We start from the raw sequence: 140,871 nt of genomic DNA, 5'->3' as shown, positions 1-140,871 counted from the left end.
AAAAACATTTGTACTTTTTCAAGGTGTTTTATGATTTTTTTTAGGTTACTGAAATATCATATATTACCACCTACAAATACCATGCCTGAGTCTCATGATGATGCATGACATGTTTTACGAAAGCTTGGCATGGACTAGAATAGCATCCATGCATGTATCAACGATTGTATATTGTTTCGAGGAGAATACGAGACTATGGAGACATGTCCAAAGTGTGGTGCTCACATGTATCGACAGGACTTGCAAGGGCAAATGTTCTTAGACACTTTTCGCTTATCCCCTACATAAACCACATGTTTCGTACGTCCGACATGCCGAGCTTAACAATGTGACATGCGCATAATAGGTCCATAGATGGAGTTCAACGAATATCAGCGGATTCATGCGCATGGAGCCACATTGACTCTACCTTCCAGGCTTTGCTTGCTCGAGAGCCAAGGAATCTTCGGCTCGGTCTTGCAATGGATGGCATGAACCCATTTGGTCTGCGCTCAACTTCTTATAGTGTGTGTGGCCTATAGTCCTTGTCAACCACAATATGCCTCCATGGCTTTCTACGAAGAAACCACATCTCATCCTTAGCTTACTCGTCCCCGGCCGCTACAAAGTCAAAAATATGGGCATGTATCTTCGTCCATTAGTTGATGAGCTTAAGATTTTGTGGGAGGAGGGGGTCACCTTGCAAGATATGAGCAAGAGCGATGGTCGACGGTCCGCCAATATTCGAGCCATTCTTATGTGGACGATGCATGACTTTTCGGGGTTCGGAGAATGCTCAGGTAAATAGGCTTCTGTTCTCGTTGGTAATATCTATATTTTATCTGGTTTAAGTTTGTATTCATCGGATAGAGGTGTTGGAACAATTTACCTCAGGTTATCATGCATGTCCATTGTGCGAGCCACAGTTAAACTCCCAAAGGTCACGAACCATGAAGAAGATAGTATATCAAGGACACGCTACTTTCTTACCAAAGAGTCATGAACTCAGGGAAGGTTTTCTTGGATGACCTCCAATACTTATGAATGCCGCAAGCTAGTACGAGCTGAAAATGGTCCACATGGAGTCACATCCAAACGGAATGCAGCGGTTCTCAATTTTCTACAAGTTACCATATTGGACCCACTTACAGATCAACCACTTGTTGGATCCCATGCATATTTTCAAGAATATGGGCAGCTTGCTATGGGACCACATCACATGAAAGAGAGACACTATAGGGGTACGAATGGATTTGAAGGAGGTAGACAAGATGGAGGCGCTTTGGCTACAGTTGAGTGTTGATGGTCACATGCAGCTATCTCGCGCTCCTTAGGTTTTGTCCACTAAAGAAGAGCACATTGTGAAGCAAGTAGTAAAGTCTATCCGCACTCCGATAGGTATGATGTGTTCTCTCAGGTCTGTATTTTCTAAAGATGACCAATTATCAGGGCTAAAATCCCATGACTGGCATAAGATATGTCAGGTTTGTACTAGGAATGGATTGTAATTGGCGTGCGCATTTTGCTATTTAGAGTGTAGCCATTGTTCATAATGCTTTCTCATTTGTGGCAGTTTGTACTACCGATCGCGATCACATGATGCCTTACTCCATAAATACGTGGGGCTATTTATCGGTTGTCGACTTTAGTGCAATGGATCTCACAGAAGGAGATTAAGACATCCTCTATTGAATCCGCAAGGTAGGGAGTAGTGGAGATGGTCTATCTCTTTGAGAAATACTTGCCTACCAGCATGCTCACGATACGAATCCACCCTCTTGTGCATCTTGTAGATGAAGTGGAGATTGTTGGACATGTCCATACGCGATGGATGTTCTTCTTGGAGCACTTCATGAAAACCCTGAAAGGCTTTGTGCAGCAAATCCACCCTCTTGTGCATCTTGTAGATGAAGTGGAGATTGTTGGACCTATCCATATGCGATGGATGTTCTTCTTGGAGCGCTTCATGAAAACCCTGAAAGGCTTTGTGCAACAACGAGCTCAGCCAGAAAGTAGCATGGCTGAAGGTTGGTTGGTGTCTGAGGTGCTAGTGCATATTTCACAATGGCTACCAACAGTGGATCCAGACAACAAATGCTATGGTCATTGAAGGACGATGATAGACTAATTGGAGATGTGGTGGTTGGAAATGGGGTAGAAAAAAGAATGGATACGGCCATGGAGGAGAAGATGAATCGCTTTTGTATATTGCACCATGCCTCTATGGAGACGTGGCTCGCTAAGTACTAGATCGCTAAGCAAGATCGAGAGGAAGCATGATCTGAATTTCGATATAGTATGAGCCATCGACCAATTTGATATCCCGAGGGCATGGAGGAGATGGCGCGGTTCATGTCAACGCGATGGTTGCATGGAGCTTTGATCACATCATCTCGCGAAGGGCTGGAGGTCTCAATTGACGAGTGGGAATTCTCAAGGGGATGTAGTCCAAAGGTGATGACGTGTTTAGGGTTTGTCATATCTATATTTTATATGCGGCAACTAATTTGAGTATTTCAATATATAGTACAAAATATATAGTACAGCGTGGTCGCAAGGATAGCATTTTCATATGGAGCGTATTGACAAAATGCGCTCCACAATGGACCATGGTATCATGGCAAGGTTTGAGCAGGAGAGCCGACGACGAGCAACAGATCCAAACACAGTTATAGACGAGATGGAGTATTTTGGAAACTTGCAAAGTATTGTTACGCTGGATTACCATAGCTTCTCCATGATACTATTCGATGTGCAGTGGTTCAAAGTGGTACTTGAAGGAGTTGGAGCAACAGTTTGACGAGGTACATCTGGATTTCTTGAAATAGATTTCAAAAGAAAAATGGATGGATTTGCACAACACCTTTGTGTTGTCGGCCCATTGTGAACAAGTACATGAACTCATTTGTTTGTTAATTGTATTACGACATAGTACATGTCACAATAGTTTAATCTCTCTTATATGTGTTTGTGAATAGGTAATCTTCTATCCAAACCCCCGACAACCTCGATGGTGGTATGTTATATCTTCAACTCCCCGAAGTGCGAGAGTATATAATCAAAGCGATGTTCCGAGCATAGATGAGGACAATATGCAAATAGAGGGATTGATATTGCAAGGGGTGGAGGCCACCGAAAGCTTGGAGCATGTAGAGGAGCTAGCATCGTCTAACAATGATGGAAATACAGGAGTCCAATTGAGAACGAGGTGGACTCATTCTTTTGTGGTGACATGTCTATCGACCTTCTAGTGTATGCGGAGTTGTGTCAGGATATTGACATGGGACCATAGGATACTTCATACTTGGAGCATCCACTTACTCAATTCATTGACTAATTGCTTATAAGGATACATAAGATATGCATTTTAAGTGAGATCATTTTTTTAGGATTTATATAACCATGCTTTGTATGATTTAAATTGATTATGCTAACATCCATTTTTGTCTGTGCAGGTGACCTTTTCAGGATGAGTCGAGGGATGAGCGATGAGGAGTTGCAGGATATCTTCACGCGCATGTATCCAGATCAGATGGCAAGATTCAGAGACATGGCAGACCAGGAGCAGTTTCAAACATCGTCAGGCTGCTCTATTAGATCTACTTCAGTGTGATCAAATGCTTCAGCTTCGAGCAGACGAGGTCGATGCTCCAGGCTTGGGCCAGAGGGAGGGAGTGCTTCAGGGTCAGGGGAACGTTGTAGAGATACGGAGGCAGTGAGTTCGCGGTTGGTACGGAATACATGTGCGACTCCTCGCTCTCGTGGCAATTCTAGGGAGCGTGGCTCAAGTGATTGCTGTGGAGGTATGGATGCGGTGTCTTCATCTTATCGTTTTGCTGGAGTTGCGTCACCTCCAGGATTTGTCACACCTGTGGGGATGCCTACTCCAGTTACTCCAGCTTTTGCTCAACCATCTATAGGTGGCACCCCTATGGGTGCTACACCGATAGATACTACCCTGGTCGATACACTGGATGTACAGGGATCTCCTGGATATGCCTAGGAGAGTGGACGTAGGTGGGAGAGGACCCATCTTAGGCATACCCCAGAGAGATATGCCTATCTTGTCGATGATAGGTCAAGAGCCATTATCATGAATGATGAGGGGAGGAGGGTGATGGTGCGCATGAGAGAGTTGTGCCAACAAGTTTTTCAGCACAACGTCTTAAATCATTGGAAAAACATACCGGAGGGGAGCAAGGACTACATAGTAGCATCCTTGCATGAGGAGTTTCCGATTCCAGCCACAGCAGATAGATTTTCTACAGGCTGGTTGATGGATTGCATGCGTGAATATATGTCACACAGACGATCAGATGCACGCAAGGCACTCAAGAGTGGGACTGCAAATCCTGAGTGGCTAGACGCGGACGACTGGCACCGACTGAGGAAGGAGGCTACAGATTCTCTAGGACGTTGGAGTCAGCAGCACGAGGCGGCGAGGGCACGACTAGAGGCCGGAGTGGTCCATCATCTTGGGAGTGGCGGCCACAAGACATATCTGGAGGACTTTGTAAGTTTTTCTTTTGTTTTGCTTGCTTTTTTTTTGCAACATCCTTTGTACTGACAATCATGTTTCTAACTGTTAGTATTTTGTTTTCTTTGCAGGACTCCATTACAAATCGTGATCCAACTGGCCTTAAGACTCGATATGCAGAGAGGCATGGTCTCACTACATTGATCGACCAATTGTATAGATGCGGCGGCCCTGTAAGTCACTCATCTTTCTTATCCGTAATTAACATGTTTAATTAGAATGCGTTATTGTATGGTGGACTAATATGTAGTTGTTTCTTTTTTTGCAGAGTCCATTCGATGCTCCTTTGCGGTGGGACGAGCTTTCGAATGGTGAGGATATATAGCTCTCCCTTGGATCCCCGGAGCTCACACACCCTTCTTTTTTGGTGGCCTGATCTATGTAGACATTTTCTATGTAGTAGTGATATCTTGTCATGATTGTACCAGTCACTTTCATTATGCGATCATGTATTTATTTCATGTATCAATGTTATGATTTAAGTATACTTTGTTTTTGTTTACACGAGAATTGTACATAGTGTAGAAACTATTTTGTATGGCCCAAATAAAGCGCACAGTGCTATATGTCGTAGGGCAGCAAGACAAAAAAAAAAATTCCTTGTTATCGTCGCTATTAGCGTCGCAAATTTACTGCACACGTCGTTATTTGCGTCGTTATCAGCGTTGCATAACGACACTAATACCGACTGTTTTATGGCATCGTTATCAGCGACGCTGATAATGACACTAATACCGACTGTTCTATGGCGTCGCCAATAACGACACTTTTTGCGACGACAGGGGAAAATTTTTTTATTTATATTTTCGTCGCTTTTAATATCGGTATAAGGCCTATATCTTGTAGTGAGAGAAGGTTGGCAAGGAAAGTGCTACAAAGCATGGCTGCCTACAACAATCAAGAGAGCAATGAGCTCAAAAAATTGAGACAAAACATAGAAATGTGTGAGGTTCAACGTGTCTTAGGTGTCTTGCCAATAGAGCCATGTTGAGAGAGAGAGAGAGATTCTTAGAGGCTGATCTCATGCTAAGAGAGCTTCTTATGAAGTGACTCTTAGACAACACAATTATGGAGCAGCTCTAGCAACTACATTGCTAGTAGGACTACGAATCACTCCGAACTCTAGGAGCTAGACCAAGATACATATGGTTGCTAAACAACTCAATAAGTATCAGCCTGAGAATGACCCATATAGCTTTATGGAGTAGTTTGAGTAAGTATGCGAGGCAAATGACCTTACGGACATTACTTAGTGCACACAAGCTTTCAGACTTTGCCTAGGAGACAAAGGACAGACATGGTACACTAGTCTAGACAATGCTAAACACAATGACTTTAATAACCTCAAGAGTCTCTTCATCAAGAGATTATCTGAGGTGGGATACTCTAACAAACTCATCGTTAGATTGATGAATGTCACTCAAAAGGACAAGGAGGATATCGAAGACCTATGTTACCCATGTGCGAAGTCCCTTTAAGAGAATCCCAGTCGCACAGAGTGACCTAGCAAATGAGCAATTTGCACTATGTTCATAAGCGGGATCAAAAGTAAAGAGCTTTACAAGGCCTTGGTGAGCAACTCAAACCTACAAAGGGATGTGCTAGCTAGGTTCTTCGAGGAAGCCATACGATTGGATGACCTACTCAAGAAAATGAGCTCAAGCTCCATAATCTAATACAATATTGTCTCTAGAACTTCAAAAGGGCTATGACAGCTAGTGAAAGATCTAGTCAGAGCACCCAAGACAAGGGAAAGAATGTCGTTTAAATCTAGGAGTTGGTGGACCTGCAGCTAGAGTTGGCTAAGCTGGAAGACATGATGAGAAGGCCCGCATGACCTCACGTGCAATGCGTGTATTGCGGAGGAAACCACCTTCCAACTAAGAGCATGCATAGGAAACCACCTTCCAACTAAGAGCATGCATGGATCCTAAATCTAGACCTTGTGTCAATTGCGGTAGGTTTGGCCATGATGCAATGTGTTGCCAATTGCTGAGGCGGTTGCCATACCCATAGCTATACAATCAACCTTACTACCTAGGAAATAGACTACCACATCATGGAAGGGGGGCTCCACTAGATTTTCCAGCACCCAATGATTCAAAACCAGCTATCCCAAAGATGGGCATTAATCCCACAGGCATAGCTAGAACACCCGGACCCTTTGTGACCCATCCACCAAGCGATGCTCCAATACATTACGTAGAGGAGCCAAACAAGGATGAAGCATACATAAACCCTTATGTCTCGTATGAGAGGGTAATCCCATCTTGATGGATTTCAAACCAGTGTTGGTGATGGTCTTGGGTAGGGGAAGAGATAGAGGTCTATGAGAATAGAACCAAGAATCCACTACATGCTCGAGTTGTGGTCACCCAGGACACATCTCATCTCGATGCCCCAAAAAGAAGGGATCAAGCCAATCAAGACAAGCTGACTTGAGATGCATTGAGTGTGGGATCATATACTTGTACACTGAGTGCTCTAGGTGGAAACTATCCACCACTAGTTTGGCTATCGTGCCATCTACACCATTGGGATTGTTCGAAGTCGAAACACTCAATGGCAAAGCCACACCAATTCTATTGAATGTCATGACCCGAGCACAGGGAAAGCATGTCCGTACTTCATTACCATGACCCAACAACCTTGATGCAGCTTCAATAGGGAAGATAAGCTACAGAAGAAGGAAAAAGAGGGCTGAGATGAGGATTATACTTAAGACAGCAACACTTAGATTGGTTTCTCGTCGATGGACCACTAAAACATGCTTGGATAGCCTATCGGCTGAGCGGGCACTTTACATTTGGCAACATCATGTAATCCTTACAAGCTTTATAGATTAAAAAGTTACCCTTGTTTAATTTCTCCATTGACTTCGAATTTGGTCTTGAGAGTTTATCTAATGAGGTGGATGCCATGTTCCTAGTCAACCACAATGTTATAGTTTTGTGCAAATCAATTCCTTGAAAGAAAGATCCAAACACATGAATTGGGATTAGCCAAAAGAATCTGATACTCGTAGATATTCTCCCAATATTAATTGAACCTTGGATATCTTCTATAATGTTTGATGATCTTCAACTTGAAGACATAGATGGTTCCATAATTTGGATGTATCCAAGTCAACAAGCCAATTGAGATAAGACATACTAAGCACTTGTAACCTTCTATGCATATGTGCATTTCCTAAAATAGTTATGTTGCTAAGTAAATAAAATATAAAGAAGAATGGAGGATGATTGAGGTCACCAAAATTTACATGCATGATGTTTAATATACTTGTGGTTAACTCTAATTGTTGCTTTTTTAAACATGTTGATACAAGCACACATCTATAAACTTCTAATGATAAGTCTAAAATTGCTTTGAAATAACAGAAATGTAAATAGTAGAAACTATTGTAGCTTGACAATAAGGTGGAAATGCTCCTTGCATAAAAGGCATTAGGTGAAAGTATTTTATAACCTATAAGTGTAGAATTTTAATACCATTTCAACTTGCAATTTGAAGCCCATCCTCTCTAATGAAAGTTAACATTTTCCTTCGTTCTTTGTTAATCATGTGATAACCTATGCTAACCCAAGATGGAAGCACTTGTACCTAGGCATGGAGTTTATAGGTTCTTGGATGCCAATACATCATCCTCTTTTATGTTGTAAAATGTGCATGCTTGTTTAAAATTATATGGTCACTTGGAATATGCCACAAAACGTAGGTGCTGAATGAATAAAGTTAGAAGTGAGGTGCCAAAGGAATGAAATTACTAGAAGAATGTATACAATAGGGTGTGAACAACAAGTTATGCAAGCATATTTTAGATTAAGGATAAAGTTTCTGAAGATTTTGCAAGAAAACTCACAACATGTACAATGATTTTAGTTGTGAATGCCTTGAGGGGATAAATTAGAGAAACTTTGTTACCTTTTCGCTAGAAGTAGATGAACATTGGCCAAATTAGTTGAGACAAATATTACATTTGACCATTCATGGCATTGTTCTATTCATCCATTCATTGACCACATTAGGTAGTTTTGTTCGTAATTGTTTATTTATTAACACAAAAAATTGAGATACAACCAAATGTGGAACGACTTGGGGGAGTTTTTTGTTTCATTTATCTCTCTCTTGCTCTTATTCTTCCTTACTTTCCTCACATCTCCCCTCAACAAAGCCACATGCATGTCTTCTAGAGCTAGTAAGAGTGCAACCACAGAGGTCTGCAATTGCCTTGTGTAGACCTTTATGAGAGAGAGAGAGAGAGAGAGAGAGAGAGAGAGAGAGAGAGAGAGAGAGAGAGAGAGAGAGAGAGAGAGAGAGAGAGAGAGAGAGAGAGAGAGAGAGAGAGAGAGAGAGAGAGAGAGGGAGGGAGAGAGGGAGAGAGAGAGAGAGAGAGAGGGGGGAGGGGGAGGGGGACAGGGAGAGAGAGAGAGAGAGAGAGAGAGAGAGAGAGAGAGAGAGAGAGAGAGAGAGAGAGAGAGAGAGAGAGAGAGAGAGAGAGAGAGAGAGAGAGAGAGAGAGTGTGTGTGTGTGTGTGTGTGTGTGTGTGTGTGTGTGGCAACAAGAAAAAGTTGGAATGGGGTCACAATGCTCAAGATTGGAAGTGGTGCGGGCCCACACATTCAACATGAAACACTCCTAGCTATGAGAAAAGAACTTCTTTAATCATGATAGGGAAAAATCATGGATTCTTTAATCATTGGAGCGGTATGCTCAAAAGTTTCTCATTAGGAAGAATTTTGCAAACTTCACAAAGTCAAGACCAATGTCTTGCAAACAAGGAACCATTTAATTGTAGAGTGGCAAAGAAGATTCATAGCTGTTATAATTATTTTACATGGACATAAGAGGACTAACTTCCATGGTCTCATGGAAGATGAGGCACATAAAAATTGGGACACAATTCAACATATTTTCAACAATGGAGAGGAAGGGTGGGTTGGGAAAGATCATACTTTCTTCATTGTGCTAAACATTTGATACCTCATACTACATAGATTCTAGTGAAAAAAACATAGGTGGAGAACAAAGAACTACATAAGGTGTGGTGATGCAATCCATTCAAATAATTTCTATGATCAAGCAAGGATCTTATTGAATTAGTGGTGTAAAAGAAATATGAAAGCAACTAACAATCTCACAATAGATATGTGGCTATTGGGAGGCTAAGATTGCATAATAGTGCAAAGCAACAACAGTCATTATCAATCCATTAACAAACCAACTTGTTTACCATATTTAAGAAGCACAAATAACTTGCTTGTAAATGAAAGATGGAGGAGTGATGATGCACATCCCATATCAACTTGTCTAAAAGCAAGTGTGGAATAAATGGAGTTGTTTGACACAAGCTTAGACACAAAGTGAGCTTTTGTGATGCTAGTGCACATATACAAATGATGTTCCTACAAAAGCATCACTTGTACTTCCTATTAATGAATTCATAGTTTGCTTCTTTCAAGGACCTCACTTTCATAGAAAGCACCACATTCTTTGCCTTCAACTACCTTGGCTTTTTCCATGGTTCTCACAAGTTCTTCTTGGTCTTACCTATGACACTATAAGCTCTTTTCTAGAAACATAATCCAAGTGACTTTGTCTAATTGCTTCACACACACACACACACACACACACACACACACAAGTATCAATTCTCTCTCTATACAATCTCATGCAAAAATCAGAATTTTGTCACATGCAAGAGCATGCAAAAGTTTCCAAATTTTTGACTGTGCAAGAAAATTTATATGCCTAAAGTATTCCTATGTTACGTACAATGTCTCTATCTCAAAATTGGATTTTACATGTCGCACAAAACCATGCTTGTCCCCTCTTAGATATTTTGGAAAATGTTTTATTTCAACCTCACATCCTTTGAGATGAATTGTGCACTACTAGAATGCTCAATATAAAAAAGGTAGCATGGATCACTAGTGAGTAGAGATGGCACTTTGGCATGATTTTTTACTGATGTGAGGAAAGTATATAGGATTTGTGGATGTGTATATTTTCCAAAATCTTTTTTAGCTATCCATGGATCCTTTAAGATATAAAACAAGCTAAATGAGTTTGTTTGGTCTTGCTCCATGCAATGATGTGAGATTTTCCTTTAAGGTGTTTGGTCAAGATTATTTGCGATTATGAACCTCAAGGAAATAACCGCACAATGTGCAATTTGATAATACTTTACATTTGGTAACAATGCAAGGTTGCTTATATTATCTGAAAATTATCCCTTCCATAAAGATTCACAATATTGATCTATGTAGAGAAATTCAACAAACACATAGTTCTAATAGAATCTTAACTTAAAGCACCAAGATAATAAGGCTACCATCATGGGCCTTCTTTGGGTATAAACATAATAAGCCCATAAAGTCTCTTCTTCAATTTGCACACTAGGTGTTCCTTGCCTTTCTCCACGAAGCCCTTAGGCTACTTTATATAAATCTCATCATGTAGATCCCCATCTAAGAAAACTATTTTCACATCCATCTAATGAAGATCCAAATCTAATTGAGCCAAGACCAAGTGTAGATCCCCATGTAAGAAAGTCATCTTCACATCCATGTAATAAAGATCCAAATCTAATTGAGCCAAGACCAAGTGTAGGATAGTCATTTTAATTACAGGAGAAAAGGCTTTGTTGAAGTCAACACCATGCTTCTACTTAGAGCCCTTTGCAACCAATGTAGTATTATATGCTGGCTTAGGTTGACCAAGGATACACTTCAACTTGTACACCCACTTGTACGGCAACATATGTTTCCTATCAAGAAAGGAAACTAAGTCCCATGTGTGGTTCTTCTGTGACAAATCAAACTCAAACTATGTAGCCCTCTTCCAAGAATAAGAAATACCTTCTCGGCAGAGCCTCCTCATAGGTAAGTGACTCAATAGAGTTTGTCACCATGAAATAATCCATAGAGGGATCATAGCGATTAAGAGGACATGATGCTCTAGTAGAGTGCCTCAAAGCTAGTCGTGGAGCTTGTATGACATGCCCTCTTTGTCTAATAGCATGATCCTACACAATGGGAAAATTGTGGGCCACTACATCATAAACAACAACTAAAGTAGGCTGTCTTACTGGGGTTGGCTACACATTAATAGGAGGCTTCTTGGGAAAGACCACATTGTATACCTCAACTACATGCTCATGCTTCTTATACATTCTCTCTTCATGAAACACAATATCATAGAGGTTATAGATAACCTTCCAAGCCTATTAATTCCAAAGGTGATAGCCCATCTCATCTACATCACCATATTCGAGAAAGTTGCATTTGAAAAACTTTGAATCTAGCTTGTCACACTTGTCCTTGGGAATATGGCAAAAAGTTTTACATACAAAGACATGCAAATGAGCATATGATACAAGTTTCCTAGACCATATCTCCTCTCCAACTTGACACAACCAAGAGCAATGTATGGAGATCTATTAATGAGATGCATGATAGTAATAATTGCCTTAGCCCAAAAGTATTGCAGTAAGCTTGCTTGATAAGCACACTATGAACTCTTTCTTGAATAGTCTTCTTCATACACTCTACAATACCATTTTGAGGTAGGGTGTACGGGGCAATAATCTTATGCTTAATATCCCATTCATCATAAAACTACTCGAATCGCTAAGAAACATATTCCTCCCCATTGTCAAACCTTAGGTATTTCAAGCTATACCTAGACTTGTTCTTAACAAGAGCAATAAGGTGCTTAAATGTGGCTAGAACATCTAATTTCTGCTTACTAGGATAAACCTAAACCTTATACGAATAGTCATAAATGAATGTCATAAAGTATTTTGTGCCACCCAACAACACATAGGGCATGGGACCACATACATTGAAATACACAAGAGTGAGAAGCTCACCCATGCATATAGAGCTAGACTTTTTACAAGCGTTACATGTTTGTGTGCTGCCATAAAGACAATGGTCACATGAATCAAAATGCGAGTAATCAAGAGGCAAACGATACTACAAATGAGTAAGTTCTTTATTCCTTTCAAAGTCATATTCCCAAGGCAATGATACCATAAGGAAACACATAGTAAATCAGTAACAACTAATACATGGTCAATAGACCCTGATACAAAAAAAAGGTAGAGGATACTAGCCTTGGCACCTTGAGTAAAAAAAGGGCAACCACGGGTAATTTCCATGTAGAATCACCAAAAGAGACATGATATGTTTCATAACCCAACTATCCAGTAAAGAGTAGACTTTTGGTCAAAGCTAATACATGATGTAGGTTATGTAAAATAAAAGAGCCACCAAAAGAAAACTTCAATTTAACATCTCTAATGCCAATGATATCTAATGTAGTGTTATTTTCTAGTCTCACATAACTTGTAATGTTGTGATAGATATGGAACCAATCAAAATGTAGGGTAACATGAAAAGAAACCCTCAAATCAAGGAGCCAACACTGAGAGTAAGTAAATAAAGTATCAATCAACTGAGTATGGGAGCTTTTGCTCGATCACCAAGACCCACACACCACTTATTACTTCAAGTGTTTCAAGCCAAGTGTAATGGCTACCTCTCACATAGCAATACGTGCTCTCACACCTACGAGTGTAGTGAGCTTACCTCCATGCTCAAACGAGTTGCCTTCTCCCTCAAGCTCTTCGGTAGCTCCACGATCCAAGGTGCAAACTCAAGCAAGCTCGATTCTCAAGCTTCATGATCCAAGGTGTAAGTTCACTACACCATGGTCCCTCACCCTCACACACTCACTCCTTCACACTCCCTCCCTCAAGCACAAGCTCAAGCAAGAAAAAACAGGAAGAAGAAGAGAAGAGGAGAGCTAGCTTCTCGGCCACACACAAGAATGAGCTTCTTCATTCACTTTTTACCTTTTATACAAAACCCTAACCCTAATCCCATTTGGGCACCCATTCTTTTTTTACATGACCAACCATTTTAGCCTAGGTCATTTTCTCCTATTTTTGTCCTATTTGCATTGTGCCTTCACCCATGCTCGTCTTGCATAGGAGGAAGCCTGGTGCTCTTTTACAAGGATTTAGAGTGTGCTTTTATATTTAAAATGTGCCTTTTCTCTTTTATGTTTGCCCTGAACTTTTAAAGTTTCCCTTGCACTTTTGGCCTTTTTCCTCATATTTCTTCAGCTGGCTACCTTTTCCACTTTGCCCTATGCAAAGCACTGGGGTTAACATTACCCCCTCCTAGCTTGGGGGGTTCACTATAGATGTTGTATTGTATTATGTGAGTGTAAGGGAGGGGGGTTTTTGAAAGGGGACACTTAAGCATATACATTAGAGGTAGATCCCTCTTAATTTCTTATATTGAACTTAAATTTAAGGAGGGGATAGAGGGAAAAAAAAAGGGGGGATGCATTTGATCACCTCTCTCCATAGATTGGTTTCTCCATGGCATACAAGAGACCTTGACAAGTAAGGTTAAAACCCTAAACCCTCACATAGTAGGGTTATTGAATTAATCATAGTGTGGGAGGGGGAGAGTTGGCACTCTCCCATGGTTTTGGTAGAGAGATTCAACTCCCCTTCTTCCAAAGAGAGCTTGGTGTCTGCTTGGTGTAGTCACTTTAAGTATAAACATGTTTGATTCCCCTACTCTCTCTCCTCATGTGGTAAGGAGGCACGGGCACTCAAAACATTGCAACACATACTTAGATGGTATCCAAGTGTCACTACATAAATCACTTTGTGATATGACCATTTTGATACTTTTAATTGCTTAGGATAATTCCAACTTTTAAAAAGAAAGTAATATATTCTATGAAGACTTACATTTAAGAAAGGGGATACATAAAAATTCATACATGTATATATCTTATAAGGTTAAATAGGGGAATAGATTAGTCTTACAAGCTTCATAAATAGGGTTTTTTTAAGAAGTCCTTGCATGCAGGTGACATGTCTTTTTTACAATGAGTGAACCACCATGCCTCCTAGGTGAGAGCTAGTCTCATGGCACTTGTCTGCACTTGTTGTTGATGAGGCTCGAGTGGTTGAAGGGTTGCAATGTGGATCAGTGATGGGGTTTTGTTGAGATTGGATAGGCAAAAGAAGCATCAGAAAATTGGATGAGAGATTGTAGAGGTAAAAAATAGATTTGATTGGGTAAGTGGGGGCCTTTGATGTTGGTGGTTGATCGCAATTGTTGAGTCTACTTGGAAAAGAAAAAGGAAGTGCACTATACTTGGGGGAGTTCCTACCTCACTATGTAGTTCATGGTGTCTATGCCAATGAAATTGGAAGTTGGGTTGAACCTCAAGGAAGCTTGTGGTGTTGTCCCACACTTGAGGACCCATTTTGTGTACGAGGGGAGGTGTTGTGGATGTGACTTAGGGAGAGAGGTGCAAACTCCCTAGGCATGTCCTGCCCTTGATGTGCCCTAACTGAGAAGTGGGGGGATAGTAAGGGCTAGGGGTTTAGGCACAGAGCCAACCTATCGAGGCCATCGAACACACTTAACTTGCAAACCCCTAGGTTCAATGTTTGTGGCATTGTGATGGTGCATGAGAAAGCTCTTTGTTCCTTGCCTTTTGCTTCGTGTGGGTCTTTTATTTGTCTTTTTTTTTTTGGAAATACATTAGGAGGGAGCATGCTAGACATCATCTTGATTCTCTTAGTAGTTACATTTTGAGGGGGTCTAAGAGATTTGCCAAGGAATGCATGGCTTGGCATGTAGCCCTTTTCTCTTTTGACTATATGTGGTCACAAAGGGGGACTTGGTACTTGCACTCATTCTTTCTTTTGTTGATCTGATTCAAAATCAAACCCTTCTTCCTAGAGACCAGCTCCAATGGCTCCTATTGAGGTAGCTACATTTGCTTTTATAACTCCCCAATCCTTAGCAAGGAGAGTTCTTGTGAGGTTCAGCCAGCTGAGATTAGGGGAGCATGTTGCTCCTCTACTCCCAAGTTGGTACTAGGCTTGGGTGTCGTGCCATGGAGTTCATGTTGTAGTGCCCTCCTTATTAGTTCTATTTTTCTTTTTAGTTGCTCCAATGTCTATTCTCTGCTCGGTTGCATGACATTCAATGCTATGCTCAAGAATGCGCATTGCTACTCCCCCATTCATATCTTGATAGTTGCAGCTTTGCTTTCCACTAGGAGGCATTCACTCTCATAATGGGCCAGCTTCTTGTAGGCTAAATCATTGATTCCATTTTCATTAGAGCGATCTTCTCCTTGTCCTGCTACCTTAGTCATTCTTCCTCCTCTTCTTGCATTTTCCTACACTTTTCTTCTAGTCTCTTTGATTCCTCCTCCACCCTTTGCAACTCTCTGTTTTCCTTGGAGGTGGATCAAGTTCTTTTTATGGGGATTTTGAAAGTGATATTTTCCTCTCCCCTTGGCTTGACGATTTTGAGCCTTGCTGATCACTGATTGTCCTCTCAATTCTTACTATTGAGATGGTCATTCTCCTTTTCATTAGTAACTCTCTCCATGTTGTCATGTTGTTTCTTGTGGACTTCGTCCGGCTAAAAGTGAGATGGTTGGGCCTCTCGGTTTGGTGACTGCTTTGGGGTCTTCTCTGCTACTCTCTTTCCACCTCCCCCAGAGCTTCCCGAATGGTGGTAGTTAACACTCCTCCAAAGCCTCCAAAGCCTAAAATCAAAGCCTTGGTTGGAGGTAGGTTGTTTCCTCTCGGACTTAGCTATGGTAGCCGGAGACTCATTTTCTACCACTCTTGGTGTTGTGGCTAGTACCTTTGCTAATGCTTGTGTGTTGTCTTTTGGATATGGGCATTCCAATTTTCCTCGTCTAAGGCATTGGTCGTAAGGCTCTCTAGCAACAATACACCATGCTAATGTTCCTTCTTACGTTGAAAGTTCTTAGGAATTATGTGCATCTGTTGTGGTTCATTTTTTGGCCAACCTTCTCCATGTATCTATGGAGATTGTATTGGTCAACTATTTGTCTCACTATGCCTTCCTTGTTCACCAGCTCTCTCAAATTGATGACAGTATGGTACTTTAGCTAGTTGTAGAATTTTGTTTTAGAAGTTGCATTGCCATCTTGAGTTCCTATTATGGCATAATGGCTTACAATTAGCTCCTTTGAGAGTACTTTTTGCAAAAAAGCAAAAAAGAAAAAAGTTTAAGATCGAACATTATGGAATGGTGTGATTGTTTCAATAGGGAATGCAAACTTTTTATATTTCAAGCAATCCATACATTCCAAGCACAAATTTCATAAAAGATTTTCTTGAAGTACAAGTTTCCTTTATTCATCCTTTTTTTCTTTTGGGATTTGGTTTGGTGTTTTGAAGTTCAAATCATGTTTTCTTTTCCACGAGGCATGTTTTCTTTTCCACCTTCCCCCCCCCCCCCCCCCTCCCCTCTGGAATGATGAAAATCCTTCCTAGGATTAGAAAGTGAAGGATCAAGGGTATTTAACTACATACTTCTTGTGCTCTACTTCATCACAACTTTGGGTTTATTCCAAGTGGGCATGATGATCCATGTCATGGGGTCTAATGCCTACGTGTGTAGTGTAGGTTAGGACATCAGTGAGAGGAAGTCACTAGAGTTCATTCTGCTAGCAATATGTAGTTCTTCCTCGGTTGGGATTCAATTGTATGGGGGTGGGTCACACCATATTCCTCTAAATGTCATTGGAATGTGATAGCCACGACTCTGAATAAGGTAGGAGCCACATAAGTAGGGTCATACTCAGTAGTTTTGATTGTGCATCTCTACTCAGCATTGGTCATGATTTGGCAGCCCTCTCGTTCCCATTGGAGACGTGGAGCATACCATTTTCACAGAAAGGAAGAGTCAGAGTCAGCTAACTTTGCTAGCTCTGCTGGCTCCTAGCTTGTTGTAGAGACTTTGCCCCTACGATGACCATAGGATGTGATCAGCCATTGTGTGTAAGCTTGCTCTCGAGAGATCTCATTGTTAATCAATTCCTTGGCTACCTTAGGAATCTTGACAAACACAAACTCATAGTCTTCCCGAGCACATGACAAGGAGCGTACTTCCATTGCTAATGTCTCGTCGAGGAGAGGCATAAATCCAAATGTTCATAGTTTCTAGCTAGTGTGGTGAATGTGGTATATCAGCATCTAATGAAAGTCTCTAAGTCATCCCCCATATTCTTGGCTAGGTCCATGGCCCCAACATAAGGATAGATCTACACTTAGAAGAGGGTCTGAGGCTTGCGAGAGGTTGGGATTTAGTTGAAGCTAGATAGCTCAACTACTGATGCATGTCTTCTGGTGGGCTATTCAATGGGTTGTTTGTCGGCCACTTGTGAAATGGATTGGTCTTGCAACTCAATTGATGTACTACTCTTAGCGTGTGGAGCAATTGGGACACTAGAAGTGCTAGGTTGAGATGGCGTAGGGCCGGTTGGCTGTGACTTTGGTTTGAGAGACTCGTTGAGGTTCTATGGATTTGGTACTTTTTGATTCAATGGATTTCTCATTCCTAGCTAGCTCATTGCTTTGTGGAGATAGGTTGGAGGGCCTAGATTGAGGAGCACATGTATCACTCCGAGACTTGGGCAACCAAATCTCATTCCTAGCTAGCTCATTGCTTTGTGGAGATAGGTTGGAGGGCCTAGATTGAGGAGCACATGTACCACTCCTAGACTTGGGCAACCAAATCTGGTTGTTGTTTTCATAGTAGCCTTGAGCGCACAATAGGCCTTGGGTATCCATCACAGCTTGACTATTCATATGCTTCGGTAGCACTAGCTTTGCCTCCTAGGCCTAGGATGTGATATTATATGGTCATGGGTTCGTGAGGATTGGCTTCTAGGCGGCTGCGGTTGTTGTTTGGGCACCCATTTGAGTTGTTGCTCAATGTTCTTGGATGTGTCTCCTGTGGGTTGCGAGCTATTTGTCTTGGCAGGGTGGGACAAGTTACAACCCCCCTCCTTAGACCTTGCACTTGTTTCCTCTACCGGTGCCACTACATGCTGCTATGGAGTTGCTTTATCCTTGTGCTAAAAGCTATCACCATTTAAACATTGCCAATGGCAAGGTGAATGCACTATGCAGTGTGCTTGTTTTTTGAATGCACTATGCAATGTGCTTGTTTTTTGAATGTGTGTCCTTGCAGCGATTCCTTACCAATGGCCTTGGTATTAGGCATCACATAGAATATCATAGGTAGGCTTTTAGGCTCAATAAAGACCACTATTTTGCACTTTTCTAGTAGTGAATAGGATTGTTCTCCAAATAGATTGAGTTTAGGATTGGTAGGGCTATAGATGGGGGACTAACCAATGAGGGTCCAACGATCATACATAAGGATATTATAGTCAACTTGCTCATCAATGAGTGTATCAAAGACGTATGTCTTCTAGGTAGTCATCACTAATATGCGTAGGTAGGCAGGTGGTGCCACTGCTTCCTGGCCCTCTTCCTCAATCTCAGTAATAGTGGCTACTCTTAAATTTACAAGCAGGTTCAGCATTAGAGGCTTGTGTGGTAGGTGCGCTAGTATTGGTTGATTACTAGAGCTCTTGGCCATCATGCAAAGTGGTACTAATGGTGGAACCCTATTCTTCAGCGGCGGTAGCTGAGATAATGTGACTTTTTAGGACTTACCGGCTACCCTAGCAGCTTGTTTATAATCCTCCTCTTCATTTGAGAATGGCAGATCAATGGTGGGTAGCACATGCATCCAATCCCGCTCATCCTCCTTAGGGAAAGGAAAATACTTTGTTAATTGTTCATAGGATTTGCTGACTAGTATTCAACATAGCAGAAATGGCATCTAGGTCAATCGGAGTGGTCTTCCAAGTATACATCTCAACTCTTTACTGCCTTTGATTTGTTGCCCAGGAATATGAGATCGTTGCCCCAATCTTCTATCACTCGTGCATTTCGCATCCAAGGTCGGCTTAGTAGGATGTCGTAGTCCACTCCCTTCATGACTATGAAATTCATTGAGAAGTGGACTCCCGCTATCTTCAAGGGCCAGTCTTTTGGCACTCCAAATGGTCTGACCTTTATTCCGTTAGCCAGCGTGACATTAAATCTTGCAGTCTCCATGGGTGGATTATCCCAAGCCTATAGGACTGCATGGCTTAGTACACTTACTCCAACTCTTGTGTCTACATTTTTCTTTATTGTAGCATCTCCTAATGCATTGATAGGCAAGACTGTGTGTATCTTTGTGCCTTCCCAAAAGGCATTTATGTGCAAAGACTTAGGCAATGAGTTCAAGGTTAAGCTGGGTATGTGCGTTATTGCATTGTGGTCAGACAAGTCGGGTCAGACAAGTCGATCACTCCAAACTCTTCATGTCGTTCTACCCACTGCTTCAACCCTTGCCATAGCATTGGGTTCTGCCTAAGTAGATCTCCCAAAGGTAGGGTCACAGAGGCTAATATCAGTGTTGTGAGAAATTTGTCAACCGCCTGCTTTTCATTAGGCTCTACACTCTTTTGCTAATGATCTTGGGTAGTCTGCCCACCTATGGCATCTAGCTCTATCTATGCGGTTTTACGTGGGGTGCATATGCGTCTCTTGATCTGAATTGAGTAGGTGAGACTGGTGTGCTCATGCTAAGAGTGCTCATCAATCTCATCTTTCATGATGGGTTCCGCATCTTTTAGGTGCGCTTGGACTTCTCTCACCCACTCCTTGACCTTATCAACCACTTCTAATTTGTACCTCGGATTGGGATATTCCACAAATCATCAGACAAGAGATATGGCATATTTATATACAGAGGACATGGGTCAACCCTGCACAGCCACTGCCATTGAAGATGGCACATTATTATACACAGTTCTTGAGCATATCAGAGCAGGGATTCATAGAGATTCCGAGATATATGCAGATCTATATGCCACATCGATTGAGAGTTCTTATTGGACAGCTCAGGGTATCATCACATCAGCTTATGATTGAGAGTGGTAGAGCCAGTGGCATCCCACGGGAGGAGAGGATATGCCCCCTTTGCAGATCAGAGGAGGAGAGTGAGGAGCATTTTATTCTCAGATGCCCGACATACTCAGAGTTGAGATCTAGATACACATTGAGCAGCTCACTTCAGGGATGTATGACTGATATGGATCAAAGATCATTTGGCCGTTTTCTGGGAGAGGCATGGCACATCAGAGAGCAGAGCACACAGCGGGTCCCAGTCAGAGAGGGGCCCACCCAGACGACTATTACACAGTTCTTTCAGACAAAAAGAGTGAGAGCTACTGTACCAACCTCCAGCCAGAACTCCGAGCTCACACTACAGCAAGCTGAGGACCAGCGTACCCGACGCTGCAAGAGGATCCATGGGTTTCGGACCCCACAGCCACACCGACAGGAGATCCGGAGGATTCTTGATCTACATCGACAGCAGACTGAGATCCGACGACACTCGACACATTGGATCTCAGATCTCCAGTTTGCTCTTTCTCCACCGCCGATGTACCACATCCTGCATCCAGGAGGGATCACCTGCTATTAGCGACTTCGATGACTGCTACTACATCCCAGGATAGTATATCTCCCTGCATCTGTTACATATACACATCGCACCACTTTATCACAACCGACAGTTGTTCCCCTATCACAGCCGACATTTGTTCCCCTTTTGTAGCCATTATCTGGAGTACCAAAGCTACATACGCACATACACATACACGACACTTATCACACTCACAACACCGTATTTTTAGTTTCTAGTTTTTAGCTTTTCATTCAGCACTTTTATTTTGGATAGCTGGACCTCATCAGTTGTATCACAGTTTGTCTCATAGGCCAGTTTTGGTCTTTAGAATACGTTAATATAACTCTCTCTCTCTCTCTCTCTCTCTCTCTCTCTCTCTCTCTCTCTCTCTCTCTCTCTCTCTCTCTCTCTCTCTCTCTCTCTCTCTCTCTCTCTCTCTCTCTCTCTCTCTCTCTCTCTCTCTCTCTCTCTCTCTCTCTCTCTCTCTCTCTCTCTCTCTCGTAGGAAGGGGAAAAGAAGAATTGGCTATCCCCTTTGCTTAAGGCAGGATTTTATAGGGGGGAGGAGTATTATTGGGGGGGGGAGGGGGGGACATGGTGTTGCATGGTGGCGAGGGGGAGTTTTTGGGGCCTCCCAACTGCCCATGACTTGGCCATTATGCCTGAGGGCTCACCATATTATCATTTCCATTGTCATCATCTTCTATGCCATCCAGGTCTACTTCCTCCTTCCTCCCTCATCATCATCATTCACTTCCTCTTCTTCCCCCCCCCTTCCACCACCTATTAGCGACGACATGGGGGAAGAGTTCAAAAAAGTTCAATTTCTTTTTAATGAAATTTAGGGAGAGGGGAGTTTCTATGCAAGAGTAGAATGTCACATCCTGTCCCACTTAGAGAACCCGAGATGTCCTCATCTCAGAAGAACTGGGGAAGACAAGCATTAAAAGATCTTAAGGCTTGTGGGTTAGGACCCACCATGCGTCTACTGAGCTACTTGTAATGACTCAAGTAGTACAACTCATATTATTACAATTAACCATATGTATAAGAGTAGGATTTATTCCCAGTAAAAGTTGTATTACATGTCGATAAAAGTTCTAGGATTTCTAATCATCCTGAAGAGGTGTAGTAGATTCTAGATCTTCCTCTCCATTTGATTCCTCTATATATCCATAGACTATGCTTGTGTAGCTTTGTTTTCTTAGAGGCTCAATGTCTTCCAGACTTAGGTCAGAGTAGTTTGCTTGGACGTGTCCTAGTTCATTGAAGTGGAAGCGTTGACAGTAGGGACATCTCCTACGGATGTGTCATATCTCTCCGCACGTGTGGCATCTCTTGTCTTGATCTTAGAAATCATCTTTGTCGCAATTGCCCAAGGAGATGAATTAAAAGACCAAGTGAAGGAAAGAAATATTCAAGGAATCAAGCTACCAAATGGGGTTAAGGAAATGGAACTAAACCTATTTGGTGATGACACCAATGCTATGCTTAACAATGAACTCGTATCCATATCCTCCTTTTGGTAATGTTTAGAAACTTTCTACTTAGCCTCAAGTTCAAAAGTCAACCATAAGAAAACTAGCATAAAATCCCTCCTTGAGGAACACTACAAGGGAATGGGGTGATAGTGACGGCCAATTTTGACATAAAATATTAGCATTGCTATTTGCGTTGCTGATAGCATCAATGTTAGTGTCACACATGTATATTACTGATGCAAAAAGTGATGTCAATTTGAGAGAAAAAAAACGTCAAAAACCTGAGTGCACATTTGTCAAAAGTGTTTGTGAAAGAGAATGAAAGAGAGAGCAAGAGAGCTCAAAGCAAAGAGAGAGGGAGAGGGAGAGGGAGAGGGAGAGGGGGAGGGAGAGCTCATCACCACTGCCTCTATCATACATGACGAAAAAGGAGAAGGGAGGGAAACTGTGAAAGGGTTTCATCTTCGAGCCTTTGAGGTAGGTACATTATCTCTTCTTGCTTTGTTTTTGTGCTTTCTTCTTTTCTTTTCTTGTTTTTGTCTATGGAGAGATGTATTGAGAGAGGGAGCAAAGAGGGAGAAGAAGGGAGGGAGAGGAAGAGAGAAAGAATGAGAGAAATGGGAGAAAGGAAACAAAGAGGGAGGGGAAGAGAGAAATAGAGAGATGAAGGAAGAGAAGAGGGTGAGTGAGAGAAACAATGAGAGAGATGGGGAGGGATAAACAAAGAGAAAGGAAACCAAGAAAGGGAAAGAGAGAGAGAAAGAGGGGTGAGGAGAGAAATAGAAACAGAGGATAAATAAAAATGTAGAGTGGGAGAGAAAAGGAAGGGAAATAGGGGGAGGAGAGATAAAAATAGAGGGGGAGAGAGAATGAAGGAAGAGAGAGGGAAGAGGTAGAAAAGAAGGGCGAGGTAAAGAGAGGGAGGGAGAGACAAATAAAGATATGGAGGAAAAGAGAAAAAAAAGAGAGGGAGAGAGGGAGAAAGACAGATATAGAGACATGGAAAGAGAGAAAAAAAAAGAGATGGAGGGAAAAATAAAATAGAGAGATAGACACACAGAAATAGGGAAACAATGAGAGGATGAGAGAGAGGAAAAAGAGAGAAAAGCAAAGGAAGAGGGAGAAGAGAGAGAGATAAAGAGAGAGAGAGGAGACATTGCTTTCCATCTCTTTGTTTTTTAAGTTTCTTATTTTCTAAGATAAAGAGATATAAAGAGAGGGAGATAAAGAGAGAGTTTTTTAAGTTTCTTTATTTTTTAAGATAAAGAAAAGGAGGTAAAGAGAGGGAGGGAGGGAGGAGAGATAAAAATAGAGGGGGAGAGAGAAGGAAGGGAGCTTTATAAAAATTAGAGAGAGGGAGAGGGCGAGAGATGGAGGGAGAGTAAGGGAGAGAGAAAAACGAAGAGAGAAAGAGAGGGAAAGGAAGGGAGAGAGAAAGAAAGAGAGACAAGGAAGGGAGAGAGAGGGAGCTCCATGAAAAATAGAGAGAGGAAGAGGAAGAGGAAAATAGAGAGATGGAGGAAAGGAGAAAGAGAATATATATATATATATATATATATATATATATATATATATATATATATATATATATATATATATATATATATATATATATATATATATATAGAGAGAGAGAGAGAGAGAGAGATGGAAAAGAGAAAAATAGAGAGAGAGTTATAGAGAGATGGAAGGAGATAGAAAAAGAGAGATTGAGGGAAAAAAGAAAAATAATGAGAGACAGAAGGAGGAAGAGGAAAAGAGAGACAGAGGGAAAGAGTGAGATGAAAAGAGAGACACCTTGCTTCCCATTTCTTTGTTTTTTACGTTTTGTATTTTCCCTATTTACTTTTGTTTGTGGAGAGATGGATGGGAAAGAATAAGAGAGAGAGGACGACACAAATAGAGAGATGGAGGAAAATATAAGAATAGAGAGCGAGAAAGAAAAGTATAGACTAAAATGGGGGAAGAGAAATAATGAGAGAAACAAAAGCATATTGCCGATTGTATCATAGAAGAAATGGACAACAAGGAGGCATGACATCCAAGATCGTGAGGCGTATCTCAATTAGAGTATCCCACGTCCTTGTACTAGATGCGAGGTGGCAATTCAATGAAATCATTGCTTGTCTATAGACTACATGTGATGCTTTGATGAGTTTCAATCAAAGATCATTTGACTAGGCAATCTCAAACATTGAGCTAGCAATAAGAAAAGTGTGTACCAGTCATGCTTTACATTCGCATTGTAATTGAATATCACATACAATAATATTAGATGTGCCCTAGAAATATCTACATAGAGGTGTCATTCTATCCCAAGAAATGCATCTATTATGGCTTGTAAGAAGAGTTCATGGATGTGCAATGGATGGAGTGCCTGAGCCAGTAAACCCATTGGAGAACACACCACTAACTATGCCCTTGACACCAAAAGAGATAGTGGGCCTTTCAAACCTTCCTTCAATCTTGGAGCCCGAGATGGAGGCAATGATCGATGCATTGATGTCCATGGATGCCGAGTCATCTGATCCACTAAGAGAGGAGGTGTCTATACCATTATATGATGGGTGTCCATACTGAGTTGTTCTGGTATATACTATGCTGCTTTGTCTTTGACTCCATTATAAAAATGGTTTTTATACTCTTCAAAGGTACTTGGGTTTTTTTTTCACGTTGCTAAAATATCACATATTGCCACTTGGAAACACAATGTCTAATCTCATGATGATGCATGACTAGTATTACAAAAGCTTGACATGGACTACAACAACATCCATACATGTGTCAACAAGATTGTGTGTTGTTTTGAGGAGACTACGAGACTATGGAGACATGTCCGAGTGTGGTACTCACAAGTATTGACAAGACTTGCAAGGAAAAACTCTCTCTCAAAAGGTTCTCAAACACTTTCCACTTATACCAAAATATGTCACATGTTTCGTATGCTTTCTTTTTGTCGTATCTAGATTTTATACACAACAACTAACCTAGTCATTTCAGTATACAATACAAAATCTACAGTGTGACATGGTCTCGTGGGCAACATATTTGAGTTGAGCACATCGACAAAATGCACTCCACAATGGATTATGGTGCCATTAGTGAAGTTCAAGCAAGAGAGTCGACTGCAAGCCATGGATCCAACTAATGTAGTAGATGAGATGGACTATTTTAGCAACTTGTAGAGTGTTATCTTAGTGGATTGCCATAACTTCTCCATGATCATATTCTATGTACAATGATTTAAAGTGGTATTGAAAGAAGCTAGGGCAACCATTTATTGAGGTCCATCTAGATTTTTGGAGGTAGATTCCGAGAAAAGATAGAATGATCTGTGTGGCATGTTTATCTTACCGGGTCATTGTGAACATGTGTATGACCTTTTTTGTTACTTTTTCCACTATACGAAATACTCACACATATTGATTCACTCTTTGCAACACACTTATATGTGATATTGAATAGGTAATCTTCTATCCAAATTCCCAATAACCTTGATGGTGGTATGTGATGTCAACATCTCGCAGCACATGAGTGTATAATGAAAGCAATGTCCCCAACATGAACAAGGAAAGTATACAAGTGGAGGGGTCGATGTTGCAAGGGTTGGAGGGCAGGGAGGGCTTGGAGCTTGCAGAGGAGAAGTCCAACCCTGTCGGTGCTCCCCCATAGTCTAACCCTGCCCACAACCAGCTAGGCCTATGCAATGTCTTCTCTACCCTGTGCACAAATGGAATGACAAGAACATAGAGAAAGGGAGAGCAAACGACAGGCATAACCTTTGCACCTTGTGCACCACGTTCATGTGCCCACCTACCCACACTAACACGCCCTTGTTGCTTGCTTACATCGTGCAGAGGCAGGCTGTGCGCCTGCAGAGAGAGAGAGAGAGAGAGAGAGAGAGAGAGAGAGAGAGAGAGAGAGAGAGAGAGAGAGAGAGAGAGAGAGAGAGAGAGAGAGAGAGAAGTTTCCCTTGCCATGTGCAAATTCCTGAAGCGTGTTCTAGCACCCATGTAGCAAGGAACAGAGCTAGGGTTTTCCTGCAATGTTAAGCCCCATTCGGATCATAGCAATAGTTGCGATTGAGTCCGCATACCTACACCCAGTCAGAGACCTCATCTTCAACAACACAATTGTGCAACATAGTGTAGAATCACACATGGCTGAGAATAAGATGCTTGCTCCCCTATGGTTGAGCTAAATATCACTTTCAGTGATGTAGTTGTAGATGCCTTGGAGCCGGATATGGAAGAGGACGAAATGGTTCTGAATTCTGATACTGAATATACTAAGCTTGTTGTCAAGGGATCCAAGTTTGTTTAGGCCTCCTATGTGAGTGGGACTAATGCATTGCCTTGCAGGGAATCGCAAACATTGCCTTGTGCTTGAGAGATGGGTCACATTTTGAATTCGCTCAAGTAGTACGCCACTCTGATGACTCCTTAGACTTGAATTGGAAGCATCTTTTGGATTTTTGCCAAACACATTGCTCAAGGAATATGTGCACATAATCATAATAATTGTCATGACTTTGAAGAGAGTAATGCCATCATTACCACTATGGATACAAAGAAGGTATTGCAATCGTTTTCCTTCTTTCGTGAGAAAAGGGTCATTGTGTCATTTGTTGCTAGAATTCTTGTAATATCTTTTGTATGCTCATGGTTAATGAGTGTTGGGTAAGAGGTTTGTGTTGATGATATTTTGTGGGCCCAAGGAGGTTGTATGATTTCCTCCTCCAATCCCCTCATTAGTATGATGTCCTTTTAAGCAACGTGCCATTGTTTTATGATCACAAATTGGTGTATGTTGTTGCATGGTGGACTTCACAGAACTGCTAAAGCAAGAACTCCTAGCTTTTGGATGGATGTGGAGGGTTGTCCCAGCCATGTATTGGCCTCCTTTCCTTGATGTCGTGGCTAGGATTGGTTAACTATTGGTACTCCTCCGTACCCTAGCCATCAACGAAAATGGAATGTCCATGCCCTGGGATACCTTTTGTAAACATTCCACTTGGCTATATGTGAATTCCCTTGGTATGTATACCATGCATTTTCATATCAAATGGGGAGCCTTTGAGGGACATTGCTTCATTTGTGGACAATCAAGTCACTTTTATGGTAATATGTACTAAAAGAAAAGAAGAGACAAGACATGCAAATGGTATTCCTACTAATATGATGGTTTTGCCTTGCATGTTACACAACAAGATGGTTCTACCTTGCATATGCAAATAGATGCTCAAGTTGTGGGAGGAATTTGGATAAAGGAAAGCTGCTTTCATCTCCCATTTATGGTACCCATGGTTGGCAAGAGGTGCAGTTGAAAAATGGCAAAAAGTCAAATTATGTTCCAAATATTGGATCCTTGGAGGATGCACAAAATGTTCTATGCATCTATGTGCGCTTTGACAAATCTTTGTCCCAAGATGCTGGTATGACACCTTTGATCACTAAGGCAATCTCTAGTCCTAAGGCTCGACAAGAACCATTATGTGCTTCCCCCAAGCATCTTGCCTTTGATAAACAACGACAAAGTAATTATTCCATGGGATCGTAGATACTTGTACTGTAGTACAATGGATCTAGATCAATCCTCAACTTCAAAAGCACATAGTAATGGGACAAATGCATGTGTTGTGTTTGTAGTCTTTCTAGATGAGAATGTTCTTGCTATTTTGGCAAATAAGGTTGTGGAGAGGTAGTTGCAACCTCACACTTGATCTCCCTTTTCTTCATTGAATGTTTGGGGTATTTATTCGTGTAGCCAAAACCATGCAATGTGGCAAACCTTGCACTCTAATGCTTGGGATGTCTTGTGTGTGACATAGCATAGAGTCATAAAGAAGCAGGGGAAACTCTACACTAACATGGCTTTAAGATTTTCTATATTAGTATTCCTAGGAGTAATTGTCCGAGAGAAATTATAGCCAGTATTGATTAAGATATGTATTAGGTAGATTTATACTTATGGAAATTATTTGTGATGGAGAAGTGCTATGGCAAGTGGGTCCGTCTCCTCCTAATGATGTTTCTAGTCACAGCAAGTTATGGCACCAATTGAAAGCATGTTTTTCCCTTGGAAGACTTATCGTGGATGATTTTAATATATGTTGAGACCCGTCTCATTCAACTTCTACACATGGACTCATAGATGGCCTTGAATGCCACGATTGGAATGCCTTTACTTCAATAGTGTTGAAATAGGATATGTGGTTTTGGTTCTCTCTCTTAGACCATGGTTTTGACCTTCAATTCGGTGCAGCACTTGGAAACTTGGAGCGGCTTGGATCATCTCTACATACATGATGATTTCTTTTTAACAATGGTTTTGGAAATCAGGGTTTCGCATGGCTATGTTCTGTCTTATCACTTCCTAGTGGTGTTTGAGATGCATAAGCATCTTATCCATCCCTTTCAATCTTTTTGAGCAAGCTATATTTGTGTTTCAACTCTTCTATCATTTGGCATGAGATATCTAATGGCTATAGGATGTAACAATTGCTATATCAATTTTCAATCAATCTTCTGTTGTCAAGAGGTAACTTCTCTTTATTAGTTGATATGCAATGTGCAAACGGTTGCTAAACAATACAGAATTCATCACACTATCCTTTGCAAGAAAAAGTTGCAAGCTGTCGAGAAACTCTCAGCTTTCACAATCTATTTTGATGGATTTGTTGCAAGATCTCCTTTTACATCCTATATTTAGAAGGTTGACACGAGTAGTTGATTATTTTCAAAAGAGATCATATTAGTAGGCTAAACTTGTTGTGTTATTAGAGGAATTGCAAGACAATAATTGTCAATCACATCAAACTTATCAGGGTCTGCATGCTTCCTTTGCTAGGGAAAATGTGGTCCACCTAAGCAATTCCGCAAGTGAAATAGTCACAAATCCCCAAGCAATTGTGTAAATGTGCAGAACCTATTTGTGGACTTTCTTGGACCGCAATCCTCTATTTCTCATATATACGGTATGGCTCGCTCATTGTTTTGTGGCCTAGTTAAAGATCAAGTCTCACCAAATATTGTTGACAATTTGGATATGAACATAACACAAGATGAGTTTATGGAAGTTTTGTTGCTTTTGCCTAAAGACAAGACCCCAAGGTGAAATGACATCACTAACGAGTTCTTTGATTCCTATGCAACTCAATTGGCCACATCTTTGACACCCCTATGCCAATAGGTTTGGATGACTAGAAACTCAACCTTGAAGCATTGGCAAGCGATTTCCTAGATGGGCTCTGTGTACAAGATTTTTACCAAAGTCTTGGCTAATAGATTGCATGAATGCCTTGTGCGCCTTATTCACCCCATACAGTATAAATTCATCAAAGGAAGAAATATTGTGCACAATATCTTGAACGTCCAAATGAGGATAGATTATGCTCACTACACAAAGCAAGAAGTGGTGATGGTTCAATTGGACTAGGAAAAATCCTTTGACCACTTGGGATGCTCTTTCTTTGTTTAGCTAATGCAATGCATGGGATTTGGTCCTAGAATATTCAAACTTAGTAACACTAGCACAGATTTCTCTCTAAGGATTGTGCTCAATGATGGCATCACGGAACCCTTTTTCCTCTATCAATCTGTTAGGCAAGGTTTCCTACTATGTCCTTTATTCTTTGCCTTTGCCACTCATCCCATTATGATGACATTGTCTAACTTGGTAGCTAATGGTGCTCAAACTCTCTCCCCCTTCACAAGAGTACTTGGTTGGCCAAGCTTTGATAGATAACACTTTCATGTTTCACAAGGTTGGTTTCGATAATATACAAAGAGCCATGGATAGATGGGACTTATTTATCCTTGCCTTGGGTTTACATTAATGCCACTAAATGGGCCCTTATCGATTGCATTGAGAGTGATCTTCAAGCCTTGGGCTAGCAGGGTAAGATTGTGCTTAAAGGCTCTATTTTCAAGCATCTTGGCTATCCTTTGGGGGTGCATGCTTTGCCTTAAGTGCTAGTAGATTGGATATCCTCAGGCATTATGGATAAGTTTGTGTACTACAAATCACAATCTTGGCCTTTCCACATAAGATTGAAAATAGCTTAAATAATCATAGTAGTAATGGTTTCATATTATCTCCCCTTACTCCCTTGGCCGAAGTCTCATTTACGAAAAATTACTCAACCCACTCGATTCTTGCTTTGAAAAAAAGACTCTACACGAATGGATATATCCTAGATCCTAACACTATGTTTGCACTCCCGAAAGAATGGGCATTAGGGTTGTTTTGGATTTGGAGACATGATTGCTCTCCATTGGCTGTTGTTCCAGGCTTTATGTGAGGACAAGCAACCCTGGTCTTTGATTGTCAAGTCCTTCCTTGAGACTCAAGGTATTAAGCCTGGAAACATCAATATTTCTGCTTCATAGTGGCACATGGTTAATGCTGAGCAACCTCTTCATCTTATGTCTTCAATGCTTTTGAATCATTTGGTCCACTCCTGAAAATCGATCCTTGTTGAACCCTCTTGGTATCCACCTCCAGTTTGAGGACAATAAACTCCCTAAGAGGTGAAGTGCTAGCTATTTTGAAGCTTCTCACCTGGCAAGGCAAATACGAACAAAGGCCCATGTTGAATAGGATGGCACGCCTCGGACTCTGTCATTGTTGCTTATGTTTTTCTACCTACAAGTGGATTTGCCATGTCCTTCAAATCAATTCGATACTACTTTCGTGCTCACCAAGTCTATCCTAATTTGTGGGGCTCCACCTCCACCTATTTATGAGCCATGCAACCTCTCCCCCCTTTGGACCAAGAGGCTCCTTGACAGGATTGGATGATTAATGATTAGATACATTTGAGTTGTTCTTCAGTCAATCAAGTATACTACTTGCTTATACGAGATACCAACTAGCTTCCTCAAAAGGGCAACACCATCTAGGGTCTCCAAAAAGGGTCAACTGTGGTGGTGGAAATTTGTGGTGACCGACAAGTTGGCTCAAGAAAATGCTTTCAAATCCAAGGACATCATTTGGCAAAGGTTGATTGGTGCTCTTCCTCTTGCCTCTGCACTCTCAAAGCAATGGATTTCCAATGGTGGTGGTCTCTTTTGTCAAACATTTGTAGAAAGCTAATAGTGTGGAAGGTCTGGTTACTAGTATCAACCATTCCGTCCCTAGTGGTTGGGCTATCGATGCTTCCAAAAGACTAGGTCTTTGGACATCCCAAGTTCATGGATCCTATGTAGGCCAATATGAAAGTGCTCTTTAATTTCTTATATTTCTAGGATGGTTGACACATATGAACTATGAGAAATGCATTCCTCTTTGATGCATCATTAGGAGTGTAGAGTCGTATAGTCCGCTTGAAAGGACGACTTCATTGGCAACTTGACTTGATTGAGTTGGCAAATATTCTCCCTAAATAGGATTTGCTTTCTTGGCATGTTGCAAGCTCTTCCCCCTCTAGCCCATCTAGTTCCTTTGTACTTTGATCATTATGCCTTAGAGAGCATCTATTGGGCCAATTGCATCTAGTTTATGCTCAATGGCCTTGAGCCATCCTGCATCTTGTAATCTTGTACTATTCATAATCAGTACAATTACCCATTATGAAAACACACCATCAGTACAATTACCCATTATGAAAACACACCATCAGTACAATTACCCATTATGAAAACACACACACACGCAACAAAGATACACATAGAGCACGCTTTCTGTTGTAGCTTTAATACATATGAATGACAAAGGCACCTCCAATTGAGCTATTTGTTAACATGGAGACTACTATAATAAGGACATGGCCCAATGATGAAAGAGTGGAGAGCCTTAAAAATGGTGCTTCATATGGTCATTCAAAGAGTAAAGAATCCCAAATTTGGTGAAAAATAAATGAGGTTAATTTTGAGGATTTTGTAAGTCATGCTTAATATTTGAGTGCATCTAATTTGGTCAAATTAGAGCACAAAAACAAGAACATGGCCTATAAAGTAGGCTCTAAAGGTAGTAGTTGATGATATCTTCCCCTATCCAAAATAAATAGATGCAAGCTCTACACGCTCCCAAATCTCTCATCATAACACCATCGCTACAAGTGCAAACAAAACTAGGATGCATCAATGGAGATTACCTGTCCTTACCGATTGTAGCACTATCATTAGGCAAGTCCTACCGTTTGACTAGACCTTGAGACATGAAGGCCTTGCCATCGCTATTGTAGATCCAAGATGGACTCACCAATATGTGAGATTTTTTGAGACTATGCAAGGTCATTCCACTTTGACAACATTTTTTGTAAATAATATACCGTTTCAAGGTAAACTTTACATCATCCATAGCATTGTTGACACCATCTAGTTGATTTTATGCATACGTGTGTGTGCAAGACTCAATACATATTATTGCAACCCAAAGGTACCGCAAACTGTCCAAGTCACATATCAACATGAATGGGGTCCAATTTGTCTTGCTTCGAGCCCCATCCTTCAGCCTGCTTCACAGTGCCCTTGTTTCTTCCAGAAAGGTTGAAGTTACTCAAACTTGCAGAATACAACCCACAGACATCTGACTAACAGAAGCTACAACTAAGTTTGAACTTACATTTCATGCGGCACTCTCAGAAGCCAACTAAATGCCATATTAGTTAAGATATTTCCAAAGCTCCCCTCAAAGGCCAATCATGCTTCTCAATCAACATGTTGTCTTATTTGTAGGCCCGCATAATAGGATATTTAATTAATGAGTATCCTTTCCTATACCTTTAACTGAAAGTCACTCTCTTACCACTTCCTGTACCATGAGGCAGGAGATTCTATTCAGGAGCATCCCTTCCAAACCTTAACTGAAATGCAAACTCTTACATAAGCTGCACAGAATACATTCCTTTGATTAAGACAGGTTTTGCTTTCAGAAATAAAGAACAATTATAAACCTGTACTATACCTAATCTAACTAAAAGCATCATTAAAGAAAAAAAACAGAGCAACCTCTAATGCACCTTCGTAAAACAGGCAGGTTTAAATTTGGTTTCTGTATCAAAAAACTATATTCTAACATCAAGTGTTGGTAAAAAATGTTACATTATATTGCCTCTTGGAAATTTTCACCTTGAAACCCCATACGTACAACAGACATTGATCATAAGGTCATACATGGGATTTTGCCCAACTAAAATAGCAATTTTGTACTTTGTCTGTATTCATCTTCCTACATGGTCTCTAATGAACTGTTGGATTTCCATTGTTTTATCCGTGATCACAGAAGCCTCTGCAATGCTAACCCTGTTCAAGCAGTGTGTGAATTTAAATGGTTCACCCTCTCTACCAATAGGAATCTCACTGGTCATATCTGCATCTAAGACTGCCTTTCTTGTTACACGCAATTTATCACTGCATCCAGAAACCAAACCATGTGATCAAGGATTGTTAACGAAATTTCAGGCCAATCAAACACCTTCAGCAGATCTAATACATTACATTTCTTTTTCCAGTTGCTTGCGAATGAAGTCTGTTGAATGTGCTGTAATTTTGTCCATCTTATTGCAGACAATCAGCACAGGTATTTTCTTCTTCACTACCCATGCTTTTGACAGTACATCAAACAAGTATCTGCAAAATAAAGTTAGCCTACTTTCAGAAAAGAAATACTGGTTGAAACGCACTCTCAGAGAGAAGGCTGGACAAATGCCCTCTCATTAGCCCATAATATCAGAGCATGCATTTTTACACAAATCCCAATTGTTACTAGCAGCATTACCCCACAAGGTTAGCCTACTAGCCAACACAAATTTTAAACCAAGAACATCAAAAACAAAATTCTGTGCAGTGAGGTGACTTGCTTCAGACAGTTAGATGAATACATCCATTCTGTTGAGCAACTTGAACAAGTTGAAAGTGCCTGCAAAAAGGATAGAACAAACCTATCAAGTGCTAGAGAGGATACATCAAGCAGAGAAGTTGCTCATTGTATATTAGATCTGAGGTTCTAGTGTAATGAATTGAAACTTAAAATTTAAGTTGCTATAGAAAGCAGCAGGGGAGTACGTTTCTAAACAATACAACATACATATATTACAGGGAGTAAAAGGCTCACTTATGAAGCTAATAAATACTTGACAAGCAATAATTTCATCTTCTAAACTGAACAAATTTATTATAAAAATAGATAACCCAACAAAAATACTTACTCAGCTGTTGCTCTGACATTCGGCATGAAATCAGAGGCATCCACAAGAAACACAATTCCTCCCGCTTCTCTTAAAAATTCATCCAGCTTTGATCGAAGACGTAATTGCCCAGGGACATCAACTATACGGACAGGCTTGATCTTCCCTCCCTGTCCGCAAGAGTAAGATTAACAAATATGAAGCCCTAGTAATGCAAGAGTACATAACATGTTGATTTAAATTACCACACGCAGAAAACTATGACTTGTAAATGGAACTCATTCCTTCAGCTCTGGTCCTGATTTGCAGTTTCTAATCCACATTCAAATAAATTTCTGCCCTTCAGTGAATCCTTGCACTCATCTACAGGAAGGGAATGGGCTCTTAACAATTTGAGCAGTTGACACAAACGCTCCAAATGTTGTGACCAAACAGTGTAACCAAAAACTCATAGTGCATTGATAAGTAAGGCCTATTCATGAGCTTTTTGAATGTGGCTGGCACATTGGTGACTGCCACCTTACGAACATCCTCAACCTTAATTCTAACTTGATGGTGCTCTGATCTTAAGTCTTTTTGTGAAGAACTGTGCCGCTTGCAATTGATCAACAAAATCATCAATCTTGGGCATGTGAAATTTATTTTTTACAATTATCTTGCTTGATGCTCTATAATCAACACAAAATTGCATAGAGTTATGCTTCTCTTTCACCACTAGAATTGGTGAAACTGATGGTGAATTACTGAGTTTTATAAAACTGTTATTCAAATGCCGTTCCATTTCTTGATGCTACTAAGCCTATGAGGTGGCTTAGAACTTGAGTGGGCCTCCCTAATAAATTCTATAGGATTGTCAATGTCACCATCCTCAGTCAGCAAACGTGAACTAGGTTATGGTCACTTAAGTCTATGATCTCTTTCTAGTGCAAGTCATTAGGAAACACTACTTTGACTTTAGAAGAACAGAAAAATATTTTGGATTAAGTGCAAATTTGGAACAATTTCATCAACAAGCAAACCAAACAAAATATAACTCACAAGGCTTCTTTTACATCAGCTGTTGCAATTCAAGCTGTAATGTACCCATTATGCTAACCTTATAAACAACCATGCGTCTCAAGTTATTAGTTTTCAGCTCAAGTTTTCATTAGAGAACAATGATACTCTACACTCCCAGTGAGTTTTAGTAAGGTTAATGACGAGCATAAGAGGTAGAACCTACCTTAAATTCAGTAAATACGAAAAACCCAGTAACATTAAAGCAAGACATTAAACTATCAAACCAAGAGAGACTGATGACGTGGACATGTAGATCATGAAAAATACATTGTTCTTAAATTTTTTGGCACATTTATCTAACACCAAGATTTCACTAGACAATATTGAAGGCTGAGCAAAACTAGCTTCTTAGGAGCACTGACATCTGTTGAGCTAAGAAATGAATTCCATGCAGATTAGCCACTTAAACAGCCCCAAAACAAGCTTAATTTAATGACAACCCTAAAACAGGGAGTGGTTCGAGAGAGTTCAATGAAACCCTTATTCAAGAGGGTCCATCCTCATCTATAAATAGATAGGCTGCCCACATTTAGTCTCAATCCCTTTCTTGTGCAGATTTCAGCCATCAGCCCACACATACAGGGCTGTCCAGCCCCATCAACTACTACCACTCCATCTGTTGCTGGTCCAGTGCCTAGCGTCCTTTGCTACAATTGCCGCCCACTGAGTGACACCCTTCCAAGCTGCGTTTGGCATCCATCGGCCATCGCCAACATCTTCATCACCTCCACCTGCTTGAGTTCGGTGTCTCTTGCTCCAAGCAACAAGTGCTAGTGATCCTCCTCATCTTGGCGACATCGGCCATCGCCAACATCTTCATCACCTCCACCTGCTTGTGTTCAGTGTCTCTTGCTCCAAGCAACAAGTGCTAGTGATCCTCCTCATCTTGGCGACATCTTCAGCTTGCATTTACACTCATCTAGGGGCCACCTTCCATCTTCCACACCTCTCCTACTTGCGTTTGGTGCTCCAAGCTATCACCAAGTGGTGATACTTTTTGCAATTGCTTCCCTTATTTACTTATATAAATATTTTATTTTTCTTTTCTTTAGTTGTTGTTGCTTTTTACCCCCAGAGTTCTCTTGGATTAAGTCGGGAACTTTGCATGGCCAGAAGAGGCAGCCATTGGGACAAATTGGACTAATGCTTTGTCTAAGCCTTGGGAATAGATTGAATGGGCACTGAAGAATTGAATGCCAGTGGTTTGGGACTGTGTGCTTAGCCACTCGAGATGGTGCAAGACAATGAGTCTGGCCAAGACAAAAGATGCACATGTGAGAATGCCCACGGTATAAATGTCATTGTAACTGAGCCACATTACACTTTTTGATGTAGTTGCAATGATAAAAGTTGCTCAGAACAACTTGAGGGATGCAAGGGTCACCGTCCCTGAAATTTAGGGAGTTACTATTTTTGGACCCCAAAATTTGTTTGCGTCATTATCTTCGTTTTTGCACAAGGATTAATTCTCTGGTCTGTGCCGAGGTCAAATTATGCTCAATCATGAAGAATTTTAGACCGGAATGTTTAAACGGAAAATTCGTTACGTGTATGCCATGTGTCACAATTTGGGCACAAATTCCCAAAAAAGAGAGAGAGCAGCAACGTTAAATACTGGAGGGGTAAATCTGAACGTGAAAATTTTTTGGGGCTGAGGCAATTTGCTGCAAGTACATCAGCTATGGATAGTACTTCTTCGTCTCTAACTAGTGAAAAACACAAAAGAGAAGAAAATGCCGTTGCTTCCCAAAAAGGAGGCCACCCCTGAGTTTATGTTTGCTGCGTTTGAAGGTGCCATCAACATACTGGAGTACTGCTGAAGATCAAAGGAGGAAAGCAAACGTTTCAAGTTAGGGAAAGCATGAATCATAAAGCAAAAGCCACAAGCCAAAGCAAGGGCAAAACGAAGTTATCTAATGACAGAGCACTATAAAAAGGGGCTGGAGTGATTGAGTGAGGCCTGCGCAAATTGAGAAGAGTCTTTATGCTGTAATTTACAGAGCTGAGCAAGAAAACTGGAGTTATTGGCTTGTTCTGGGTGCCTTTCTCTCCAACAAGCTTGCCCAAGCATAGGCAATTTCTGGACAGGTGTGTATTGCAGATTACCTACTGCTGTAAGTGTGTTTTCACAGGGTTATCACTGCTATAATTGAGTCTTTGGCACAGGGTTTTTGTCAAAGAAGTGGGCTGAAGTGGTTCCAGGTTACTTCTCACATATACCAAGCTCTTTTTGGTAGTATTAAAGTGCTTTTTTTCATTGAAGAGAACATTGTATCTGATGTAATAAAGTTCTTGGGCCAAAAGTAGTTAGAAGAGCAAAACACGGAGTGGAATAATGAAAGACACAAGATCAATGAAAGAGACAATGCACAAGATGTAACCAGGAATAGGAATGCACTATGACAAGAGTTTAATGGTTTATTGCCAGCTCACACACTCCACAAGTCCCCCTCTCTCCATACCAAGAATCTGTAGGTACTTGAATGGATGAATAATGGACTATGGCCACACTCCCTCCTTTTATCGACAAAAATAAAGGAGTTGTCCTACCACAAAATAGGTTGGCCAAATACCAAATAAAGAATAAAGAGAGTGCCCATAAATAAGGCTGTGGACGTATGAACCTATGATATGACCACTTCTAACGCCCTCTCACAAAGCACAAGTGAACAAGCAATGAACAAGAACACCTAGGATGCACCATGGATGCACCATGGATAACCCACCGTCGTGGACTCCACCTGGATATGCCTCAGTCAAAAAGCACTCTCAAGAAGAATTCCAAATGCCATAATCCCTCTCTGAAAGCAAAGTAGTCGACCTAGTCACTTTGTACCTCCTATAGTCACACAAGCTCCGTGGGCAGCTCACCATGACACGAAGATTCCTCCACTAGAGCATATGCATGCCCTTCGGGTCTTTCATGCGAGACCACATGAACACATCATGTTACTCATCAAGAAGAATTCCAAATGCCATAATCCCTCTCTGAAAGCAAAGTAGTCGACCTAGTCAAAAAGCACTCTCAAGAAAAATTCCAAATGCCATAATCCCTCTCTGAAAGCAAAATAGTCGCCCTAGTCACTTTGTACCTCCTATAGTCACACAAGCTCCGTGGACAACTCACCATGACACGAAGATTCCTCCACTAGAGCATATGCATGCCCTTCGGGTCTTTCATGCGAGACCACATGAACACATCATGTTACTCATCAAGAAGAATTCCAAATGCCATAATCCCTCTCTGAAAGCAAAGTAGTTGACCTAGTAAAAAAGCACTCTCAAGAAAAATTCCAAATGCCATAATCCCTCTCTGAAAGCAAAATAGTCGCCCTAGTCACTTTGTACCTCCTATAGTCACACAAGCTCCGTGGACAACTCACCATGACACGAAGATTCCTCCACTAGAGCATATGCATGCCCTTCGGGTCTTTCATGCGAGACCACATGAACACATCATGTTACTCATCCCACCATGAACTTGATGACACACATCAAATCCACCAATAACGAAAGAGCATCGGCATGCCCTCTCTCCATCCACACACTTTCCCCTTTTGGCTAGGAGCATTTGCAGGCGTGCAACATCACTAGAGTGGAGAAGAACCATCAACTTAAGCCATCATTAGGCCCCAAGTGAACCAAAATGATGTAGATATGTACGTGGTCTCATGCTCCACCAAGCATGACCAGGACATCGACAAGAATGGAAAATTACTCGCACGTTACCTCAGTTAGGAGAGAGTAGCAAAAGAAGTATGAATAGCCTTTGAAAAAAACTCAAAGCATGTAACATATAAGCACACACATGCAAACAAGTCAAAACACAAAAGGTGCAGAACGCATGTGAACAACCACAATGACACTCGCATGAATATCAACCACGAAGTAAAAAGTGTGACATGTGAATCGCTCAACCGTGACACGTGCCACTAGAATCACACTGGAGCTAGTATCCTACCCTAGGAGCTTGTTTGGCTAATTTTCCCTATGCCCATCATGCAGTATTGAACTTTGAGCTTGTTGGCCGCCCTTGTCCGTCCTACCTAAAGAGATCAGTCAGCATATGTCAATGCAGTGTTGGACTCCATGTTGTTGCATGCGCCAGACGAGGATATTTGGGATAGCGAAGATAGATCAACTAGATGGTAGACACCCACACAAAAACTGCTGCGAACTGTCATTATTAGCCTAGCTAAGGCATACAACAGGTCTAGCATGTGAACACAGGAAATGACAAGCTATATTCAATGCAAGTCAAATCAAATTAGTACACACACAACCAAACGCCAAGTTAACCAACGTCAACAACAATGCAGTCACGTCATGTGCAAATCAAACATTAAAAATGTAGCACAGTTTTCACAATCAGTGCAGGTCAAGTCAAGCATCATGTGCTGATAGCCTCGCAATAAGCACAGGTGCATCGATGCCCAATGATATGCCACACAACTACAACACAATAGGCAAGATCAACACAGGTAAGGTGGTACACCAGCCAATCGCAGCCTAATCCATGTCAAAAACCAGCAAACGTCAAATCATGGCAATAATGAACAGCCCAATGCATGGTAGGGTAGGTCGACAGGTAGACGTAAAAATAGGCCTACATGCACCTGTTCAAAACAACAGCAACAAGTATGAGATCATGGACACAGCTTCTTCAACAAACCGTAATGTCTAATACCATGTTACAAGAGCAAAACACATAGTGGAATAATGGAAGACACAAGATTGATGAAAGAGACAATACACACACTCCACAAGCTACCTCTCTTCACACCAAGAATTTGCAAGTACATAAATGGATGAATAATGGACTGTCGCCACACTCCCTCCTTTTATAGGCAAAAATCAAGGAGTTGTGCAACCAGAAAATAGGTTGGCCAATTACCAGATAAAGAATAAAGCGAGTGCCCATAAATTAGGTCATGGGTGCTGTGAACCAATGATATGACCACCTCTGTACAAGGTTTTCAAGAGTAATACAAAGAGTTGTTCACGGTTATTTGTTTCTTGGGTTTCTTACAATTTATTCAAGAGTCCTTGTCACAATATTTTCTTTCTTCCATCTCTCTTGTTAGTTCTCTTGATCCCCTGCAAATAGTGGCTTGACACAACCCCCCACGACATTTGGTAAATCCAACGTGAAAAGCAACGACCAAAATCGACAAGATGGGAGACTCTTCAAGATCTTCAAGATTTACAAGATCTTCAAGTTCTTCTATAGTGAAGTATCCTAATTACTTCAAACCTTCGATATGTATTGCAACAACAAAGATTGCAAACTTCGATAAAGTTATTGTCTCCTATGGTGAAAGCCTTGCAATCTGTAAAGAGTCAAATAAAACTTATTTGATGGACGGAGCATATCTAAAAATCTGAAACCGTATGCGGTAAAGATGGAATTCTTAATTTTTCCACGCAGGATGAGCCAGTATTTTGTTCGCATTTGTATACCAACCTTGAAAAATAAAATCATGGAGATTTATGCAAAGGATGCTAATTGGGATGAAATGAATTCAAAAAAGCCATGAAATAATAATTTTTCCTTGAAGACTCAAGCTTGGTGACAAAAGAACTTTCAAAAAATGGATTCGAAAACCCAACAAAGGTTTGATTACTATTGAGCTTATGCGAGAGTTTGAGCTCCGATTTGATTAGTTGGATTTTGTAGAGCATTCAGCTCTTGATTTAGAGAAAGTGGAATTATTTGCAAGTTGGAGACCCCGCTTTGCAACTAGGCCTAGAGCAGTTGTTGGAAGACAAGATAAAGAAATAGAGACTAAAGATAGATTGGCAAGATGCCAAGGATGTTGTTCCCATATTCTGAAGAGAGAGATACGCAAAGCTAAGATGTAGGTCGGATCAATTACTCCAATGTCTTCTTCTATTTCTACTTTCATCTCTACACCTATACCTATGGTTAAACTGTGTATTCCTACAACAATTCCTACCAAAGACGAAACAACGGTTGAATTGATGAAGGGTATACATGACTTGTAGATGAAAATAAAATAGAAGAAAACACTCGGCCAACAAGTTCGACATGTCCATCTTCTACTCCTAGATATCCAAATCGAGAAGACTTTGTCCACCGTTGCATGTGGTGTGACAACGCACAACATGAGTGTAAGGATTGTTATGCCTCTGAAGATACTATGCAGAAAATTTTGATATTTTGGAAAGATGGGAATGAAATCTATAGATGAAGAAGAGTGAAGGTGACACATACCGAAGGATGTGCAAGTTTAGAGGGCATGGATGTCATGGCACCATGTCCACCAAGGAAAACCTTACAGGTTTCATAAAAATACTATAATTTCATCCATGTGTCATGACCAATGGTGGCTAACAAGAAAAATGAGAGTTGTTTATGTCAAGACAAGCATATGACGCGAAATACATAATGCCAAAAGATGTGCCAAGACTAAATCAAAGTAAAACCAAGTCAATAATGACCTGCCACATGTATGACGGAGTTTAAAAGATCTGCAGATCATCTGTCAAAGCCTTGAGATGAAGATTTACACGAACTCAAATCAAGAGATTCAGAATGAATAACATGACCTTCTCGCGATGTCCAGAGGCAGAATAAAGTGGCTAGTTCAAGTGATTATAACAATGACAGTGGGAATAGGGGTTTATCCAAGTGGTTTGAGCTTGCCAAATGTGAAGAGAAGGATAAGTTAGTGCCTTTGATTTTAGAACTTTAAGCTTAATATTCAAAAGCTTAATGAATCATGAAAAACGTAGAAGAAAAGAAAACATTGCTGCTTCCTAAAAAGGATGCCAGTCCTACGTCTGTGTTTGTTGCATTCAAAGGCACCATCAACACACTCAAGTACTGCTGAAGACCAAAGAAGGAAAGCAAACATTTCAAACTATGGAAAGCACAAATCATAAAGCAAAAGCCACAAGCCAAAGCAGGGGGAAAACTAAGTTATCCGATGACAAAGCACTACAGAGAGGGGTTGGAGTAATTGAATGAGGCCTGGGCAAATTGAGAAGAGTCTTTATGCTGTAATTTACAGAGTTGAGCAAGGGAATTTAAGTTCTTGGCTTGTTCCGGGTGCCTTTCTTTCCCAGAGGCTTGCCCAGGCATAGGCAATTTCAAAATCGATTTGTATTACAGATTACCTACTGCTGTAAGTGTGTTTTCATAGGGTAATTACAGCTGTAATTGAGTCTTTGGCACAAGGTTTTTTCAGAGAAGTGGGCTGAAGTGATTGTAGGTTGCATCTCGCATATACTGGGCTCTTTTTGATAGTATTAAAATGCTTGTTTTCATTCAAGAGAATATTGTATCTATCATGGGGATGTGAAATTTTGAGATGCTTTAATCTTGCTAATAACATTTGATTAAATAATTAATCAAATGTGCAAGGCTGTTTAGCACATGTGATGCACATGCAATTATTTCATGGTAACAAACCAAGGACCCTGAGGATACAGTGTGGGTGCCAAAGGCAAAAGTTGTAATAAGTTATAATAACTGACAAGTACTAGGTAGTACCCGATGTCAAATTTGGGCCTAGACTAATTTATTGGCCACTAATGTCAGTGGTGACATTAGAGGCTAGGCGTTAATTAATTAATTAATGCCGCTCTAAGGGCCAATAACTACTCAAGAATACTTGGAAGACAAATTGGCATAGTCAATTTAATTATTGATTGGTGAAATTAATTTTTAGGGCACAAGAATAATTATTAAATTAATTTTCAAAAATAATATTCTGAAAATTAATTTAATAAGTTGAATAATACTGAAAAATCATATTAGAAGATTGCCATTTGGCAAATATTGCCCATACAAGTGAGAAAAACGTTTTTAGGGGCTGATGGAGTCTATTCCAGCCATTGTGAAAGAGAAGGAGGCTATTAGAGAGCAAGGAGATGCTGCTGATGTGATTTGCAGCCACAAAGGATCCGTCCTACAACATGTGACATTGGAGCCCTCCAAGAGTAGCTGACAATAGCCCAAGGTCCTTCTGGTGTAGATGATAGCATACAAGAGGGAGCAGTAGTCTTTCTAGTGGTCCCAAGCTGTAGGTGGTAACTTCCATGATTGTTTGAGCGAGGCGCCAGGAGCATTTTAGCTTTGAAATTTCTCTCTACAATATTCTCTCTCATCCCCTAGTCATCTCTCAACTTATCTTTCAAGGAGCAGGATGAAGGCCAATTCCCAAGCAAACCAAGGGACAAATTGGTTTGGAGGCTTGCTGGTTAGTTTTGATAGCAAAAGGCACTTGGATTAGCGAAGGAGATCAAAGAATCTCAATTGTACTCCTTCTATTTACAATATTAGATAAATAAATACCGCAAGGGGTACCAATTTTGCGGCCAACACGGTGTCCAATGTCCAAGATTAAAGTGGTTAAGTGTGCATTTTTAGTTTGTGTGAATTTAATGCTTGTTGTAATTACTACTAAATCGGATTATTTACCACCCTATTTGAGAAGGCTCGTTTTAATATCTGTTGTAATAGAGTTCTTGGGCCAGGAAGTGTAGTGCTAAGCTATCAACCTAGATAGTGTTTTGCATAGCAACCAAATTCGTTAGAAACGTTTAGAAACAAAACGTCAGAAACGTGTTTTGTAAGTTTCTTTCAAGAGGGGATAAAATAAGAAACGTGGGTTTTTTTATATAGGGATTTTTAATAGTTTTAACTAGGGAACGAGGTTCTAAACCTCTATGGAACTCTCTCTTAAACAAAGAATTGATAATTGAGCTTGAGTGATAATAGAGTTAACTGAGAATAATACATTATACGTTACATATCCATGATCCATTATTGACTTGTCACTTATGTCAAAGTTAGTCTTTGAACAAGCTATACTATGGTTTAGAACTCAAACATTATGATTCATACATATCATACAAAGAAAATTCAAATTAACATGTAAATAGTCTATCTATAATATGGACTGAGTGAAGTTGCAACATCATGATTCTCATTTCAAAATAAACTGACAAAATGACAAAATCGAAAATAAATCGTAATATATCATAAATAACTCATAAATGAGATTAAAGTCGTATAATATTCAAATCGCAAAACAAGAATAGATACTAGATTGACAAAGTCCAATAACTAAACAAAATCACAAAAAAATCAATCTCTCATTCAAAATCTTGAGCCCTCACGAGTCATTACGCATCATCATCATCATCATTATGTTTAATATTGCCCAATAATTTTTGTCAAAAAAACCATATTTTCGATTCCAACTCACCAAAAAAAAATTTAAAAATAAAAACACCCACGTTTTTTACTCTCAAAAACGTTTCGTACTTTAAGAAACGTTTTATAAGTTTCAAATTCAAAGAAACATGTTTCTTAGCTCCTATGGTGTTTTGCTTAAGCTATTGTCTCAAGCGCAATGTATTCAGGTAGGAGAATTTTATTGCAATTGGATACGATTTTCAAGAGTAATACAAAGAGTTGTTCAATTGGAAAATGACAACAACTATGGACAAGAGAAAAGAGAGACAATGAGAGTGTACTGAAGCAAAAGAGTAAAATGTACTTGCTGAATTGAAAGAATGAGAATGAAAGATACAAGATAGCTCTAAGATAGACATAGCTCTAACTCAACCATAGTTGTCAATACGAAAGGTACAATATGGTATAGTACCATAAAATACGGTACTAAATGATACCTTAAGATTTTATAAGGTGTAATACCATATTAGTACAAAAAAAAAAACTTGATTATTTTGGACTAAAGATAATATAATAGATATTTCAAGTCTAAATAGCAATGCTATTAAAGTATAAAAGATGAATACTTAAGGATAGCATGCCAAAACCTAATGTTACATGGGCAACATGCGCTATTGATATTACTTACTACAACTTACAACTACATAGATGGAAGTGGAAACATCATACATAAATGATCATACAAATAAAAAAAGTGTGGGCTTGAGAGAGAGAAGATTAAGAGAAATTGTTTGAATCTCAAATAACCTAATCTCATGGGAGAATCACATTAATATAGCAAGCATTTAGCTCATCCCAAAGTGCAGTTCGAATGGAAAAAGATGTATCCATTAAGTTAGTACCTTATGGTACTAATATGTAAGGTACACTACCTGAAGTATGGTATAGTATGAAATCTTTCGCACATGGTATTAGTGCAACTATGAACTCAACTAGAGTTAACTCACTCTAACTCTAACTCTAAGAGTAGTGACAACTTATAACTTTAGTTGTGTTCACATTAAGAACCAAAAAATAACTAAAGACTAGAGCATTGGGCACTGCCCATAGAATTAGCAAATTCTAACACCCCCCTACAATGCCAATGTGGTAAAATACAGAAATGATCAATCACCAAAGGGTAGCAAGTTTAAGGACTTGTAAAATCCTCAAACTTCTCACAAGGTAGTGTCTTGGTAAAAATGTTTGCAACTTTTTTTTTTGTAGAAACAAACATCAAGCTGATCTCTCCTGTGTAGCATCTCTCTCTGACATAATGGTAATGCACCTCAGTATGTTTCGCGTGAGCATGAAACACAGGATTTCATGCCGCTACAATAGCACTCTAATTGTTAGAAAGAATGGGTGTAGAACCCTCCAATGGTAAATGTAGATCAGCCAACAGTCTACGCAACTATACACATTCCACTGTTGCCTTAAAAGGCTGCCTTGTACTCAGCCTCACTGGACAAAGCAGCCACTCTAGGCTATTTCTTGCTTATCCATGAAATGCATGAACAGCCCAGATAGAAACAATGTCCACTAGTAGACTACCTAGTGTTTGAATCACCAACCCGATCTCAATCATTGTAAGCCTATAATTGCGAGTCTCCTCCCCCCCCCCCCCCCCCTCCCCCCAAGAAATAATAATGCGTGTGACTAAGTACCTTGCAAGTATTTGAAGATCCACTTAACAGCTTGCCAATGTATAGTCTTTGGGCTATGCATATACATGCTCACTTGAGATACTGCATACTGAATGTTAGGGCGTGTGTTGCAAAGATAAATAAGACAACCAACAGCCTTGTTATAAATTGCAACACCAAACACCTCTTCACCATCATGCATAGACAACTTTAAGCTTGGCTCCATAAAAGTCCACATAGGTTTGCAATCTTGCATATTAAACCTATGTAATAGCTTATCCACATATTGTGATTGTGACATGATGATACCATGCTGATTTTGTGTGAGCTGAATCCCCAAATAATAGTGTGGACAACCCATATCTACCATAGCAAATGCATGTTTCAATTCAGCCTTGAAATTTGCAATTTTTGCTTCTAAAGGTCTAGTGGGTAGCATATCGTCTACATAAAGAATGATAATCAGTAAGTCCCCCCTCCCCCCTTCATTTTTAATGTATAGAGTGGGAGCAGTTGGACTCTTTTTGAACCCTTTGTTGGTTAAATATGTATCAAATTTAGAGTGGAAGCAGTTAGACTGTTTTTTAACCCTTTGCTAGCCAAATATGCATCAAGTTTAGAGTACCATGCACAAGGAGCCTATTTGAGACCATAAAGAGCTTTGTTTAGCTTGCATACCATGTACTCTTTCCCATTAACCACAAACCTTGGAGGTTGTGACATACAAACATCCTCATGCAAATCCCCATTCAAGAATGTTGTCTTAATGTCCAACTGATGTACTTCCAACCATAATTTGCAGCCCTAGTAATTACACATCTCACCGTACTTATACAAGATGTAGAAGCAAAAGTCTCTTCATAATCTATACCCTTCTTCTTTGCATAACCTTTTGCTACCAACCGTACTTTGTAATTATCAATGGTACCATCAGTCTTGCAATTGAGTTTAAAAACCCATTTTGTGCCAATGGCCTTCTTACCAAGTGGTAAATCCACAAGATCCCATGTAGAGTTAGTAGCAATAGTCTAACTCATCCTACACAGCTTGCATTCAATATACATCTTGATGAGCTTCGTCCAAGGAAGTAGGCTCATATATCATCCAACACTGAGCTCATAAATACATGCTCATCACAATCGTTAACTTTTGTAAAATCAGCCAAATGGATTCCCCTTGCATCGTGTGTTGCATGTCTAGCAACGCTTCTAGTGTGTTAAGCTAAAAGAGCATCCATTTCACTCTCCTTGAGAGTTCGTAATAGCCATCTCGGGACTATTTTCGTTGCATTTACAGCAGCCCTTTCATGTTGTATTGCATCTTCCACTGCATGTGGCAAACCATCATCAATACCCTCTTGTTCAGGCACATATTGTGCAACAACAGCTTCCTAGATTATGTATGTCTGGCCATTTACAGCAGCCACGAACTCCAAAGAAAGTGCCAAGAGACCCTCAAAGACATCACCAATGTCATGGGTGGCTAACATTTGAAACTGATCATGTGAAAATGCAACATTTTCAGCAAATATGACATCCCTACCACTAACAAAAACTTTCTTTGTGCATGGCAATAGCCCTTGCCTTTCCTTGGGTTTCTAAACGGGGTGATCGTCTTTAGAGCCTTAGTGGTGGGTGCACAATTCAACACATGATTTGCACACTGAAGGCCTTCTAACCAAAATTTATGAGGTAGCCCCTTGCTTTTGAACATACAATGAATCGTCTCCAAAGAGTGTGATTCTTCCTTTCAGCAACACCATTCTGTTGAGGAGTCATTCTAACAATGCTTTGATGCGTAATGCCGTGGTCAAGCAAATATGTCTCAAAAGCACGAGATGTGTACTCCCCCCCACTTCTATCCATGCGAAGTGTTTGCACTTTCAAGCCAGTTTCAACCTCAAGCTTTACAACAAGATGTTTAAAATGCATAAACACATCAGATTTTGCTTTCAGCCCATACGCCCATACTAAGGGTAGTCATCAATAAATGTAACAAAGTAAAGATGACTTCCAAGTGCATGTATCCTCATGGGACCACAAACATTAGAGTGAATAAGCTGCAATTTCTGAACAACAGGCTTTTCACTATCCTTTTTAAAAGTAAATCTATGTATCTTGCCCAAAATACATCCCTCGCATGCATAAGGAGGTGGACTCTCCATTGGAGGCAATGCATCTACCATATGACACTTCTAAAGGATCATCAAACTCCCAAAACTCATATGTCCATAACGAGCATGCCATAGCTCCGCGTTTTGCAAAGCGAGCAATAGAGTAGTGACTGCCAGAGCATTATGAGACTGTGCACCATAGGTATCCAACAAAAACAAACCCTTATACAGGATCCCAAAAAGCCTGAGTGCATAATCCATCTCCTTGTCTCTAACAATGCATTTGTCATCCTCATAGATGACCTAAAAGCCATGCTTCTTAAAAGTAGAGATACACAAGTTCTTTGTAATGCCAAGCACAAATAAAACATCTAGAAGCATGAAGTCAAAGCCATCTGCACAACAATAATAGCGTTTGCCCCAATGCCACAAACATCATAACTACTGTTGTTCATACATGTGACATGTTTCCCAACAGCGACTCAATGCAAAGAGGAAAACAAAAACTTCCTAGAAGTCATGTGCTTTGAAGCTCTACTGTCAAAATATCATATTTGCTGCGTTTCAACAGCATTAAATGCTGAATCAGCCATTCAAGAATCATAAATGACTGCAAGGCGGAAATGCATAGTCCTCCTCCACAAAGTTAGCTGAAGCGTCACCATCAGTACATTTGCTGGTTGATGTCTCTTAGACAACCAAACTGGAGTCTTTTTTTTCTCTTTGGCTAATCTCTTACAACATTCATCAATATAGTGACCTAGCTTCTTACAATAATGACATTTCCCCTTTATTTAGACTTTTCTCTGTCTTGGATAGCCTTATTTGATGGCTATCCAACATCACCCTTTTGTTGATTTTTTGCATTTTGCTTTACTTTTTCTTTGCCTTTGGAAAGCATAGTTCCATCAGCTAAATGCAATGCAACATTCTTCCGAGTCTGTCACTCTTACAACTGAAGACCTTCCAACTCCACAAATATAAGGGGCTGCTGCCCCCACCCCCCTAAAGACAACATCAAAGAGGTGTGCAAACCAAGATACGACTCTGAAAGAGAGTTCAGTGTGATGTTTACCAATTCAGCATCCTAAATGATTTCGTCTACATTGAGTAGTTGCTCACACAAATCTTGTATGCATAGTTGTCAGGTACGAAAGGTACGGTACGATAAAATACGGTACTAATTGGTACCTTATGATTTTATAAGGTACGGTATGATATTAGTACGAAAAAAAAATTAAGATGATTTTTTAAATAACAAAAACCATAAATCATTAAATGATAGATCATAGAATATATGTTTAAAGTGAAAATAGCCATTTCATTACAGAATAAGATGAATACATGAGAGTGACCATCGCGGTTGCATGGGCTACGCAAAACATGCGATACAACTACAGTCTAGTATATCTCATACAAAAAAAAAAAAGACCTATGTGACATGTCATATGAATGATGAATCTATGATGAGACATCATTATCATCATCATCATCATCATCAGAACCATCTGAGTGCTCATCAAGAGAGTCTGAAGATAACTCCTCGGCATCCGATGATGAGACAGACTCATACTCATCCTCACTGATGAGATTACCATCATCATCAAATGATGGCTCCCTAGGTGGCGGCTGTGTAGGCAAGGGGGGGATGTCATCATGAGGCACAAGATGTGAGCTACTAGAGCCCCACCTTACATATGTCTACAAGCCACTCGAACCACCCCTCCTCGATGATAGAGGGAGTCGAATGACCATGCCCCTGCTACCATCTACTCGAACTCCTCGCCCACGAGGACGTTGACTGCGAGTGTCACGAGTATCTACTGCTATAAGCTCTCTATAGAGCTCTGCAAAAATCATCTCCTCCTCCTTGTCCACCTCCTTATGTACACTCGGAAGAGTGTTGCCCGTCAACTTGAATGTATCAACATTTACCTACACATTTACCTACACACTCTCTATCATCCATGCCACCAGTGACTTGTAGGCTGGATGTACCAATGCAGCAAAACCATGGATGGGCGCATCCACGCCCATCTCCTCTCTGCTATCTCTAAAGCATATGCACGCTGTGTCTCTGTGATCACTGTACAAGCACGTGCCTCCGCCAATGCCGCTCTAAAGAAGTGAACAAGAAGGCCCATGGTGGACCCCTCACAATCACTCATACATAACACCCTATAAAAGGGAGTCACGACACTGACAAGAGCAAGGACTTTTTGCCAAAACTGCTCATTAAGGCACAAGTGCTGCATGGCTTTGGCCTCCTCTGTCTCATTCTCATCTCACTCATTCCATAGAGTGGACACCACTGTCTGGCGCAAGGCGGACCGCACCTCATAAAGGCGCTCCAGCAATAACCACATGTAAGCAAAGTGAGTTGAAGAAGGCTTCTTCAACTCGAGTGTGCTACGCTCACGATACATCGCAAGCACCTTTACCTTTACCGTGAAGAATGTGACAATTGATGTAGCTTTGCAGACCACCCTCTTCACCCACTTGAGCTTCCCAACGTCCTCCATGAGCAAGTCCAAACAATGGTAGGGAACTCGGCCTCAAGCAAACCGCCCATGCGTCAACAATTCGATGCATTGTTGGTAACAACTTGCACTACATTTGAGGGGCCCACCTACAACCACAATTTACAAATTACAAGTTATGTATAAATCAAATTTCAATTATGAATCATGATATTATGATTTATCATAATGAAAGAAAGTGAAACAAATTTAAAACGAAAATTGCAATGTATACCTCAATGATAGCTTGTCGAATGTGGCAGTAGATGAATGCGCCCATCGTTTTTCTCCCCCTCTTGCCAATATCTACGGCCCGCAAAAAGTAAGTGCCGAGAGGACATGAGACAAGTATGTTGATGATGCCCCGTTTATTACGATCACTCCATCCGTCGGTGAGAATGGAGCAACCATATTTTTACCATGCGGCCCAAATAGGATGAAGGGCTCTATCAATCCTCTCCTCTTCATCAATCTTTCTCGTCCTCATGTCGTCGTATGTGACACCGGTCCATCCTTCACGCGGACCCACATTGGCAATGGCTTTTACCATCTTCTTCCATTGCTCTTGCTTTAGGACATTGAATGCAAGATTGCACTCGATCACCGTGCGTGCAATTTCAATGTCCGCAAGTCGTTGCCTTTCTCTAAGAAAGGCAACCGATCAACGCACCTGACCGGGTGCTTGAGAGAGAGACGATTGTCTCTCCAGCACCAAATGAGCCTCTACTCTTTGTCTTTTACCAGAGCCGGATACGGATGTGGGACCCCCACCACCAATGGTAGAGGCCTCTGCCAGATCGGTTGAAGATACGCCCACATTGGATGCTTCCTCGTTGGTAGGCATAGGAGTTGGTGCCGATAAGCCACTTCCTCCTCCTCTTGTGGATCCCACTCTTATCCTGGTGAGAATCTCCTCCACAATGTTTGGAGGCATCTCCTTGCATGGAGCAACTTGCCCCCCCGTCTTGGAAAGATGTTGGAGAAGCCAAGTTGCACCACTTGTATAGCGCTTCCCGCAATACTTGCATGTCCAATCGTGGGAGTTAGACTTCTTTGTGTCCCTCTCCACATGGATGGCATGCAAATTGAAGGCCTTGTGCTTCTCACGAGTCATGGTACCAATGACGAATAAACAGGCCACAGAGAGAGAGAGAGAGAGAGAGAGAGATGCTTGAGTCTCGACTCTCAACTCTTGAAAGTTGAAACTTGAGTCTTGAAAGTTGAAAGGGAGGGAGACTCGAGAGGCCCGAGGGTTGGGGTAAAGTTGAAAGAACAAGAGTGAGAGAGAGGGAATGGGAGATGAGAATGGCAAATGCTTTGATAGGGTACGGGATAGAGAGGATGGGAGATGAGATTTGACTCTTTGAGAATGGCAAATGCTTCGATAGGGCGGGAAAGAGAAAGATGAGAATGATAACTTCTAAGTGCCTGCTGAATTGGTGTGGAAGCATGGAGAAGAGGAGCACCTCTTGTAGATGAGAGAAGGGTCAAAGTTCAAAGTTCAAACAGTCAAAGTCTAAAGAGAGAAGGAATCCAAAGTCTAAAGAGAGGGCTGCAAGCTAAAGCCTGGAAGAAATCCAAAGAGGAGCATTAAGTTTTGCATGGATGATGGCTGGAACCTGGAATTTGGAAAAGGGGGGTGGGCTGAGGTATCCAAGGCTTCCCACCCCCCCAAAAAGCACAAAGTGCAGCCTGTAGGAAAAGCACAAAACGTGGGACGCGGAGGCACAAGAAACGCAGGACGCGGGGGCACAGAAATTGACGCGGAAAGAGCACGCATAGGCCAAGTGGCCGAAATAGGCCAGTTTTATAGACATCCCATGCTGATTTTGAGGTCTTACAAGACTTAATATGTGGAATAATTGATCTTTTCATTAACAAGGCAATCAAAGAAAGTGTTTGTACATCTTTTGAGTCCCATCTCCTCTAATGCTCAATAGGAGGAGGAGGAGGGGCACCAGCATCAATAACCCATCCTCTAGCATTACACTGAGGTTTTTGAGGTGTAATACCTCCTAGTTGCTGTGAATCACCTGTCACATAGTCCCACAACTCCTTCACTACAAAAAGGTTGTGGACCATAAAACTCCACAAGAAGTAGTTTAATCCATCAAGTTTGTTGTCCCGATGAGTGAGGACACCAAGGATGTTTCTTTGATCATTAGTTCCCTGATGTACCATGATGTCGATAATAGACAAAAATATGCAGCCAAATACTTCTCTACTGAAGTATAGATTGTATTCCTCAAAGTATCAAGAATCCCCTCGGGACTATGCAACAAGTAACAAACTATCACACAAATGCCAAAGTGTGCCAAATTTGATCCAAATCAGCACTCAGTAAAGAAATAACAGTAATGCACTGTTGTACCACACTTATCTCATAATGCGTGTCCTCAAAAGTATAAATTACAATACTTAATGCCGATTCCTACCAAAATTTACTGAATTTTCTCAAATTTTTATGCTCAATCTAACTATAATAGCAATTAAATGTTATTATATTGTTTATTTACAGCCTTAGAATGTGTGTCGCGTAAAAGCCCCAAATTTATTTCTAAAATTTCAAAGAAATTGAAAAAATTTGTACCTTACAACTTGAATTTCTGCAGTAATATCACCTTGGAGTGCGTGCCAACAGCAAACAATAACTAGAATCTGCCTTATGATGCATGTCAAAGCCTCTTGGACAAAAAGCCCAAAATTTATTGCACAAATGTCGATAAGATTATGCAATGTCAACGTTTTCAATGAAGATTCGCACATCGGACTGCAAATGGGGTAAAAGCCCCATAATTTTTTACAAAAATGTCAAAGAAATTATGAAATTTCTTCGAATTGGTTGTCACTCTAGGAGCGAAATTTGACAAAAGCCCCAAATTTTAAGCAGCACAAGCTGAGATTTCAAAAGAGATGGCCAAAATAGATGGGAAATTGCAAAAATTTTGAAAAAACCTCAAATCTGAGAATTATAGCTTCTACACTTTTTAGGGTTAAATCGTAGGCAGAGCTAAGAATATGACAGGTAGAGGTGAGAAAATAAAGGACAAAGCTGAAAACGGCAGCAGCTCCTCCAAAATAGTAGCTCCTTGGGTTGCGTACAATATTGCGCATAGGACTGTATGTAGAGCTGCGCAGGCTGCATAGTTGTCAGGTACGAAATGTACGATAAGGTTTGGTACGATAAAATACGGTACTAAATGATACCTTAAGATTTTGTAAAGTACAGTATCATATTAGTACGAAAAAAAAATAACTTGATTATTTTGGACTAAAGATAATAGAATAGATATTTCAAGTCTAAATAGCAATGCTATTAGAGTATATAAGATGAATACTTGAGGGTAACATGCCAAAACCAAATGTTGCACGCGCAACATGTGCTACTACAACCTAGAACTTACAACTACATAGATGGGAGTGGATACATCATACATGAATGATCATACGAATAAGAGAAGTGTAGGCTTGAGAGAGAGAAGGTTGAGAAAAATTGTTTGAATCTTAAATAACCTAATCTCATGGGAGAATCGTATTAATAAGAGGAGCATTTAGCTCATCCCAAAGTGCGGTTCAAATGGGAAAAGATGTATCCATTAAGTTGGTACCTTGTGGTACTAATACATAAGGTAAGCTACCTAAAGTACAGTATAGTATAAAACCTTTCGTACATGGTACTAGTGCAACTATAGTTGAGAGAGAGGAAAAGGCTAGAGAGAGAGAGAGAGAGAAGGTTGTGTGTGTGTGTCTGTGAGAGAGAGAGAGCCTTAGGGGAGATAAATAAGAAGGAAATAAGAAAAAAAAGAAAGAAAAAAGAAAAAAAGAAAGTTGTAGGCTTGAAGGAGAGTGGCCAAAAAGTGCCTATTTTTTCTTACTAAACCATATGGATACTTACCATACTGTACCATACAGATCGTACCGTACGAATTAGTCTATACTACATTCAAAGACAACCCTGGCAGGCTGAAAACGGCAGCTGCTCGTCCTTCTCTTCCTCGGGCAGATAGCTGTCTGACAACAACAAGACCTTGGGGGGGGGGGGGGGCACTAGCTGACCGTGACTGAACTAAATCCACACATAAAACCTAGCTCTGATACCAAATGTTGGGAAACGACAACTAGCTATGGTGTTACATTAATAAGGTAAATTATGGGAAACGGGCGCAAGGGATAACAGTCCGGGGGCCTTGGGCGCCCGAACGGGATTTAGGGGAGCCTAGAGAGTTAGAGAGTCTGAGAATAGTAGAACTCACCTGAAGTGGACGGCTGGCAGAGAAAACGGGAAGGAAAGTGCCAGCAACTATCTAGGCGAGGTTGGGAGGAGATACGAGTCTTGTGCCACTATTTTAAGGATTGTCAGACGTTTTCTGAGTGATTCGGCTATTCGTCAGTTTTGTTTCACGTATCCACGTATCATTGGTATCAGAGCCGCCTGGTCCTGCTTTAGCTTGTCTCTCAAGAAAGCTTTCGATTGTCCTTGCGAAGGCTTTCTCCGACACCCACATGTCACACATCACACAGGTCAAGCGAGAAGACGGTGCCCCCCACACGTCATATGGGTCAGGCGAGAAGACGGAGCCCCACACGTCATACGGGTACCAGTTTTGAGAAGATGGTGCCCACACAATATACGTCACACTGGCCCATATCCTGTCACGATTGATTTCGTGAGGCGCAACAATCGAATGGCAGTATTTCGGTTGACACAACAATCGAACGACAGTTAAAGCCTGTCGGACATAGCCAGTTTGACGAATCTGACATAGCAGGCGTAGAGCTGGTTCACGTGACCGTTGGAAAGGGGTGTGTTTAGTACCCTCCTTACTCGGTGTTTCTGCCAATAAGCTTTATTTTCAACGTGACCGGCTCAGTTTGGAAAAGACAAACTATTCCTCACTCTTCGGGGTTATTACTAAAAGCCATCAACAGTTGCCCTATCACTATAACCAGGGAAGTACTTCACTTTGTACGCAAATTTCTTGTATTTGCTTTTTAATTCCAGTATACTAGAAATGGAGGGAAAAGGGAGAGAGGAAGTAATTGAGGGTTCTAGTTCTCGAGACCACCCTATGGTAGATCCCCATGAAACGGAGATACAAGAAGAGCAATAGGAAGAATTTTTGCCACACGAGAATAATTTGATGATCTAACTGCTCGTGTGCAGGCACAGGGGGTTCAAATGGAATTTTTAACTCAAACACTCACCGAAATAAAATCTAAATTAACTTTATTATTAGAAAGTGATAAATTAAGCTAGAAACCTCGAATATTCCATCTTCATCAAAAGATTTGGATGTGACTATGCGAGATCCTAAAGAACCCCACCACAAGTTAAGGGATAATCCAGTTTTAAAATATATGAGACACCCTCAGTTTCACGGGGAGGAAAAAGATAGAAATAAAGACACTATCTTTAATTTTCTCCAAAAATGGAAGGATTTGCACAAACTTAAAAATACTCCACTACATCTCCAAGCGCTGGAGGCCAATTTAACTTTGGGGCCAAAGGCGTATAAATGGTGGCGAACTTTAAAGGAGGCAAATAAAATACCTGAAACTTGGGCTCAATTTGAATTGGTCTTTTTGAAAGAATTCCTTCTTGAAAATGAAATGGAAAGAAATTGGAAAGATTGGGATTATGTCAGACAAAAGGGAAGACCCCTGCTGACATATCTGGAGGAATATCATGAGATAATCCTCAAATTGGAAGGAATAGATGAATTTCAAAAGACAAGAGAATTCATTAGGGGACAAGATAAGGCCTATAAAAAGGAAGTGAAAAGGAATTCACCTAAGATGCTTGAAGAGGCAATTAAATTTGCATTAATCAATGAAGATAGTGCACGTCCAGGTACACTCACTAGTCTCACTGATACAGAGCCCAAGACTAAAGAATTGGAAACCTCAAAATTTATAGGCAAATTTAAAAGGAAAATGCCATTTTTTAAGGGCAAGAAACAACCCTTTGAAAAGAAACAATATGTAAGGCCAAAGTTAAGCCAAGATGACTTTGATAAGGCCAAAAAAGAAAGGTTGTGTTTCAATTGCCTATCCCCTAACCATGCTGCCTGGAATTTCCCTCAAAGGAAAAAGGGAGAAGATAAAGAAAAGGATAAGGACAAGGCCAAGGGAAAAGAAAGACAAATCCATGAAGTGCAGACCCTAGAATTAAAGGGGCATGAAAAGTATAAATCTTTAGAGGTTTTGCACAAGGATGTACAACACAGGTGTTGTATGTCAACTTCTATGTGGCAGCCTACTTTTGGGCCACATGATTTATTTAGAGTGCATGGATTGATAGCTGGAAAGAGGGTTAGAGTCATGATTGATAACTCCGCTACCCACAATTTCATAAATTATACACTTGTCAAAAAATTGAAACTTCCCCAACAAAAGAGTGGGCATCAATATGTTGTTCGTATAATGCAAGGTCAGGATAATAAAATATGGGATATAATGGTATCCAATTTGGAAATTGAGATCCAAGGATATAAAGATAAACTTGATTTCCAAATTATGAATATGGAAAGAGCCGATATTGCTTTAGGGATGGAGTGGCTATGGGGATTGGAACCATCCTTAAAACGTAGTTATCACCATAATACACTGAAATTTGAAAGGGATTGTAAGACTTTTGTGATTCAAGATGAACATGAAGTATCTGATAATCCTTGTTGTGTTCCACTGAAGTTCACAAGCTGATAAAGAAGGAAGCTTGTGAGATATATATGTTATGGTCTCTTCCTATACAAAACACTTTTACTTTCTGTAATATAAAGCAACAATTTTCTTATGTTTGTGAGTTGAATGTAAGTAATGAATTAAGTGGTTTGTTAGATGAATTTAAAGATGTGTTTCCTTCTGATTTACCAAGTTGCCTTCCACCAGATAGAGGTGATATAAATCACCCAATTGACACAAATAAGGATACACACCCTATTTCTAACCCACCTTATAGGTTAAGTGAAACACAGTACCAAGAAGTTGAAAGACAAATTAAGGATTACCTTGATAAAGGGTTTATACAACCCAGCAATTCACCTTGGGCTTCGCCAATTTTATTGATAAAAAGAAAAAGATGGTTCTATGCGACTTTGTGTTGATTATAGAGCACTTAACAAGATAATAGTGAAGAATAAATTTCCTATGCCCAGAATGGAAGATCTTTTTGATTAATTACAAGGGGCAAAATTCTTCACAAAGATAGACTTAAGATCAGGCTATCACCAAGTAAGAATTAAGGTACAGGATGTTCCTAAGACAGCATTTCGTACTGGATACGGGCATTATGATTTTTTAGTGATGCCTTTTGGCCTCATAACGCACCAGCTACCTTTATGAAGCTGATGAATAGTGTGTTACGGCCCTATCTAGGGCATTTTGTAGTAGTCTTCTTGGATGATATCTTGATCTTTAGTAAACCAAGAGAAGAACATTTGGAACACTTACGATTAGTATTCCAATTGTTAAGAACACATTCCCTTTATGCGAAGAAAACTAAATGTGAATTCTTCGCACAAGAGGTCAAATATTTGGGGCATATTATCTCGAAAGAGGAAATCAAGATGGACCAGAAAAAGTAAGGGCAATTATTAAATGGCCATCTCCAAGGAACCTGGAAGAGCTGCAGATCTTCCTAGGATTATCTGGATTTTATCGTAGATTCATTCGAGATTATGCCAAAATAGCTGTTCCAATGACAGACCAACTTAAAGGAAAAGGGAAGAGCTTTAATTGGGGAACAGACCAAAATGAAAGTTTTCAAAAACTTAAGGTAGCTATTGCTACAGCTCAAGTACTATTAATTGTGGATCCCAATAAACCATTTGTGGTTGAAGCCAATGCCAGTGATAAGGCGATAGGCGCGGTCTTATTACAAGAAGGTCGACCAGTTGCTTTTGAAAGCAAGAAATTGGACCGTGCAAAACAGAATTATTCTGTTTATGAGAGGGAGCTGTATGCAATAGTACATGCAATGAAGAAATGGAGACACTATTTGTATGGTGCTAAACTTTTGATCTTGTCAAATCATGAAAGCATTAAGTGGCTTAATGACCAACTGGATCTACAAGGGCGTAAAGCCAAATGGGCCAAACTCCTCCAAGAGTTCAACTATGAAATAAGGTATAGAAAAGGGAAGTATAATATAATGGCTGATGCACTCAGCAGAATGTCCATCATAAATGAATTGAGTTTTACTCAGTTCACTTCCGATTTGCTTGAATCCTTAAAAGGGAAATGCCAGGTTGATCCGGCATATTCCAACATATGGGAAGCAATAGAAAATGGGGATCCAAATGGAAGGGCCTCCACTGAGGAAGGAATATCTAAGGATGTTCGACAAGGAAATGGAGCATCACGGGTTGCTCAAATGGGATTCAAGTGGAAGAATTTTACCATTGATAATGGTTATTTACTCTACAAGGATAAGGTATGTGTCCCAAAAGATAAAGAAATAAGACGCCAGATACTCTTTGAGTGTCATGATACCCCTAGTGTGGGACATCCAAGAGTTAATAAGACTTACAGTCTTATAAAAAGGCAGTTCTATTGACCTGGAATGAATAAGGACGTCCTTGACTATGTGGTCAAATGTAATAAATGTCAGGTTAATAAAGCTGAAAGACTAAAAATGGAAGGACTTCTCCATCCATTAGAGATTCCTTCGAGAAAATGGGAGAGTGTCTCCATGGACTTTATTGTTGCATTACCCAGAACACAGAGGGGGCACAACTCTGTGTGGGTGATTGTGGATAGGTTAACCAAAATGGCTAGGTTTATTCCAACTTCAACTGATGTTAAAACACCAGAATTGGCTAGATTGTTCATAGAGAACATATACCGATCGTATGGCCTTCCCGCAAATATAGTTTCTGATCGAAATAGAAAATTTGATAGTCAATTTTGACGTGCGTTATTTAGAAAGTTAAATACTAAACTTAGCATGCGTACGGCGGACCACCCGCAAACTGATGGACAAACTGAAAGGGTTAACCAAATCCTTGAAGATATGCTCAGGGCATATGTAAGTAAAAGGCAAACTAATTGGGAAAAGTATCTACCAATAGCAGAGTTAGCATATAATAGTGCCAAGCACTCTTCCACCGGATATAGTCCATTTATGTTAATGTATGGGTTTCAGCCCAGAGCTCCTCATGTAGTAGGACTGCATAAGAAAAAGGTTCAGACAACCAAGGATTTTTTGGAGGATATGAATAGTATATTAAAATTTGCTCAAGAGAATATTAAGAAAGCTCAAAATCAAGCTAGAGCTTATGCAGATCCTCACCGAAGAGACATCTCCTTTGAAGAAGGAGAATTGATCTATCTTAAGGTGCCTGAATAAACTAAAACCATGAAAACGGGACGATGTCCGAAGCTTTCACCCAGGTATTGTGGTCCTTTCACAATACTTAAAAAGGTGGGAAAACAAGCTTACAAGCTCGAACTACCCGCTAGTAGTAAAATACATCCAGTTTTTTATGTAAGTAAGTTAAGGAGAAAGCTGGGTGATTTGGATAATTTGATCTTAAATGATAACATTGAGGAGAAATTAGATGACCAATCTAATCCACATGAACCAGAAAGAATATTAAATGTTCGTAACAAACGAACAATGAATGCTATTTATCAAGAATGTTTGGTTAAGTGGAAAGATTGTTCAGAAGAAAGCTCAACATGGGAGCGAGTAAGTAACCTAAGGAAAAGGTTTCCCAATTTACAGCTGGACCTTCCAAGTATCGTTTTCGAGGACGAAACTGATTCTTAAGGGGAAGGAAATGTTACATTAATAAGGTAAATTATGGGAAACAGGCGCGAGGGATGACCATCCGGAGGCGTTGGGCGCCCGAACGGGGTTTAGGGGAGCCTAGAGAGTTAGAGAGTCCGAGAATAGTAGGACTCACCTAAAGTGGACGGCTGGCAGAGGAAACGGGAAGGAAAGTGCCACCAACTATCTAGGCGAGGTTGGGAGGAGATATGAGTCTCTTGCCACTATTTCGAGGATCGTCGGACGTTTTCTGAGTGATTCGGCTATTCGTCAGTATTGTTTCATGTATCCACATATCGTATGGAGGAGAGAAAAGAGAGGCAATGACAATGTGCAGAAGCAAAAGAGTAGCATGTACTTGCTGAACTAAAAGAATGAGATTGAAAGGTACAAAACAGGTCTATGATAGACCTAGCTCTAGCTCAACTAGAGTTAAACTCATTCTAACTCTAAGAGTAGTGACACAACTTATAACTTTAGTTATGAACTAACAACTGAAAAAGAACTAAAGACTAAAACATTGGGCACTACCCATAGAATTGGAAAATTCTAACATGTTCGAGGTTATCTGTTTCTTGGGTTTCTTACAATTTATCCAAGAGTTCTTGTTATAGTATTTTCTTTCTTCCATCTGTCTTGTCAGTTCTCTTGATCCCTTGTGAATAGTGGCTTGACATAGCTCCCCACGACAACATGCCAATTTCCTACACAGTCAAGGTTGATTACTGCAGTTTCATGCAAGTTTCAGCAATAGATGCAGTCATGGCTGATTTTGTAGTTGCTGGGACAATCATTTTTTCTGCAGATGCTGTCATGGGGCTACAATGAATGCTCGCATGTATATATTAATGCAGGCAACAGCATTTTTTATCCTTGCCTAGTTAGGCATTAATTATTGTTGCAGTCATGAGTACTTTTCTTGCAGCCACGGGCAGTTTTGAAGGATTTTTTGATGATTGAAGAATTTGGAGGACAAAACAATCATTTTTTCCGAATTTCCATTTGCTCTAGGCTCTTATACCAATGCAAAACAGGACTCGCTACTTGCTTGTCTGGTCTACAAATTAGGGTTTCAGCAGTTGCGCATTAAATAGGAGAGAAAATATGCTTGTCAGGTCTACAAATTCGGGTTCAAGAAGATGCACAGTAAAGAGGAGAGAAAAAGAGTGGTAACTTCCACAATTAACCTTCCAGCCTTGGCACGGCCAATTTTGTGATTGATTAATACATTAATCCTTAGCAAGTGCACTGCATGCCTACCACATCACCAACTTATTTGACTCTAACCCCTGTGCACACACATTAATTGGCTGGAGCCCCATGTTTTAAATGGCCTAAGCATTTTGTCACACATGTCACTTACATGTGCTTTTACTCCTCACTGAACTCCATACAGTATCTATTTTATAATACAGTCACAGCTCTTAAAAATGTTTCCCCATAAATATCACATTAACTAATTAGCAATCTAATTATGTCATAGTGCATCACTTGGTTGGACACATATGCTCACATGGTGTGTTCATGTAAGTCCAGCCTCTTCCCCAATCGAACACTCAATTGATCCTCCTCCTAGGTAGAGTCCCCAATGAGGAGGGTCCCAATGCAATCATGCTCCATTGTTCATCCGCCTTGCAAGCTATCTATGCGCATGTGGGAAAAATGCTAATGTGGCTCTTGCCCATTCTCTCAGCTAGCATTGGAGTGGAGGCACTCCCTTGTGGGTGTTCAGGTACGTGTGTCTCATCTCAGGAAAAAAGAAGAAACTTCCTTCAGAAACAAATCTAATCATCTCACAAAACTGATGTGTAGATGGGATGCAAATAACAGGCAGTGGCAATAATAGGATTTGTACTAGCAAAAGCATCTTGTTCTAAAAAATGTGTATGGTGCATCAATGTTTGCAGCCGATAGCATCCACCCTCTCTTGAGGCTGTTGGAAGCACATTCAAGGAACCTAAACTTGTATGAGAGAGCATCAAGTGGCTTTTATTCAAGTGTGTGCTTCCAAAAGTGGCATAGATTACATGGCATTACCAATCAAATTCATGGATCCTCAATCTCAGCCTGCTTATTGTACAACCTAAGAACCATTGTAAGTGTCCAGCTTGCAATGGTCTCGTGTTCTTTTCTTTGAATATGTAGCCCTTTGGCACTAATGTCATTTTAACTAAAAGAAGAAGGGAAAAGAAAGTTCTTATTCAAATGAGTAAGGTAGTCAAATCTCTCATAGACAAATGTGATTGAATCACCATAAGCATCATTGACCCTCAAGGTTGAAGTCCATTATCTCTTCTTACATCTAGGGCTTTACCTCCTTAAGACTTCCCGCACCTTCCTGAGCTAGAATTTGTGCATCAATACTTATTTTCCACTTATTAGTGCCTTTTTTTAAGCCAATGGTAGAGGACTGAGCAACACCATCACCTCACTCTCACATATTTCAATTTGAAAGCCTCACTCTCAGCAGTCACACACACATAGAAAGATAATTAGTGCCAAAGAACTTGACTGATTGAGAAAAATCAAGATGTTACATGGGCTACTATGTAAGTGTGCCAAGGAACTTGCTAAATTGATTGAGGATAATTAAGATGCTACATGGGCTACTACGTAAGCATGCACTGACAATGCGCCACAAGTCAAATGCTTACAGCTAAATTCTTTAGATTCACCTTCACCTCAAAGATGGAAAAATAACAATATACAATAGACTTCACTAAACTCCTCAATGAGGCAACCAACATGCTTCAAAGCATAAAAAACTTATAATTTTTATGGATTTCAAGATGGAATGTGCATACATGTTTCCAATTTTATTCATAGCATATGCTCCTTCCATAAACCACTTGCACAAAGTTTCCATGCATACTTTGCACCTTGACTACTAGTCTAACCAATTTACAGAGTTATGTGCAGGAGTATGTATTATTCATGTTTGCATCATACTACATAAAGCTGAACATACACTCAAGATATCACTGTGCATTAATTTTAAGAGTCGACATAAGAACTCAGATCCAAATCAAATTAATTTTGTCTTACCATATGTAGATTACATAGCTTCTACTAAAGCTTCAGAGTAGTCAAAAATGAAGATTATCATCACATAGACTTCACATTTTGGTTTGTAAGAAAGTTACCTTACTAGATTCACCATGTAGAACAAATCGATCAACGTTTGGTTCCATGGATGTTACAGTACCCTTGTGTATTGATCCATCACGCAACTTTAATCACAAAAAATATAAGCAACAGATTTAGCACTGAATGCAGAACAAAACACAAGGCTGGAACTTGACATGGAAAGAAATCAGATCAACTCTGAGTTATGAAACAACATGCATACTAATTTGAAACATCACACCCATATCATAAGGGGGGCAATTACGTGACAGCACCCAAAAACTTCACAATTATGAGGTGTAGTGAGAGGCTAGTTGTATCACACATGGCCATTGATAACAAAACAATCACTTTATTCCATTGTAACCACGAAACATGTTTCGTTGTTGGCACTGAAATTACGAAACAGCTGAAACGCCTAAAATGTTTTAGTGAAATGCAAAATGCCATGAGTGAAACGGCTGATTGAAACAACACCTTTAAATAGAAAAATATATACATATTCTTGCCCTTTTGAGAGTTTTTACACACTCTACATATAGGGTAGACATCATTTGTTGATGTGAAAGCATTCGCACGGTATAAATATGTAAGTTGCAACTCCTTGTTTGTAAAGAAAACTATCTCATATATATTATTGAATCGTTTCGCCTAGTGTTTCGCTTGCCTAAAGGTGAAATGTTTCAGGGTGGCACACAACGTTTTAGGGGTAAAACGTTTTGCAATTACTTGCTTTGTTCAAGTCATCACACAGCGGGACAAAATCATTATGCAACCTTTTTTAAATTGTTGGTTTATTGAATTAACCCAAACCAAAAATCATAATACACCATCAAAATTGAATCAAAAAGGTACCAAAAGTTATATGTGACTATTATGGCCCCTCTACCCTAAGTAAACATTGATGTACAAGGGTTTCCTTTTCCACCATCAAAATTGTGCATGCTTCACAATATTTAGGCAATTCACATTCATATCAGCAATTGTCTTTCACATTAAGTTGCTAATTGGACATGAAAATGTCAGATTTTTTGTATTCTCTAATGACAAACTTCCTAGAACTATTTCAACACTGTGGTAAAGTGAATCATCGATTTGATTCTTACCATAAGCTGCTAATGGTTTGAAAAACCAACGTCTTAACGCATGCAGCTATAGGGGGCTTTTTTTTTATCTTTTTCTCATTTTTTGAGTTTTCTCCTATTTATCGTCTCCTTGTTTTATTTAAAACTCTCTTCTAAACAAAATGTGATTGAAGTCTGACCATAACGTAGGTACTCCCACCTCGCTTTTGGCTGTTTACGAATTCATATAGCCTAACAGAACGATAAGTTTGTGTGTTACAATTAGAATGATGAGTCCTCATGCTACAATTAGAGCACCAAATCTACTCCAACCTGCTCTACAGCTCCACACTATCACCTGCTTTGTCCCAGACATGCTTTGTTACCAATTGCCACATTAATCAACATCTACTACTACATAATCTTACCCCAACAACCATTAAAACCAGCTGATGACATCCTCATCAGCTCAAACCTCGAGGGGCACTAGCGACGATGTGAGGGAGGACCACAAGTGAGTTTGGGGTGAGCTTGACTTTTTGAAGGCGATGAGGGAGAGAGAAGGGGAATGACACCCTTGATGAGGAGAGGCTCATTGGTGAGGCAACTTGTGAGAGCAAAGAGATCCTTGCAGGCTCGGGCCTGGAGTTGCAATCGTGAAGGAGGGATAGGCAAGAGGCCATAGGGCTGTGTCCACCAGCAAGCTGCCCAGCAAGGCAGTGACACTCAGCCTACAGGATGGAAGCCTCTCAGTAGGCCATAACAACAGCCTGGTTGGAGTGATTGATGGAGAGGTTGAGGAGGGCTATGCCAGCCATCTCCTACATCATGGCATGATATCCCAAACTGTACTTATGCTCGTCGGCACCAAAGCTGCACATGAGCAGCTAGTCTAAAAGGACCAAGATGGCCCTAGTCCTCGCCATGCTCTCTCTAACTCCCTTCATCCCACTTCATGCATAGCCTCATCTCTATCATCAACTCCAACCTTGCCTTCTTGGACCCTCATCCAATTTTCTCACAAGCATGTCTAACATCCTCAATTTTCTACCACCCCTATGCCAACCCCTCACCAATATCTGACAGAAACATCTTTGGTAGGTGTAACATGGGGGACAGGGGGGTTTTGAGTGGCATGGCAACATCTAGGTGGCACACAACCTGTTTTTTTGGGGGGCAAGGTGCAGATGGAGGGGTGTGGTGGTGGCACACATCAAGTTGTGGGTCGTGGCGTGGGGGGGAGAGGAGCAATTACGTGCCAAGAGGGAGGTTTTTGTGGGGGATTAGACCTTATTTTACCACAGCAGGGGATACCATCAAGCCACCATATATAAGGATAACATGAAGCGATGGTTGATTCTCTCTCTCTCTCTCTCTCTCTCTCTCTCTCTCTCTCCATTCGAACGGACCCCCACCGCCTGCCTGAACCCCCTGCCACCATCCCTCGCCATCGCCAAAACACCCCCCCCCCCCAAAAAAACATAGGCCCCACAAACTACTCCTAAGGCACAAAACTTGCCCACGGAGACTTGCCCGCTGAGGTGTAGAATTGCCTGCAAAGATGTCAGGTCTGCCAAGAAAGACCGGAGAGTGCCCCACTAACTAGGGGTCATATGCGAGGGGAAAAGAGTGAAAAATACTCAGCCCTTTGGAGTAGCGTCGACAAGGTGAAAGACACCCATGTACAAAAGAGCGCTCTGCGACATTTGTAAGATCCAAGACCAAGGCATGGACAACATCAAGGAAATTACGAGGGCCATGTGTGACAAAGCCATCTAGTAGGTCAAGGAGGAGACAATGCACAAGATGCAAGAGTGGAAGAATGAAATTTATGAAGAGGTCAGAGCTCACTTCACATCTTGGCAAGTGGATATCGAATCCTCTCTTGGAGAGAGGAACCAAGGCATTGCAGAACTCCGATAAAGAAATTACCAGCTGCAAGAGCCAACTCGACCTCATTGGGAAGGAAGAAGGGGAGATCACAGACTCAATGCCTGAGAAGGTCAAGTCGGAAATCAACGAGATGAAGACCCAAATGACGAAGGAGATCAACACATGGGCAGCGGTCGCGAAACAAGCACAAGTTGACACAACGGAACACTCCAAATGGATCGAAGTAGCAAAAAAGACCCCACGAAGAAGGAGTTCATCAACACAGTCATCGAGGAAGAGAAGAGGAGGAAAATCAGAGCCCTCCATGTCAAGGTGGTTGGGTGGAAAGAGGGAAACAGCCCTATGGAGGATGCCAAAGGCATTTGTGAGAAAATGAGGGTGGAGGACTCCCTCGTGGAAAAGGCGTGGAGGGTAGGCAAGGAGGCCCCTCATCCTGAAATTTAACGATTTAGAGTCACGACGTGCCTTCCTCTCCAAAAGAACAACCCTCAAAGGACAGAAAATATATTTGGAATACGACCTCACCCCAGCCCAAGTGGCCCACAAACGGGAATGTATGCCATAGATCATGGAGGCACACAAAGTAGGCAAATGGACCATCTATAGGGATATGCGCATCACCATCATGGAGAAGCACCAATGACAGGGCACAGCCTATGAGACACAATTGAGATTTGCAATGTGGAACTATAATGGAGCCATGAGAATAGATGTTGGGCTCTTCTAGGAAACCTTCATGGGCAAGGATATAGTCATGTATACAAAGACACACCAGAGCCCGAGCACGCACCTACCAACAATGAGAGGCTACAAACGGGAGTCAGCGTGCCACCCTCGAGCCAGATGTTAAGACAAAGAGCGCGAGGATCAAGACATGCAATGCTTTCTCACAACAAAGAGACACTGAGAGAGAGAGTGTGTGTGTGTGCAAAGTAGAGAGAAACGTGAGCACGACATTCTTGGGTACAATGACGAGTATACCTCTTTAAGTTTTTTAATAGATATATATATGAAAGTACAAATGTGCTAAGGGTGTGTTCACACCCGTGCATATATAAAAGGCAGGATGGCCCTTTATTCCCAACCACCTCCCACCTAAAGGCAATGTGCCTTAAGGGGAGAAAAGAATCAACTAAGTCTAGGTATGTACAAAGCTGAAATACATATATCTATCCAACTCCCATCATCTGTCGACAATGAGCAAACCGCTCTGCTAGAAGACCCTTCATGAGAAGATCTGCAGGATTATCATATGTATGCACTTTGACAAGCTCAATGATCTTGCTGTCAAGTACATGTCTAATGAAGTGATACTTCACCTGTATGTGCTTCGTCTTTGCATGAAAGATAGGATTCCGTGCTAGCATGATAGTACTCTTACTATCATAATGGAGAACAGGTAACTATGTAAAGCCAAGCTCTCCCACCAGACGTGAAAGCCATAAAGCCTCCTTGCATGCCTCAGTGGCAGCCACATATTTTGCCTCTGTAGTAGACAATGCAACATACTTTTATAGCCTGGAGATCCAAGAGATTGCTCCTCCTGTGAAGGTAAACACATACCTAGAAGTGGACTTTCTGCAGTCTGCATGACCAGCATAGTCTACATCCGTAAAGCCAATGACAAATGTCTTTTGCTTTCCAAAGCAAATGCACAGATCCTTTGTGCCTTTGAGGTATCTCATAATACCTTTCACTGCTTCCCAATGCTTTTTACCAAGTTTTGCCATATATCTGCTAACCACTCCCACTGCAAAGGATATGTCAGGACGTATAGCAACCATAGCATACATCAAACTGTCAACAGCTGAAGCATATGGTATCTTGGCCATTTCAACATTCTCACCATCCGATGTAGGGCTGTCTTCTGTACTGAGTTTCACATATGGAGGCAATGGAACCCCAATTGTTCTCCCCCCTCCATATTGAAACGCTACAAAACCTTGAAGATATACTCCTGCTAAGATAGATAGAGTAATCCTTTTGACCTATCTCTGAGTATTCGCATGCCAAGAATGTGATTTGCATCACCAAGATCCTTCATGTCAAAGCTGCCATGAAGACTTTAATTCAGTGAATCCAAGGCATGAGTATCCCTGCCAACAATCATCATGTCATCAACATACAGAACCAAGATAATCAGGCTGCCATCTACGGCCTTCTTGGTGTACAAGCAGTGATCTACTTGACTTCTATGAAAACCTTAAGACAGCATAAATGTATCAAACTTATGATACCATTCTCTTGGTACTTGTTTCAATCCATACAAACTCCTTTTGAGTTTACACACCATCTTCTCTTTCCCTTGCGCCACCAACCCTTCAAGCTGCTGCACATATATGTCTTCATGGAGATCACCATGCAAGGATGCAGTCTTTACATCCATCTATATGAGCTCCATATCTTCAGCTGCAACCAAGTCCAAAATGGTTCTCAGTGTAGTCATCTTGACTATAGGAGAGAAGATCTCATCAAAATCAACTCCATGTTCATGCTTGTACCCTTTCGCAACCAATCTTGCTTTATACTTTGGCGAGGAACCAAAAGTGACCTTCATCTTGTAAACCCATTTGCATGGAAGGGTTTTCTGCCCTTTAGACAACTGCACCAAGTCCCACGTGTCATTTTTCTCAAGAGCTTCTGTCTCTGACAACATGGCTTTATACCATTTCTTGATGCCTTGTCTGTCCATTGCTTCCTTGAAGCAAGACGGTTCACTTCACTACAGTCTGTCAACATGACATAATCAGCCACATTGTTTGCACCAAGAATAAATCTATCAGGTTGTCTAGTAGCCCTAGAGGATCTCCTAACCCAATGATCATTATTTGCTGGCTATTCCTGCAAATTTCCATTTTCAGCTTGCTGCCCTAGCATTTCAGCCTGCAAATCAACATTAACAACTTGCTGTCCTGGTTGTTCCTCCACATCCAATAGCTCATCATTATGAGCAATAGCTAGCTAATCATTTCCAACATTATTTTCTACATTTGCAGGTTCATTTACAGCAGGTATTTGTTGCTGTAGAGCGGGCTCATTTTGCTGTCCAAAAGGTAGTTCTTCTCAGAATACAATCCTACGGACCTCCTCTGTCTTTTTGGGCTGTTCACGCATGAGATCTTCCCAGAAAATAACATCATTGCTACGTACTACCTACCTTTTCTTAGGATCCCATAATCTATACCCCATTTCACCTTCACCACCATATCCTAGGAAAATACATTTACAAGACTTTGGCTCAAGTTTACAGCGTTTTTCCTTACGTATGTGCACAACACCATGAGGTAAAGTAGCATGAGACAGCATCGTACGAACATTATCCTATATGTTACGATTCATACGCTCTGCAGCTCCATTGTGGGGTGGATTATCGTGTATCGTCTGTGATGCCATTGAAACACTCCAGAATGGTCGGGCCTAGGACCACACGGGACTAGTAGTAGAACAGCTCTCATTCGCTAGAGATACAATCGCCCCCCTCTTAGCCCACCTATTCAACAAGGCACTATGTGAAGGCCTCCCAACCAGTAGATCAGCTAATACAATAGTACCCTAAAGGCCAGAGACCCCATGGTCCCCACAAACTACCGGACAATCATGGTCGGCCATGCTAAGCTCTACGGCTCCATCCTAGAGCATAAGCTAAGCAAATGGGCAAAGACACACCAACACCGGGCACGGGGGCAAGCCAGCTTTAGAAGAGGCTACTCTACACTTGACCACATCCTCACACTCCGAGCCATCATTGAAGAGAACAAGGCATAGGGAAAGCGGGTGTGTTGCTGCTTTGTGGACTTCCGCAAGGCCTTTGATACAATTCCCCGAGCCAAACTCATGCAGAGACTGCAAGCGCTCGAAGTTTCGGCAAAGATGAGATGGAAAATCTTGGCTCTATAAGAGTCTGATGGGTCCGAGCACCAGGAGGGCTGTCACACGAGATTATTAGCACTATTGGGGTAAAGCAGGGATGCCCCCTCTCCTCCACCCTGTTCGGGCTCTACATTGACGAGATATCAGATTATGTGGACAGACTTGGAGGGGAGGGGTCCTGCCTGGGGGAGACACTGATATCCATGCTACTATATGCAAATGATATAGTTCTCTCTAGCATGCCGAAGGGACTGCAACGCCACCTAAATGCATTACGGACCTTCTGCACGACAGATATCTCACAGTGAACCTGGGAAAAACCAAGATCGTGATATTCAACACATCCACCCAATGGATCCATCGGTCAGTGCCCTTCAAACACGGAGAGGATATAGTCGAGGTGGTCCAAAAATATGTTTACTTGGGGATCACATTCTCAGGACCATCAGTACCACACGAGATTGTGAGGGCGGAATTGGGAGCACCACCTATAGTAGCAGAGGCCCTATCCCAGACGGTGACTTTCCTGCACAGGCCTTGGAGCCTACCGCGACACAAATACTCCTGCCTCGCACTAGAATCATCCAAACAACTCACATCGCAAGGGGACACTAAATGCTAGTACATCCGTACTCAGGCCTTGGCTGCAGCTACATGGGCTACACATGGACCACCTCCCTCCCCTAAAATATAGTTTGGACTGCCCCCACCTAAAGATTGGCCGGGAGGAGCTGAACCACGTCATCAGGGCGGATATTATTCAGCTACACACAACCAGGACATGGGTGTTACCGGCCGAGGATCTGGGGAAGAAGATAGCCTTCTACAGAGAGCACCTTCTACGCCTCTCACCTGACGGCTTCATTATACACCCAAGATATATAGATGTACACTTGTCGCATGGGGCCTGAAGTGCCATCAGGCAACTCCGTACGTCATCACACCAGCTACGAATCGAGACAGGTAGATACGGAGGAGACTCTCTCCCCCCGAAGGACAAGATTGCCAACTCTGTCAGCTGGAGCCAAAGATAGAAGAACATTACATAAGTAGATGCCCGATGTACTACGAGATCAGAAGCCACTTCCAATGTCCCTTGAAGGAGGGATTCGGGCCACTCTCCCAAACACTAGACTTCCCCAATCAGAAATGCCTCATGCTCTTCCTCTTGGAGCTGTGCTGACATAGAGACCACCTTCTACGAGTCCGAGACCAAACAGCCGAGAACACACAGCAACGCACCCTCCAAGAGTTCTACACACCCTCGGCCACCCCCTCTATAATGAGGACTACAGCCAACTGACCAATAGCCCCCCCACCCCAAGGAGTCACCTTGCATAAAGCTATACAGAGAGGCAGAGCTCGCCGCCCACACCCAACAAGCTCACGCCCCTGCAAGAGACATCACCTACAGATACAGCGAATAGTACAGCACCATCGGGGAGCCATACCCTACCGCTTCAGTCTCTCCATGCTAAACAAGCCCATGCGGGACATCTTAAGATGACCACGCTCTATGAGCAGTTCCACACTGCACTTGAAGTGCATCTAGATTGTATCGAGTTTGTATACCATTTTGTACCTACTCACCTAGTTTACCATAACAAAAATTCTTTCTCTCTCCCCAGCTTGGGCATGCCCATGCAATGCATTTGACTTCGCTTGGGATATGAAGAAGAGGATAAGTGATGCTCTCTTTTATGTCCATTGGTAGTATTACCTTGGCTTAGATTAAAGCTATTCAAGTTTCAAGTATTCTCTAATCTCGAACTTTTTGCATTCTCTTTGTCTCTTTGCCTATCTTACATCATCATATCAAAAAAGATGGAGCTCGAAAAGATCAATTTGTGGTGAACCCAAGTTTCTTCCTCTCCCTCACTTCCTTTCGAATTACATAATCTTTCTAACACAACTATGCTTTAACCTTGGATTAAAATTCTTTAGTCTTACCTTGCATTAATGATGAACAGCAAAGGAAAGTAAAGAAAAGCAAAGAAAAGTGTATATCTTCCTAAACGACAGCATGATCAAGAGTTTATACTCCCTTTGCATTTTTATCAACTCCTGATTTTCCTCTTCGAGCTGCTACTGCACTTAACATCAATCTAATGGTCAAAAATGGCATAAGGACACTCCGGAGATGAAGTGGCCTAACCAATTTAATTATTGGCTGGTCACATTATTTTTCTAGGCACCAAGATAATTATTATATTAATTTTTAGTAATTTTAGACTAAAATTTAATATAATAATGTGGATAATGCTTAAAATTCATTTGGAAAGGCTACCACTTGTTAAATTTTCCAAAGCGAGGCTAGAAAAAACATGGGGAAGGTTGGCAGAGCAAAAATGAAGGCACAGATATAGAAAGAGAATCATTCATTCTTGTTGGAAACACATCATGAGGAACTAGAGCAACCATTGTGAGCTAAGTTTCAACCATTACCACCAGGCATTTGCAGATTTGGAGCAATCGACAGCTGCACAAGATCCTACGCACTTAGGCGACAGCCCTAAGCTGAAGGCATCAACAGATTTTGGGTCTCCAAGTGCAAGCGACAGCATTTATTGTTGTTGGGACACAACAACAACTGCATTTGATATATTTTCAGTCATTTCTCTTAACAAAGCTCTAAAATTTCGCAACTTAGTATTCTCACTCATTCTCCAGTCATTTCACAACCTTGCTTCCAAGATGTCAATATTTGGACCCTTAAGACGGAGGAATTTCAATTTTCTCTACTGTAAATCCTAATTTATAGCAAAATTTAGGGTTTAGCAATCACCTCAGGAAGCGTGCCAAACATTGAAGACTCTAGCAACCACTTCAAAAAGCATGCCAAACATTAAAGACTCCAAGACCTAAATTATTTAGGGCTGAAGGTGATTTTCAACTGAAGCTAGCCAACCATCAAATTTGGGGCATTTCCACTCTTCCTAAAGTGGGTGAAGGCCAATTGATTGCTCAAACCAAGGGACAAACGAGATTGAAGACTTTCCAATCACTTTGGACAGCAAGGGGAGTTTGGATTGCAAAGGGGATGGGAGAATCCCATTGTAAATCAACTTCTACTTCAATAAAGCTAAAGAAATACCGAAAGGGGTGCCAAATCTGGGGCCAACCGGGTGTCCATGGTCCAAAGATTAGTAGTTAAATTTGTATTTTCAGTTTTGCAATAAATTCTTAGTGCAATAATTAAGTCCTAATCATGGAATCACCACCCATCCACTAAAGGAAGGGTGATTTCAATGTTTATTGGACATTGCAATAATTCTTGAGCTCTACGGACATGCATTCTAATGGCTACTTTCTCAAATTGTTCTGGGGGGCCTTGTTTAAAGTAAGAAAACATATGCACATGGTTGGCATACTATGAGATCATAAGGAAATTCAATTATATGTTCCATGGTGGGTTTGGACCACTCTTCAAAATCAAAACAAAAGTACTTGGGTTCTTACTTTCGAAGCTACACAAACATAAGGAGTCCTTATTCAAGTACGGACAACCAAGGGACACAAAGAACCCATACAAAGACCCTCACTAACTTATGCGACACTAAAGCCACACAAACCACTCTACCCTAGCAGCTAGCCCTCACATGGCAAATCTACCTACTTGTTTTGAACCTTATATTGACTAAACTCCCACCCAAAGAAGTTATACTCAATAGAGCTACTTGATACGCTAAGCCAAACACAACCAACCACAAGAATCTTACTCACATGCGCACCATCACAAGAGGCTCAAGGATGAGAGTCACATTGGCATATCACTGCAATACATACCCTAGCATCTTAGCCTCACTATTTTGATTTCCATGCTATATTTCTCGAAAAGAACTTTGAGATAAAGCCTAATTCACAAAAGAATAGAAGAACATCACTGTTAGTGGATATAGTTTGAATTTCGATTGTTTTTCCCAAGAAAAGAAAACTCTACTAAGAACCCCACAATAGTATCACCATTGAGAATAATACTCATCGGACAGGTATAGACTATACAAATACCAAACATATGATACAATTATAAGCATAATGAATAGACATCTACCAAGTTGGACCTCTCAAAGAGAGCAGAAGAGGAGACATAAGTTAGAGAGATGGAACATTCGGCTGGTCATGAAATGGTCTATTGAGAAGCTCAAGGACCCAAGTAAGGCATGGTTCAAAGGTGTGTATGCATAGCTTAGAGGTTGATCAAAAGCCAACATGGCTCAGAGACACTCATCACTTGACCAAGGGCCGAGTACATAGATAGAGCTTTCACGCTCAACTTAGAGGTCATGCGTAAAGTGGTTACAATCCCCCTTGAAATATAGCTCCTTTGTGAATCGGAAGGAAAGAAAATAAAATGAAATACAACTCATTTTGGATCAAAATCCAAGCACAAGACCCCAAACGATTATTTAACCTTACTTCTGTGATTTTTTAATATTTTTAGTGGGATTAAAATCTCCCTTCGTGATGTCAAAGCTAAGGACGTCAAGATCGGTGTCAATCACTTTCTTTGGTGTTGCCAAGCAAATGTGATGTGTAACACATGCCCGCAAAAAATATAGTGATGTAATTGGAGTACTTAGCAAAGCACATGAAGAAGCATGTCAACCCCACATGTGGCCAACCATAAATGCAAGGGACATATTGATGCCCATCCAAAAAGGTAGATCCGTCCCTTTCTATGTAAACATCCCTTTTTTTTATTACCTCTTAAACAAAGGGAAGAAGCATAGATTAAAGTTTTAAACCTTACAATAAGGCTTGATTTAATAAGCCTTACATATTTCTCTATGGTAGCATATGGCTGTGGTGACCTAGGTGACAAGTGGCAAGTGACGAGGGAATGATGACCCGTCATTGAATGTAGAGTGATGGGTTGCCGTATTTCTACAAGTCAATGTGCAATCATCAGCAAATGATGTCTCGATCGCTAGCACGTCTCAATAGGGCAGCACATAGCATAACAATGGCACAAGAGCCGGGGCCCCAATGGCATCAATGTCTTCCAAGGGGAGACTCATGGCAGGCAACATTTGCCCCCGCTGCTGCTACTGCTGCCTCTTCCTTTTCCCCTTCCCCTTCCCCTTGCCCTTGCCCTTCCCCTTCTCCTTCTCCTTCTTCTCTTGTTCTCTTCTTCCTCTTCCTCTTCTTCATCTTCTCCTTCCAAGGGGAGGCTCACGATAGGCAACATTGGAAAACAACTTCTTCTTCTTCTTCTTCTTCTTCTTCTTCTTGTCTTTCTCTTCTTCCTCTTCCTCTTCCTGTTCTTCGTCGTCGTCTTCTTCGTCTTCACCTTCTTGTTTCTCTTTCTCTTCCTCTTCTTCTTCTTCTTCTTTGCAGTCCGTAGCAACAAGATAGAGGGACTGCGCTGCATAAGAATCAAACAGCATCTCTCACAGCTGACACTAGTGGACAAACAGCACAAGAAGACCATTGGCGAAAAAATGCTATGTCACAATCGGTAGCTCAAGCTGAGTTGGGTGTGTTGAAACAATAAAGGTGACATGAACTAGAAGAGAAGAACCAAAGGTTTATGGAGAAGGCAATGGCAACGCAGTTGGCCACATGGGAGGGGGGGAGAGAGAGCTCTTCTACGCACACAAAACTCAAAGATAGATTGATCATGATATCTGAGATGTAAGTACTAGTGATAGGGTCTAAATATATAGGCAAAAGTGTCTACGTAACCCTTTGACCCTTATTTAATGCTAAGTGGTGTAAAAGTTGTTCACACCTACACATACATTTTACTCGCTATAATATCTCTTCATACACACCAAAATAAATAAAGCTAACATCTTAATCATCAAACATGTCAAATGTCTGCGTAACCCTTTGACCTTTATTTAATGCTAAGTGGTGTAAAAGCTGTTCACACCTAGACACACATTTTACTCACTATAATGTTTGTTCAAACACACCAAAATAAATAAAGCTAACATTTGATTCATCAAACATGTCAAACCGGTAATCCATAACTCTTCAAAAGAACCTACAAGCACACCAAGAAATTTGTGTTTTGGTATCAAGAAGCCCGAACTAAGGGTAAATCAGCTATATCTTGCAAAAGGAAGATTGTAGATGTCTCACATGCTTGGCAGAAGAAAGCTGATGATGGAAGCCTTCTCATCCTTGTGCTTTATGTGGATGATATGTTTATTGCTAGTAAGCATAAAAGCAAAGTTAATGCACTAAAAAGACAGCTAAATCCAACCTTTTTCATGAAGAACTTGGGTGCAGCTAAACACATTTGGCCATGCGTGTGACAAGAGATAGAGACCAGCAGCTCTTATTTCTCTCACAAGAAAAGTACATCAGCGATACACTTGATTGTTTTAATATGGCAGATGCTAAGCCACTTGGTGTACCTTTATCACAATACCTTAAGCTTAGCAAAGCAGTTTGCCCAAATGATGATAAGGCAACCAACTCTATGAAAGGTGCTTCTTATGCTTCAACTTGTGGGTCCCTCATGTATGCTATGGTTACCACTAGACCTGGTATTGCTCATGCAATGGGAGTTGTGAGCAGCTTTATGTCAAATCCTGGAAAAGCACATTGGGAAGCATTGAAATGCATCTTCCAGTACCTTAAGGGCACACAAAGAAAATGTATTTGCTATGAAAAGGGGTATGTTAGATATGCAAGGGTGTTGTGATATAGACACAGCTGGTGATTTGGATACTCGCAAGTCTACTAGCGGATACATATTTACCTTGGCTGGTGGAGCAATTTCTTGGTGCTCTAGATTGCAAAAGATAGTAGCAGTTTTTACCAGCACTGAGGCTGAATATATTTCAGCCACTAAAGCTTTGAAAGAAACTCTTTGGCTTGGTCGTTTGGTCAAGGATTTTGGGCTGCCCACAAACATAAGAAGGGAGAGAGAGAACACAACTCTGAAGTGAATGAATGCTGTAAATGAATGTAAGAGTGTACAGTGTGCTCAAGGGGAGAGTGACGTCCACTGGAGACGGATCCCGAGTCTGTGCAGTGTGACCACTAGTCACAATGAGAAAGTAGAGGAATTGCAAAACGATGGTACCAAAGGCTGCTAGAGAACCAAACGCAAGCAGTAGAGGATGCAAAGGGAAGAGGGCAGCCCCAAAAATTTGCAAACGCAGCAGACAGAGTGCCGCCTGATGGAGGAGAGCATCAACCGGCAGTTGCCTGGCAATCGAGGACCAAAATGCAAGTTACTAAAGGTCGCCTAATGGAGAAGGAGGACTGCCTACCGTCGCCAACAGCCACAAACTACAAATGCAGAGAGCAAATGAGGATGAAGGTGCTAGCAATGAGGAACAAGGCCAAACACAGCAGGAGGGACAGTGGGCAATAGCCTTGAGGAAGGCGCAAGGCACTGCGAGGATGGAGGGAGAGGTGGCAACATCGTGAAGGCTAGACAGCCATGGGAAGGTAGACTAATGAGGCTGCAATCTACACTAGAGAGTGTGAAACCTGCACAAACTGAATAAGGCTGAATGGGGGCAGCCTGTCTATTTATAGATGTAGAAGGGTGCCCCAAAAATTAGGGTTTCTGGGAAACCACTGAAACTCTCTCGGACCGCTCCCCTTTTTAGGGTTTTACATTAATTACGTGTGTTTTGGGGCTTTTTAAGAATGCTAATCAGCTGAAAAGTGCGTTTTAGCTCAACAGACATACCATGCACAACATCGCAACCCTCAAGCGGCGCAATGAAAAACTCTTCGTTGTCCACATATCCCTGAATGTGCAAGCAAACCTTTCCAATGAGCAATGTGGCAAGATCTACATGCCCTTGCATGCCATACTAACTTCTCCCAGGGGTCGCATCTTATCCTCTCTAATGCTTAGACGGGTTATCATGTCTATGAAGATAAAGTTGGCTCATGCACCATTGTCAAAGAAGATTAATACATATTGATCTCTAATTTTACCCCATGCTCTGTATAACTCAATAGCATCATCATTAGGTTTATCACTAACACTTGGTACCAAGCCAACAGATGTTTGGGCTTCTTTCCCTTGGAATCTCCCTAACTTTCTAATTTTTCAGCTGGCTGCCTGAAGGGATAATCCTTAGCAATGTGACCCTCCTGCTCATAAATAAAGCATTTATTTGCAGCCCTTAATTCCCTTCATTGTGCAACTATTTTCCAACCTTTTTCTTGTTGTTTTGATCTCTTTTCGACTTGATTATCAGATCTACCCCTTTTCTCAACCCTTGAAAACTTAGTATTCACCTTCTCATCCATACATTAGAAGCTCGAATCTTTCCCTTGCAACAAAGCATGAGCTGTATTGGTTGTTTCTATGAGTTGAGACAAGCTAGATACTGTGGATTTAATGCAAAAATCCATGATTCCTTTAGACAGCCCACATACATACTTTTACACTTGCTCGTAAAAAAGAACTAAACAATAAGAAGTCACTAGCAGCAAGGCACCCCAAAACTTCTTATTATATTGTTCAAAATTCTTGCATTGTCTTGCATCCATCTTATTCCAAGCTATCATAATGTCCACCTCGAATGTACTAGTCAACCAATTTGAAGCAAATATTTGCCAAAATCGTACCCATGTTGACAGTGCTCTACCTTGTATCAAGAGCATGGACCACCATTATTGGTTGCCTTTCAAATCTTTGAGGATTCAATGAAGTTACCTCCCAAATAGGTTGCATCAAACTACTAAATAAAAGCCGAAGCTTTCAGCCTATCTTGTGCCCTACTAAAGGCCTCAAACTTCAGCCTTTATCCAATATCATCATAGTCCTTTGTTGCCCCTTTGGGAGTTAAAGTATCATACACTTGCTATTGCAAAAAGGATACATTTGCTATTAAATATCATGACCAGTACCATATGACCATTTGCTTTACCAACACTCATTCCTTGAGCTCCATTAGCACCAGGGGGTGTAGATGCATTAGCATACATGCCACTTTGTCCCCCAGTTGTCTTGCCAATGCTGCCATACATGGGGTTATGCATATTACCAGCCATACCAAGATACATTTGGCCTTGCAAATCATGCATTGGTCGCTGCATACCATGAGGAGTTGTGCCATACATTCCCCTATGTGGTCCTTGACCCACCATAGCATGAAAAGTGGTACCTCCACCAAAGTATCATGGCTCCCCCATACTTCCATGCATACACGATGTCTAAAAGCCATTGGATTGGCACTACAAGATGGCCTTGCATTTGTGTGTCTAATCCCACTAGTATCATTTGCTTTTGCTAGTCACCAATCTTTGGTGCATTTTCAAGTTGCAAAGGCTGTCCTTTGGAAGCTTCTTGTTGCCCAAATGCCTTTGAAGATGGCATCTTCTTCTTACCCTTATTGTCCTTTTCGGAAGAATTCAAAAATCTCTCAAAGTAAGGATCTTTGGCCGATTGAACAAAGATTTAGTTGCTCCCTTCAACCAAGGATCTTTGGCCGATTGAACAAAGATTTAGTTGCTCCCTTCAACCAAGTCTTGATGAAACTAGCTTTCCTTCGGTGGATAGGTGGTATTTCCCTTATTACAACTTAGTTACAACAACAATATTTATTACAAACTGAGAAATGCAAATTAACTCACAATCTTGAACAATGGACACCCAATTGGCCCCAAAATTGATATCCCTTTTAGAATTTCTTTAACTTAATTGAAAAAGAAGTTAATGTACAATGGGATTTTTCCAATCCCTTTCGATATTCCAACTTCCCTTGTTGTCCAAAATAATAAGCAAGTCTTCACTCTGATTTGCCCATTGATTCAAGCAACCAATTGGCCTTCACCCGCTTTGATGAAGATGAAAAACGCCAAAAATTCATAAATTTGTTGGTCCCTCCACTTGACTCAAAAACGACTTCAGCCTTGTTGAATCCAAGTCTTGGAGCTTTCAATTTCTAGCACACTTCCCAAGGTTGCTGCTAAACCCAAATTTATGTTGCACATTAGGATTAACAGTAGAGTAATCTAAAAATTCTCAGCCTCTGGTAATCTCAATGATATAAACTTCAGAGCAAGGTTATAGAAAGGCTAGGAGATGAGAGACAATACTGAGGAGAAAAAATTTCAGACTTTCTTCACAAAAAACTAAAGAAAATCAATCGTTTACTATTGTTACCTATCTCAACAGCTTATAGATGCTGTCACCTATTATTGATTGGTCTTCTCCTGCCCCTAGTTGCCTCAAAAGTGTCAAAAGATGACGTACCAGCGAGACAGTAGGGTTTGCGAGGAGGAACACGGAGTGAACTCAGCAAACATGGAGAAAAGAAGAGAAGAGAAGAAACTCTGATGAATGGAATTATGAAGATCTGAATCATGGAGTGAATGTGATACAAGGGGACAAGGGTGTCGTAGCATAAGGAAGATGATGTTGACAGCCATGAACCACGAACCGCGCAATGTCCTCCTGAAGGGGTGTGAGGGTAGTGGAGAGGTTGGACAGAAGAGGTGACAGACTGAATGAATCAGCCGTGAGGAATGAATGAGAGGGTGGCCTATAAATAGGCATAATTAGTCTAGGATAGCGCCCCTTTTTGGGGCTGCAAACCCTAAACGGAAAACACAGAAACGCAAAAAATGCAAACTGCGGGTAAAGGGTTTCTCAACACCCCCTCTCAGGCCCAAAAAGGGGAACAAGAGAAGAGAGAGGTGAAGATGCAATGCTACATGCTGAAGAATGCTCATGCAACAGCACCAAGTGCCACTTGGACAGTGTCCCTCGTGGGAAAATTGTTCACTTGTCCAAGCGCCCTCATACAAAGATGATGAAAACATGCGATGCATAGGAGGAATGTCGGACTTTGTGTGGTACCGAGAACCGTAAGGATATGCCCGTACTCAATCTCGGGAGGTGGCTCCATGCTGACCAAGTGACCAAGGCAAGAAGATGTAGAGGACCCCTAAGATCCAAGATTTCCACCGGAAAGGGAACCTGTAGTAAAGAACAGTAGAGAGAGAAGCCACAAGCTCCTTGCATCCATGCTGGAAGGAATACGAAGGCCTTGTCACCAAGTCGCCGCTGAACCTTCGAGGTCCCGATGTAGGTGGTACCTGAAGATCCTCGGTATCAGTAGAAGAGATGATTGGTCAAAGACAGCCACCCCAAGAAAGTAGAGGATGGGTGAATAACTTCATGTGGAGTAGGTTTCCCCTCTGAGGTGGGAGGTGGAGGGGCCCCGCTAAAGTCGAAGAAGTAGATGTCCCCTCTGAGGGCAAAGAAATAACATCCCCCTCTGAATCCCCCTCTGAAATAGATAGGGAATCCAAAAACTCATGAATCACAGACTCCGAAATGTCTAACGACGAAGGAAGTGCCGTCAATCGTGCTAAAGAAGGTATCTGGGGTGCCAAAGAGCTCCTAGAGGTAGCCTCTCGAATGTCAGTAGTTGAGGATGGGGAAGGGTGGGGCTTAAAAATGAGCAAGAGGTGGGCAACAGTCACTGTCACTCAGTGGAGCAGACTGAATAGCCGAAGAAGAGGAAGGAGTCGAGTAGCCACTGTCTCTCGAAGGAGCAGACTGATGAGGGGACGGTATCAAACAATCACCGTCTCTCAATGGAGCGAACTACAGATCCGTAGGTCGTGGAAGCCACTGCACCTAAAAATAAGTGGGAGAAGACTGCCGCTGGCATTGTGACGATCTCCAAGAGGTCGTAGCGCCAATCGATCCTCTATGTGCTCGAAAAAACTTAGTGCGTATCGGATGCGTCTTATTGCCTTAAGCATAGTACTCTGATAGCCGATGCAGAACAATCTCTATGGCCCAGAAAGGAGAGGTGGCACAAGGAATGCCTGGTGGAAGACACATGTACTCCGGGGGGATGGGGAGCAAGGGTCGAAGTCGGCAAGCATCGGTGGTGTGTCTGGTGATGCTACAGTAGGAGCACCCAATAGTTTGGTCATCTGTTGGTAAAGAAGCCATGGATACTAGTGTGCCTTGCTAAAGAAGGAAGAGGTCAACCACCATGAACCACGAACCGCAATGTCCGCCTCAAGGGGTGTGAGGGCAGTGTGAAGGGTTGGAAGTGGGCTGCCAGTGGAAGGAGGATGTGACCAGCAGTAAGAGGTTGCAACCAGTAGAAAAACGCAAGTGGGGAGAGAGAAAGACTAAAAACGCAAGAAAAAAACAGCAACAGCAGTCAATATGCTGAAATCAGCTCCGAACAGAGTGTGATAGGCTGGAAATAGACAGCAAACTGTTCCAGACAGCAATGGCCAGCTTGGACCGCAATGTCCTCCGCGTCCAAGGTGTGGGCACCAAGCTGAAATACCTGAAATCTACAAAAACGAGATTGTTTTCTGAATGGAGAGTGATCAGCAATAGTTGCTCTACAATAAACAGCTGCAAGTGACTGTCCCCTCCGAGATCGCTTGGTCTCTGCACCACTGTTTCCACCAAAGTCTCACTTTGCGTGTAAGCTTAAGTTTGGCGAGCATGGCTTGGTTAGCAGGTGCAGTTCCTGCTACCTCAAAATAGTCCTCTATGGACTCAATCCTTTCAGTCTTTAAATACTAAAAATTAATTTAATAATTATTTCGATGCCCAAAAAAATAATCTAACTAGTCAATAATTAAGTTGGCTAGGCAACTTTCATTCTTCCCGAGTGACTTTGCACCATCTTTAACCATCAAATTGGCATCAAGTACCATTAAAAGCCACTTCTCTAATGTCACCAACTAACACTTATGGCCAAATAAATGACCTAGGCCAACAACTGGCACCAAATACCACCAAGTACTTGTGCAACATAATTTATAGCAACTTTTTCCTTTGACAACTCATGATTTCCTCACGTCCCAAGCACGTAAATTTACTCTAGCCCCAGCTACACCCCACATGTGCAACATTTACTTAACCACATGATTAAAAATTAATCCACGTGTTAAGTGAGGTTTCAAAAATACATCTCCTCATGATAGCCCTCCCCCTTAAAATCCTTGCAATCGTCCTAGATTGCATTGCCAGATGCATCAAAAGAAAAATAGTGAACTAGAATTTCCACAAGGCATCATAGTTAATACAACATTACATACTACTAGTCAACCATTCCACATGCCCAACACATACTGAAAATTACCAGCCAATATAATATAACATAAGGCTCACAAAGAATCTCAAAAACATTGTCAGGTTATCATGTGACATGTCTATTTCTCATGAGCTCAACTCATCTGGCATAACCAAACCATAGCATAGCATAAACCATGGCTAAAACATCAATGCCATCATAACATATGGTACTGTCCACAAAACCAGCTCAATACCACTGAATATTAATGATCATACACTCAAAACCAGCATTCATTAATCAGTCCCCGATGATCATTAATCAATGCAAATGTATAGTTTCAAAGCTACGGTAAAAACCATACCGATCTGCATACGAAACATAGTGACTAGTACACTGAATAATGATCTTCTCGCAAACATATTGTCAGCTACAATACCTTGAATGTATACTAAATACATCCGAGATCCACTACATCTAGAGTGGTCCATCACTGAGGAGTGGAGGTGCTAGCTCCCTCACAAGCATCAGGTAATACTCTGGACCCTTGCTCTCTTGAACCTAATTGATCCCGAAAAGTCCGCTCTAACTAGAAAACATAAAGGTAAAGATGCAACAACTAAGAAAGGTTTGCCAAGTCATCCTCCTCCATCCATTTTGGCATCCATTGGTGAATAATTGTGAAACTTCACCAAATACCTTATAGAAACCTTACCCTTGATCTTCTGCTTTTTGTGTGTCAAAATCTTCTCTAATTTTCAGCATTATTTTCAGATTTACCCTTTTTCTCAGCTTGGCCTCAATGACATGTGGCTTAGCATCACTATCTTGGAATCCTACGTCATTTCCACACAGCAATGTATCAGCCGTAGTAGCAATTTCTATAAGCTAAGACATGCTGGAAACAATGGACTTAATGCAAAAATCCCACATACCCTTTAGCAAACCACAAATATACTTCTCCGCCTACTCATCGAGGGGTACTATGCAATAAGAAGTAACTGGTACCAATGCATCCCAAAACTTCTTATTATACGGATACAAATTTTTGCAATCTTTGGAATTCAACTGATTCCAAGCTGTCATAATGTCTACTTCAAAGGTACTTGTCAATCAATTTGAAGCAAACATTTGCTTAAACTGGACCCAAGTGGTAGGTGACTTCCCTTGAATAAGAAGTATAGACCACCACTGCAATGCACTTCCCTTCAAAAATGCGGCTGCCTTTCGTATCTTTAATGCCTCTGTGAAGTTGCCTCCGGAGTACGCAGCATCAAACTATTGAATAAAAACAAGTGCTTTCAATCTATCTTGTGCACCACTGAAAGGCTCAAACTTCACACTTTTTTTTACCATCATCATAGTCCTTTGGCGAACCTATGGGAGTCAAGTTATCATAAATGGGCTGCTGCAAAAAGGGTGCATTTGCTGCATTTACATGACAACCAGTGCTATCAGATGCTCCTACATGACCAACACCAAAACCTTATGCTCCAATAATCACTAGGGGTGCAAATACATATCCATATGGCCCGCCTTATGCCCCAAGCATCATGCCTATACTGCCATACAGGATTAGGCATTCCACTTGCATTACCCCGATACATTGGGTGTTGTGAGCCATGTATTGGCTATTGCATACCATAGGGATTTGAGCCATACATTCCGTGATTTGGTGCTTGTCCAACCATAGCATGAAAAATGGTACCACCACCAAAGTATCCTTGTTGTCCCATGCTTGCATGTGCATAATTACCTTGTTGCCCATGTTGCCATGAATTGGCACTACCAAGTTGGCCATGTATTTGCAATTGCTACCCCATGGTACCGATTGTTTGTGCTTATCAAGCATTTTGGCCTCTTCCAAAGAAGACTTAGGCATTTCCTTCGGTTCTTGTGGCTGTCTCGAAGCTATAGACAGTGTCTTCTTCTCTTTGCCTTTACTATCGTTCCTTAGGAAATTCACGAGTTGAGAAAATTTGGGATCCTTTGCCAATTATGCAAAAAGATTTGTTGTTGTACACATTCGATCCTTGAAGCTATCATCGAATTCTTCAGCCCCTTGCTAGTCATCAACCTCTTTATGCATTGACCAGCAAACACTTGGGTTATTTCCCACATTTTCAGCTTACAGTCCATACTAAGAACCATGCCCAACCTCGGTCATTGCATTTCCCCCTTCACCACATGACTAGTCAAGAAGTGATATATCATCTCCACTTGATGCCAAATCACCATGTGAAGACATGCTTGTTGTAATTCACTAAGAGCAATTTCAGCACTAATGCAATAGTCCCAAGCTGCAATCAAGTGCCACAAGCCCACCGATTCAAAGGATTTAGTAGCATCCCAGCAATGGAACCATAAAACCAACCTTTCTTCCGTGGATGGGTGGTAATTCCCTGATTACAACCTAGGTACAACAGCAACATTTATTACAAAACTGACAAATGTAAATTAATTTACAATCTTGAACAATGGACACCTTGTTGGCCCGAAAACGAGCACCCCTTTCAGTATTTCTTTAACTTAATCGAAGAAGAAGTTAATGAATAATGGGATTTTCCCAATCCCTTTTGATATTCCAACTCCCCTTGCTATCCAAAATGACCAGCAAGTCTTCAATCTGATTTGCCCCTTGATTCAGGCAGCCAATTGGCCTTCATCTACCTTGATGGAGATGGAAAATGCCCCAAATTCATTGATTTGTTAGTCCCTCCACTTGACTCAAAAACAACTTTACCCCTATTGAATCCAAGCCTTGGGGCTTCCAATTTTTGGCACACTTCTCAAGGCTACTACTAAACCCTAATTTCTACAACACATTAGGATTTATAACAAAGAAATCTGAAATTTCTTAGCCTCTGGTGATCTCAATGCTAAATCTTCGGAGCAAGGCTATAGAAAGGCTGGGAGACGAGAGAGAATGTTAAGGAGAAAGTAAATTCAAACTTCCTTCGCAAAGAACTAAATAAATCAATCATTTACTACTACTGCCTTGTCTCTATTAGAGATCATAGCCTGTTTAGGCAGCTGCACAGTCAGCAGCAGCAGTCGGACCAGCAGCTGCAGTCGGACTGCCACGTGGCAGTCCGACTGCCTGCAGCCGTTTTTACCAGGCTGCGCCCTATTTCTGGCGCCCCGTTCTAGGTGGTTTTTCGCCTATTTATTGTCGACGACTTCAGCAGTCTACCCATTCTTCTCTGTCGCAGATTACAGACCGGTGCCGTGCAGATTTCTGTCTCTGTTCACAGATTTCAGACAGCAGACAGTGCAGACTGCAGCAGACTTCGAGGTGGACAGCAGGTCGCATCGTCGAGGTGGAGACATGCAGTCCAGCGCACTGCGCCCGTGTATATCTTTGTATTCAGCATTCTTTATACAGCAGATCTTCATTGTACACTGTCTCTTTCTCTCCCTTTTTCTCTCTGTGTTCTCTCTCTCTCAGTCCTATGCTTCCGCACCGCTGCACTCTGACATGGTATCAGAGCAGTGTTTGAGGGCTGACTGAGCGCAGAATCAACCTGAAAAGGAGTTTCCATCGCGACACAAATTTGCGTTTTTTGCGTTTAAGGGCAGACAGGAGGGCTACGCCTTGGAACAAGGCTAAAGCGAGTGTGGGCGCACAGGAAAGGAGTACAGGTGGTGGATTTGCTGCTGTTTACTGCTGTTTGACGCGGAGGAAGTTTGAGTTTTCAACCTAAAAGTGCAGGTTTTGCTTTTTCATCGCCTCCGGCGGGTGAAGAAGCTTCGGGACGCGGAAGAGCCTTAGCAAGCTGAGTTTACTCAGTCAGAGGGGGCTGCTTTTGCGTTTGAGAAGGCATTGCAGGTGAAGATGTCTACAGAGATGGACTTGGAGTTCCAGGCGATTATGGACCGGAAGGTGCCTGTCTTACCGGCTCTTCCTACAAATCAGAAGCTCGACGGCGACAACTACCGCATTTGGCGCGTTATGATGTTGGCCATTCTTGAGTCCTATGATTTGGCGGAGTTGGTACAGGAAGATATTGACCGGCCTTCGGTAAGAGATGAGTCCAAACTCTCTTCCGATGCTCGTGCGGAGTTGGCCAGGGCCCAGTCTCATTGGGACAAACTGAATGCCAGGATTCGATCCTTTCTCTTTCTATCATGCACTACAGCCGTAATCGCTCACATCGAGCACTTGACGGTGGCTCGTGAGATATGGCTGGAGCTTGATCAAATGTACAATTGGATGACCCTGATGAAGAGGGTTTCTTTGGAGGTACAGATGCGGACCTTGTCCGTCAATAAGTCTTCTTCGCTAAGGGAACACATTAACAAGCTAAGGCAGCTACAGATGCAGGTTCAGAATGCGGGGAAGCCAATTTCCTCTGAAGACATGGCGATCACACTCTTGTCCCAGTTGCCGCCACGATTCGGTACATTTTACTCTGCCCTTATTGCTTCGGGGCGAGAGTCTACTCTTCGGTGGGAAGAGTTGGTTCCTATGGTCTTGGACCAAGAGGAACAGTTAAAGGGACAGAATGCTTCCAAGACGGAGGCGTTGACAGGTCAAGCCTCTCAGAAGAAGGGGAAGGACCAAAAGAAGAATAAGGGGGATAACAAGTCCAAGAAGGACAAGGAGAAGGACAAGGACAAAGACTCCACATGCCATATTTGTGGAAAGACTGGCCATTGGAAGAAGGATTGCCCTGACAAAGACTCGAAGGACACCAAGAAGAAGGAAACCAAGGATTCTGGAGTGGTGGCTGCACCCTCATCAGCTGCATTTCTACATTTAGTTGTCATTGAGGACGCTTCACCGAATGCTTCTGATGCTGCGATGGCGGCTCCCCAATCTCGAGAGTGGATTATTGATAGTGGTGCCTCACGGCACATGACTCCTTCATCAGATGGTGTTGCCCAGCTGCGACCTTCGCGTGGGCAGGTTCTCATTGGAGACAGCTCTTCAGTTTCTATTGCAGGTCAGGGTAAGATGCAGCTTATTCCGGATGGACGAGGTGGCACCCATACCTCAGAGGTTTTGCATGTACCAGGATTAGGATACCATCTCCTTTCAGTTCATAAGATTTGCTCCCTTGGTCTTTTGGTGGAATTTGACAGTTCTACTGTGCGAGTCCTTGATCGTGAATCGAGGAAGGTTCTATCATCTGGATATGAGGAGAACGGCATTTATAAACTGAAGTCTTCCACTGCCCTCTCTTCTCTTCTTCTTACCTCACAGTCACGGTCTGAATTATGGCATGCTCGGTTTGGTCACCTGAACTATGACTATCTTCGGAAGGCGTCACGTGGATAGCTTGTTCGAGGGTTGCCGGATATAGTGGTGAGCCAGCATCCATGTGTCTCCTGCATACGGGGGAAGCAGCATCGGGATGCCATTCCCCACACAGCTTCGCGGCGGTCTACTTCACCGATGGAGCTAGTATCTACGGATCTATGTGGCCCTATGAGGAACGAGTCCCTGCGTGGGAGCTCGTACTTCATGCTGATCGTGGATGACTATAGTAGGATGACATGGGCCTATTTTTTGACACTAAAATCAGAAGCTTTCTCGCACTTCAAGGATTGGCTTCTCTTTGAGGAGAACCGATCAGGCCGGAAGTTGAAGACCTTGCGATCCGACAAGGGAGGTGAATTTGTGTCTAATGAATTTGCTCGGTTTTGTGCAGATAGAGGAATTCACCAGGAGTTTGCCAATACCAATACTCCTCAAGAAAATGGTATTCTAGAACGGAAGAACCGCAGTGTGATCGAGATGGCGCGCACCATGATGGAGCACCGACAGACCCCTCAGGTTCTGTGGGCCGAGGCTGTGGCTACTGCAGTCCACATCCTTAATCGATCCCCTACTTCGGCCGTGGAAGGGATGACTCCATTTGAGGCTTATTTTGGGACGAAGCCAGATGTTTCTTACTTTCGGGTCTTTGGGTGTGATGCCTATGTTCACATTCCCAAGGCTCACCGTGACAAATTTGAAGCGGCTTCCCGAAAACAGGTATTTGTTGGCTATAGCTCTCAGTCCCAAGGCTACCGACTGTATGATCCCGTCAAGCGGGATGTATATACTAGCCGTGATGTGCGGTTTGTGGAGGTTCCGGCTTCTTCAACGGGTGAGGAGCATCCCGTTCTTGGAGATCCAGGGGAGAGTTTGGCTCCTTCTACAGTTCCACTGGAGCCTGTGCCGTTTGATTATGATTCTGTTTCTGACACAGAGTCTACTGTTCCACCGGATCCTTCTGAGGAGTTACCACCGGTGGACATTCCAGAGTCTTCTACTGATGGAGAACGACGAGGGGAGGTTCGGCCTCCTCCTTGCTGGGCCCGTGACACACTCCGTGATCAGGAATCGAGGGGGTTCCTGAGGAGTGGGGACCGCAGGATAGTCCGCGGCGGTCACGGAGGCACCAGGCGCATTCTTCGGAGCTTGTTTGCTCCAATTATTGTCTGATGTCCCGAGTTATGCAGGATCGAGAGCCCACCTCCGTGAAGGAGGCTTTACAGTCCGCCCCATGGAAGAAAGCTATGGAAGCTGAGTTGGAGGCTATTGAGAGGAATGGCACTTGGTCACTTGTGCCACGCCCCCCGAAGAAGAAGGTGATTGGAGTCAAGTGGGTCTTCAAGACCAAATATCTCAGTGATGGTACTTTGGATAAGCACAAGGCTCGCCTTGTTGCTAAGGGTTTTGCCCAGCGCCCAGGGATTGACTGTCATGACACCTTTGCCCCTACAGCTCGTATGGCAACCATTAGAGCTGTTCTTGCTTTGGCTGGCCATAGGAGATGGCCTGTTTATCAGCTGGATGTGAAGTCGGCCTTCCTGAATGGTGATTTGAAGGAGGAGATCTACGTTGAGCAGCCTCCTGGCTTTGGTTCTTCAGATGGGAAAGTCTACAGGTTGAAGAAGGCCCTGTATGGTCTCAAGCAGGCCCCACGAGCTTGGAACGAGAAGATTGATTCGTTCCTCTAGACTCAGTTGGGATATCGGCGGTCCAAGGCCGATCCGCAGCTGTATGTTCACACTTCCGAGGATGGTTGTGTGCTGTTTGTATTATATGTTGATGATTTGATTGTCACAGGTGATGATGCACAGCAGGTCAAGGAGACAAAGTCAGCTTTACATCGGACGTTCGAGATGACGGATTTGGGGCTACTCCATTTCTTTTTACGCCATGAGATTTATCAGTCTCAGAGGGGGATCTTTCTCTCCCAACAGAGATATGTACAGGAGCTCTTGGTGACTTTTGAGATGGAAGATTGTCGGGCCCTCTCTACTCCTATGGATCCGAACTGGAAGGCCACTTCCCATTCAGCTTCTCCTTTGGCGGATGCTTCCCGCTATCGACAGTTGATAGGGTCTTTGATTTGGCTTCTCAACACGAGGGTTGATCTATGTTTTGCTGTTGGGCTCTTGGCAGGGTTCATGAGTGAACCTCAGACGGTGCATTGGCAGGCTGCTCAGAGGATACTTTGGTATCTAAGGGGGACGTCTGATTTGGGGATTCATTACCCCGCAGGGACAGATGGGTCAGATCTTGTACTTGCAGGTTGGAGCGACTCGGATTGGGCTGGTGACGTGGACCACAGACGGTCTACAACAGGTTACTGCTTTACTTTGGGTGCAGGTGTTATTTCATGGAGTAGCAAGAAGCAGCCCACGGTAGCCCTTTCGTCTACTGAGGCGGAGTATCGGGCCGCATCTTCCACCACATGCGAGGTTGTGTGGCTTCGGAGATTGTTGGAGGAGCTTGGGTGCCCCCAGACTCGTCCTACATTGTTGCGATGTGACAATGAGAGTTGCATTGCCTTGGCAAGGAATCCTGTTTTTCATGCCCGGACGAAGCACATTGAGATCACGTACCACTTCATCCGAGAAAAGCTTCTGGATGAGACCATCACTGTGGAGTATTGCAAGACGGAGGATAATCTTGCGGATTTGTTTACGAAGGCGCTTCCTCAGGCTCTACTTCGGCAACATTCCCGATCCCTCAGGCTTCTGCCCTGTCCAGGCTCTGAGAGGGGGTGTTAGAGATCATAGCCTGTTTAGGCAACTGCACAGTCAGCAGCAGCAGTCGGACCAGCAGCTGCAGTCGGACTGTGCAGTCGGACTGCCACGTGGCAGTCCGACTGCCTGCAGCCGTTTTTACCAGGCTGCGCCCTATTTCTGGCGCCCCGTTCTAGGTGGTTTTTCGCCTATTTATTGTCGACGACTTCAGCAGTCTACCCATTCTTCTCTGTCGCAGATTACAGACCGGTGCCGTGCAGATTTCTGTCTCTGTTCACAGATTTCAGACAGCAGACAGTGCAGACTGCAGCAGACTTCGAGGTGGACAGCAGGTCGCATCGTCGAGGTGGAGACACGCAGTCCAGCGCACTGCGCCCGTGTATATCTTTGTATTCAGCATTCTTTATACAGCAGATCTTCATTGTACACTGTCTCTTTCTCTCCCTTTTTCTCTCTGCGTTCTCTCTCTCTCAGTCCTACGCTTCCGCACCGCTGCACTCTGACAGTCTCAACAGCCTATAGATGTTGTCGCCTGCTATTGATTCGTCTTCTCTTGTCCCTAGCTACCTCAAAAGGTCCTCAAATGGCTGCAGATCAAACCAACAGCATCTCTCTCTCTCTCTCTCTCTCTCTCTCTCTCTCTCTCTCTCTCTCTCTCTCTCTCTCGTAGACTGAATCCACTAAAATACCTCTCTCCAATCTCTAAAGACGTTTCTCAATCTTGCATGGGTATTTTTAACATTTAGCAACCTATTAATTTTCAATCTTTAAATATTGAAAATTAGTCTAATAATCATTTCGGTGCTCAAAAAAATAATATGACTGGCCAATAATTAAATTGGCTAGGCAACTTTCATTCCGGAGTGTCTCTACGTCATCTTTGACCATCAGATTGTAGTGAGATACCATTAAACCCGACTTCTCTAGTGTCACCAACTAATAATCATTTCGGTGCTCAAAAAAAAATATATGACTGGCCAATAATTAAATTGGCTGGGCAACTTTCATTCTGGAGTGTCTCTACGTCATCTTTGACCATCAGATTGGAGTGAGGTACCATTAAACCCGACTTCTCTAGTGTCACCAACTAACACTTATGACCAAATGAATGACCTAGGCCAACAACTAGCACCAGTTACTACCAAGCACCTGTGCAGATAACTTATAGCACCGTTTGCCTTTGACATCCCGTGATTTTTGTAGGTCTCGAGCTTGACTTAACCATGTGATTAAAAATTAATCTACATGTACTTGAACTAGTCATCATATTCTTCACCTCCTTGTTGGTCATTAGCATCTTCTGGCCTAGAAAAATGTGCTTCTTGGTCAATAACAACATTCTCTCCTTATTGTCCATGCTACAAGTCTGATCCAAGATTAGACATTACATTTTCCCTTTCATTATGCACATTTTTAGAATGAGATGCATCAATGCTACTTGATCCCACCTTGCTATAGGAGGGCATTCTTGCTGTAAATACTCAACTAAATACAATTTCACCATTAGAACAAAGCTTCTAACCTTCAATCCAACACCTAGGGTCCACCAAGTGAAGGGAAATGATGGTATCCCGGCAATAAATCCATGAAACCAGCCTTCATTCTTAGAGAGGGTGGTAATGACCTGATTAATCAACAATTACAACAAGCACAAAAGTCACATAAACTGAAAATGTAAATGTTACCACTTAATTGTAGACAGTAGACAACCCATTGACCCCCAAAACTAGTGCCCTTGCAACATTTCATTATCTTTTATTGCAAATGAGTGGAGTACACTGAGATTCTTCAATCTCCTCCAATCTCCAACTGTCTCTTGCTATCATAAATGGCCATGCCCCTTGGTTTGCTCAAGGATTGAACTTCAATTGTGCTCCTTGGGTGACAAATTCAACCTTGAATGTTTGTTGACTGAATGTCACTTGAATCTGCTAAAATTGCCCCAATTTCAATGACTGAAATTCAAGTCTCTGGGCCTTTTAATTTCTAAGCACACTTCCTAAGGTGGTTGTCAAACTATAAATTTAATTATAAATTATGGTTTACAACAACGATTCACCAAAATCTCCACCTTCAATGGCTGAATCTACTAGAAGTTGCTTAGGAAGGATGCGAATAGGTTAGGGAATAAGAGTGAATGTTGAGAGGAGAGAAAATTCAAACTCCCATCATGAGAAAATGGAAGAAATCAATTGCTGCCCTGTCTAGACAGCCATGAAAGCTGCTCTACTAATAGAACACACTGAATATAATGTTGCTTGGCAAAATCAACCCTCAAACTACTATCATCTACTACTATACTCTCTTCTAGGTATGTCATCAACTCCTAAAGGATCTCTTGCTGGCTGAAAATGGCATGTCCATTGTTTAGCAACAATGGCAACCTCCTCTCTCTCTCTCTCTCTCTCTCTCTCTCTCTCTCTCTCTCAAAATGCACAATGCTAGAATGACCCTCTCAAAGCCTCCAAATACATTTTTCCTACTTGCATGGGCAAGTTTTGCTGACTAGCAACCTTGCAAAACAATTTTCAGCATTATCTAGCTTTATTAAGTCAATTTTTAGATTATTAATTTTGAAAATTGATTTATAATTGTTTATGATTTTGAAAAATAATCTGACTCACCAACAATTAAATTGACTCACCAAGGGGAGTTGAAAAATAGCTAGAGAATGAGAAAGAACGCTAAAGAGAGAGAAAATTCACACTTGCATCAATAGAAAATGAAAAAATCTAGCTACTACTTGGGAAGAAATACCTTAACATAGAAACACAAATAACACCGTATGACAAAGCACAAACTGATAGAAGAACACAATTAGGGTTAGGGTAACTCAGAGACATTGAACACAAAGAATGAATGAAATAATATGACTATTGAATATACAATGCTCATGCCGCAAACACACTATGTAGTGAATGAATATTGTACCTCAAACTCATAAATATTAAGGATCAAGGCAATGGTAATGAGCTAGAGAGAGTGTTGTACTCCAAATGGATCCCGAATCGTAACAAGGTAGCCTCCAGATATCGAACACCAACAAATGTAGCCAAGGAAGGCTAAATCTGATGCAAATGGCAATGCAAGAGAGAAAAATACTAAAAACGCTGACTGCAAGAGAGAGAAAACAGCAAACACAGGCTGCAGGAGAGAGAAAGACTAAAAACAGAGGAAAAACCAACATCAGCAATCAGCATGCTGAAATTAGATCCGATCAGTGTGTGCTAGACTGGAAACAGACGCCAAACTGTGGTAGACAGCAATGGCCAGCTTGGACCACAATGTCCTCCGTGTCTAAGATGTAGGCAACAAGGTGAAATACCTAAAACTTGCAAAAACGAGATTAAGGCTGAATGGAGAGCATCATACCTATTTATAGAAAGTTTGGGTCCTCCCAAGTGGGTTTATGCTTATGGGATACAAATACTCTCTAGGAACGCATTTATTTTTAAATAAACAAGGTTTCTTTCTTAATTAAGGATGTTTTGGGGCTGTTTAAGTGAAGCTAATGCATTTTTAGCTCAATATAACCTCTCAAGCCCAACGACGGTGCCATAAGAACTAGGCCAACCAAGCCCTTTTTTTTCCTTAAATCTTTTACTCCAAAGCAACCAGAGCACTGGACAAAGGGTGCGCGTTGGCTACCCAGTGGCCTACTAAGACTACAGAGGCGATGGTTATCTTACCAAGGAAGCCCAAGCGATCACCCCAGAAAAGCCAAGGCATTGGACAAAGGGTACACGCCGGCTGCCCAGTGACCTACCAAGTCTTCCAAAGGCAAATGGAATTAGCTATGGACTTTTTTTAAAGGGCTTTGTAGTCTTGATAGATCTAACATTAAGTGAGGGTTTCCAATCAATTTTTGTCGTATTGAGTATCCATGTCTCAAACAGGAGAGTGATAAGGAATGGTCACACCCAAGACCTTCACAAAACAAGCATACTATCCCTAGCATTGCAGGGTGTCGATGAAAGGAAAATGGCTAAGCTGTGGATAATACAAACACAACAAAGATGTGAAGCAAGCAAGAGAAGCAAAGCAAGCAAGCTAGGATGAACTGCCTTGGAGACTACCATGTGCAATGCCACAAATATGGTGGATCCAAAGTCGACCACTCCGAAAGACCGAAAAGGAATAAATGCACAAAAATGCATGTTTACATAAACAGAATGTCAATGCATGGGATAATGCAAAGGGAGATGCAAGATGTCATGCTCACGCAAAATGCAATGCAACAGTGTCACTTAGACAGTGCTCTCATAGGAGAATTGTTCACTTGCCCAAGTGTCCTTTTACAATCATGTCATTCTGACAATACAGATGAAGTTATACACGTCCATAAGTACAATATAAAAGAATAAATGAATGAAAAAACCGTAAGCATCGTTATTATCACTATTAAGAGAAATAATCGCTCCCTCTCAAATTGGAAGGGAAAGCAAGAGGGAAGCACCCTCTCCTCATCAATCTAAAGAAGTAGGAGAGAGTATACCTAAGCCGATCCTAGGGAGAAGGTATTGAAGAACTAGCCATTTGACCGCTTTGGTCAAAATCTCTACAAAATTGTTTGATGAAGGCACTCCTGGAATAAAGACTCGTTTGACTTGTATGTAAAGTACACAATCATTATTTAGTTGTACATGTGAATGCACCCTTACGTGCCCTAAGTATAAATACATTTTATTCTTTGTGTACCAACACATTGTTGGTACACTCAAATCTAATCATACTTTCACTCTCCCTCTCAAAATCTCTCCACCCGTCACTCTCACATCCATAGTTGATCTCCAACAACTGGTATCAGAGCACCGAGTACACGCTTCCAAGATCTGACGGGATTAGCTGACAAAGCTAACGCCCAGCAAACAGCTGGAGTTTCTGGCGACAAGCGTGTCGTGCAATGGCAAGCAAATAGTCCAAGCAACAGGTTCAACATGACACAGGTCTAGCCGGACGGCAGGGGACCACACGGTACAATGTGCAACAGTCCAACAATAGGGCAATCGCGTGACGGGACAGACGACTAGCAAATGTGACCAACGCAGAGCTGACGAAGCACATAGCTGACAGGCACGGCATCTGACGGGAGCTACGCAGCAAAACAAGCGCCGCCAATCTTGAACGATCAACAGACCCGTCATTCCGTCTTTTTTAAAATACCATTATTTTCTTTAAAATCCCTTTGAAATTCCTTCCTCTAACTAAGATTCACGCACTGAAGGCACAAATCTTAGATTTGTGCGAATTTGAGCCCGGAAAATTTGGGGCTTTTCTCAGATTTTATCTCACCCATGCCTAGCAGTGACATTCAGGTCACAATTTGCAAACATTGCGTGTGGTGACCTCAAATAAATTCGGGATTTTACCAAATTTGTCAAAATTTTGCTCTATTGAGTAAAATTTATTGGCATTGGATCCCAAAAACTTGAGGCTTTTCATGTATTGGTAAAATTTTGCTCAGCTACGTCAAATTGACTGACATTTATCAACTTTTGGACCTCAAATTTTGGAGGTTTGTACAGAATCTGTTAAATTTCTATATTTTTGCCCATGTGATGGTTGGTTCATATACAAACAACAAAGATTTATTTCTATTAGAGCAAGAACAGCAATGTGTTTACTGGTTCAGCTTGTGCTTTTGCAGTTTAGGGACATTTATTATTGTGTCGTAATAAAATAGCTGCAACTTCTTCCAGTTCAAACAACAAGAGTTTGATGGTCATGGCTTTGACCTTTGAAACCGCATGCAGGGCATATTGTTCCTAAAGGATTGTGAGAATGCTTTGCAAGAAGATAAACCCGCACTAATGTCTGATGCAGATTAGGCCAGAGTCAACAAAAAGGTTGTGGCTTACATTAAGATGGGTGTCACTGATGACATCTTGATTGACATTAAGGGTTTAGATACAGGTTATGCAATAGAAGAAGCTAAAAACTACCTATGAGATCACCACACCTATTAATCAGGTGCATTTAATGCACAAGTTGATGAATATACGACCGAATGAGTCAAAGCCTGCAACTGAGCACTTAAGTGCATTTACAAGCATTTTAAATCAGCTCAAGGATGCAAATTTGAATTTTGATTATAAGTTGAGAGCGATCTTTTTTATCATGACACTGCCTGACTCTTGGGAGATCTTGGTGGTTTCTCTCAACAATAACCCCAATCTCTCATATGATAGAGTGAGGAACTCAATCTTAAATGAAGAAATTAGATGTATATCTAGTGCAGAAGGCAGCAACTCAACTTATAATGTGAGAGGCAGGACTGAATAGAAAAATGCGAATGCAGGACAGAGAAACAGGAGCAAGAGCAAAGGAAAGAAAAGAGTGACATTACTTGCTATCACTGTGGTCGAGACTCGGAAGGGCCACAAAAAACCTGATTGCAAGTATTACAAGAAGGAACAAGAGAGAAAGAAGAATGCAGGAGATAAAAAGAAGCAGGAGGATAAGACAAATGCATCTCAAGCAACTGGAAAGTGAAAAAGGATTCTAATGCCGATTGCAAAAGGAACCGAGAAGGGCACTTTGTATTGTTTGCACTATAAAGCTTTAAATGGCAAGTTTCTTGCAGTTGCTGAAATTGGTAGTCACTTCAAGTTATGGCATAAGAGATTAGGCCATATAAGCCAGAAAGGACTTGATATCCTTACCTCTCTAAAGAGGGTTAATGGAAAAGGCTCTAAACTTGACTTTTGTAACGAGTGTTAGTTTGGAAAGCAAATAAAATTTTTCTTCTACTCTAGTGTCTCTCATAAGTCCAATGTCTTGGACTTAGTGCATTCTAATGTATGTAGTATGCCTGTGAAATCATTGGGTGCTGCTTCATATTTTGTCTCCTTTATTGATAACTCTTCCAAAAAGGTTTGGGTATCCTTGTTGAAAAAGAAAAGTGAAGTGTTTGCTGTTTTTAAAACTTTTCATGCATTTGTGACCACTCAGACAGGTAGAAAGCTGAAGTGCTTGAGAACTAATAATGGGGGTGAGTTCACATCTACTAAATTCAAGTCTTTTTGTGACTTGCATGGTATTAAGAGGGATCTAGCAGCTCCTTACAGCCCTTCTTCAAATGGGGTGGCTAAAAGATATAACAAGACTTTATGTGAAAGAGTGCAGTGCATGCTGTCCACTGCTAATCTCCCTCATGAATTTTGGGGAGAGGCACTGAAAATTGCGGTTCACATTTGCAACCACTCTCCAAATAGGTCCTTAAATAATGGCATCCCTGAGGAGGTTTGGTCTGGCAAATCGGCCTCATATGACCATTTACGCATATCCGATTGTGATGCTTTTGTGCATATTAGAGATGAGCTGAGGAACAAACTTGACACAATATCCACCAAAGGCATTTTTATGGGCTATGGTGATGAGGGTGAATTTGGTTACAAAGTGTGGTTACGTCAATCCAAGAAAATTATTCACAGCCGTAATGTTGTGTTTAATGAGGCAAAATTGCTGAAAGGTACTTTAGCCTCTAATGAAGATATGAAAAATGTCAAATTTCAGAGTTTGCAGCCACCTATTACTTCAGAAAATGAGACTCATGGTGCTGTACCAGAGGCTAAAACTGATGAGCATCCGGTTATTTTTGAGCCAGATGATGATGGACAGCAAATAGGAGCACAAGGAGGTCATGGACAGCAAGATAGACTTACTGATTATGAAAATGCAGGTGCTGGTAATGAAAATGAAGATATTGTAGAGCATGAATAGCATGTTGAAAATGGCTTACAGCAAACAATAAATGCTAAAAGTAACATATCTTGAGATGTAGACCCAATTCCTGAAAATGTTGATCATTGTGTTTGCAAGTCTACACACATAAGAAGGCAACCACATAGGATTGACCCCTTCTTGGATTATGTGATGCTTACAGATGAGGGTGAACCTCTTACATACAAAGAGGCCAAGTCATGCAAATTCAGTAGTAAGTGGAAGCTAGCTATGCAAGAAGAAATTAAATCTCAATATGCAAATGATACTTGAGATCTTGTGTCATTGCCCAAAGGAAGGAAGCCTCTTCCAAACAAATGGATGTACAAAGTAAAGATGGTTGGTGGGAAACCCAAGTACAAGGCAAAACTAGTTGCCAAAGGGTATGCACAGAAGGAAGGGATTGACTTCTTAGAGGTCTTCTCACCTGTTGTGAAGATGACAACTCTACGTGTGCTTTTTACTCTCACTATTGTATTGGACTTAGAGTTGTACCAAATGGATGACATTGATGAGGAAATCTACATGAAACAGCCCGAGGGCTTTGTAGTTCTTGGAAAAGAGCAAATGGTGTGTAAACTAAAACATAGCCTATATGGGCTGAAGCAAGCACCACGGCAGTGGTACAAAAATTTTGACACTTTTATGCTATCTCATGGGTTTACACGCAGCCATGCAAATCATTGCTTGTACATGAAAAAGGATATAGATGGCAGCCCCATCATACTTGTTTTGTATGTGGATGATATGTTGCTAGCTGGAAAAAGAAAGACTAGCTTGGATGCTCTCAAAAATCAAATGAAATCAACCTTCTCCATGAAAGATTTGGGAAATGTAGAGTGTATTTTGGGCATGAGGATTCATAGAGATGAATGCAGAAATTGATGTTTTCATCTCAAGAAAAGTACATTGAAAAGGTACTGGACAGATTCAACATGGCTGAAGCTAGCCTTTTGGGGTACCCTTACCTCCTTATCTTAAGCTTAGTAAAGCTAGCAGCCCAAAAGATGACATGGAAGTAAATGCTATGAAGGGAATCCCTTATGCATCAGCTTGTGGCTCTCTTATGTATGCTATGGTTGCTATTCGTCCAGACATTGCTCATGCAATGGGAGTTGTTAGCAGGTTTATGTCAAATCCTTGCAAAACACATTCGGAGGATGTCAAGTGTATTCTTCGATACCTGAAGGGTACACAAAGAAAGTGTATTTGCTATGGGCAGGATACACTTAGTTTGCAGGGTTATTGTGATGCAGACATAGCAAGTGACTTGGACACTTGTAGGTCTACCAGCGGGTATGTCTTTACAGTTGCTAGTGGGGCTGTTTCTTGGTGTTCCAAGTTGCAGAACATCATCGCATTGAGTACCACTGAAGCTGAATACATATCAACTACTGAGGCTTCTAAAGAAGCTATATGGTTAAGCAGACTTGCAGAGGATCTTGGCATGTCTATGGGTACTGCAGTTTTGGGATGTGATAGTCAAAGTGCTGTGTATTTGGCTAAGAATGCCATGTATCATTCACGCACAAAGCATATAGATGTACGATATCACTTCATCAGATAGTTTCTGGAAGATGGTCTCATAAGATTGACCAAGATCAAAACTCATGACAACCCTGCAGATATTCTCACTAAAAGTCCAAGCAAAGCTCAACATGAGTATTGCATGCGACTAGTGGGAGTTGGTTAGAGGTTCACTTCTGACCTTTAAGTGAGAGGTTGTTGGGATAAAGGCCCGTTTGACCTCCGTGTAAAATACACAAACATTATTTAGTTGTACATGTGAATGCACCCTTACATGCCTTAAGTATATATACATTTTTATCTTTGTGTACCAACACATTGTTGGTACACTCAAATCTAATCGTACTTTCACTCCAACTCTCTCCAGCCGCTCACTCTCACTCCTCGTACTACTGCACATCAATGTTGATCTCCAACAGGCACAAACTCGTAGACGGATAGTGCCTAGCTCAACCTGCTCTCTAAAAAAGTGGAAGTGGACTCCCAGATGCCGCGTTTGTGGTGCAAATATCGAATTGCCCGCAAGGTCAATGACACTCTGGTTGTCGCATTAGGCAATGGTGGGAGAGTCACAAGGAAAGTGAAGCGCCGCCAATAAGCTCCTCAAATAGATGGCCTTAGTGATGCCATCGAAGAAAGTCCTATACTCAGCCTCGACCGTGGAAGCCGCCACCATCTCTTACTTACAACTAGATCATGAAATGGGACCCATGCCTAAGGTGGAGAGAGAGCTGCCATGGGAACGCAGAGTGTTAGGAACTCCTACCCAATCAGAATCAATGTACCCCTACAAACATAAACCAGAACCATAAGTGAGGCCATAAAAATAAAGACACCGGAAATAATGCAACACACGAAGACATACAATCCAATGTGACATCCTAGGTGTTGTGAAATACTGATTGAGAATGCCCACTAAGCTAGCTAAGTCTAGCCTAGTATGAATTAGCCAAAGAAGTTTCCCTATTTTATCATAAGGCGTGAGTGTATATGTACAATACCTGAAGAATCAGAAGTGGGATATGACAAGCCAAGAGCCAAAGGATGCCTCGTACAAGGTCTTCTGAGAAAGAGCCGCAGTCAAGCACACGCTGAGGATGTACACCGTAGTGTTAGCAACCTCAACCAAAGGCGGTCAGGGAGCTCTGCTGCGAACAACATAGAACGTGCCATTTCCATGACTGTCCGATTCCGACGCTCTACGACTCCATTTTGCGAGGGGGAGTTGGTAGAGATGAGCTGGCGAGAGATACCAAGATGCTATAGAAACTTGAAAAACTCGTGGGAGATAGACTCACCACCGCTATCGCTTCTCATGTAACCAACACGATGGCCCGTCTGTTTATGAGCCAACAGCACCCAAGCAGAGAAATATGTAAAAGCATCGGACTTATGCTTAAGAAAGTACACCCACATGTATCTCAAATGATTATCCACTATCAAAAAGAAGTACAGCGCACCATTCAAGGCAGCAATGAATGTGGGCGCACAAAGATCAACGTGAATCCATCTAAAAGGCGCCTCTGCTCTATGTGTAGACTGCTCAGGAAATGGGGTACGGTACTGCTTCCCGAATTGACATGCTCTATAAACATCTTTAGCTAGCTTCACATGAGGAAGACCCTCAACCATCTCACGGCAAGACAACTCATAAAGAGAGTCATAGCTAAGATGCCCTAGGCGAAAATGCCAAAGACGCTCATTGTTCGTAGGCTCCTGAGATGTGGCTAATGCCTAGAAGCTATGGAATACGAAGCCCCTCAATTGTCGGCTCAATAAGAAAATGCGTCATGTGGTATAGACCTTTAGGCTTATGCCTCACCGCAAGCAATCACTAAACCATTCTGAGAGTCAAGCACCTCAACTATGATTGCTGCAAAGAAAACTGCTCGCTTCAACCAGCAAATGTGTTAAGCATATAACAAGTTGATCCCAAGCTCAGAGACATAGTATACATTGTCCAGCAAAGCCAGATCCAAAACCTTATTAGTGGAAAAATTGACGCAACCTTGAGCGTGGATCTTGACCGAGGAGTTGTTTTCTACGCAGACCCACCTGGCTACAAGGGCTCGGGTGCAGAAGATGTCCTCTATAGAAGTCGTGTGATGTGTAGCTCCACTATCCACAATCCAAACAGGTGTTGATGTGCTCAGTTGTAACAAGTGGCCCTCTACAGTAACCTCATCGAAAGGCAGCTCACAGATGTGGACAATACTCGCATCGGACTCCACAGAGACTTTGTGGGTCTCAGCAAACCAGTCAGACAAGTCCTCAACAGTTGAGAACATTGTTGACTGAGATGGCTGACCTGTGGCATTATGAGTTTGACATTTCCACTACCCCTTGCATCACGTTGCCTTCCCTAATGGGGGGGTGTCTGACTTAGGGGTCGAGGTCTGTTACTTGGATTTTGATGTTGTGTCTCTTGCCTTTGATCGACACTTGCTTTCCATCGAAATTGTCAACCTTTTCACAATGTTGACAATACCTATTGTTCTTACATACATTCTGCCACCCGAGTTTGAGTTGAGACTAGGAGGTTTCTTGTGATTCCCCTACTTAATGTTGTTTTTAATTTTGATTTTAAGTTTGATTTTGTCTACCCCTCCCTTGCTACACCTTCTAAGACAGACTTACCTTCTATTTGTTGCTAGGCTCTATGCATCAAAATGAGATCATACTCAGCTATAGTGATCTCGTATTGTCGTGCAACTCCATGGTAGTCTAATGTCTGTTTGGCCATGTCGAGAGCTTGTGAAGCAAGCTGTGAGGCCCACTCTGACTTGTTCCTTGATGGATTTAGCTCGGATGTGAGAAGTGGTGCGAAAGTAGTACCCAAAGTCATCTGCCCGTCTGTTGTTTTTGCTTCTTGTGTAGAGCTTTCAGATCAAGGTCTAGGTTTCTCTCAGAGAGCTTAGCTCTGATACCATGTGAAGAAATACCCTAACACAGAAACACAAATAACACTGTATGACAAAGCACAAATTGATAGAAGAACACAGTTAGAGTTAGGGTAACTCAGAGACAATGAGCACAGAGAATGAATAAAATAATATGGCCATTAAATATACAATGCTCATGCAATAAACACACTATGTAGTGAATGAATATTATACCTCGAACTCCTATATCTCAAGGATCAGGGCAAGGATAATGAGTTAAAGAGTGTGTCATACTTTGAATGTATCCCAAATCGCAACAAGGTAGCCTCTAGATGTCAAACAGCAACAAATGCAACCAAGGAAGGCTGAATTTGATGTAGACAACGGTGCAAAAGAGAGAAAAACTAAAAACGCAAGTGAGGAGAGAGAAATACTAAAAACGCAAGTGAGAAGAGAGAAATACTAAAAACGTTGGCTGCAAAGAGAGAAAATATCAAACGCAGACTGCACAAGAGAGAAAGACTAAAAACGCAAGAAAAGCCAACAACAATAGTCAACATGCTGAAATTAGCTCTAAACAATGTGGTAGGCTAAAAACAGGCACTAGACTGTTGTAGACAGCAATGGCCAGCTTAAACCGCGATGTCTTTTGTGTCCGAGGTGTGGGCAGCAAGCTGAAATACCTGAAATTTGCAAAAACGAGATTTAGCCTGAATGGAGGGCAACATATCTATTATAGAGAGCTTGGGCCCTCCCAAGTGGGTTTATGCTTATCGGATACAATACTCTCTAGGAAAGCATTTCTTTTTAAATAAACAAAGTTTCTTCCTTAATTAAGCATGTTTTAGAGCCGTTGAAGTGAAGCTAATGCATTTTTAGCTCAATACAACTTTGTCTAGACAACCATGAAAGTTGTCTCCACTGACAAAACACCCCAAATATGATGTTGTCTAGCTGAAATGGCCCTTATAAATGTTATTACCTACTACCGTAGTCTCTTTTGGACATGTCTCCAACTCTTTGTCTCTTGTTGGCTGAAAATGGCATGTCCACTCTTGTGGCAATAATGCCAGCCTCCCTCCTCCCCCCCCCCTCTCTCTCTCTCTCTCTCTCTCTCTCTCTCTCTCTCTCTCTCTCTCTCTCTCTCAACCTCGAAAACATCTTTCCACTTGCATGGGAAAATTTTGCAAAGTTGCAACCTTCTAATCCCATTTTTCAATATTATCTAGCTTATTAAATTATTTTTAAAAATTAATTTAATAATTCGTTTAGTGCTTAAAATTTTAATTTTACCAATCAATAGTTAAATTGGGTAGATTAATTTGTCTCCCAAGTGTCCTGAGCAATTATTGATCCCTAGACAGCCATTACTTAATTAATGAATGCCTAGTCTCTAATGTCACCATTGACATTAGTGGCCGATGAATAGGTCTAGGTCCAAATCTAACCCCAAGAACCACCTAGTACCTATTAGGCATAACTTATTACAGCTTTTGCCTTTGAAACCAATTGATATCTCGAGGTCTTAGGTCCCACAATGTGAAATAATTAACTTGCACCTCACAAGTCACATGTGCAAGTCACACTTGCACACTATTAATTTTTAATCAAATACTAAGCAAAGCAATAAAATTTCATACCCTCGTGAGAACAAGTGTAGAATTGTATCCCATCCCTAGTTATAGAAGAGAAAAGACAATCACTTATTATCCCTTCCCTCAACAAGGGATGTTCTATGTTTTTCAATCACAAGACGGGTAGAGTGCCTAAAAGAGAATGTGTCACGAGGACGTGAAAATTTGATGCTTTGCTTATATTTGATTAAAAGATTAATCAAATGTGCAATTAAAAGATGCACATGTGAGGTGCAAGCTACTTTCTCACAATTAAAGGCCGAAGAATCCTGTGAAAAAGATGGGTGTCAAAGGCAAAAGTTGTAACAAGTTACACTTGTTAGATTCTAGGTGAATTTTGGTGTCAGTTTTGCTCCTAGGACCATTAATTGGCCATTAAGTGTTAGTGGTGACACTAGGGACTAGGCATTAATTAATGGATTAATGCTTGTCCAAGGGTCAATTAATGCATGGGACCGCTTTGGGTTGCAAATGGCCTAGCCAATTAATTTTTTAGATGGCCAAGGTCAATTTTCTAGGCATGGATTAAGGGCTGAATTAATTTTCAAAATTAATCAATTCTGAAAATTAATTAAATGGCTGAAAATTGCTGAAAATGGATTAGGAAAGCTGCCACTTGGCAAAACTTTCCCATGCAAGTGGGGGAAAGGTTAAATAGGGCTGAAGGAAGAGAAAAATCTCGTTTTTCCATATTTGGAGCTGTTGGAAAGAGATGTTGGACTGATGCTGCCAGCTTTTGGGGCTATTTCCCAGTCATTGGAGACCATTTTGGTGATGGAGATTGCATATTCTTGACCTTTGGAAGTTGACAATTGCTGCTGATGCACTTTCTCCTGAAGATCACAGTCTCTGATGCTCCTATTGTTGTTGGTGCATCCGTTTGGGGCTGGTACAGCAGGGCAGCAACAGATTTTGATCAGTTCTTCGCGACAAATCTCAGAATTTTCTCTCTCTACAGCATTCTCTCATCTCTTCAGTCTATGCTCAACCATTCTCAGCATTTCTTAGCCATTCAGAGGAGATCTCAGCCATTTTTGGTGGGCTGATCTGTAATCTCTACAGTAAACCCTAATTTACATCAGAAATCAGGGTTTAGCAACCACCTTGGGATCCGTGCCAGAGATTGAAGGCTCAAGGGACTGAAATCACAGCTGATAATTGAAGATTATCAAGGGATTTCAAGAGCCGGACCATCCCGAATTGATTTGGGGCAGCATTTGGCTAGCCAAGGGTCAAATTGGAGAAGAAGTCCTGGGTGAATCAAGGGGCAAATGACACAAAAGGCTTGCTGGTCATTTATGACAGCAAGAGCAATTGGTTAGCAGGAGGAGATTGAAGAATCTCAAGTTGTACTCCTTCCAATTGAATGAAAGCTAAAGAAATACCCAACAGGGTGTCTACTATCCAAGAATGTTATGGTAAAGTGTGTATTTCATTTTATGTGCATCTATTTATTACTGTAATCAACTCTTAAATCAGGTTATCACCACCCATTCCAAGAAGGAAGGCTGGTTTCAAAATGGACTATGGAGAGCCTTTTTCTTTACTTACTAGGAAGAGATGAACAATCTCTTGCTACAAGCATTCCAGGTAATCTTCAACTCAAGGAGAATGCTAGGTCATCTATCCATGGGTCCAGTTTGTCTCCTCCCAAAATGCGAGCTTAGAGCCACTGGCAATGATCACCTTGTTGTCAATGGCCTATAAGGCACTCGCAAAGATCATTGGTAGTTAACATCCTCCCAAACATCAATCATGACACATATAAAGCTTTGTTCCAACATTCAAATAGAACCATCTTGGATAACATATTCACTTTCTTCGAGGCTATACAATGGACCCAACATAGCAAGCAAAGGGTTGCAATGCTTCTCCTAGACTTTGAGAAGGCCTATGGCAGGGTGGACTGACATTGGAGAGTACCATGTGTCATAACACAATAGAGAAATTTTGTATCCTTTCTATTATTTTGTATATTTAATTGGTTATTAAATTTGTTTCCTTTACACTTTCTAGATATAAAGAAATGTGTATCAGAGTTCGCTACTGATGAGTGATCATAGGTTATATGGTGGACCCACTCAATGGATTAAAGAAAAGATGGTACACACTTCCACCTATATGACCCGATTAGGCACATGTGGCCAAAACTCAAGCACATCATAATTAAGCTTGCATACAGAAAAAATTAATGCCTTAAAGCGTGGACCACATCCGCTAGAATAGACAATTACAATCAACAAGATGGCATTATCATTAAATATTTAAACTTTGTACTATGTACATGTGTAGGCTAAAAGCTTAAAATGCTCATGTCTTTGCATGAAAACCTTGTATGATGATTTCAGTACCATTCTTGTAATGTACTTGTAAAGAGCTTTCATATGATATCCATTGTTTTTTTTTAATGTAGAGAGAGAGAGAGAGAGAGAGAGAGGGAGAGTGGGTCCCTAAATTTTAAAATATCCCAAAACTTTAGGACCCTTCAATTGGTTTTAAAATGCTAGTCCTAAAAAATAGAGATAATATTCTCAAAATAGTAAGTTCTGTATTCTAGCGATGGTTACTAAATTAGTTGTTTCTACTTTTGACAGTACTCAATCCAAAAAGAAAGGCCACATAGAAGACACAAGTATTAGGACACTTATCACACATGCTTTCAAGTGTCCTTTCACCTATCACGCCTCATTACATGTGGCTGGTCACTTGTCTTATGCTGCTTCACTTTCCCTTTTTTGCACTTGCTCTTCTCTTAGCCCTATAAAGAGAGCTCATTTTTCTTCATTCGATACCAATTTTCTTGGCTCTAGACTCTTGTATAGCAGCTAGAGATGGCCTAAAGTCAACCCCATCCATCTGCATCTGTCATCATTATTCTCCACTCCACTATCAAATATCCCCCATATTCCCTCTTCTTTTGTTGTTGTTTTACAAGATCACAACTTGCAAATCTCTTGTTTTTATTACATAGTAAGTGATCCATGTACATATGTTCATCTTCTCATGATCTTATGAGAGTGAGAACTACTTCTACTCACTCTCTCGTCGATTGGGACTAAGCTCTTCCCTAAAAGACTTGGATTGAGCAAAAATAAATTCCTTGGGGAAGAGGGGAGCTACCCATCTTCAACTCTCAATTTAGTCTCCATTACTTTCACACTTACATGGCTCTAATTTGTCATATTCAACTTTAAGTATTCATTATCTCCATTTCTTGCAATATGAAGTCTTCAAAACAAACAAATATTTTAATTATCAAGCATACTGAGTTGTTTGGGGCATTCACTATGGTATCAAAGCCTTGGCTTGATTCTTACTCTAACACCAGTATATAAATTTGTTTTTTGCCCTTGCATTGAATACTTGAGCCTCCCCTCCCCCCAGTAGAATCCCAAAGGAAGATCCAAGTGTTATCCTTAAAGCCATTTAGGGCCTTAAAGAGGAGGATCAACATATTCATGGGCAACTTCTCAAACTGGAAAGAGTTAATAAGCCTAGAAAATCCAAGGAAAGAAACCCATCTACTTCAAGGAGACAAAGCCATATCAATGATAGTAGCCAATCAAAAAGCTCAACTACTTTCTGAAGGCATAGTGGAACAAGAGAAAGGTCATATTCTATCATGTAGCAATAATTCACCCTCATCTCCATCTTCATCCCCATCAACCACTTCATCATCTTTAACCTCAAGATCTGGTCATGGACGGAGGCATAATAAGAAAAAGACTAAGACTTGAAAAGAAAATTAAATTCAATATGTATGATGGTTCCCCAAATCTTGATCTTCTTGTGCAATTTATTCATCAATTTTAAATATTATATGGTCCTGACAAGTATAAAGAAAAAGAAAAGATTAAGTATAGAGCTTTACATTTAATCAACCTCGCCCACACTTGGTGGACGAGATTGAAATATGATCACGCTGCCCCAAAATCCTAGCAGTTCTTTATTTGCATGAAACAAGGCCAATTCCTTCCTATTCATTTCAAAAGAGATGTAAAAATGGAATGGGATTGGCTCTGGCAAAGGAAAATTAAGTCACTTAATGACTACACAAAAAGGTTTTAAAAGCTACTCTTGAAGATCCAACATTTCAAGAAAATCAACAGTACTGAAAAGCCTAGAAAGTTTCAAGGCAGTTTGCGATTTAAACTTTATACTGCTCTTAATCGTTATCACTATTCTAGTCTTAGTGAGCTTAATGACCATGCTTATATTTGTGGATATGGCTTGTGTCGTATCTCATGTGCAAGTTGGACTCTATGGGGACGTTTCACGAGGACTCGCTTTAGACAGCTTCTCCAAGAGGGTTTCCAAGAATACAGACTCTATTTAGAAGGGGAGTGAAGACCATTTGAGATCGATTTTGACTACTACACCAACCACTCTATCCAAATCATCTTTTCTTCACAACATGTCTAACAAAGCTTGCGGAAAGTCCTAAAGCAATAGGTTCCACTCTAACAGAAGAAGATCAATAGACAGCCAATTGCCTAGAACCCACGGATCCAAGATCGTGATAGGATGCAGCTCAAGGAGCACATTCACACTAGTGGCCTAGCTCAAAGGTTGACCTTACTTGCTTCATATGGATATTGAGAGACATTTACAGGGGCGTGGATCTAAAGGTACTACAACAAGAAACAAGATGTCGAAGAGGGCCAAAGGCTAGGAGGTGAGAAATTAATGCAACAATCCCCCTAGATTGACCAACCTCCCCTCACCGAGAACCTGTGCAACTAGGACAAGGGTGGATAGCCCAATTTTCGCCTATAGATATCCCAATGTAGATGGCAAGCAGAGTCAATAGTATACACACGAGCACATTCTTTTCTGCGCAAGAGATTGGTTGTTTAGTTCTAGATAGAGAACAACAATATCTTGACTTTGCAAACATCCCTTGGAGGAGAATCAGAATCATATGCCTACAAGGAAAGACATGGCAGTTGAATCCATACATAGTGACAACCAAATTATGGCATATTAACAAAAATTATATTGCCATGAGGAAATCGATTATAATTACTTTAAAAATAATTACCTACTAGCATCACTAGATCCGAGAGGATAAGTCTTTGGATGAGTTGGATTGGGATCCAAGAGGGTGGTTATTGCTGACCTCAATTGTTAGTAATCGATGAGAGTATCCTACTTCCTATGGCTTGTAGCACATGGGGGTCTAGCAATCAAGTTGACTAGCCTAGAAGAAACAAGATGAGGTCTCCAAGCACTATCCTACAAAGTTTATTGTAATGAGCCAGATAAAGTAAAGCAACAAGACAATAATCTAGTGACATAAAATAGGCTCGAAGATCCCAAAGCATTACCCATGGTCATGAAAGGAAACACAATTGGGTTAAGAGGAGCTTGTCCCCTACTCCATCAAGGTGGGCCTAGCCTAGGGTGCATCTTATGGGGGATCTTTTGCTAGTAATTAGTTAGCCAAGGTTGCCACTTACCATACGATATAGGTGCATGATACAACCTGTATCATCAAGGGGAACTCATGTGCCATGGTAAACCAAGAGACTTTGCCTAGCCACCAAGCACCTAGAGCCTACAACATCACAATTAGAGGTTTGGGAGATCATTGAGAGCCTCAACCACATCTGGAAGCCATACTACTAGATGCTTTTCAACTGTTAGAGCCTTTCAATGTACACTACTTTGGCAAAGCTCTAAACATCCATCATCTATTCACTTTGTGGTTACTAGGGGCAGCTTGAGGATGAATCTCGACACTAACAAAACCTTCGATAGCAATTCATTCACACTTAGGGTGGCCATGACCTGCTTTTCACAATACAAGATGGCTACCCTCAATGGAGAGGCTTGTATATTAGAGTGGTTACTAATCCACAAACAACTCTAGCTAGACTCTCCATCAATTGTACTTCATTGTAAACTTCTTTTGAGTAATATAATTAGCTACAAGCATTGCATAAGTGTAAGCACCAAACAGCTAACATCCTGGATCTGGAGATGTGCTCACCCCCTATGCATTCACAAGGACACCAAATGACTTGTCTTGAAGGGTAAAGCATGCCATGTCCATGCACACTTAATTTAGTTAGGATTCACAATGAGCCAAAAACTACAAACCTAGTTACTAACCTATGTAAAGGTTACGCTTATCTTTGATATAACTCAAGGGGAGTACATTTCCAACTTGTCACACTATGATTAGGGCTTGGGAACCCTTATTTGCGAATGAATAGTAAAAACCAGTTAGATATATGTCACGTAACATGACAAAACCTTTAGGTGATTCCACACGCCTCTCTAAGCTTCGTAACGTGCTCCTGCTATGACTAAACTTCCAAAATCCATTCAGCTTTTTAACACAAGTTGTCCTGCCAAAGTCTCAATGTCTCATAATGTACGAACTTCCCAAGAAGTCTTATCTTTACAATTATGCGCGAGGTAAGATTGGACAAATCATAAACTGTGTTTACACGTAAATGGACTGGAAGTTGAAATCGATCTAAGGATTAACTAGAAGTGCACCCTTCCCATCGTGAAAACTTGAACAAAAATCGTGCTTATTAGGTTGAATGAAACCGGGTCATGACTAGCAAACCTGATAAAATAGTGCGGTCTTGCCAGCTCCACTCAGACCCACCAACAGTATAGTGTCTGACGTTTTGCCCTTAAATGTAGCACGCAAGACTGCAATAAGCAATTAACATAGTTTCAAAATGTTTGCGAATTTTTCAGAGGGTAAATGAGAAACAAATGCAAGCAAAATGTTGCGTGAGCGAGTACGAATAGATCAAGTACCAAATAAGAGGAAGAGGAGAGACGCAAACAACACGGCAAGCGCGGTGTAGAGCTCCAGAGGGACGGTAATCCCCAGCCTGTTGGCGATGGAGAGAAGTTGGAGCTCCAATTGTTGAGAGAGCGGGAAGCTGAGATCCGGGCCATCTTCAACCGCCATGGCTGCTGATCTTGTCGTCTATTCTCTGCACGCACGGAGAGAGAGAGAGAGAGAGAGAGAGAGAGCGCTATCTTTCCGAATTTCCAAGCGTTTGAAAAGTTATCTGAATAGAAATAGAAATCGAAGCAATCCAATTCGTAATATTTGGTTGGTTCTAAGGTAAATATTAACATTTTTGGGTATTTTAATATTGTCTTGAAATGTTACATTATATAATTAAACACAATAAATTAATATGGATTGCTCTTGTGTGTAAAGGCTATGAGTTTTAACTTTATTTTTCTAGCTACTTTGTAAATATTCAATAAAATGACAATCCTTAATCTAGTATGCACGTCTTACCATGTAAGGATTTTACATGTAAAGCACTAATCATTACTCTTACATGTGAGGCTTACCATTGAGTGCTCTTAGAGATGGATTATAATTTGTCTTTTTTCTCTCCTTTTTTACTCAATGTTTTTTATGAATTTTCTCATTTTCATTTGCTCATATTTTAGTTCTCTCTATTCTTTATTTTCATCTCTCTCGTATGTGGCATGACCATAGCCAATCATTGGCTCTTGTTTTGATTTTCCTCTTGTGCTAAATTTGATCTCACTGATAAGGAAAAGAACCATGTCCTTTTTAAAAAAACAAGGTGCTAGTTAACCACAGTAATTTTCCCCTTAAGAATAGATTAGATCCATCTAGCTACATTATAGCATACCCTTATAAGCAATGCTAATAAAATGAGAGTGGTTACACAATGGTTGATTTCCCACTTGTGATGCTCAAACTATTAATAAGCTTGGCATAATGGGGATAATGTACACATCAAAGTATGCTAGCCCTTCTTTCACTACCCCTACATGCCTACAAGTAGTAAGCACAAGAACAAATGTAACATTGTTCTGGCTCTACACGCTTTGTCAACATTCTCAAAATGAGGCAATGCCCCTTTGAACATTAGCAAGCTCAACATATCCATCAAATGCGGCATTCTACAAGAATACATATTGTGATGGATGCTTTCAAACACTTCATATGCTTCTTCTTTTTTACTACACCACACTTAGCATACGTGCTCATCGATGCATTGACTAGCACAATATCGTGATTTTTCATCTCACATGCACCCAAAGACTTTCAAAGCTTTAGCTTTGCATCTATGCTCAACATATCCAATAGTTCATGTTTGTAGGAGACCAAATTGTGTGTTGGAAGCTTGTCAAATGCTTCTTGTGTTGTTGCAAGTGCACCATGCTTGATAAACATGCTCACAAATCTTACCTTATGTATTCACAAGCTTTCACATAGACCTTATACATAGCCTATAGACTATAGACCTTATACATATCTCTTTACACAGTTTACACATAGACCTTATACAAATCATAAACTGTGTTTACACGTAAATGGACTTATATACATATCTCTTTACCCTTCTCTAGTGCTCCTATGTATTCACAAGCTTTCACATCCAACTAGAAGTAATTACATTTGGGAAGAAGGCCTCTTCTCACATGCCACACAAACCATTTCAATGCTTCATCACTTGGTCAATGTGCAAGATATCTAGTGATTAAGGCATTCCGAGGGACTACAGTCGATGAGTTTCCAAGACTAGATGCTACTTTTGCTTTTACAAGCATATCACACTTGGCAAATATATGGAGTAGTTGGTGCCAAATGTTCTTTTGAAGCAACCTTGTCTTGAGAATGTTCATATGCATCCTACTTCCTTAATGCAAGTCCTTCTATCTACTACCATACCTCCAAGGGCATATGAGGGATGTGCTTGTTGTAAAATGCACAACTATCCGTCTTTCCCTTTCATTAGGCTTCTTCTTCTCAACTCCTCTTGAATCCAATGCAGATTGCTCCACCCATCCAACATTAGATGTTGTGTTATTTGTTTGTACCAAAAAGTTGTAGGAACTTGGCTCCTCCATGAATGATCCGAATACTAGAAATAAAGTGTAAGGAATGAAACTATATGGCAATGTTTGGTTGAATGTAGTTGTGATTCTAATTGTCCCAAATTTGGAAGGATCCCTGAAGTAGTACTTGTTTCATAGATATCTAAGAAGAGGGGTGAGTCTTGCCACTTCGTGGAGCTTGTCTCACCATGTTCCCTTTCTTATTTCACAATAGCACCACCCCCACCTATCATATTCATCACATCCCCATTAGCACCATTGCAATGTCGTATTACCTTCTATTAAATCATACATGTGTGTGTGTGTGTGTGTGTGTGCATGCGCGCTAAAAATTTTGCACAGTCGTCTGCAAGTGGCACCCCTATGGGTGCTACTCTGATAGATACTACCCCGGTCAGTACACCAGATATACAGGGGTCTCCTGGATATGCTCAGGAGCGTGGACGCAGGTGGGAGAGGACCCATCTTAGGCATAACCCAGAGAGATATGCCTATCTTGTCGATGATAGGTCAGGAGCCATCATCACAAATGATGAGGGGAGGAGGGTGATGGCTCGCATGAGAGAGTTATGCCGAAAAGCTCGCATGAGAGAGTTGTGCCAACAAGTTTTTCGGCACAACGTCTTAGATCATTGCAAAAACATACCGGAGGGGAGCAAGGACTACATAGTAGCATCCTTGCATGAGGAGTTTCCGGTTTCAGCCACAGCAGATAGATTTTCTACGGGCTGGATGATGGACTGCATGTGTGCATATATGTCACATAGATGATCGGACGCATGCAAGGCACTCAAGAGTGGGGCTGCAAAGCCCGAGTGGCTAGACGCGGACGACTAGCGCCGACTGAGGGAGGAGGCTACAGATTCTCCAGGACATTGGATTCAGCAGCGCGAGGCGGCGAGGGCACGACTAGAGACTGGAGTGGTCCATCATCTTGGGAGTGGCGGCCATAAGACATATCTAGAGGATTTTGTAAGTTTTTCTTTTGTTTTTCTTGCTTTTTTTTTTTGCAATATCCTTTGTACTAACAATCATGTTTCTAACAATTAGTATTTTGTTTTCTTTGCAGCACTCCATTACAAATCGCGATCCGACCGGCCTTGAGACTCTATATGCAGAGAGGCACGGTCTCACTGTATTGATCGACCGATTGTATAGACGCAGCGGCCCTGTAAGTCACTCGTCTCTTGTCTGTAGTTACCATGTTTAATTAGAATGCATTATTGTATGGTGGATTGATGTGTTGTTGTTTCTTTTTTTGCAGAGTCCGTTCAATACTCCTTTGCGGCGAGACGAGCTTTCGGATGGCGAGGATATGTAGCTCGCCCTTGGATCCTTAGAGCTCACACACCCTTCTTTTTTGGTCACTTGATTTGTGTAGACATTTTCTATGTAGTAGTGATATCTTGTCATGATTGTACTAGCCGCTTTCATTATGTGATCATGTATTTATTTCATGTATCAGTGTTATGATTTCAATACACTTTGTTTTTGTTTACACAAGCATTGTACACAATGCAAAAACTATAAGCTGCCCTGCCACAACAATTTTTTTTCCCTGTTACCATCGCTATTAGTGTCGCAAATTCACCTGCACATATTGTTATTTGCGTCGTTATTAGCATCACAAAGCGTCGTTATCAACATCACTATTTGTGTCGGTATCAACGTCGCAAGCATCGTTATCAGCGTCACTATTTGCGTCAGTATCAGCAGACGCTAATAGTGACACCGATAACGACGCTAATACCGACTGTTCTATGGCGTCACCAATAACAACACTTTTTGCGACGACGATGGCAAATTTTGTTATTTACATTTTCATCGCTTTTAACGTCGGTATAAGGCCTATATCTTATAGTGTGTGCTTAGTTTGGTATTGCAATACATATCAAGCTTCACAAAAGCATTTAAATACATATAGGATTTAAAGGATGCCATCCCACCAATGCTTATCTATGAAGTTATTGCTAGATGATAGAGATGAACAACTAAACTTCCATGACATCACTCTTTTTTATCATGCCACTTCACAAGTTCATGTTCTATAGAAGTTTAATATTGCCTTAGAAAGCAACGTTGCTATCCTCATTGGTCCCAATGGCAATGGAAAGTAATTTTTTTTCTCTCTCATGTATATGGGCTGATAAAATATGCATTACTCTTTAAGAAGGAGGTTGTTGGGGTAAAGCCCAATAGCCTATAGCAAGGCAAGTACTCTTCGTATATGTACACACCGTATAATCATATATAAGTGAAGGTAACAAAGAATGAGGATATCATCAATTTTCTACCCACATAACTCTCTCTCTCTCTCTCTCTCTCTCTCTCTCTCTCTCTCACACACACACACACACACACACACACACACACACACACACACACAAAACTTCTACCTCTTATCCCACCATTCCTTCCCTCAACTAGTATCAAAGTGGTGTAAGCATGTGCTAAGAGTGAGAAGTGCAAGGAGTGAAGCTTTATCGTGAAGATCAAGGATTTGAGATTCTTTTTCAACATTGATGCTTGATGCGTGCACATTGATAGAGGTACTCTTCTCATCACCAATATCTAAATCTAAGTCAAAACAATGTGCTTAAGCCACTAAGACTCGAATTGAGACTGCAATAGCCCACCTTGGCAATGATTTGGCAACTACTATAGTGGCCAGGATTGAAGAAAATAAGCTTGGCTATGGATGCTTTGGAAGAATCTTGATACATGCCTTTGATGTATGCAAGCATGAGGCTTGCTTAAGAAGGGGCCAACTTGTCTCTTAAAAGTAGGGGGCAACTTATCTCTTATAAGTAGCTGGCATGTTGTAAGCAGAGGGCTCAAGTTTGGTTCTTGAGTGAGGCTCTACTTGTGTTTGTAAAATAGAGAAAGACTTATGCTAGAGCGAAGGTTCTAGTTGTGTCTATGATGTCTATGGTCTATCTGTTGATCCAAATGCACAAAGATGCTATTTATGCTAGAGATGATTTGTCTTGGTTGGGCTACTCACACCATTTTTCCATGTTTTTTAATGTTTTGGAAGCTACATGGCATCTACTTTATCATAGAAACCTTTCTATAAGATTCAAGTATCAACCAACATTGAGACTAGTTCGTAGTTGGAGACTTCCAAATTACTCTTAGCTTCAAATTGCAAGTAGATTTTGATGGATTTTTCATTGTGAATGATTTTCCACACTAGTTTAATGCTCACTTTGTATAGATTATGCAAGTTGAAATTGATTTATGAATGCAATTTACATGTATTTGCTCTCTCGTAACTGTTGTATGTCCAAAACATAATCAAAATACTTTGGAAATCTTACAAACAATTCATTTGCCTTTGAGAGTGCAAAAATATCATTATTGCATCTGTTTTATGGTAATTTGATATTTGGATACTTGTTGCTTGGCTTTGCGGGGCACTCTATTTGTGGTCCAATGGTCTATTTTGAGCTTGTAGTTTGGTATATCTTACTACTTTTGATGTGGAGATATATTACTTCTCCATTGAGTTTAGATAATGCATTGTTTAATATTGAAAAGCTTGATGAAGCAAACTTTTTATACTAGAAATCTCTACTATATTGGTCCAAAAGAAGCAAGTGAAGCTGATTGAATGTAGTGGGATTAACCCTGAGGACATAAATAGAGATGTATGGGAAGAATTGAATGTTGTGGCATGGTTCAATGTTATGTTGGTACTCTTAAAGTCCATGTATTTTTATGTGAAAGACACGACACATGCATATGGTGTATAGAAAAAGCTTGGTGACTTGTATGAAAATGTGTAGCTTCGCAAGTTTATTAGCTGAAAAAACTCATTGATCCCCGCATGGAGGAGGGGCTTTTGGTGTCTAGTTACCTTGATGAGTTTAATATTATTTTTAGCTAGTTGTTATCTCACAAGATTACATTTCATGATTCAGTAAAGGCCATATTCTTACCTTGCTTGGGAGTTGAGAGACTTTTAAAATTGCCATTAGTAACTCAACACCTATAGGTGGTCTTACGATGAGTACTAAGGTTGAGAGTAGCTTGCCCATTGAGGAGGTGAACAAAAGAATAATGCATGGTCAAATAGCTCCAGTGCACTTATGGTGAGAGGAAGGTCAAATGCTAGGGGAAACTCTCATGAGAGAGACAAGTCAAGAAGCAAGTCACATATCCAAAATGACATGTAATGCTTTTTTTGTAACAAGGGGTACATAACAAATAATTGCTACAAGTGAAAGAATAAGCAAAAGGGAAAAAAGGCAAATGAGGATGATGGCAAAAAGGAAGAGAAAAGCAAGCTAAAGATAGAGGAGATAAATACATGTAGCAACGACAATGGTGATATCCTGTATATACCCTCTTTAGGTAATGCATTATTATCTTTGGTTGCCATGGATAATGCCATGTCTCAAAAGTAGCTTCTAGATTTTGGAGCATTGTTTCATATTGCCCCATATAAGGAGTGGTTGTCTACTTATGATGTTGAAAAAGAGGATGTGTTTTTATCTAAGAAACAACTACGCATATATCTTTGTTGGCATTGGAGATATACACTTGTGAGTACCAAATGGTTTCTCTTTTGTCTTATAGAATGTATGGCATATTTTAGAGTTGACAAAAAGTTTGATCAATACATGATAGCTTGACTATTGGAGTTATAGAGTGATCATTAATGATAATGTGTGGAAGTTTTGCAAGGGATCTCTTGTGGCCAAAGGGCCAAAATCTAGTACTTTGTATCCTTTGCATGTTTCTAGTGTTAAAGACCATGTTGTAATTGCCATTAAACAACTATCTATTTATTTATGGAATTTTCATTTGGGACATATGTTTGTTAATAGAATGAAAGCTTTGTGCTATTTGAACTATCTTCCTCATCTAAATTTTTCTAATCTTAGCTTTTGTGAGCATTGTCTCTTTGGAAAGCAGACAAAATATTGTATAAGAGAGAGTAGAAGTTCAAAATTTATTGATTTAGTTCATGTTGATTTTTGTGAGTCAATGCCCACTGTTTAATTGGGAGGAGTATCATACTTTGGGAGGAGCATCATACTTTGTCACTTTTAGAGATGATGCCACAAAAAAGTTTTGGGCTTATCCCCTTTCCAAAAAGAGTGATGTGTTGGATGCATATTTCAAAAGTTCATAGCATTTGCAAAGAATCAATCATAAAAGAAGCTTAAGTGTTAGAGGACTGATAATTGTGGAGAGTACACCTCTCATGCATTTTCAAACTTTCGTGCAAGTCATGGTCCTCAAGAGAAAGTTGATAACTCCTGAGAATCATGCTTAAAATGGTATGGCTGAGAAGATGAGCAAGACTACTTAAGAAAGGATCCGTAGTATGCTCTCTATTGGTGATCTCACAAATGGATATTGGGCTCAAGTTATAAAGACAATAGTACATTTGATCAACAAGTCTCCTAGCAAGACATTGAATTGCAAGATACCGGAGAGTTATGATTTGGCAAGAGACTTACTTATGATCATTTACATCTTTTTTATTGTGAAGCATTTATGCATATACCAAGGGATAAGTAGAGTAAGCTTGATTCTAAGTCCAAGAAATGCATTTTTCTTGGCTATGGAGAGTCAAGTGAAATGAGATATCGCTTGTAGGATCCTAAAGCATATGAGCTAATTGTACAATCTATTCCACATGAGATAGCTTGCTAATGCTAAGAAGGGAGTGCTGTAAAATGATGGATAGTCTCATGTCTTATAGGATAGATAGGTGGAATAAGCAAAGGCTTTTGTTAAGCTAGTTTTACTTAGGTTTGCAAGGTTTTTAGACCACCAAATAGATATACTCTGTCTTTAGACTATGTCACACTCATGAATTGTAAGGAACCTTCTTATTATTATGGTGCTATGACTAGAGATGATAGTCATAAGTGGAAGAGGGCTATGCAGTTAGAGATGGATTCCTTGGAAGATAATGCTACTTGGGACTTAGTTCCTTTGCTTAAGGGAAAACATGCATTGCCACGTAGGTGGGTCTATAAGCTAGAGGTATCTCTATTTGTTTCATTGCCTAAGTACAAGGTATGATTGGTGGCAAAAGGATTTAAGCAGGAGAAGGGGATTGACTTTGATGAGATCTTATCACCAATAGTCATGATGAGCACCCTTTGTATGGTTCTTGCTTTGGTGGCTAGAGAGAATATGGAGCTGGTTTAAATGGATATAAAGACTACTTTCTTGCATGGGGACTTGTATGAGGATATTTACGTGCAACAGTCTAGGGGTTTGTTGTGGAAGGCAAGGAGTAGTTGCACTGGGTAAGCTACATAAGAGCATACATGGTTTGAAATATGCTCTTAGGGAATTGTATCATAAGTTTGACACCTTTATACAATCTCACGGCTACACTCAAAAGTGAGACTAATTACTACATATATGCTAGGAAGGCTAGAGATGGCAACCTAATGATCTTGATTCTTTACACGGATGACATGTTGATTGTTGGAAAGTTAGTCACAGATGTGAATGGTTTTAAAAAAGAGATTACATGAAACCTTTTACATAAAGGACTTGGGGAATGCTCATCACATTCTTGGTATGTGCATTATATAAGATTGAGATAAAAAGATACTCTATTTGTCTAAAAAGAATACATTGGAGCATTTCAATACATAAAGGCATATTTGAAACTTAGTTAGGAGGACAAGCCCAAGTCAAACAAGTAAAAGCCTAGAGTGGCCAAGGTTTCTTATGCATCGACATTTGGTAGCTTGATGTATGCCAAGATAAAGGCCAATAGCATATAGCTTAGGGTGGCACCCCTTTGTATATGCACACATTGTATAGTCATATATAAGTGGGCATAACAAAGAAAAAGGGTACCATTAATTTTCTACCACCATAACTCTCCCATGTTTCTCTCTCTCTCAACTTTCTTGCACTCCATAGCTTCTACCTTGTATCCCACCGCTCCTCGTCATTAACCTAGCCTATAGACCTTGATATATATCTCTTTACCCTTCTCTAGTGCTCATATGCATTTGGAAGCTTTCAAATCCCACTAGAAGTAATTACATTTGGGGAGAAGGCCTCCTCACATGCCACTCAAACCATTTCAAAGCTTCATTACTTGGTCAATGTGCAAGATATCTAGTGATTAAGCACTACATTTGATGAGATTCCAAGACTAAATGCTACTTTTGCTTTTGCAAGCACATCACACTTGGCAAACATATTAGTACTTGGGGCCACATGTCCTTTTAAAGCACCCTTGTCTTAAGAATGCCTGTATGCATCTTAGTTCCTTGATGCAAGTCATTCTATCAGCTACCATACCTCCGAGGGCATATGAGGGTTATGATGTTGTTGTCCTAAAATGCTTAAATCTCCATCTTTCCATTTCATTGGGCTTCTTCTTCTCAACTCCTCTTAGACTCAATGCAAATTGCTCTTGACGTCCAACAATATATGTTGGCTTGCTTGTTTGTAACAAAATATTGTAGGAACTTGGGCTCCTCCATGAATGATTCGAAAACTAGATATAAAGTGTAAGGAATGAAGTTACATGACAATGTTTGGTTGCATGTAGTGGTGATTTATATTGTGATTCTAATCGTCCCAAATTTGGAAGGATCCTTGACGTAGTACTCCTTCCATAGATATCTAGGAAGAGGGGTGAACCTTACCACTTGGTGGAGCTTGTCTCACCATATTCCCTTTCTTATTTTAGCACAATAGCACTGCCCCCACCTACCATGTTAATAACTTCCCCATCAACGCCATCATGATTCCCTATTACCTTCTATTAAGTCATCTATATGAGAGAGAGAGAGAGAGAGAGAGAGAGAGAGAGAGAGAGAGAGAGAGAGAGAGAGAGAGAGAGAGAGAGATCCTTCAACTCTCAAATTTGTTGCATGTGCTTAGTTTGGCATTGTAATAACTATCAAGCCTCACAAAGGGTTAGTAGTTGCATCTAGGATTTAATGGGGGTAACACCCCATCAATCCTTATCTACAAAGTTGCTACTAGATGATGTACATGGACAACTAGACTTCCATGACATGTCTCTTTTTTATCTTGCCATGCCATAAATTCATGTTGTATACAAGTTCTAGCCTAGCTACCTAAGTAAGCAGCATTGTTGCAATCATTAGACCTAATGGCAATGGAAAGTCAAATTTTTTCTCATTTATATGGGCTAATAAAATGCATTTGTGTTATAGTATACAAACTAAGGCAAAATGAAAACTCATGATCATCCACACACACATACATGCACACACAAAAGACACACAATAGATTGTTTAGTTGGATGGGCCTAGTTGTAGTCCTTTAAATTGAGCACTAGGCACTCCGCTCCAAGATTTTGAGTGCTTTGCATCGATGTTTTCTCTATGCCTTATGCCACTATTTTCTCAATGTTTTGTATTAGTGTTTGAAGCACAATAATAATTAGGGCACTTAGTATCTCAAGGTACGTTTCATGTGGCAAGAGGCTTCATGGGTGGTTGAGCCAGAAAGAAACCAATTGTGAGAGACATAATAGCAACAATAAGATATATAATATTAAATAATAATATATAATTACATAAAATAAAAAATGTAAAAATAAATAACATTTGTGTGTATCTTGTAAATAATATATAATAGCTAAATCTTATTATGGAGAGAGAGAGAGAGAGAGAGAGAGAGAGAGAGAGAACTATTAAAAGATTTTCTATAAATTTTTTATATAATATAATAATGTAATAATAATATAATAAACATGCACATATACACATTTCAGACTCTATTTTATATAATGTTAAATCACATACAATATAAGATAAATGTAAATAATATAATCTTACCACGTATATAACACACACACACACACACACACACACACATGTTTGAGGTGGGTGCATGTGTGCTTGGGGGGTTAGGGTGGCAAGGTGGGTGATGAAAGAGAGAGAGAGAATAATTTGAATATAATTAGTTACTAGTTAGTAATAATAATTATATGAAATAAAAATGATAAAAATAATGTCATAATTATATAAATATTATATCATAATGATATACGTTATTGTTTTAATTATTTAAACTATAATAACAAATTTATACATACTAATAAACAATGATAACATTATATCAAATAATAATATATAATTGTATATACCATAATAATAATATGCATGATAATAATACATTATTATTTTCTTAATCACACACACATACACACACATTCTCTTACATTAGCAATACATAGGTGCTTGGCAGTTATGATTGGGCACAATTATGGGACAATGCATGGAAGGGGTTGTGCGTGTCAGCTAAGGTCATTAATGCATAATACGTAACGTAGATGAACTATATAATGTACAATATATATTAATGTGCATATATATAAAATATATTGCGTACTATGTTTTGTCTGTCTCAATCTCTCCGTACACAGAGAGAGAGAGAGAGAGAGAGAGAGAGAGAGAGAGAGAGAGAGAGAGAGAGAGAGAGAGAGAGAGAGAGAGAGAGAGAGAGAGAGAGAGAGAGAGAGTGTGTGTGTGTGTGTGTGTGTGTGTGTGATTTTCCAAAGGCAAGCAAATAGCTTACAATAATTATCTTTGGCTTGCTTGGGATTTTGAATCTCTATCAGCTAGAAGAAGAGTGGTCAAAATAATGTTGTAATAATGATTGAAAAAGTGGATATTTCTCTACAATTAATCGAGCATATCAGGGTGTGTCCTATGTAAGTCCATCAACCTACATAGAGGACTATATCGACTTATCATATTACTATCGAAGTGAGGAACCTTAGCTTAGTCCCGCACATGACAAGAAATTTGGAAGAAAAAAAAGTATATGAGTACTCACCATACATTCAAGCTCTTTTACCAATGTACTTTAATCGGTTGGAGAGATACTCTCAATGGTATCCAAGTCTACATTGCAAGCTCAAATGGTCTCCCCTCAATTCACATCCACTAACTCTACAACATCAAGTCCCCACACTCCACTCGCACACCTCAAGCTCAAGAATTCTCTCATATAGGCAAGCAACCTCACTCTCACTCAAGCTCAAGTAATGGAAGGTAGAGAAAAGAGAAGAAAATAAAAGGGGGAGCTCCATAAGTTTGCACTTACAAGATTTAAACTTTCATATGACAAGTCTTGGTTTGCATATGGTTAGCTATTCCACCCTTGCATTTAGCATTTTAGCCCTCTTTTCATTGTTATAATACTTGGGATAATATGTACACCTAAAGAGTTTAATAGCTCCTTAACTTTCTCAATTGCTGCTTCATGTTTGGAAACGGGCTTCATTGTGTATACATAATTGATATAGAACTTCATGCACCTGAGGCAATGCAAAGTGCAGACATTCTCAATGTTAATTGGAAATATGGCTTTTCGATTCTCATCAAGACATGACCTATTTGGTGGTGCCTTTCTATTGAGAAGGCCAATGCTCCTCCCTTTCATGCAACATTATCTATGACCTCAAAAGAATTGTTTGTTTTCATGCAAAATGGACAAGGCAATGATGATGATGCCTTAGTGTAACAATTGAACATACACTTTAGAGTTTTGAGATCATTGCCTAAGTACCAACTAACGTTGAATTCTCTAAAAATAATTAGGAGGTGGACCAACCTGAAGTAGTAGTAGGAAGATCAATAACAACAACAATCACATTGTGGGAACTCACGCTCAACCGTTAAGATCCACGGATTACTTATTGTTTTAAGCGTTTCAAACCAAGTGCAATGGCTACCTCTTATATAGTCGTGCGTACACTCACACCTACAAGTGAAGTAAGCTTATGTTCATTCCCGGTCAAGTTGCCTCCTCCCTCAAGCACTCTGGTAGCTCCACAATCTAAGGTACAAGCTCAAGCAAGCTTGATGCTCAAGCTCCAAGCTCCATGCTCCATTATTGCGTATGAGACAAGAGAAGAGAAGAGAAGAGAAGAGAAGAAGAAGACAGAGAGCTTCTCCACGATGGTCCCTCACCCTCATACACTCACTCCCTCACACTCCCCTCTCTCATGCATAAGCACAAGTAAGCAAGAACAAGAAGGAGAAGAAGAAGAGGAGAGTTAGTTTTGGCCACAATGAGCTTCTTCATTCACTTTTTGCCTTTTATACAAGCCCTAATCTCTTTTGGGCACCCATCCTTTTTTTACATGACCAACCATTTTAGTCTAGGTCCTCTTTTTGTATTCCCTTCCTATTTACATTGTGCCTTCACCCATATCCATCTACATTTACAAATTACATAGGAGGGAGCGTAAGGGTCTCTTATAAAATTTTAGTGTGCATCTTTGCATTTAGAATGCGTATTTTTTCTTTTGTACTTGCCTTGAACTTTTAAGGTTGTCATTGTGCTTTTGGCCATTTTTCCTTCTATTTCTTCAATAGGGCTACATTTTTTCACTTTGCTCTATGTCTTTTTAATTTTCTTTTTGCTTTCTTTACACTAGGGTTAACATTACCCCCCCTCCTAGTCGAGTGCCAGTCCCATGACACTTGCTGAAACTTGCTAATGAGGTCTCAGATGATTGAAGGGTTGCCATGTGGTTTGATGATGGGGCTTCGTGGAGATTGGACATGGAGAAGAAGCTCACAAAATGGATGTGAGGTTGTGGAGGCTAAGAGCAAATTGACTAGGTAACGGGAGCCTCCAAAGGTGATCAATCATGGATGGTCAAATGTACTTGAAACGGAAAAGGAAGTGCACTACCTAGGGGTGTGTCTACCTCACTGTGTAGTGTGGAATGTTCATGCTAATGACATTGGGAGTTGGGTCAAGAATCTCAGGGTAGCCTTGGTGTTGTCCCACACTTGAGAACCCAATTTGTGTACAAGGGGAGGTACTATGGGTGTGACTTAGGAAGACATGAAAGCGCAAACTCCCTAGGTGTGTCATGTCCTTGATGTGCTCTAAGTACGAAGTGGGGGGACATGAAAGGGTAGGGGTTTAGGCATGGAACCATGGTCAATCGAGACCACTGAAAGCACCTAACTTGAGAACCCCTAGGTGCAGTGTTTGTGGCACTCTGATGTTACATCTTTTGTTTTGTGTGAGTCTTTTCTTTTTGTTTTCTTTTTTTTTCTTTTTCTTTTTCTTTGAGATACATTGGGAGGGAGCACTCTAGACATTATCATGATGCTCTTCTGTAGCTACATTTTGAGGGGACCTAAGAGGTTTGCTAAGTAATGCATGGTTTTGCATGTAGCCCTTTTGGTTAATTCTTACATTGAGAGGGGTAGTAGAGAGGAAATGATGATTGCACTTTGAGAACCTGCTATCACTCATATCTTCCAAAAGGCTCATGGGTCATTGCACAGTAGTCTATCCCTGCATTGATATCAAAATAGAGGGGTGGCGGGTTCTCTTCTTGGGCTACATGTTTTTGTTTTAGTAGGATTCCCAAGAGGTAGAGGTAATTACAAGTGGTAAGGAAAGCGGGGGCGGTACATGCCGTAAACTCGTCCAAGAAGTGAGTGATGAAGGTTCAGAGGTCTTGTGCCCACCAAAAGGTTAGGTGTTCTTCATGATTGACGACATTGACATTTAGATCAAAGGGAAGGCATACCTGCCATGCTTTTCCTAGTCAAAATCTACACTGTGGCGCCTCGGTAAGCCATGTAGGTGGGGTCATCCCTTTCATATGGTAGTGTGTTATAAAAAGCCCTCGATGCCTCAAAATTGTTATCCTCTCTCTCTCTCTCTCTCTCTCTCTCTCTCTCTCTCTAAATAGTGCTTTACCAATATAAGTAACGGATCTTCTACCACCCTCTGAGCTTAGTGATGTAAGGCTTATATAGCCTTTCAAGGAGGGGGGTATCTCTCCCTCTCTATTGCTTGACACATGTCTCAATCGATCAATGAGAACAAGGAGTAGCTCATGATGATCATCATGAAGGTGGCAAGGTGGTTGCGACTCATGGAGGAGGAGGGTGATGTGGTTGATGGCAACCATATCTCAGGTAAGTAATAATTAAAGGTTTTCGACTTTTTTACTTTAGTCTTTGCTCTTGTGCAAGGGAAATAAAAGATAAAACCTAGGGCCGTTGTTCACCCACCAAGGAGGTGACCTAAATAGTGTTCCACATACAATACTAGTCCGAGATGTACAATTGAGATGTTGTGTTTACATGCAGTGCGAGGCTGAATATTTAAAAAAAAAACCAAGATATTACAACATCTCAAAACTAGCTATGGGGCATGTATGGCCTATCATTTCAATCCAATATCATGATCCTACACAACACGTGGATCTTGGGCCACTACATCATCATCATCAGCCTACTGCAAGCTATCTAACTAGGGCTAACTATATTGTAATAGGAGGCTCCTCTGAAAAGATCACCGTGCATACCTCAAACACCTACTCATGTCGTTTATGCATCTTATCCTCATGAAATAGAACATCATGGTTGTATATAACCTTCAGAGCTTGCAGATCCCAAAAGTGATAGCCCATCTCACCTACATTACTATATCTAAGAAAGATACACTTGATGAAAATTGGATCCAACTTATTGCATTTGTCTTTGGGAATGTAGCAGAAAGCCTTATATCCAAAGACATGCAAGTGTACATACGAGGGAGGCTTACAAGACCATAGCTCCTCTGCAACTCTACCATCAAGAGTTGTGTATGCGAATCTATTAATCAAATGAACTGTAGTAGTAACTTTCTTAGACCAAAAGTAATGTGGTAAGCATGCTTGACTAAGCATATTGTGGACTCTTTCATGAGTAGTCCTATTCATGTACTCTATAATATCATTCTGGGGTGGGGTGTACGGGGTAGTCAACTAATGCTTAGTATCCCTCTCATCATTAAAGTACTCAAATGCCTCAGAGACATATTCACCCCCACTATCAGATCATAGGCATTTTAGCTTATGCCTAGATTGGTTCTCAAGAATAGCAAGAGATATAGCTAATAACTCTTATTTCTACTCAAGGCCTACTATACCTTATGTGAATAATCACCAATAAATATGACAAAATACTTAGCACCACCTAATGATTAACAGGGCATGGGACCACAAACACTGAATTGTATAAGAGCCAATGGCTTGCCTAGTGCATAGAACTAGACTTTTTAGGCGAGTCGTGACTCTACCTACCATATGAACAATGATTACAAGAGTAAAAACATTAGTCAAGAGGTGGCAAATATTGCAAATGAGTGAGTACTTTCATTCCTTTAAGGGACATATACCCAAGTCAGTGATGCCAAAGAGATACATGAGGAAGATCGATCACGGTCAAAGCACAATTAACATAGCTAAACACAAACAAAGGATACAGGCTGTCAACCTTTGCACCTCCAACAAAAATGATGTTGCCAAGTGTAATCTTCCATATAGAATCACCAAAAGAGACATGGTACCTATCATCATTCAATTATCTAGTGGGGATAAGGCTTTTAGTCAAAGTCGGGACATGATGTACATCACGAAGCACAAATGGAGTACTAGTACCAAATTTGTTAACCTCAGTACGAGACATAGAAAAAGAAGTCCAAGAGAACTCCAAATGCGGACAGAAAGGAAGAAGTAGGAAGGGAAATGGCCAAAAGCGCAAGGGCAACCTCAAAAGCTAAGTCAAAAGCACTAGGCTCCCTCTTGTACAAATTGTAAAGGGTAGACGGTCGTAGGTAAAGAGAGGGCAATTAGAAGCGAATGGAAAAAAGGAAACCTTGCCACAATGGCTGGCCATGTAAAAGGAATGGGTGCCCAAAGGGATAAGGCTTTGTATATAGACTCAAAAGTGAATGAGAAGCTCATTATTTGGTATGTGGCTAAAGTGGACCCCCCTTCTTCCATTATTCTCTCCTTTTTGCTTGCTTGTGTGTGCTTGAGAGAGGGAGTGTGAGAGAGTGAGAGAGTGAATGTGTGAGGGTAAGGGATCTTGGAGAAGAAGCTCTCAATCATCTCCTCTCTTCTTCTTCTCTTCTCTTCTCTTGTCTCATGCTCGGCTATCTCTCACCTAGCCGACATGCCTTCAAGCATTTCAAGCAAGCACAAATGGCTATCTCTCACCTAGCCGACATGCCTTTGATTCTACCGAGGTGTAGTGAGCTTACCTTGATGCCCAAATGAATAGCCTCCTCCTTCAAGCAAGTCGGTAGCTCTACGATTTGTGATGTGAGCTCAAGCATCCTTAAGCCTCCACCTCCAAGCTCCATCCTCCATAGCCATGCGCGAGATAAGATAAGAGAAGAAGAAGAGAGGAGATGATGGAGAGCTTCTTCTCCCTCACCCTCACCTATTCACTCCCTCACACTCTCACACTGCCTATCTCAAGCCATACAAGCAAGCAAGAAGGAGAGAAGAATGGAAGAAGAAGAGTCTACTTTAGCCACACACCAAAGAATGAGCTTCTCATTTACTTTTGAGTTTATATACAAAACTTTATCCCTTTGGGCACCCATTCCTTTTACATGGCCGACCATTGTGGCAAGGTTCCCTTTTTCCCGTTTTCTTCTAGTTGCCCTTTCTCTTTACCTACACCTGACTATCCTTTATAATTTGCACTGGAGGGAACCTAGTGCTCTTTTACAAAAGTTAAAGACACCTTGTATTTAAAAATGCGTGTTTGCTTTTAACTTAGCTTTTGAGGCCGCCCTTGCGCTTTTGGCCGTTTCCCTTCTTGCTTCTTCCGTTGTGTCTGCATTTGGAGTTTTCTTGGACTTCTTCTTTTTCTCCATCTCGAATTGGGGTTAACATTACCTCCTCCTAGATGAGTGCCAATCTCATGGCACTTGCGTATCAGTGTTAATGAGGGCTTGGATATCTGAAGGGTGGTTGGTAAGTTGATGATGATGGGGCCTCTTGGGGATTAGTCATTGGAGAGAAGCTAATCAAAATGTTGAGGTGGTGGAGACCGAGATGGAGTGGATAACGGGGCCTTCGACGTTGGTGGTGTGTCGCCTTTGTTAATACTTGAAAAGAAAAGAAGTGTGCTATCTAGGGGGAGTGCCTACCTTAGAGTGTGGTGCATCATACTCATGCTAGTGGAACTAGGAGCTGGGTCTAACCTGGGTATTGTCCCACACTTGAGGACCCAATTTGTGCATAAGGAAGGTTCTGTGGGTGTGGCCTAGGGAGATAGGTCTAGGCGAGTGTGACCTCCCTAGGTATGTCCTGCCCCCCTTGATGTGCCCTAAGCATAATGTGAAAAATAAAAATGGGCTAGGGGGTTAGGGGCAGAGCTGGGCCAGCAAACCCATCAGACGTAGCTAACTTAAGAACCCCTAGGTGCAGTGGCTGTGGCCTACACGTAGTAAGGTGATTTGATTGCTTTTTTTGTGATTTCCTTCTCTTTTCTTTTCTTTTTCCTTTGTTTTTTCGTTTCTTTTTCTTTCTCTTCTTCTTCTTATTCTTCTTTCTTTTTTTTGAATTACATAAATATGACGAGAAGCTAGTCTTCGTCATTCCAGTCGTAAGAGGGTGGTTCTGGGGGCTTAAGAGTTTTTTCAAGGAATTTCTAGTTCTACATGTATCCCTTGAGGTGTTCAGATGTACTTGGAGAGTGGTGGTGGAAAGAAATGGATGATTGTAGTGCCAGTGAAGCGACTATCATTCATATCTTCTAAGAGGGCTAAGAAAAATGAGGGGAGTAGAGTAACTTGCATCATTAATCTAGCCATAGTGCAGTTGTCTATGCCATTGGGATCAAAAAAGAGTGTTGGGAGGTGGTGTTCTTGTGGTGTCAAATCCTGCCTTAGTAGTATCCTAAGTAACCTAAGATAATTATATGTGGAGATGAAAGCAAGATCGGGGAAATAAGAGAATTCATCGATGAAGTGGAGTATTGAGTTGTATAAATCCTATGTCATGAAGACTAGGGCTTCTTCGAGTTAGTAGCATTTGCATTATAGATCCATGGAAAGTCGTATCTATCGCAGATGCTTGGATTAAAATCCACTCCTACCATTCTTGGATATGGCATGAAGGTTGGGTTATTCCTTTCGAAGGGTAGGGTGTTACAAAATGCCATCCGGGTGTCCATGTTTACATAAAAAATGCACCTTCTCCACGTTGGTTGGCATTCATAGCCCTTCATTGCTCTACGCACTTTAAAAACTTTGTTCTACCAAAAATCTGTGTCCTCTATCCCCCATAAGGTAGGGTTCTGTGCCCTGTCGGATATCCATTTGTCTTCTAGCCTACTTCTGACATTAATTACCTCTTCCACTACCTCGACTAGCAATACTCTGCACAAGTTGGCAAGAAATTAGAAATCGAAGTCAAAGGGCTTATGAGCAGTCTCTTGTTGCTCCCCTTCTTTTGTTTAAGTGATGTCTAGAATTGTGTTAAGGAAGGCATGTTGTTGGGTATCTAGGCTCATTTAAGCCGCCTCTGCCTTGCTCTTTGCTAACACTTTATCTCCTTCCACATGGGCCAGATAGCATGCCAAGTCCTTGAATCTTCTTTCATTATAATTGGCCCAATCTTCTACTCTCTTTTTCATTTCTTTAAGGCTCTCCCCTTGCCTTCGAGCCAAGACCATCGGTCTTTGCTCTTGATCTTCAATCTCTCTCTCCAATCTCTTTTGCTCCTTCTGCCCCAAGGTTGCCTCCTTTTTCTATTGGGGTAAAAGGCCTTTGAGCCTGCCCGTGTACACTGTGACTGCCCATTCTTTATTCATATATAATATGATAATGCAATAAGGTTGTCAATTTAGTTAGACAGCACCTACATTGTGTGTGCTCTTCTCTCCTGCATCTTCCTCTTTTCCTTCTCCACTACCATTGCATCCCCTTCAACTGGTATCAAAGCTTTAGATAAAAGCTTGATCATGGAGCTTGGCCCAGGCATTACTTCAGCCCGAATTGAAGACCTAGAGCTTGGAGCTTCAATGCCATCCATGGCTTCTTCCCCCTGAGGTAAGATTTCATCTCCCACCTTTCCTCGGCCCTCATAGGCTCTTTGTAGGTGTTCCTTGGCTTCATTGGGCATATTGTATGCCCGCATTTGCCCCCTTATCCTTAGCATAACTAGTATTTCCCACAGTAGCAGCTCACGTATTTTGCACTTGTTTCAAAATCTGGCTCAAAAATCCCATTTTTTCTCATATCTCGGGCATCCAGAACCCGATTTAGGCAAGGTAAGAGTCTAACTTGGGGTTTTGGCATGCTCCGAATGCAATGGTAATGTCAGATCTACCAAATTATGATCACAAAATTTTCTGTAACAGATCTAAGTTGATTTACAGTAGGACAATGTCATGCTCTTAGCTTATGTGATGCTCCCAAGGCTTGGTATTTAATGCCCAAATGCTTTGGGGATGTTTGCCCAATGTTTTGAGATGCTTTGGGACTTGATTTGAGCTTCCATAGCTCGATTTATGCAGGGAATTACTATTGTACATTGTTCAGGCAGCAAGGTTTTATCAGGGATAGCTTATGCATAATGCTCTTTGTTGACATTCGGGTGTCATGTTGGATGTATTGATGCTTGGTCATCATGGTTTATGCCTGGAAATGCTATTTGAGAGCTATAGAACCTTGATTTGGATGCGGACACTTTGTTTTTTGTTGGGATTTATGCTATCTTGGTTGATAGGTTATTTTACCTCTAGTTTGGTTATGCCTATGGTCTACGGGTGCTCCTGACTACTCGGGATGATATGCTAATGTATTTGGATGATGCCACTTTGATATTTCTGCTCCCAGATGCTTCTTGAGCAAAGAGTAGAGCTCAATTCTTGGTTCACAGTCATTTTCTTTGCAATTGGCATTTCACTTGACAAGGTTTATGCCCCGTACTACCCATTATGGGACTGATGTTTGATGTGGATGCTTTTGGGTTCGGCTACAGTATAGCAGATGTTTGGGCTTGAATCAACTTGCATTTGAGAATTTTGTGGAGAAGTTTGCATTTGGTTGGTTTTTCACTTATGCAGCTTGGATGCTATTTGGCTCTTAATGCCCCAATTATGGATCTTTGATTTACTTGGATGCAGATGTATGCTTTGAGCAGTGCTTGCTCCATTGTCTTGGTAGTTGGTTATTGAGATTTCTTTCCTCATTGATACTTGGTTCTTTGCAATTTACTCCTTGATCACTAGACTTCTTGACAGTGCTTGGGTTTAGCAGTTATGGCTTTGTTGCTTCTGTGTTGCCTAGCTTCTATGCTAGTTGGGTTGCTTTTGCCCATATAGGTTAGAGAGCAATTGCTCTTGATGCTTACCTGGCTATGCATTTTGTCTACTATCATGTGCTTTACATAGCCACTTATTTGGATGTTGTTGTATAGATACTTGGGCTTCTCCTGGAGCTTGACCATTACCGGATCTTATGCCACTTACTGGTCTTGCATTGACTTGGATGCTACTATGTGGTCTGATGTACTGTAGAGTCATGTTTGCCATTATGGTTATGGGTTGATTTCATGGTTGAATACCATATGCTCTTATGACAGATGTCATATGCTTTACCGTACTGTGGTTGGTTATGTCATGCAGTTGGCTACGAGTCTTCTTCATGTGGAAGCTTTTGTATCCTTGGTTGATGCCTTTATGTTCTCTTGTCTATTGAGGTTTCATGAGCCTTTGCAACATGCTTCTACCACTGTTTTACTTGCAAATGATTGTCTTTATGAGCAGATTCCCTCCATTGGGATAGCCCTCGACTGCTTGAGCTCTATGGATGCTATGGATAGCCCTATTCATGATGACTTGGATTCCTTATCGTCTTCTATAGGTTCTTCTACTTCAAATGTTGTTTGCTTCCATTGTGGGAAACTTGGAAAATGCTTTAGATGGATTAGAGAGCAACAGAGATAGAGATGGACTCGACATGAGTAGATAGTCAGAGATACACTAGATGCAGTCGGTGTTACCACTCTTACTAGTGGTGAGGTACATGCAGTTACCCATGATGATGCAGTTGAGCATGTACTCCTGTCATCTTGTTTCCCTACAGCTTACTTGGTCAATGATCAGGCCTATGCATTTAATTGGCTTTTGGACTCTATGGCATCTTGTCATGTTACCCCTCATAGAGCATGGTTCTCTCCTTACACGGAGGTTGACGGATGTATTGATTTGGGCCTTGAGCAGTCTTATGCTATTGTTGGTACAGGGGATATACACCTAGCTTTGCCTAATGGGACTTCTCTTATACTCAGGGATGTTTTACATGTTCCCATGCTTAGTAAGAGCTTGATTTCTATCAGTTAGTTGCATACTGCAGGATATACTATTTCTCTTTAGGATAGGTCATGGAAAATCTATCGTGGTTGCTTGGTTTTGGCCAGAGGTTCTAGAGTTGATTCTCATTACCCAGTGCATGTCTCTCATGTGGGAGATTCTATGGTTGCAGTTATCCGGATACCACATGCATTGTTATGGCATTACCGCCTAGGCCATATGCATCACAAAGAGATGAAGATCTTGTCTCGTTCAGACTCATTGCTACCTCCTATGTCACTTACAGATCTTGATGCTTACCCTGATTGTACTCTTGGTCCTTCCAGAGCCCCCTTTGCTTATGGCAATCGTACGAGGCATGCTCCTCTAGATCTTGTCCATTGTACAGTATATGGACCTATACCTTCCCAGTCACTTGGTGGAGCGTTGTACTTTGTGACCTTTGTTGATCATGCTACCCACCATGTTTGGGCTTTTCCCTTAGTGCAGATTAAGGATGCTGCAGTTATGCTTGACATGTTTATGGATTTTTTTGCTAGCTTGCCTAGGTGCTTGTAGATGGATTATGAGAGTCATGCTCTCTCTCCCAGCTTTCGGACCTCTTGTCAGCAGTATGGCATTGATTTCTTGCGCCCACGGTATTATGGGATTGCTCATACATGTGCCTGACCTTACAGGCAAAGATTGCTTCTATGCTTACCATAGCTCGGTTATCTTATGGCTTTTGGGCTGAGGCCCTTATGATGGTAGTCTATTTGGTTAACAGGATGCCGTGCTTTCCCTTGGATCGTATTACACCCCATGAGTCATGGAGTGGCATGCAACCCTCCTATGATTACTTGAGGATGTTTGGCTGCCGGGCATCTGTACGTATGCCACATGAGCCTATGTCACGTAGATATATCCTCCTTGGTTATGGAGATGGTGACTTTAAGGCCTATAGATTATGGGATTTGGATTCCCAGGAGGTTATATGTAGCTGTCATGCTGTCTTTTATGAGATGTAGACATCTCTCAAGCCTCTTGATGTGTGTTCAGTTTGCGCTTTATGGTTGATGCTACAACCGTATGTCAGTTTTCCGCTTCACTCAGGCCACATGTAGTCTTGAGACCCCATTGAACAAGTGTTCGGGATGTTGGCTTTCTTTCACTAATTGACTCTGGAGAGTTTGACTGCTCTCCGCTGTCTTGTATGCGCCAAGGTGATGCTATGCGTGACTCTGATACTTTACAGCTGTGCCACTGATGAGTTGTGCTTGCTTCATGAGAAGCATTCTTAGATTGCTCCATTGTATGGAGCTGTGGGATCGCTTATCTCCTGGATGTCATGGACTTGAGGATGCTTGACTCTTCTTTTGCAAAGGTTCCTGACACTTCTTGCACAGCTTGCTTTTCAATTGGGCGTTGGGTGAGATGTCATGATTCCTCACCTTGTCTTTCTTTTATTTTCTTCATTTTCACTCCCCAGCCACATTGGCCTTTTAGTGGGAGGTTATTGGGGTAAAAGGCCTCTGGGCCTGCTCGTGTACACTGTTATTGCCCATTCTTTATTCATATATAATATGATAGTGCAATAAGGCTATCAGTTCAGTTGAACAGCACATACATTGTGTGTGCTCTTCTCTCCCGCATCTTCCTCTTCTCCTTCTCCACTGCTATGGCATCCCCTTCAATTTTCCCATGTACATTGTGACCGCCCATTCTTTATTCATATATAATATGATAGTGCAATAAGGCTGTCAGTTCAGTTGGACAACACCTACATTGTGTGTGCTCTTCTCTCCTGCATCTTCCTCTTCTCCTTCTCCATTTCCATTACATCCCCTTCATTTTCAAAATTTCTATCTCCTTTTGATACCTGCGTGCCCTTTCCTCTCGTGCTAATTCTAGCATCTCGGACATTCTTTGTTTCTTCTTGCAGCTCTTCATATAACTTTGCCGGCTCATCAATACGTTGTTGCATCCTCATGAGGTTCTGTTTCTCCTCAGCCAGCCTTGCTTTCCACTTTCCTTCTTCGCCCTCCTTAGTTTCGAGCTTTACCTTCAGCTCATGTATTTCTTTCTAGAACATAGATACTTGGCGGGTCTTCTCTAATTGGAACGCCGCCATGGACTCCTTTTCAGCTTCTAACTCAGCCACACTGCTACCTTCTTATCCTCCTCTGCATTCTCTAACTACGAGAGAAGATCTTGAACGTACTCATCATAATTTGCAAATGGCACCATCATTGTTGAAATGGAGGTTGTGGAGGTTTCCACCCTCTACCGCTTAGGGTCTTATCTTGACTCGGTGTTTGTTGTTGTCAGTCACTTGGTTCCTGCTAATAGGGGTGCCTTCACTAGTCCCTTGGGCCATTTGTTTATTAACCAAGAATTGCACCTAGGCCAACATGTTGCTAGCATCAACTTTAGGTGTGGAGCCTTGGGTAGTTGTGGTTGTAGGAGTGGTAGTGGGCACTAGGAGAGTAGGGATGGGGTCAATTAGGCCCCTGCCCTTGCCTTCTTTCACCGGAGGTGGCGTGATCTCTAGAACTTGGGTACTTGAGCCTGGGCCTTCATCTTGTGGTGAGCTCATAGCACCTAGCTCGTCCTATCTACACTAATGTTCTATTGACATGCGCTTTGCTAGCACGATATCCTCTTCTTCCTTCCTTCTCAATTCTTCCTCTTTTTCACCTACCTTCCTCCTTCTCTCCTGTTCAATTCTCTTTGATTCTTCTTTTAACCTCTATGACTTCTCATTTTCTTTCCTTTTTCTTTTTTCCTCCGTTTTCTTAGATTCTCTCTTAGCCTTTTCTACGTCTGCCTTCTCATATTTCCTGCTTTCTTCTTCTTGCTTCTCTTATGCAGTCTTTTTCTTTGCTTTCTTAACCCTTCCACGACTAGATTGTGTTTCCTTTTCCTCCTCTTTGTCACTTACTATTCTTTCACTGGATTGCTCTTGTTCATGGTGGGATGGCGACCTTTCTAGTGTCTCGTTGATCTCTTTTTCTTCATCATTTTGCATTTTTTTCACTGCCTCTTGGATAAGAGCCATCAGAACTCCCCCATACCCAATGAATGAGGCTTTTGATGATGGTTTCTTTCTTTCAGCTCCACCTTTTGAATCCAAGGATTCTCCACCTGCCGATCTGCTTCTGAGGGCCCGTGCCTTGGCTGATTGGTCGATCATCTTTCTCACATACCCATTCCAATCGACCTCATCCAGTGAATGGGATGCCAAACTCTCTAACATGGGCACGTTCATTATGTGCATGAGCGAATTATACCTTTGACTAGAGAAGAGGGAGTGGATGACCTTTTCTTAGAGCCTTATCTCTGGGTTGAGGATGTCTTGAATGCTAACGCCATCATTGGTCAGAACCTGGTATTTCTTCATGTTCAACATGGTATAGATATCTCTTTTCAATCTTCTTTCCACCTTGGGTTCCAGCCCTAGTGCCTTCTCCACCAAGGCTTTACTAAGCTGGACCTGTATGCTTGGCTCCTTCACCTCTTCCAACTGTCACTGTGTCACATTCTCTGTCAGGATCGTAGGTTCTCAAGAACTCTATGCACTTGGTGTGGTTGGTCTCCCTCCTGCCCAAATTTCTCGACGTATTTTGCCAGATTTCAGTGTTCTACGACTCTTTTGGCAGCCTCCTCCTTGGTCACAACTTCTTCAATGTTGAGGATAGTTCTGAACTTTAGTTGGTTGAAGGCACAATTATCAAGGGAGATGTGGTACCTTGCCCTTTCTTCTTCCATGAATGGAAGCTGATGGGCCCAATTCTGATGTGCTGCCATGATACCATAGTTTACCATTAGTGTTTTTAAGATAATTTTTTGCTGAAAGGTAAGCAAGAATTGATTATGCTATTATGGAAATAATAAAATGCTTAAGTAAAAAAAGAGAATTTTCCTTCAAGCAGTCCATTCATTCCAAAAAAATTATGACACTTTTCCTCAATCACAAGTTGATTTTCATCTACTCTTTTTCACTTTTGGACATTGATTGAGTCTTTTTTCTTGCATGTTTCATTCACCTACCCCCTCCCATTTGGAATTGACAAGAATCCTTTCTAGGATTAAGGTTTGAGAGGTCAAGGGCATTCAACGCATGCTCTCGATGTTTTACTTTCGTGTGAGCCAAGCATAGAAGTTCGTATTTTATTCTAGATTAGCATAATGGTCCATGTCGAAAGGGCTAATGCCTACTTGAGTGATGTAGGTGAGAACATCCATTAGGAAGTTACTGGAGTCTATTCTATTGGCAATGTGTAGCTCCTCCTCAGTCATAATTTGATCTAAATACGGATGGGTCATGATGTGCTCTTCGAGGGGTCAGTTACGAATGGTGGTGAACACCCAATAAGAGGTTGGAGCTACATAAATGGGGTCATACTCTGAGGTTTTGATGGCATGACATTGCTTGGAATTAGTAGTCATGATTTGGTAGCTCTCTTGCTCCTATTGAAGTCGGAGACCATACCATTTTCTCAAGAAAGAGGAGTCGTTGTCAGCAAGCCGTTTCAACTCCTCCATTTCCTGGTCGGGTGGTAAGGACTGTGTTCTTGTCATAAGACATAATGAGGTGTTGTTTTCATGCATGTTCTCAAGATATCTTGGTGGCAATTAATTCCTCGACTGCCTAGGGAGTCTTAACAAATACGAATTCGGATTCCTCCCATGAGCAAGGCAGTGCACATACCTCTGTTTTCTAAAAGCTCGTCCAAAAGACCTAAGTCTAGCCTATCGTAGCTTTTAGCAAGTGTGGTAAATGTGGCATCCAACCGTCGAAGGCAGGCGATCAAGTCATCCCTTGTATTTTCAACAAAGTTCACAGCCAAAGTGAGAATTGATCTTCATTCATAAGAGGGTCTAAGGCATGTAGGTGGTTGGGGTTTGATGGAACTAGATAATTCAACACAGCTGATGGTTGCCGCTTTGGTTGTTCTTAATTGCATGTGGCTAAGGGACACACATGCTACTCATGGACTTGGGCAACCAAATCTAAGTGTTGCCATCATAGTAGCCTTGAGTGCACAATAGGGCTTTGGGTACCCATCGTGGCTTGATCGTTCGTTGATTCCTATAGTGCCAGCTTTCTCTCATAGGACTAGAATGTGCACTACAAGATATAGGCCTTATACCGATGTTATAAGTGACGAAAATATAAATAAAGAAATTTGCCCCCGTCATTGCAAAAAACGTCGTTATTGGCGACACCATGGAACAGTCCGTATTAGTGTCGTTATTTGCGTCGGTATCAGCGTCGCATTTGCAACGCTGATACCGACACAAATAACGACGCTGATAATGACACTTTGCGACGTTAATAACAACGCCAATAACGACGCGTGCATGTAAATTTGTGACGCTAATAGCGATGGTAACATGGAAAAAAAATTTTGTGGCAGGGCAGAGCACTATGTGCTTTATTTGGGCCATACAAAATAGTTTCTGCACTGTGTACAATGCTCGTGTAAATAAAGACAAAGACAAAGTGTACTTAAATCATAACACTGATACATGAAATAAATACATGATCGCATAATGAAAACAACTGGTACAATCATGGCAAGATATCACTACTACATAGAAAATGTCTACATAGATCAGGCAACAAAAAAAGAAGGGTGTGTGAGCTCCATGGATCCAAGGGCGAGCTATACATCCTTGCCAGCCGAAAGCTCGTCCCACCGCAAAGGAGCATCGAACAGACTTTGCAAAAAAAGAAACAACTACACATCAATCCACCATACAATAATGCATTCTAATTAAACATGGTAACTACGGACAAGAAAGATGAGTGACTTATAGGGCTGCCTCGTCTATACAATCGGTCGATCAATACAGTGAGACCATGCCTCTCTACATATTGAGTCTCAAGGCCAGTCGGATCGTGATTTGTAATGAAGTGTTGCAAAGGAAACAAAATACTAACTGTTAGAAACACGATTGTCAGTACAAAGGATATTTAAAAAAAATAAGCAAGCAAAACAAAAGAATTACTTACAAAGTCCTCCAGATATGTCATGTGGCCGCCACTCCTAAGATGATGGACCACTTCGGCCTCTAGTTGTGCCCTCGTCGCCTCGCGCTGCTGACTCCAACGTCTTGGAGAATCTGTAGTCTCCTCCCTCAGTCGGCGCCAGTCGTCTGCGTCTAGCCACTCAGGTCTTACAGCCCCACTCTTGAGTGCCTTGCGTGCGTCCGATCATGTGTGTGACATATATGCACGCATATAGTCCATCATCCAGCCCGTAGAAAACCTATCTACCGTGGCTGGAACTGGAAACTCCTCATGCAAGGATGCTACTATGTAGTCCTTGCTCCCCTCCAGTATGCTTTTCCAATTATTCAAGACGTTGTGCTGAAAAACTTGTTGGTAC

General features: G+C 41.2%; 1 protein-coding gene and 1 pseudogene across 3 annotated transcripts; both read right to left on the bottom strand.

The window, feature by feature from the left end:
- Positions 1-33,367: 33,367 nt before the first annotated feature.
- LOC148038658 (uncharacterized) lies at positions 33,368-112,560 on the bottom strand. 2 transcript variants are annotated; one of them, XM_087674142.1, is made up of 7 exons: positions 112,308-112,560; positions 112,108-112,196; positions 93,285-93,386; positions 63,984-64,070; positions 34,551-34,699; positions 33,841-33,972; positions 33,368-33,753 (listed from the first exon to the last, which is right to left on the bottom strand). In XM_087674142.1, exons 1-7 carry the CDS (start codon positions 112,462-112,464, stop codon positions 33,564-33,566), a joined length of 906 nt encoding a protein of 301 aa, XP_087530268.1. In that variant the 5' UTR covers positions 112,465-112,560; the 3' UTR covers positions 33,368-33,563. The 2 variants fall into 2 exon arrangements, with proteins under 2 accessions (XP_087530268.1, XP_087530273.1); XM_087674147.1 differs by lacking the exon at positions 93,285-93,386 and having other exon boundaries at positions 112,308-112,557.
- Positions 50,443-56,444, bottom strand: LOC148038659 (uncharacterized; annotated as a pseudogene). Its single transcript, XR_015689976.1, has 2 exons — positions 51,307-56,444; positions 50,443-51,181 (listed from the first exon to the last, which is right to left on the bottom strand). The product of XR_015689976.1 is annotated as an uncharacterized LOC148038659 (transcript).
- Positions 112,561-140,871: the final 28,311 nt, after the last annotated feature.

Source organism: Lygodium microphyllum, chromosome 3 (genome assembly GCF_053477565.2).
Source record: "Lygodium microphyllum isolate KBCC chromosome 3, Lygodium_microphyllum_v1.1.10, whole genome shotgun sequence".
Classification (NCBI taxonomy): Eukaryota; Viridiplantae; Streptophyta; class Polypodiopsida; order Schizaeales; family Lygodiaceae; genus Lygodium; species Lygodium microphyllum.
The sequence above is the reverse complement of the archived record's forward strand: the minus strand, read 5'-3'. Positions and strand labels throughout refer to the sequence as shown.

What these genes read in the sequence shown, in the direction of transcription:
- LOC148038658 (XM_087674142.1), bottom strand. Translation starts at nt 112,464, where the DNA reads ATGGCGGTTGAAGATGGCCCGGATCTCAGCTTCCCGCTCTCTCAACAA. An exon ending in AGACCGCACTATTTTATCAG is followed by an intron (nt 93,387 to 112,107) that starts GTTTGCTAGTCA and finishes TTGATTAATCAG; the next exon opens with GTCATTACCACCCTCTCTAA. An exon ending in CCCTAGGTGTTGGATTGAAG is followed by an intron (nt 64,071 to 93,284) that starts GTTAGAAGCTTT and finishes TTGTGATTAAAG; the next exon opens with TTGCGTGATGGATCAATACA.